Raw genomic sequence first — 129,164 nt, 5'->3', positions numbered from 1 at the left:
CAATTAATGAACATGCACCTCTGTGGAACGGTCGTTAAGACTCTAATAGCTTACAGACGGTAGGTAATTAAGGTCACAGTTATGAAAACTTAGGACACTAAAGAGGCCTTCTACTGACTCTGAAAAACACCAAAAGAAAGATGCCCAGGGTCCCTGCTCATCTGCGTGAACGTGCCTTAGGCATGCTGCAAGGAGGCATGAGGACTGCAGATGTGGCCAGGGCAATAAATTGCAATGTCCGTACTGTGAGACGCCTAAGACAGCACTACAGGGAGACAGGACGGACAGCTGATCGTCCTCGCAGTGGCAGACCACGTGTAACAACATCTGCACAGGATCGGTACATCCGAACATCACACCTGCGGGACAGGTACAGGATGGCAACAACAACTGCCCGAGTTACACCAGGAACGCACAAACCCTCCATCAGTGCTCAGAATGTCCGCAATAGGCTGATAGAGGGTGGACTGAGGGCTTGAAGGCCTGTTGTAAGGCAGGTCCTCACCAGACATCACCGGCAACAACGTCACCTATGTGCACAAACCCACCGTTGCTGGACCAGACAGGACTGGCAAAATGTGCTCTTCAATGACGAGTCGCGGTTTTGTCTCACCAGGGGTGATGGTCGGATTCACGTTTATTGTCGAAGGAATGGACTTTACGCCGCGGCCTGTACTTTGGAGCGGGATCAATTTGGAGGTGGAGGGTCCATCATGGTCTGGGGCGGTGTGTCACATCATCATCAGGCTGAGCTTGTTGTCATTGCAGGCAATCTCAATGCTGTGCGTTAAGGGAAGACATCCTCCTCCCACATGTGGTACCCTTCCTGCAGGCTCATCCTGACATGACCCTCCAGCATGACAATGCCACCAGCCATACTGCTCATTCTGTGCATGATTTCCTGCAAGACAAGAATGTCAGTGTTCTGCCATGGCCAGCGAAGAGCCCGGATCTCAATCCCATTGAGCACGCCTGGGACCTGTTGGATCGGAGGGTGAGGGCTAGGGCCATTCCCCCCAGAAATGTCCAGGAACTTGCAGGTGCCTTGGTGGAAGAGTGGGGTAACATCTCACAGAAATAACTGCCAAATCTGGCGCAGTCCACGAGGAGATGCACTGCAGTACTTAATGCAGCTGGTGGCCACACCAGATACTGACTGTTACTTTTGAGTTTGACCCCCCCCCCCCCTTTGTTCAGGGACACATTATTCCATTTATGTTAGTCACATGTCTGTGGAACTTGTTCATTTTATGTCTCAGTTGTTGAATCTTATGTTCATACAAATATTTACACATGTAAAGTTTGCTGAAAATAAACGCAGTTGACAGTGAGAGGACGTTTCTTTTTTTGCTAGTTTAGAAGGAATTAAATTATTTATACTTTTACTTTTAAAAGTTAAGTATATTTAGAACCAAATACATTTAGACTTTCACTCAAGTAGTATTTTACTGTGTGACTTAATTTTACTTGATTAACTTTTTATTAAGATATCTATACCTTTACTCAAGTATGACAATTGAGTACTTTTTCCACCACTGAAGAAATCACAACATATGGTATGGGCAGCCATAAACTACGGACAACGAACACAAATCTGGATTTGGTAAGATAAATATTATAGGTCTTCGGCTACGTTGGTGAGTAAAATGGTGAGTAGGGGTGTTCACATATAGTCTTCTTGAATGAAAACAAATGAAAAGTACTGTTGTCTTTGTATTCACACTGCCCTTGCCTTTGAATGTGCAACTCTTGCCAGCTCACTTCACCTATTTTGTGGTCTGAGTCCTCTTTGCATTCACATTGCTTTGTTTAGAAAGGAAACAAGATCTTTTTCAGACATTAACTCAATGCACTCTGGGCTTTAAAGAAAATTGCAGGACAAGCCATTCCATCAGAACGTGTTCTCTGACAGCTAGATATACCTACTTATATATACAGTTGAAGTCGGAAGTTTACATACACCGTAGCCAAATACATTAAAACTCAGTTTTTCACAATTCCTGACATTTAATCCTAGTAAACATTCCCTGTCTTAGGTCAGTTAGGATCACCACTTTATTTTAAGAATGTGAAATGTCAGAATAATAGTAGAGAAGGATTTATTTCAGCCTTTATTTCTTTCGTCACATTCCCAGTGGGTCAGAAGTTTACATACACTCAATTAGTATTTGGTAGCAATGCCTTTGAATTGTTTAATTTGGGTCAAACGTTTCGGGTAGCCTTCCACAAGCTTCCCACAATAAGTTGGGTGAATTTTGGCTCATTCCTCCTGACAGAGCTGGTGTAACTGAGCCAGGTTTGTAGGCCTCCTTGCTCGCACACGCTTTTTCAGTTCTGCTCACATATTTTCTATAGGATTGAGGTCAGGGCTTGTGATGGCCACTCCAATACCTTGACTTTGTTGTCCTTAAGGCATTTTGCCACAACTTTGGAAGTGTGGTTGGGGTCATTGTCCACTTGGAAGACCCATTTGCGACCAAGCTTTAACTTCCTGACTGATGTCTTGAGATGTTGCTTCAATATATCCACATAATTTCCCTACCTCATGATGCCATCTATTTCATGAGGTGCACCAGTCCCTCCTGCAGCAAAGCATCCCCACAACATGATGCTGCCACCCCCGTGCTTCACGTTTGGGATGGTGTTCTTCAGCTTGCAAGTCTCCCCCTTTTTCCTCCAAACATAACAATGGTCATTATGGCCAAACAGTTTTATTTTTGTTTCATCAGACCAGAGGACATTTCTCCAAAAAGTGCTCCCTTTGTCCCCATGTGCAGTTGCAAACCGTAGTCTAGCTTTTTAATGGCGGTTTTGGAGCAGTGGCTTCTTCCTTGCTGAGCTGCCTTTCAGGTTGTCGATATAGGACTCGTTTTACTGTGGATATAGATACTTTTGTACCCGTTTCCTCCAGCATCTTCACAAGGTCCTTTGCTGTTGTTGTGGGATTGATTTGCACTTTTCGCTCCACAGTACATTCATCTCTAGGAGACAGAACGCGTCTCCTTCCTGAGCGGTATGACGGCTGCGTAGTCCCATGGTGTTTATACTTGCGTACTATTGCTTGTACAGATGAATGTGGTACCTTCAGGCATTTGGAAATCGCTCCAAAAGATGAACCAGACTTGTGGAGGTCATTGCTGATTTTCCCATGATGTCAAGCAAAGAGGCATTGAGTTTGAAGGTAGGCCTTGAAATACATCCACAGGTACACCTCCAATTGACTCAAATGATGTCAATTAGCCTATCAGAAGCTTCTAAAGCCATGACATAATTTTCAGCAATTTTCCAAGCTGTTTAAAGGCACAGTCAACTTAGTTTATGTAAACTTCTGACCCACTGGAATTGTGATACAGTGAATTATAAGTGAAATAATCTGTAAACAATTGTTGGAAAAATGACTTGTGTCATGCACAAAGTAGATGCCCTAACCGATTTGCCAAAACTATAGTTTGTTAACAAGAAATGTGTGGAGTGGTTGAAAAACTAGTTTTAATGACTCCAACCTAAGTGTATGTAAACTTCCCACTTCAAGTTTTTTATATATATATATATATATATATATATAAAATAAATAAAGCTAATAGATTATAATTCTCATCTTTTAACTAAATACAAACGAATCTAATCAAGTAAATATTATTGGTAACAGAATAAATAGCAGAATACTGCAGATTAAATAATGATGTACTTGAAAATTTCACTCATTGTAGGCTACTGCCCCTTTAAAAGCTAGCGTTGATTTTGTGGTTAGTGCTAATTCTTCACACTATTCAAACCCCACAATCAAATAAACAGTTTATAAAGCTCCCTTAGCCTATAGATAACACATTGCAAACAAATAATCTGAACATTGTGTCAAACCCAAACATATATTTGGGCATTTCTGTATGTCCTTGACAATTGCTAAAGAATATCCAAAAACAGCACACATCATCTTCTCTCTTTTGTGCCACAAATGTGAGGGGATATGGCAGGGGAAACTGTGTTGCAGTAGTCTAGTGTGTGGTGCAGGAATAATGACAATAATACTTTGGAAGCTTTGTGTTCACATTGCCCTAAATTAGGGAACTGGACCACAGGATTAAAGCAAACCGAACATAGACCACCTCGAGATGTCTCCGTCCGGTTCGCTTCAAATGCTCTTTTGAGTGGTCCAAGTTTCTTTGGAGTGTTCACACAACACAAAAAAATTATGTGAACCACACTGAGTACAGAAAAATTGTCTGAAAGGGACCAAGTGTGAGAACTTGTACTGCCATTTTTCACTATCTGGGAAAGTGACCAAATAACAATGGAAACAAAAATGGTGTCCTATTGGGACTTTTATTGAGAAATTTCATCCCAACTAGTGGGTAAAGGGAAATGAAAAGGCTGTGAGTCACCATGGCAACGGCGTGAATCCCCCATAACCACCCAGGCCCCAGTCGCAACCAGAAGTCCTCAAGGTTTTCATCCCAATCAGAAAAGTCAATGGTTTCTGAAAACAAGGCCACCAAAGTTTCTTACGCAGTCTCAAAGATATGTTTCTCTTTGTCTGTCCGTCGTCATGAAGTTTCTTTTGCCTCTTGGAAGTTTATTTTTAATTTTTTTACAGAAGCACAAAAATAAGTGGGTCGAGTTACAAATGGGACACAGTAAAGACTCCGTTCATTTATCACAGCTGCCCTGCCTGCCTGTCCCATTGCAAAACATCAACCCCTCCATCACATTCCAAAGTCCTCCCACAAGTACAACAGGGCAGAGGAGCGAGGAGACACTAAGGAGGTGTCTCCCACAACTGTCTCCCAGCCCTCCGTGGGAACAAACCAGGGTGTCCCTCATGACCCTCTCTCGAACTTCTTCCGTCACCTCCCTCCACAAGTCCGCAGTCTTTTCCTGGTCATCCTTTAAGTCAGAATAGAGAGACAGGATGTTATGGGTAAGTCATGTCTGTCTCTTCTCTACCGCTTTACCTCCCCATGTTCTTCTGTTGGAGATGTAGGTAAAGCATCAACAACTGCTTGGCCAATCAGAGCCTCTCCCACACTCAGGGGTTGGTGATTGGTTGGTGAGCGTGAGGGATTGGGCAAGAGCGTTCTAGTAGGGTTGACATAGGGAAGTGGATGGAAGCAGGTTTAGATGCCAATAGTCTGCAGGACTCTCCTCTCAGCGTCATTGAGATGTCCAGAAAACATGCTGTAGCACGGCGACTGGGCAAACTGGGTCAGGAAATCTGTCAGGTAGGCCTGGAACACACAGTACAACAAACTTTATTTAAAGTCAATTTAACACATTCAAATTCAACCGAAAGGACAAACCGTTGAAATCTGTTCAATACAACTTGATCAATATCCTTAAGGTCAATTAAGAGGGCATAGTTGGAGCACAACCACGTCAGCCCTAAGTAGTCATGTTTTTGTGAACTAAATCTGAATGACAGATCAGTAGATTAGTGAGGCATTACCTGAAGGTCTATCTGATATATGGGGTCCTTCAAGGCATCTGGATCCTCCTCATCATCATCTTCATAGTAGTCTTCATCTGAGAGATTCAAAATACATTTTGATACCTGTGAAACATGGCAGATAGAGCCCCAAAACCAAGATGGTTGCCTACTACACTGATGGAGGAGCCAGACCTCTAGGAGAGCCTGAGAGAGTGAAGTTATTTTGTCACCATGATGAATTCTTTTGTAGCCGCAACGCTTCGGTGCATTTTTCATTCTTACTAAGCATAAGCCATAAATAATAAGGGCTTTTAAATTATTCCACTACATGAGTGCCTTGATTACTTCTGTTCATTTTTTTGCGCAGTCTTTTTCGGCATTGTTTACTATCCAGCATCAACTTATTTTGGTCTATCCTCACCATATTTGTTGGAAGCGATGAGGTCAGATAGCAGCTGCCCGGCCAGCCCTTCATCCTCCTCATCATCCTCCTCCTCCTCCTCCTCTGCCTCCTGGTCCTCCCACATTCCACCTGAATCTGCAGTGACACAACCAAACAGTTTGGGATTAGATTCAACTGGGCTTACTTGCCTTCACAATACTAAACACACACATACGAAAGCCGTTTGTGGTCCTCTGTAGCTCATTTGGTAGAGCGTGGCGCTTGCAATGCTAGTGGGAAAATTCCCAGGACCACCCATTTGTAAAATGCATGCACGCATGTCTAAGTCACTTTGGATAAAAGCGTCTGCTATAGGGTATATATTATATTACATACAGTGCATTCGGAAAGAATTCAGACCCCTTCACTTTTCCCACATTTTGTTACCTTAAGACTTATTCTAAAATAGATTAAATTAAAAATAAAGTCCTCAATCTACAATACCCCATAATGACAAAGCGAAAACAGGTTTAGAATTTTCATCAAATTTATAAAAAATGTAATAAAATCCCTTATTCACAAGTATTCAGACCCTTTGCTATGAGACTCGAAATTGAGCTCCGGTGCATCCTGTTTCCATTGAATTGATTGGACATGATTTGTAAAGGCCCACACACACACACACACACACACACACACACACACACACACACACACACACACACACACACACACACACACACACACACACACGTGTATATATAAGGTCCCACAGTTGACAGAGCTTGTCAGAGCAAAAACCAAGCCATGAAGTCGAAAGAATTGTCTGTAGAGCTCCGAAACAAGAATGTGTCGAGGCACAGCACTGGGGAAGGGTACCAAAAAATGTCTGCAGCATTGAAGCTCCCCAAGAACACAGTGTCATCCATCATTCTTAAATGGAACAAGTTTGGAACCACCAAGACTCTTCCTAGAGCTGGCCGCCCGGCCAAACTGAGCAGTCGGGGGAGAAGGGCCTTGGTCAGGGAGGTGACCAAGAACCTGATGGTCACGGACAGAGCTCCAGAGTTCCTCTGTGGTGGTGGCAGCATCATGCTGTTGGGATGTTTTTCAGCGGCAGGGACTGGGAGACTAGTCAGGATCGAGGCAAAGATGAATGGAGCAAAGTACAGAGAGATCCTTGATGAAAACCTGCTCCAGACATCAGACTGGGGTGAAGGTTCACCTTCCAACAGGACAATGACCCAAAGGACACAGCCAAGACAACACAAGGATGGCTTTGGGACAAGTCTCAATGTCCTTGAGTGGCCCAGCCAGAGCCCGGACTTGAACCCGATCAAACATCTCTAGAGCACAGAGCTTGAGAGGATCTGCAGATAAGAATGGGAGAAACTCCCCAAATAGAGGTGTGCCAAGTTTGTAGCATCATACCCAAGAAGACTCAAGCTGTAATTGCTGCAACAAAGCACAAGGTGCTTCAACAAAGTATGAGTAAAGGGTCTGAATACTTATGTAAATGTGATATCTGTTTTTAATTTAATACATTTGGATGGGCTTGGTCCGATTCAATTCGTACCGTGGTACGGTTCGCTGCAAGTGAGAACGTAGTCCGGAACAAAAACAGGGAAAGGGGATACCTAGTCAGTTGTACAATGCGTCTACCGCATTTAACCCAACCCCTCTGAATCAGAGCGGTGTGGAGGGCTGCCTTAAATCGACATCCACGTCTCCGGCGCCCGGGGAACAGTGGGTTAACTGCCTTGCTCAGGGGCAGAACAATAGATTTTTACCATGTCAGCTCGAGGATTCGATCCAGCAATTTTTCGGTTACCTGCCCACAGCTCTAACCACCAGGCTACCTGCCGCCCCAAAGAACCAGAGGCACACATTATTATTGGTTGTTTGACAAGAGCATTTGATGAAATGCACGCAGTAGCCAACTATAACTCGATATCTCTGAAACATTCTATGAGTAGCAGCACATTTATGAGCACATCCGATGCAGATTAAGGGAGACGGGGAAGTAAATATATACACTAAACTAAAATATTAAACTCAACATTTTCAAAGATTTCACAGAGTTACTGTTCATATAAGGAAGTCAGTCAATTGAAATATATTAATCAGGCCCTAATCTATGGATTTCAATAGGCATCAGGATCTCATCATGGTATCTCTGTGCATTTAAATTGCAATTGTGTTCGATGATAAAATCAAATTTGAGCATTTGCCCACTGAAAGTCAGTTACGACACCAAACTGCAGGCAGGTCAAGACCCTTGTGAGGATGACAAGCACACAGATGAGCTACTCGGAGACGGTTTCTGACAGTTTGTGCAGAAATTCTTCGGTTGTGCAAACCCACAGTTTCATCAGCTATCCGGGTGGCTGGTCTCAGATGATCCTGCAGGCGAAGAAGCCGGATGTGGCATCCTGGTCTGGCGTGGTTACACGGGGTCAGTGGTTGTGAGGCCAGTTGGACGTACTGCCAAATTCTCTAATACGACGTTGGAGGCAGTTTATGGTAAAGAAATGAATATTAAATTAATTGGAAACAGCTCTGGTAGACATTCCTGCAGTCAGCATACCAATTGCACGCTCCTTCAGAATTGTGTTGTGTGACAAAACATTTTTGAGTGGCCTTTTATTTTCCCCAGCACAAGGTGCACCCGTGTAATGATCATGCTGTTTAATCAGCTTCTTGATATGCCAAACCTGTCAAGTGGATGGATTATCTTCACAAAGGAGAAATGCTCATTAACAGGGATGTAAGCAAATTTGTGCACACAATGAGAAATAAGCTTTTTGTGCATATGGACAATTCCTGGGATCTTATATTTCAGATCATGAAACATGGGACCAACACTTTACATGTTGCTTTTATATTTTTGTTCAGTATCATTTTGTAATTTGGCTGAATTATACCCTCAAAGCCAAAAAGAGACATTGACATGTGTGACGTGGTGTGTGACCGTTACATAGCTGTGATGCTTCACCTTGACTAGGGCTGTTACGGTGACCGTGCTACCGTCACACCGGCAGCCAGGAGTCATTACTGCAGTCAAATCCATGTGACCGTTGAGTCACAGTAACTAGGCTTCTCCAAAACTGCGCTGTGATGGCCATTAGGAGTACCGGCCGGTACTCACAGAACAGGGCTCCGAGCAACCGAGCGGAAATGGAGGAAAACTCGCCTCCCTGCGGACCTGGCATCCTTTCACTCCCTCCTCTCTACATTCTCCTCTTCTGTCTCTGCTGCTAAAGCCACTTTCTACCACTCTAAATTCCAAGCATCTGCCTCTAACCCTAGGAAGCTCTTTGCTACCTTCTCCTCCCTCCTGAATCCTCCTTCCCCCCCCTCCCTCTCTGCGGATGACTTCGTCAACCATTTTGAAAAGAAGGTTGACGATATCCGATCCTCGTTTGCTAAGTCAAACGACACCGCTGGTCCTGCTCACACTGCCCTACCCTGTGCTTTGACCTCTTTCTCCCCTCTCTCTCCAGATGAAATCTCGCGTCTTGTGACTGCCGGCAGCCCAACAAACCTGCCTACTTGACCCTATCCCCTCCTCTCTTCTCCAGACCATTTCCGGAGACCTTCTCCCCTACCTCACCTCGCTCATCAACTCATCCTTGACCGCTGGCTACGTCCCTTCCGTCTTCAAGAGAGCGAGAGTTGCACCCCTTCTGAAAAAACCTACACTCGATCCCTCCGATGTCAACAACTACAGACCAGTATCCCTTCTTTCTTTTCTCTCCAAAACTCTTGAACGTGCCGTCCTTGGCCAGCTCTCCTGCTATCTCTCTCAGAATGACCTTCTTGATCCTAATCAGTCAGGTTTCAAGACTGGGCATTCAACTGAGACTGCTCTTCTCTGTGTCACGGAGGCTCTCCGCACTGCTAAAGCTAACTCTCTCTCCTCTGCTCTCATCCTTCTAGACCAATCTGCTGCCTTTGATACTGTGAACCATCAGATCCTCCTCTCCACCCTCTCCGAGTTGGGCATCTCCGGCGCGGCCCACGCTTGGATTGCGTCCTACCTGACAGGTCGCTCCTACCAGGTGGCGTGGCGAGAATCTGTCTCCGCACCATGCGCTCTCACCACTGGTGTCCCTCAGGGCTCTGTTCTAGGCCCTCTCCTATTCTCGCTATACACCAAGTCACTTGGCTCTGTCATATCCTCACATGGTCTCTCCTATCATTGCTATGCAGACGACACACAATTAATCTTCTCCTTTCCCCCTTCTGATAACCAGGCGGCGAATCGCATCTCTGCATGTCTGTCAGACATATCAGTGTGGATGACGGATCACCAGCTCAAGCTGAACCTCGGCAAGACGGAGCTGCTCTTCCTCCCGGGGAAGGACTGCCCGTTCCATAATCTCGCCATCACGGTTGACAACTCCCTTGTGTCCTCCTCCCAGAGTGCTAAGAACCTTGGCGTGATCCTGGACAACACCCTGTCGTTCTCCACTAACATCAAGGCGGTGACCCGATCCTGTAGGTTCATGCTCTACAACATTCGCAGAGTACGACCCTGCCTCACACAGGAAGCGGCGCAGGTCCTAATCCAGGCACTTGTCATCTCCCGTCTGGATTACTGCAACTCGCTGTTGGCTGGGCTCCCTGCCTGTGCCATTAAACCCCTACAACTCATCCAGAACGCCGCAGCCCGTCTGGTGTTCAACCTTCCCAAGTTCTCTCACGTCACCCCGCTCCTCCGCTCTCTCCACTGGCTTCCAGTTGAAGCTCGCATCCGCTACAAGACCATGGTGATTGCCTACGGAGCTGTGAAGGGAACGGCACCTCCATACCTTCAGGCTCTGATCAGGCCCTACACCCAAACAAGGGCACTGCGTTCATCCACCTCTGGCCTGCTGGCCCCCCTACCTCTAAGGAAGCACAGTTCCCGCTCAGCCCAGTCAAAACTGTTCGCTGCTCTGGCACCCCAATGGTGGAACAAGCTCCCTCACGACGCCAGGACAGCGGAGTCAATCACCACCTTCCAGAGACACCTGAAACCCCACCTCTTTAAGGAATACCTAGGATAGGATAAAGTAATCCTTCTAACCCCCCCCCCCCCCCCCCCTTAAAAGATTTAGATGCACTATTGTAAAGTGGTTGTCCACTGGATATCATAAGGTGAATGCACCAATTTGTAAGTCGCTCTGGATAAGAGCGTCTGCTAAATGACTTAAATGTAATGTAAATGTACTCAGCGCTCTTTTATTACTGACATCAATACAAAGGCAATCAAAAAATTGAATCAAACATTTCATGAGAGCCCTGGCATTCAGAGTTTGAGTGGCAGCGAGAGCCAGCTCCTCATAGCTGGTTGGTGCATGGAATAAAGTAAGTGTTTCTGTTGCGCAACATTTCTATAGGCGATGCAACTACATGAGAAAACAGAGTTTTGATGGCCTCAATGAGGAACCCGTCATCTTTCTAAAGGCTAGGCCTATTATATTTATTTCTCAACATTCCATGTTTTAAGCACATCGCTTCTGTTCTGACAGGTGCATGATAATGGACCATTCTAAACTAATTTCACACATTATTTAGAATACGTAAAGACCGGTGCCTAAATTTGTGAAAATCTGAAGGTGCCAGAACAAAAAGTGAGCTCGAGAGGGCGTTGACCTGGGGACCTCTGAGGTACCAGAACACATGGAGAATAAATAATAATAATAATTCACATTTATAATAAAGCATTGCATACATATCATTGTATTTGCATAGTGGCATAGAGCAGTAGAGTTGAGGCACTTACAGTAGTTGCACAAATGGGGAACATTTTTAGTAGCCTACTGTCCGGAAAAATGTGTCCTTTTACAAACACATTTCATGCAATTCTAAGTCCTTTTACATGACTGAAGACTGGCATAATCTATTTTAATACTGCACAAATGATCTACAGTGGCAAGAAAAAGTATGTGAACCCTTCGGAATTACCTGGATTTCTGCATAAATTGGTCATAAAATTTGATCTGATCTTCATCTGTCACAACCATAGACAAACACCGTGTGATTAAAGTAATCACAAATTATTGTATTTTTCCTTGTCTATATTGGATACATCATTTAAAACATTCACAGTGTAGGTTGGAAAAAGTATGTGAACCCCTAGGCTAATGACTTCTCCAAAAGCTAATTGGAGTCGGGTGTCAGCTGACCTGGAGTCCAATCAATGAGACGAGATTGGAGATGTTGGTTAGAGCTGCCCCGCCCTATAAAAAACACTCACAAAATTTGAGAATTTGAGAAGCATGTGACCCATGCCTTGAACAAAAGAGATCTCAAAAGACCTACGATTAAGAATTGTTGACTTGCATAAAGCTGGAAAGGGTTACAAAAGTATCTCTAAAAGCCTTGATGTTCATCAGTCCATGGTAAGACAAATTGACTATAAATGGAGAAAGTTCAGCACTGTTGCTACTCTCCCTAGGAGTGGCTGTCCTGCAAAGATGAACTGCAAGAGCACAGCGCAGAATGGTCAATGAGGTTAAGAAGAATCCTAGAGCGTCAGCTAAAGACTTACAGAACTCTCTGGAACACGATAACATCTCTGACGAGTCTACGATACGTCAAACACTAAACAAGAATGTTGTTCATGGGAGGACACCACGGAAGAAGCCACTGCTGTCCAAAAAAAAAAACATTGCTGCACGTCTGAAGTTCGAAAAATAGCACCTGAATGTTCCACAGCGCTATTGGCAAAATATTCTGTGGACAGATGAAACTACAGTTGAGTTGTTTGGAAGGAACACACACCACTATGTGTGGAGAAAAAAATGGCACAGTACACCAACATCAAAACCTCATCCCCACTGTAAAGTATGGTGGCAGGAGTAACACAGTTTGGGGCTGCTTTGCTGCCTCTGGGCCTGGACAGCTTGCTATCATTGACGGAAAAATGAATTCCCAAGTTTATCAAGACATGTTGCAGGAGAATGTAAAGCTATCTGTCCACCAATTGAAGCTCAACAGAAGTTGGGTGATGCAACAGGTCAACGATTCAAAACACAGAAGTAAATCAAACACAGAATGGCTTCAACAGAAGAAAATACGCCTTCTGGAGTGGCCCAGTCAGAGTCCTGACCTCAACCCGATTGAGATGCTGTGGCATGACCTCAAGAGCGGTTCACACCAGACATCCCAAGAATATTGCTGAACTGATATAGTTTTGTATAGAGAAATGGTCCAAAATTCCTCCGGACTGTTGTGCAGGTCTGATCCGCAACGAAAGAAAATGTTTGGTTGAGGTTATTGCTGCAAAAAGGATGGTCAACGAGTTATTAAATCCAAGGGTTCACATACTTTTCCCACCCTGCACTGTGAAAGTTTACACGGTGTGTTCAATAAAGTTCATGAAAACGTATAATTGTTTGTGTGTAATTAGTTTAAGCAGACTGTGTTTGTCTACTGTTGTGACTTAGATGAAAATCAGATCAAATTTTATGACACATTTATGCAGAAATCGAGGTAATTCCAAAGGGTTCACATACTTTTTCTTGCCACTGTAAATGATAGTTTGTTCGTGTCAAAGTAGCCTGAGATCAATAAAAACGATCTTGTCTTGAATCCATCAATAGTCTAGGCCTAGGTGTGTGGAGATATATTGTAGGCTACAATATGAGGAAATTATAGTCCTAAAAAAGCTTTCCAGTTTCAATGCCTCACCCAATGATACGCAGATCACTCGCTGGTAATGGCCTATGTGTTCGTGCCAAACGCCTGTCTCTAGTTTTACGTAGTAAAACCATATTTAGAAGTTGATCAAATATTTTGATAGACTACAGCATTGTCTTTTCAGCAGGAGCCATTTGCTTTCCAACCTGTTACCCTTCGATTGTATTTGAAATCTTGCGAAAGGCCTGTTTTGTCTGCATGCTGTTCACTGACAGATTTGATGTGCGTTCTCAGCTGTATGCCATGCCTTATTGGGCTACACACAATACACAGCTAGGCATTTAAAAAAAAGAAGCTACTGATCCTCTACGGCTAAATTATAGGCCTTCTCACGGTGTAGTAGGCTATTATTAATTATTTAATATCTTTCTGAACAGACAGCAGTAATTCTATAACCTTGGCAAATGTATTTCAATTCAACATACTTTTGACTAGCCACTATACAATACAAGCGGATCCCAGGTTTCTAGTCCTGCTATATTTATTTCTCAATTAAAAATTAAGCACATTAATCCGCTTTACAAATGGTGTAGCCTACCTGGCATATTAAAAAAAGTATCTGCACGTAACCTCCATTTGCTATTTGAGAGCAGGCTATGGATGACTTTTTTTGTGGGCCATTCTTAATCAAAAATAATTCCACACATATACACAAAAATATGTGGACACCCCTTCAAATTAGTGGACTCGGCTATTTCAGCCACACCCGTTGCTGACAGGTGTATAAAATTGAACACACAGCCATGCAATCTCCATAGACAAACATTGGAAGTAGAACGGCCTTACTGAAGAGCTCAGTGACTTTCAACGTGACACCATCATAAGATGCCACCTTTCCAACAAGTTAGACAATTTTTTGCCCTGCTAGAGCTGCCCCGATCAACTGTAAGCTCTGTTATAGTGAAGTGGAAACGTCTAGGAGCAACAACGGCTCAGCTGCGAAGTGGAAGGCCACACAAGCTCACAGAACAGGGTGGCTGAGTGATGAAGCACGTAAAAATAGTTTGTCCTCGGTTGCAAATCTCACTACCAAGTTCCAAACTGCCTGGAAGCAACGTCAGCACAAGAACTGTTCGTCTGGAGCTTCATGAAATGGGTTTCCATGGCCGAGCAGCTGCACACAAGTCTAAGATCACCATGTGCAATGCCAAGCGTCAGCTGGAGTGGCGTAAAGCTCGGTGCCATTGGACTCTGAAGCAGTGGAAACGCCGGGGGGACCAACTACATATTAATGCCCATGATTTTGGAATGAGATGTTTGACGAGCAGGTGTCCACATACTTTTGGTCATGTAGTGTAGGCTATATGCGAAGAGAATATTAAATTGAAAATACTGCGTGAGCATATTATCAAGTCCTTGTCAAATTGTGAATGAGAGACTGATGTGCAGTGCAGCCTGTGCAAGAAACAGAGCGCTTCACTTTCATGCGACTTTTTTCATACTTCGTCACATCATGCAGCCTTAGGCTATATGTTTTGATTTCTAATACATTCTAACGTTTGTATCACAACTAAAGTAGCATAAATAACTCTAAATTAGAAACACATAGGAGGACCTGTTTCTTTGTTAATTGCTCAACACAGAACACTCCCTCGAAAATTGTTTGGGGAAAAATATCCTTTCTATTTTATTCAGCTGTGTTCAATTGCATTGTTCTTACTATAAAATAAATGCCACAGGAAATATAAGCAAACCTTGCCTGCTAAATGAACTAGTATAGCCCACAGCCATATGGCATAGCCAGATCAGGACCTGGCATAAGGATGACTCAGAATATGCTATTCTGTTCTTCTGAAATATGATAAAGAAAAGCCTGTTTCTTTAGACCTGCCTAAAATAAATAGATTCATTGTGAAGGTGTAGGCTATATTAAAATGGATTTATTCGAGTTTTTAAAATGTATCTGTTTCGAAGGTCTGCATCAGTGGGTTGTAGGCTGTGTGTGGAAGCCAGCGATGCAGAAGGTGTTTATATTAATTAACAATTTATTACCGTGAGACTGGCAGTTATTTGAATGACAATCACCGGCTGACAAAATGTAACGACCGCCACAACCCTGACCTTGACTCCAGTCTGCTGCGGCAGCTCTGGTTGTGTTGGCCTCCACCACTGAAGACAGCTCATTGACAATCAGCTTAAAGACCTTCACTAGCAATGGAATGTTGGTCCACTTCTCTGGATCTGGAGAGAGACAGACAGACCTTACAGCCACACTGTAAGATGTGCATACCATCAAAGAGTTGGGCCACCAACAGAAGCATATAGCCAATGCACCCCTTGTCATACATTAGACAAGATAATGGGGGAGGATATTTTTTGTGTCCTAAATGCTAAATTAGAGAAGTGAGCTGTGGGTCGTACTCTTGGCAGACTTGGAGCGTGTGCGGATGCCCTCGTCAGGGCCAAAGATCTCCTCTCCCTTGACCACGATGTCCTGGAGACGCTTGTCATTGGTGTTGAGGCCGTGCTGCAGCAGCTTACACAGGGCTACCGTACTGCACAGGGACAACACAGGAGACGGGGAAACACAAACATTACAAAAGGGAAGGGAAAAAAATAGGATCAATTCCAGGTCATAAAAAGGTGGAAAGGGGAGTACAGAGAGGAACACACCTTTTCTTCACCAAGTTGAAAATATTCTACTCTACCATCTATCTTGAGGAATGTGGATGCTCCGGGGACGGCCCTAAGCACTCACCTGACTTTACCCTCGTACTGTCCGTAGAAGAGGTGCTGTCGGCTCATCCACTCAGCCATGACAAACTCCAGGGCTGGTTTCCCCGTTGGACCCGGCAGACTGCACAGGAACTCCAACAGAGGCTCCAGCTGAGAGTGGACCAGGTGGGCAAATACCATGATCAGAGACTGGGGGAGAGGAGGAGAGGAGAGAGAGATGATCAGAGACTGGAGGAGAGATGATCAGAGACTAGGGGAGAGGAGGAGAGGAGTCGAATGTCAACAGGGTCTATATGGGTGGCAATAAAGTAATTGCTGGACAACATTGATGCTAGTATAAATTGAATACCGACAGCTTGGCGTGTTGAAACTTCAACATCACAGAGAACACTGATAGATTTAAAGAGGAAAGTTCCAGAGATGGACAAACAGAATTGTTGCTTCCTACCTGCATGACGCTGAGGGTCTCGGCCTGCTGCATCTTGCTGAGGATGGCTCTGAGGATTTGGTCTAACTGCTCTCCAAGCTCGGTGCCGGCGCGGGCGATCAGCGTGGACACCAGGCGGCCCACAAAGGCAGCGGTGAACTCTGATGTCCTGGGGTCAAGTAGTTGACTGACCACCTGCATCACGTACCACAGACCACTGTGGCCCTCCGTGTCCCTCCACTGGCCCACTTGCTCCAGGGCCACTGACACATACGCCCGCAGACACTCACCCCCGTTCTGGAAGAGAATGGGGTTAGAGTTCATTTAATTTCCATGAATTTATATATACAGGGAGAAAAATATATAATTACAAAGTGTACTGGTGTAAGAACAGTTGGTATTAACATCTTTGAGTCCTTCTCAGTGTGTCTGTATGTGTGTACCTGTATTGTGGTGTTGTCGTCTGTGCGGAGGGTACACTGGGCCACCACAGGGAAGGCCTGGCAGACCAGCATCTCAGAGAGCGGGGGTTTGGTGTGTCGGACCACCGTGGTCAAGATGTCTATGGCGGTCTGTCAGGGTGAACACAGTCAGTCAACATATGACTGACTAGAACCCTAAACGTTGATAGTAAATAAGGAGGCCAGACCACCAAACATTGTCCTGGAGAGTGCAGGCTTTTATTCCAGCCCAGCACTAACACACCAGATTTAACTAAGTCAAGGAAATGACTACTTGATTAGTTAAATCATATGTTTGAGTACCTGGCTGGAATAAAAGCCTTCACACCCCTGTAGCCTAGGCCCTGGGTTGGTGAGTACTACCAATGGAGTTGAGACCAACTCTGTTAGGCCCCGACACACAGTGCTGCTGTAAATGAACCACTTCCATAGTAGCTAGAGGCACCAAGCCAGTGGTGACTTACTGCACACAGACCGGAGGGGATCTTGTCAGGCGGGGCCTGCATGATGCTGACCAGGGTGGGGATGAGGCGCATCTGCATGGGGCCCTGGCACGCCTCGATCTGGGCCAGTTCCTTAAAGATGTCCTGGGCCAGAGACGCCACCACCGGGTCTGGGGAGAGAAAGTATGATAGAGGCACATGGGTTGATCTGTAAGGAATGGACAGTCATAGCAGCAGGTAGCCTAGTGGTTAGAGCGATGGTCCAGTAACCGAAAGGTTGCTACATCGAATCGCCGAATTGACAAGCTAAAAATCTGTCGTTCTGCCCCTGAACAAGGCAGTTAACCCACTGTTCCTAGGCCGTCATTGTGAATAAGAATTTGTTCTTAACTGACTTGCCTAGTTAAATAAAGGTAAAATTAAAAAATATGGTAATACCTAAATTATCTATGGGACTCAATGATACACTAATAATAAAATACAAGGGCGCCAACTGCCAAGGTTACTATAGTTACCTACCGTTACTATACTTGAGGAAGATGGCGATGGTGAGGGGGCAGATCTTGTTCTCTGCGCTGGTGGTGAAGGCTGGGTCCACAGTGCAGACGATACACAGTGTCTCCATGACCAGGGTGAGAACCTCGGAGCTGAACTGGGCTGCCAGCTGCACCAGCCCGTCCAGAACAGCAGGCAGGAACGGCTGCAGGACATGGGTACTCTCGGACAGCTTCAACTGGTCACAGTACCTGAGGAGAGCACACACACAGAATTACCACCTGCATACCAACACATTTACTGTTATGGTGTAGTGACGGTTTGTGTTGTATGACAAACTAGAGGGATTTATCCATCTATCTACTGTATGCCATCACTGCTTCAACCTGACCTAGCTTACTGGTATTATTATGATGACTGAAGAAGTGGAATCTACAGCTTGTCAGAACTATCGAGGTTTAAGTGTTGAACTTTCATCTCCCTCACCCCCAGATGGCGCGTACGGCTGAGATGCGGACTGAGGGGGGCTGACTGTCGTGCAGGCCGCTGACGGTGGCCTGGAGGAACTGCTGGATGAGCTCAGGGGACATGGCTGCTGTGAAGCGGCTGGCCGCCCACAGGGCTCGGCCCAGCAGGAACGGAGAGGCCGCTGGGGGGAGAGAGGAAGGAGGGGTTATTATATAAGAATATACTGTACCGTGAGTCACAGTCCAGACCTCCAGGCCTTTGATGTCTGAAGGTTATTGTTTCTCCCTCACTCTTTATTGATCACGTAATCAATTGATCACAAAGTCAATGATTGACTAGTGAGTCCACCCACCAGGGTTCCGCGGTCTAAATCAGACATTTCTTGAAAAAACTATGTAACTGAACATGGCTGCCCGGAGATGAGCTACCGACCCCAGACTGACTAACCTGTGAGATTAAGGTCAGCCAGGATGACGTTAGCCAGGAAGCCGTGCATATCAAACTGAACACGGCCGTTCTTCACGTTCTCTGTGATGATGGTCTTCACTGAGCCCAGAGCTAACATACAGGCCTCATGGATCTTCCACCTGCAGGAGGGGACAACACAGGAGTAAGGAGAGAGCACACCTACAGTATGACTGCGTGGTGATAGTTTAGCCATGGGGTGCAACTCAATAGTAGAAAGCAATGTTCACTCATTTTTTTCTGTCACTTAGCAAATTTCAGGTCTATTGAGCGTAAACTTGAACACTGAAAATTCTGTGCAACTTTCAGCGGGCGTTTACGGCAAACACTGAGGCTGTACCCGCTTTAAGTTATAATTTCAGACAGTGGTCAAGTAGGCTACTGTGGCTATTTGGACCATAATGTAGGCCTATCAGAGTGGCCTACCCTCAAACAACGGGGAAAAAAATGCATCCTATAACATTTTAACAGGGAAATAGCTGTTCTATCATTCAGCCTACGATAGCAGCCAATGTGTGGTGTTCAATGTAGGCCTACATTCCATGAGACTTTTGAAAAAAACATGCAGGGCTTCACATGAATCTGTTTATCCACTTGTCCTTCAGACAAGGAGGTGACAGAAAATGTTGTTGTGTTGTTTGACGCAAGAAACCACTTTACAAAATAAAATGCATTATTATTCCCACATTATTACAGAGAATCAGACAAATTATTCTACCCTCTGCCTATTGGCTACTTAGCTTATTCAAACCTGTCTCAAAACCCAACACTGCCCCTTTAAGACAATAAAAAAGCTTTACCCGATTCCCTTTTCCTAAGATGTCTAAACATGAACATGTTTTGTGCTTTGTAGGAAGCAATCACTCCCACATTGCTGACTACAAATGATCTATAACTGGGCTAATAACTCACTAACTAGCAAAGGATATGAACAAATGTGCACACGTGGCTACATGCAGCTCTAGCTTTGATGTCAAAACAAGCAGTATCTACTCACGACCGCTCATGCTGTAAACACAATCCAGTTCAAAGAGAATAGCACAGATCCATATATGGCAATGGTCTGTTTGCATATAGGCCTACTGCAGCGCTGATTGGTTATGCCGCACCGGTCTGTGTAGAGTAGGGGCTGAGACGTGCATGTCAATGCAAAAGAATCCTACTCCGATGCTTTCTGCCTACAACAAAATCTGCGGCATAGTTAGTTTTGCATACTAAGTCTTGCGTAGTTCGTTTTGTTTCGGTATGTTGCATTGAAAGTGGCTAATATTGCATTGATTCGATCACAATTCCCACAGTAAATCAAAACGTTGTTAGTGTTAACTATGGTGGAAAAAACGCTACAAAGTTGAGTGAAGTTCAATCTCGTGCTTCTTTCCTCGGGGTGATATTTCTTCTGCGGGGCAGTCCCAGGGTAGCAGAACGCGGGAACACTGGTCGAAAGTAATCTCTTCACCTTGTTTTCAGTCTGCACTGACAAAAATACCTGGACAGATTAAAACAAATTCCTGAAAGGCATCCATATTGCTTTCACCTAACGCGTGTTTTCAGTTCAACGCCAAGGACAAACAGGAGGCAAGGACTATTAATTAAGAGGCATCCACTGTTTGCCATGTCATGCAGCTGGTGTGTGGTCCTCACCAGTGCTCGTTGCCACTGTTCTTGGCCTGCTCGGCATCCTGCAGGTGTCTTGTTGCTGCTGCAGCCAACGCTGCCGCACTCTCGTTCTGGAACTCTGTCGCCACAGCCTATTGGAAGAGGAGGGTTGGAGTGAGAAGTCTTCTCTCCAGAAAGGTCACATTGACCAGAACATAAACATGCAGAAGTAACTGTGGAGTTAACCTGTTTAGGATAGGGGGCAGTATTTTCATGGACGGATAAAAAACGTACCCGATTTAATCTGGTTATTACTCCTGCCCAGAAACTAGAATATGCATATAATTAGAATAGAAAACACCCTAAAGTTTCTAAAACTGTTTGAATGGTGTCTGTGAGTATAACAGAACTCATACGGCAGGCCAAAACCTGAGAAGATTCTATATGGGAAGTTCCCTGTCTGACCATTTCTTGGCCTTCTGTAGCCTCTTTATCAAAAATAGAGGATCTCTGCTGTAACGTGACATTTTCTAAGGCTCCCATAGGCTCTCAGAAGGCGCCAGAACGTGGAATGATAACTCTGCAGTCCCTGGGTGAAAAACAGTAGGGCTTTTGGAAAGTGGTCGTTCTGAGAACAATGACACTGGTGCGCGCGTGCATGTGAAGACTCCATTTTCTATTTTCAGTGTTTGAACGAAAACAACGTCTCCCGGTTGGAATATTATCGCTATTTTACGAGAAAAATCGCATAAAAATTGATTTTAAACAGCGTTTGACATGCTTCGAAGTACGGTAATGGAATATTTTGAATTTTTTTGTCACGATACGTGCCGGCGCGTCACCCTTCGGATAGTGTCTGGAACGCAAGAACAAAACGCAGCTATTTGGATATAATTATGGATTATTTGGAACCAAAACAACATTGGGTGTTGAAGTAGAAGTCCTGGGAGTGCATTCTGACGAAGAACAGCAAAGGTAATCCAATTTTTCTTATAGTAAATCTGAGTTTGGTGAGGGCCAAACTTGGTGGGTGTCAAAATAGCTAGCCATGATGGCTGGGCTATCTACTCAGAATATTGCAAAATGTGCTTTCACCGAAAAGCTATTTTAAAATCGGACACCGCGATTGCATAAAGGAGTTCTGTATCTATAATTCTTAAAATAATTGTTATGTTTTTTGTGAACGTTTATCGTGAGTAATTTAGTAAATTCACCGGAGGTTTTCGGTGGGTGTGCTAGTTCTGAACAAAACATGCTAATGTAAAAAGCTGGTTTTTGATATAAATATGAACTTGATTGAACAAAACATGCATGTATTGTATAACATAATGTCCTAGGAGTGTCATCTGATGAAGATCATCAAAGGTTAGTGCTGCATTTAGCTGTGGTTTTGGTTTTTGTGACATTATATGCTAGCTTGAAAAATGGGTGTGTGATTATTTCTGGCTGGGTACTCTCCTGACATAATCTAATGTTTTGCTTTCGTTGTAAAGCCTTTTTTAAATCGGACAATGTGGTTAGATAAAGGAGAGTCTTGTCTTTCAAATGGTGTAAAATAGTCATATGTTTGAAAAATTGAAGTTTTTGCATTTTTTAGGTGTTTGTAATTTGCGCCACGCTCTACCATTGGATATTGGTGAGGCGTTCCGCTAGCGGAACATCTAGATGTAAACTATGGGGTTCACACACACACACACACACACACACACACACACACACACACACACACACACATTCACACACACACACACACACACACACACACACACACACACACACACACACACACACACACACACACACACACACACACACACGTCAAAAGTAGTGCACTATATGGGGAATAGGGTGCTATTTGAGCTTTGCCCACAGACTGAGGTGCTCACCAGTAGCAGGTCCTGGGCTGAGATCCTGACGGAGTAGGAGAAAGTGTCGTCATCCTCGTCCTCCACAAACTGCTGGGGGTTGGCCGTCCACACCTTGATCTACAGATACACGACTACTGATGAGGAACACATACAACCATGACATCATAGACTACGGATGAGGAACACATAACCATGATGTCAAATGGGTTTATAAAGACAGTGGCAAATCAAATTCAAAGACTTTAGTACTTTTTCAAGCACTAACATTTATTTTCAAAGACCATCAATTTGTAATAGTTCCTTTTATGCAATTGTTCGTAGTCGTCACCAGATGGCAGTATATCTCCTCAACCTCTTGAAGAAAAAAAAACACGTACTATTCATCACTACCTTACAAGTTTTACTCAATAATATGCATTCACTAGATATTTACTAAATACATGAGTGGTAAGTCAGTACTGATGTTGTAATTTGAGTAGTGATGAGCAGAGTTTTGCGACAGTGAACACAAATTTCCTATTCGCATTACTACACAATTCTAGCTTAATGACTATATTGTATTTTTATTGGACATTTGGGAATCTACTAATTAATAGCTACGAAAAAGCGACTTCATTCCAACTGGCAGCTTTAGTGTCGCTGGTCGGCAGAAGAGCTGGTGGGCTGTGTGAGGAAAATGGCACGTGAACAGCCACCAGAACGGCAGGAACACAGCTGCCGCTTGATGAAGCGGAATATCACAGGCGCCCCTTGATTGAGGCAAAAAAAGCTCTGGAGAGAAAAAGTCAATGTAGAATTGGTGCTAGTGCATGATGCAGCATTGCGTCTTTCCCCCCTTCAGGGCCGACTTACCAATGCTCGCCTGGCAACCAGAGCAAGAAACAATTGAGGAAATAAAACTTGGTCGTCTGCCTGGAAATTCATTCGTAAGACCAATACATTTTTCTAATATTTTTCATATTAGATCATTTTCTGTTCTCCTCTCATTTTAATTCAAGTACTTTTTAAGTACCAACAAATTCAAGAAGTGTAAACATCTCAAGCACCTTGTGCGAACCCTGCGTCAGACTCAGCACCATTAAAAAAACGGTCTCTCTCACACATACACAGGAGTGAGGGAGTGTGTACCTGATCCTCCGTGATCTGCATGTAGAGGATGATGTAGTAGATCAGCTCAGGAAGAGCCTTCTTCACTGTGCTCTTGAACTTGCTGTTCTCCAGCAACGTGTGAACAAACTCAAAGATGCTAAACACCAGGTTCTCAAAGCCCAGAACCTCACCTGGAAGAAAAACGCAGAGTTGGTAGACCATGGCGCTTTCAATGCCAGGATAATTGGTTTGATTTCCGGAACCCTCCGTATGTAAAATGTACACAATGATGACTTAGTAGCTTGGATAAAAGTGTTTCTTAAAATGGCACATACGCATGCATATACGGTACCAGTCAAAAGTTTGAACACACTTACTCATTCAAGGGTTTTTCTTTATTTTGACTATTTTCTACATTGTAGAATAACAGTGAAGTCTTCAAAACTATGAAATAACACATATGGAATCATGTAGTAACCAAAAAAAATGGATTCTTCAAAGTAGCCACATTTTGCCTTGATGACAACTTTGCACACGTTTGGCATTTTCTCAACCAGCTTCATGAGGTAGTCAACTGGAATGCATTTCAATTAACAGTTGTGCCTTGTTAAAAGTTAATTTGTGGAATTTCTTTCCTTCTTAATGCATTTGAGCCAATCAGTTGTTGTGACAAGGTAGGGGTGAAATACAGAAGATAGCCCTATTTGGTAAAAGACCAAGTCAATATTATGGCAAGAACAGCTCAAATAAGCAAAGAGAAACGACAGTCCATCATCACTTTGAGACATGAAGGTCAGTCAATGCGGAAAATTAATAACTTTGAACATTTCTTCAAGTGTAGTAGCAAAAACCATCAAGCGTTATGATGAAACTGCCTCTCATGAGGACTGCCACAGGAAATGAAGACCCAGAGTGACCTCTGCTGCAGAGGATAAGTTCATTAGAGTTAACTGCACCTCCGATTGCAGCTCAAATAAATGCTTCACAGAGCTCAAGTAACAGACACATCTCAACATCGACTGTTCAGAGGAGACTGCGTGAAATCAGGCCTTCATGGTCGAATTGCTGCAAAGAAACCACTACTAAAGGACACAAAGAAGAGACTTGCTTGGCCCAAGAAAAACGAAGAATGGACATTCGACCGGTGGAAAATTGTCCTTTGGTCTGATGAGTCCAAATATGAGAGTTTTGGTTCCAACCACTGTGGCTTTGTGAGATGCCGAGTAGGATAACGGATGATCTACGCATGTGTGGTTCCCACCGTGAAGCATAGAGGTGGTGTGATTGTGCTTTGCTGGTGACATCATCTGTGATTTACTTAGAATTCAAGGCACACGTAACCAGCATGGCTACCACAGCATTCCACAGCGATACGCCATCCCATCTGGTTTGCGCTTAGTGGGACTATCATTTGTTTTTCAACAGGACAATGACCCCAAAAACACCTCCAGGCTGTGTAAGGGCTATTCGACCAAGGACAGTGATGGAGTGCCGCATCAGATGACCTGGCCACCACAATCACCCAACCGCAACCCAATTGAGATGGTTTGGGATGAGTTGGACCGCAGAGTGAAGGAAAAGCTTCCAACAAGTGCTCAGCATATGTGGGAACTCCTTCAAGACTGTTGGAAAAACATTCCAGGTGAAGCTGGTAGAGAGAATGCCAGGAGTGCGCAAAGCTGTCATCAAGGCAAAGGGTGGCTACTTTGAAGAATCAAACATGTTATATATATTTGGATTTGTTTAACACTTTTTTGGTTACTACATGATTCCATGTGTTATTTCATAGTTTGTCTCTTTACTACTATTCTACAACGTAGAAAAGAGTAAAAATAAAAGCCCTGGAATGAGTAGGTGTCCAAACTTTTGACTGGTACTGTACACACACACAAAAAGTATTCAGACACCTTGACTTTTTCCACATTCTGTTACGTTACAGCCTTCATCAAAAATTGATGAAATTATTTTATCCCTTATCAATCTACACACAATACCCCATAATGACAAATCAAAAACGGGTTTTTAGAAATGTGTGAAAATGTATTAGAAATAAAAAACTGAAGCACCTTTGGCAGCGATTGCAGCCTCGAGTCTTCTTGGGAATGACACTACAAGCTTGGCTCACCTGTATTTGGGGAGTTTCTCCCATTCTTCTCAGCAGATCCTCTCAAGCTCTGTCAGGTTTTAATACATTCACTCAAATGTCTAAAAACCTTTTTTCACTGTGTCATTTCACTGTGTCATTATTTTCACTGTGTAGATTGATGAGGATTTTTAAAAATCCATTTAAGAATAAGGTTGTAACGTAACATAATTTGGAAAAATTCAAGCGGTCTGAATACTTTCCGAATGCACTGTAAACACACACACACACACACACACACACACACACACACACACACACACACACACACACACACACACACACACACACACACACACACACACACACACACACACACACACACACACACACACACACACCTTCGGACCAGATCTAGAGGACTTGAGAAAATGATATAGTAATAGCTCACTATGTTCTATACTACTATCTATCTATATTCTATCTATTGCTACTGTATGTTATAATGCTTTCTATATCCATCTACTGTATGTTCTAGATCAGCCCATGTAACATATTGATTTAATCATTTTAAAAGTTCAATTAATCATGAACTATAACAAGTGATCTAAATGCATGAAAATAAGAACAAGACGGTAAGGTTGCACTCACCATCAGAGTCAATTGGATCATCTACCTCCTCTGTGTAGTTGACCTCTGTTCTGACATAAGTGCACAGCTGGTTAAGGAAACCCCACTCTCAGGACACAGACCAGTGTTTACCTGATCACCCTCTACAGTTAGGTGAATAGCTCACATTCCAAGAGGAACATTGCCAATCATTATTGACAGATATGAACCAATGCTATGGGAATTAATAGACATTGAGCTAACGTAATATGAAAGTGGAGAGGACATGGTTGCAGCAGTGTGAAGGATATAAAGCGGCACTCTCTGTCAGGGTGTTCCAGACGATGGGCAGGATCTGCTGCATGGACGACACCATGGGCTTAGGGAAGTTCTTCACTAGAGCTGTCACGGCCTGGCGAAGAGAGATATAGGTGAAAAGAAGGTTGGATCAGGACAACCTATAACATCTGACCTACAGATCCCAAAAGGCCAACCTCATCTAGCCTTCCTGGGCGTATAAATCCTTGTGGTCATCTTCTCACCTTGAGGACCTCCATCTTGAGGCCGCTGTCTGAGGAGGGTCCATCAGGCATCTGCAGGGCCAGAATGAACGCCTCAGTGAACTGCTGCACCACGGGGAAGATCAGGGCCTTGGCCGCTCCCTTCTCCAGCTCCTCTATCGCACAGATCAGGTTGGCACAGGTGGAGAAGATCTCCACGGCTCTGGAGCGGGTACGGATGCTGTAGATCTCCATCATGGAGAAGATCTTGTACATCTCAGGCAGGATCACCGGAGCCACCAGAGGCATCTGAGTGTCTGTCACCTCACGGGTAAACTCTGAGAAAAAGCCAGAAGAATGATGTGAATACACTGAGATGCATGCATACAAACAGTTAAGAGTGGAAACGGCGCACAGGAAAAAGGGTCAATTTGGGATGTGCGTGTACCTGTGAGTACCCTCATGGCCCCGTGCACTGCGTTGACGTCGCCACTGACCAGCATGTCCATGAGGATGGTGAAGAGCTGAGGCCAGGCCTCGGGCCAGTCCCAGTGGGCAATGGCCGACACAGCATATGCCACACTGGACCGCACCTTACTGATGGCCTCCCTCAGACCTCCTGGCAACAGCTCCCTGATGGCTGCCTTGGCCTGGAGAGGAGAAAGAGAGAGATTTTAGGCAGCATCAGTGATTTTGTAACTCCTCTTTCTCAAAATATTTTCAAATAGTCAGCCATCAAAAATGATACATTTTCTTTAGTTGGAAGAATGACGTGTCGCTTTGCTTACCCGGTCTGTGGTCTCTGGGGGTCTGAACTTCTCAGACAGGGAACACCAGTGGGTCTCCACATACTGCTTAAGGATGACTGAGGCCAACTGGACAAAACACAAACGTAGAATTGATTGATATAGTAGAATAAAGGAGATACTGAGATGTGGTCTCACACACACAATATAAATAGAATTAGAGAGCTAGAATACTTCTAGAGTTAGAATAGAACATGAATGACAGTTTCTGCTTACTAACCTGACGAATGGCCAGAGCTCCCCGAGGGTCCACAGTTAGCTCCGCCAGGTGGACTCCAAACTCTTCAACACAAAAGGAGCAACATCAACACAGTGGACAGATCATCAAGAACACATCAATCATCAGATCACATTAGCCTCACATGATGTGCAATATCGGAAACTATGATGGGCATGCAAGGAAGGGACAAAATGTCAGAAATATTCTTATGATTGGATTCATGACTTTGACTTGGAGAAAAAAAATACATACATATCACATTTAGTGCTGAGTGATTAATGATTTGAGGTCGGATTAATTATATTAAACACGGTTTTCAATTGTTATTATTGTTATCTTTTTTTTTTTACATTAAGTGCACTACACATTGTGGGTTGAATGCTGTAACCGAATAAAACAATTAATGAAAGTCCCATGATGGTAGTGACTGCCCATTACTGTGCATCACTTATAACCATCATTTATTCACATTACTTCAATAAAATATTTCAGTTGTTATGTACATTTGTTTGACAACTATTATTTCATTCCAAGTGATCATCTCATCTCTATAGAGCTGCTGCAAAATCACTATATCAGAGTAAATAAGGCATACTTTTATGACTGCTGAATACCAACTATCAGTCAATTAGATCATGTATTTTCAGGTAGAGATACTGCGAAGCAACTGCTCTCTCTCCCTCTGGATCGCATGTTCTTCTCCCCGGCTCCGTGCCCCACACAGACCTGACAAGTAGGTGTGCAATGGATTATGGTAATTGAAGTTAATTACCAAGTTATGTGCTAAACTATGTAGAATATTGGCCTGTTGGAAACTACAACTCCCTACTACATCGCACAGTTTGGGCTTGATCTGATTTATCTCTAGAGAAACTGCACATTGAGGAAAAAACTGAATGAAAAGGAATTCAAATAATTTAACAGTCGGCCAATTCGTTGTTTAAAACCTGACTTTTTGGGGGGGGGGGGGGGGGGGGTTAATCGCTCAGCACTTATGACATTACATCGATTAAGCACCTTTGAGCATTTACAACAAGCACTGGAGAACTCTTCCAATGTGTTTTAGGCTAGTCAGTGAGACTCAGAACCTCATCCCTACAATGTGCCACGCTCTGTCCCAGCTTTAACTGAGAGTGACATCAGAGTCCTAGAGACAATGTTAGTGCTGACAGCTCTAGCTATACATAGAGTAGCTCCCTCAGAAAGAGGCCTGCCGGGCCCATTCTTGCTTCTGTGACACTACAGTGGATCCCGACAGACAGCCTGCACAATCAGCCTTTTAGTCATGCTGGAGGAACGCCACAGACAAAGGCACTGTACACACTGTCCCTATATTCACCCCCCACTGTATTTTGGATTAGTGGCAAGCTGATTTAGGGTAGCTAGCTAGTTACTACACTTTGCTATATAGCTAGGTATAGCTAGAGCCATGTATTTAGAATTGGGCCAATGCGCTTCCTGCATTATGATGTATTTACATGACACTTCAACATTCTATGACAGCCATGTTAGCTCCCTATTAACATTACATTGGGAATATTTAAACAATGATATGTAACTGAACGTCTAGAATTAGAACTATATTCACAATTCCAAAAGTTGGCCTAACTAAATAGTATATATGATAGCTATAATGCATTCAACATGCATTGGGTAAAAGGGTAGAAGGGCGTGTGCAGTATTTGACGGATGGAAAATTAATTTACTCAAAGGGGAACAAGGAACAATACGTTGTTGTTTTGCTGAAAAATTAAAACAAGTTGTCAAAACCACTGATGATGTCTGCACAGGGTTAGTTATACAAATATTTTATGTCAGTGTACAAAGGCTTGAAGTCGCGAGGCGGGAATACTACGGAATCATATTCGCGGGAAAACGTGACATTCCAAATCGAATGGTTGCTATAGCGACCCTAACACGATTTGAGCTTTGATTATAGATTCATCAACACTATGTTCTTCTGTAATTACAAGTGGAACGCAAGGCCCGAGATAACATGATACAACTAATTTGGTAACTAGCTAGCTAACGTTAACTAAGAAATGTCTTATCTGCTGTATACAGTCAGCCCATCTAGCTAGCTAGCTCTTTGTATTAGTCAAATTGCCATTTTAATTTCAAGCAGTGTCTTCTTGATTGAATTGGTCCACCACATCATGTGTTGACATACTTCACAGAGAATGGAATCAAATTGCTGCTAAATGTAACAAGCAAGCAAGGATTATGGAGGTAGAGTGCGCTTCACACACATGGTTGTCTGTCAGCTAACTAGCTAGCTGCTAACGAGCTAGTTGGAATAAGTTAGTTAGCTAGATAGATTAATTTGCGCCACTTGCTAGCCAATTGAATAGGAGAGAACATCTTAACTAGTTAGTTAGCTACATATTCTGTTTTATCATAGCGAGCGAACGTTAACAGTAATAACATGACAGTAATTGTGTTATATGCTGTGGCTGGCTAGCTAGAATGTATCTTTCCGTAAAGGCCCATATGCATGGAAGTTATCATGCCATTCCACTCTCTTCATCAGCTGGTCTCGCAATGCGCGCATCCATGCTTACCTTCTGTCACTTCCAACACTTTTATTTGCTCCTCCGCGGCTGCTCGCACTTCTTGAACCGGGGACAGGATAGCCGTCAACGTCTCAATCAGGGCTTCTTTAAGTCCTTGTTGAACCGGTCCAGCAGCCGAAGCCGACCCAGGACCCGCTGCACTCATGCCTGCCATGTTTTCACCCACACAGCCTGAGCAGATCAGCATCTCGTCAGCAACATTGGAAAAAGTACTTCCGGGTCATGTAATTTCTGAAACGTTCCAAATAAAAGTCTCTACGTAATAGTAGAATATGTTCAACCTTTATTTATTCGTGATGTATGTAAAATAATTGTCTAAACAGTAACAATGATTCATATTTGTTCATATTTAAGTGACATTTGCATTAAATCTGGGTTTTAAAACATGTTCCAATGTAAAAAACAAAATGCCCCTAATGCAATTGATTCCTTGTGCCAATGTAACAGAAGGGTAGGGAGTAGTACTCAGTAGGGTCTGTAGAATATTCATATGGTGTCATTTCACGAGGCTCTGAATAATACTGAGTGTTGCTGGCCTTTTACTGTGGTCAAACAGCTTCAAATGGGGTGCCTGGGCACTATACTGTACAAATATAGCACTGTACAGGAAAAACGATTCTTTGTGCCAATGTAAAAGTGGGGCGGGGAAGACATCAGTAGGGTCTGTAGAATCGCGGTGGAGAGGGTCAAAAGCTTCAAGTTCCTCTGTGTGCACATCACTGATGACCTGAAATGGTCCCTTCACACAAATAGTGAGGTCAAGGCGCAGCAGCGTCTCTTCAACCTTAGGAGGCTGAAGAAATTTGGCTAAGTCACCCGAGCAACGACCTGTTCACGCCGCTAACCATCTAGGAGGAGACAGTACAGGTGCATCAAAGCTGGGACCGAGAGAATGATAAACAGCTTTTATCTCCAGGCCATCAGACTGTTAAACACTTACCATTAGCCGGCCTCTGCCCAATGCCCTGCCCTGAACCTTAGTAACTGTTACTAGCCGGCTACCACTACCCTGCACCGTAGATACTGCTTTGTCCTATGTACATAGAGTCATTGAACACTGGTCACTTTCATAATGTTTACATACTGTATTCTAGTCATGGCTCATCCTATATAACTACTGCTGTACACACCTTTTCTATTCATATACTGTCTATATATACTGAAGAAAAATATAAACGCATCATGTAAAGTGTTGGTCCCATGTTTCATGAGTTGAAATAAAAGATCCCAGAAATGTTCCATATGCACAAAAATGTTGTGCAGAAATGTGTTTACATCCTTGTTAGTGAGCATTTCTCCTTTGCCAAGATGATCCATCCACCTGACAGGTGTGGCATATCAAGAAGCTGATTAAACAGCATGATCATTACACAGGTGCACCTTGTGCTGGGGACAATAAAAGGTCACTCTAAAATGTGCAGTTTTGTCACACAACACAATGCCACAGACGTCTCAAGTTTTGAAGGAGCATGCAATTAGCGTACTGACTAATTTAATGTTCATTTCTCTACCATAAACTGCCTCCAAGGTTGTTTTAGAGAATTTGGCAGTACGTCCAACTGGCCTCACAACCGCAGACCACATGTAACCACGTCAGCCCAGGACCTCCACATCCGACCTTCTTCACCAGCGAGATCTTCGGAGACCAGCCACCCGGACAGCTGATGAAACTGAGGAGTATTTCTGTCTGTAATAAAGCACTTTTGTGGGGAAAAACATATTCTGATTGGCTGGGTCTGGCTCCCAATTGGGTGGGCCTATGCCCTCCCAGGCCCACCCATGGCTGCACCCCTGCCCAGTCATGTGAAACCTATAGATTAAGGCCTAATTCATTTATTTCTGTTGACTGGTTTCCTTATATGAACAGTAACTCAGTAAAATAATTGAAATTGTTGCATGTTTCGTTTTTTCTTTTTTCAGTATAAACATATACTTATATTCCGGACTCTAAGATTGCGCATTCTGATATTTCTTAATTTCTTTCTTTTCACTTTCGGATAATGTTTGTATTGTTTTCTTGGTATTATTACTGCACTGTTGGAGCTAGAAACACAAGCATTATGCTGCACCTGAGATAACATCTGCAATTCTGTGTATACAACCAATAAACTTTTCTTTGATTGGGTGTCATTTCATTGGGCTCTGAATGATACGGAGTGTTGCTGGGTATTTAGACCTAAGTCCCACATTAAATAATACCATATATAGATTCCACTGACCTTACGCCACTTTTACATCGGCACATATAATAATTCTCTATAAGCCAATGTGTAATTTATAGGCCTACAGGGTATTGCATTGGGACCAATATAATAGGTGGAGTAGAAAGTGCTGCTGGGAATTCAGACCAGTGATAAATCAGTAGGGTCTGTAGAATGTTTTTTTATTTTTTATTAATTTACTCCAACCATTGCTCAACTTGCGCCACATTATCTTATATACAGTAGTAATTCTCTTTAGTTTAGATTTTTGTAACATAATTGTTCCATTATACACTATGCAAAGCTGCAAAAAAATATTAATTTCGTATCGTACACGTAGCGTCTTACCGCAGATTTTTATTTTGAAGGCAAAATCGGAAAACCGGAAATTTTAATGTTGCTGTCGTGACGCTAATCCTGGGCAGCACGCTACAGTCGCCTGGGAGGGTGAAACACCCGTGAAGCGCGCCAATGCATGGACAATTCTTATCAGCGGTGTAAAGTACTTAAGTAAAAATACTTTAAAGTTTTTTTTTTGGTATCTGTACTTTACTTTACTATTTATGTTTTTGACAACTTTTACTTCACTACATTCCTAAAGAAAATAATGTACTTTTTACTCCATACATTTTCCCTGACACCCAAAAGTACTCGTTACATTTCGAATGCTTGGCAGGACAGGAAAATTGTCAAATTCACGCACTTATCAAGAGAACATCCCTGGTCATAAGTATTGCCTTTGCTCTGGCGGACTCACTAAACACACATGCTTCGTTTGTAATTATTTCTGAGTGTTGGAGTGTGCCCCTGGCTATCCGTAAATAAATAAAAAACAAGCAAATGGTTCTGTCTGGTTTGCTTAATGTAAGAAATTTGAAATTATTTATACTTTCACATTTGATACTTACATTTATTTGAGCAATTACGTTTACTTTTGATACTTAAGTATATTTAAAACCAAATAATTTTCGACTCAAGTAGTATTTTACTGGGTGACTTTCACTTTTACTTGATTCATTTTCTATTAAGGTATCTTAACTTTTACTGAAGTATGGCAATTGGATACTTTTCCCACCACTGGTTGTTATGATACCGCAGTCACAGAATTTCTAAACCCAGAGGCGCAACATTGCGAGACTTCCGGAAACGCTTACTAAACAGACCACACCGGGGTTTGGAGTTTGAGAAGTCAGTGACAGAAGTGAACAATTCTTCCTTGGTTGTTAATTTTCTCGAAATCTAAAGGCACAACCTAGATTCGAGCCAATGTCTTAAGTAGTTGAACATATTACTCCAACCTCGTGAAAATGACAAACGGACACGTTTTCATTTTCGTAAAAAACAGCTGCCGAAAGAATGTTTTCGATTTGAAGGCATGCACATGCGCAGTTCGTCGCGAGAGACCTTTTGACGTGTTTCTACGCATGAGCTTTGCTAGCCAACATCGCCTGACATCGCCCACAAGTGTGATCGGGGATTTCTATTGGAGAAGCTGTTTTAGCCTATCTTCATACTGTACCAAATATTTTATAACTAACTCAAGATAGACCAGAGACAGAGCCTGTCGTTTCCAGTCAGGAGCATAAAAATCATAGTGGGCAGAACAAGCAAGGAGGTGGGCAGAGCCAAGCACGAGTTAGCGAGATCCTATTGGCGCGCTCTAGCATAATTTGCATATTTCTGTTTGGGAACGACTACTCTGTGAAGTGCGTGTGTGCAATAACAAAATTCGCCCTTGCAATGCTTCTAAAGAACGCTTTTTTTTTACTTTGGCAAAGGGTAAAGTCTACCAAACTTAGTCCACTCTGTTCATAACATACTCTTGTTTTGGAAACGGAAAACTGTATTGAGATTAAATGTTTCATTGATGAGAACATTTGCAGAAAGTCTGCCAAAATCCATCTCGCTCAATCTTCTCTCCCTGACAGCCACTGGGCTTCCTCTCATCACACCGGATGCTTCACATTTATACATCTGGTGAAATATCTAATTGTGACGTAAGGTCTTTGTGACTGTATTCTAACTGTACTGTCTTTGACTCAGTGGCATGGACGGCAATGGCCGGACTTCAAAATAATTCTTTACACATTACCTGGGATGAATGTCAATAGTTTAAAATCCATCCATCTCGTTCATCTGCATTAATCTGAACACAGGTGAACATATTGTGTTGGATACCTGCCTAGTGCCTACCTGGTATTTGCTGTGACCCCTTCATTTCTTTGAAATCAGTGTAGATGAAGAAAAGGAGACCAGGGAATGAAGTCTCTTTAGATGCAATCTTGGCTTAGTAATGCAATACTATTCAGCTGATCAAATCTCTGTGATATTCTTTGTTTAAGTAATTACCAGGCGAGTAATAAGACTTCTTTCATCGCCCACGGAGTTACGTTTTAAAAGTTATAATAGGTCAGGCTACTGAATAACTGACCAGTTCCTAAATGTTCCATCTTATGAAACTGTGGCTACATGCAAGGTTTGCGGATCCTGTTTTGAAGCTGACAGCTGATTGGACAAACAGATGATAACTGCCTCACACCATTGATGATCATCTTTACAACATTAATTCAGGAGACCATAAAGCTATAGAGAGCCTTAGTCTCAGAGACTGTCCAAAAACAACTGCTCGCCACTAGCCCTTCTAGGTTTGCAGAACTAAAATAATTGAATAAGTGTAAGCGACGTAACCAGGAAGCTCCCTGCTCAGCGTTCAACACCATAGTGCCCTCCAAGCTCGTCACCAAGCTTGGGACCCTGGGACTGAACACCTCCCTCTGCCACTGGATCCTGTACTTCCTGACTGGCCAACCGTGGGTGTTAAGAATAGGCAACAACACCTATGCCATGCTGACCTTCAACACGGGGGCCCCGCCGGGTTGTGTGCTTAGCATCCTCCTGTACTCCTTGTTTTCCCACAAGTGTGTGGCCACGCACGACTCCAACTCCATCAAGTTTGCTGACGACACGATGGTGGTAGGCCTGATCACCAACAGCGATGAGACGGCCTACGGGGCGAAGGTCAGAGAACTGTCAGTGTGGTGCCAGGACAACATTCTCTCCCTCAACGTCAGGATGACCAAGGAGCTGATTGTGGACTACTGGAAACAGGGGGATTGAGCTGTACCATTGAGAGCATCCTGACTGGTTGTATCACCGTCTGGTATGGCAACTGCAACACCTGCGACTGGAAAGCTCTACAGAGAGTGGTGCGGACCGCCCAGCGCATCACTGTGGGGCTATCTCCCATCCATCCAGGACGTACATGCCAGGTGATGTCTGAGAATGGCCCCAAAAATAGCCAAAGACTCCAACCACCCAAGACATGGACAGTTCTCCATGCTAATGTCCGGCAGGAGGTACCGGTGCATCAAGGCTCAGACAAAACAGACTATCCCCTGGCGTTAAGACTGTTAAATGTTGAGGGGTGGCAGGTAGCCTAGTGGTTAGAGTGTTGGACTAGTAACCGAAAGGTTGCAAGATTGAATCCCTGAGCTAACGAGGTACAAATCTGTCGTTCTGCCCCTGAACAAGGCTAAACCCACTGTTCCTAGGCCGTCATTGAAAATAAGAATTTGTTCGTAACTGACTTCCCTAGTTAAATAAAGGTTAAAAATAAAAAAATGTCTAACAACTACGCCCTCTCACACAGACTCTATGACCATCCACAGGTCTCTACCCACTCAGACACAACCTACGCTGCTGCTAAAATGATTATTGGGTTCTGTGTGGCTCAGCTGGTAGAGCATGGTGCTTGCAATGCCAGGGTTGTGGGTACAATTCCCACAGGGGACCAGTATGAAAATGTATGCACTCTCTACTGTAAGTTGCGCTGGAAAAGAGTGTTGACTAAAATGTGATTAGATGTATTATTCCATTACGCTGCTGTCCATTGATTTCCATTACGATTAGTATTTATCCCGCTACTGGTCACTATTACTCCTGTTAACATGTATATTACCATTGGATTTGAAATTGTACAATGACTATGAGGTTAAAGTGCAGATTGTCTGCTTTAATATGAGGGTGTTGCATCCATATCGAGTAAACCGGTTACAAATTACAATACTTTTAGTTTATAGTCCCCCCATTTTAGGGAAAAGTATTGGGACAAATTCACTTATATTTGTATTGAAGTTGTAAAAAGTGAAGTATTTGGTCCCGTAGTCATAGCACGCAATGACTACATCAAGCTTGTGACTAGAAATGTTTAATGCATTTGCTGTGCCCAATAGAAATGAATGATAAATAATGTATTGTGTCATTTTAGAGTCACTTTTATTGTTAATAAGAATATATGTTTCTAAACACGGATACATTAATGTGGATGATACCATGATTACGGATAATGCTGAATGAATCATGAATAATGATGAGTGAGCAAGTTAGTGGCATAAATTCACTATGTGGAATACAAGTATGTGGACACTCCTTCAAATTAGTGGTTTCGGCTATTTCAGCCACCTGTTGCTGACAGGTGTATAAAATCGAGCTCACAGCCATGCAATCTCCATAGATAACATTGGCAGTAGAATGGCCCGTAATGAAGAGCTCAGTGACTTTCAACTTGGTACCGTGCTAAGATTCCACCTTAACAACAAGTCAGTTTGTCAAATTTCTGCCCTGCTAGAACTGTCATGGTCAACTGTAAATGCTCTTATTGTGAAGTGGAAACGTCTCGGAGCAACAATGGCTCCACCGCGAAGTGGTAGGCCACACAAGCTCACAGAATGGGAGAGCAGTGCTGAAGAGCGTAAAAATCGTCTGTCATTGAATGCAACACTCACAGTTCTAAACTTACTCTGGAAGCAACGTTAGCACAAGAACTGTTTGTCGGGAGCTTCATGAAATGGGTTTCCATGGCCGAGCAGCCGCACACAAGCCTAAGATCACCATGCGCAATGCCAAGCATCGGCTGGAGTGGCGTAAAGCTCGCCGCTAACGCGTTCTCTGGAGTGATGAATCACACTTCACCATCTGGCAGTCCAACAAACAAAAATCTGAGTTTGGCAGATGCCAGGAGAACGCTACCTGCCTGAATGCATAGTGCCAACTGTAAAGTTTGGTGGAGGAATAATGGTCTGGGGCTGTTATTCATGGTTCAGGCTAGGCTCCTTAGTTCCAGTGAAGGAAAACTTAATGCTTCAGCATACAATGACATACTAGACGATTCTGTGCTTCCACATTTGTGGCAACAGTTTGGGCAAGGCCCTTTTCTGTTTCAGCATGTCAATGCCCCTGTGCAAAAAGCGAGGTCCATACAGAAATGGTTTGTCGAGATCAGTGTTGAAGAACTTCACTGGCCTGCACAGAGCCCTGACCTCAACCCCATCGAACACCTTTGGAATGAATTGGATGCCCGACTGCGATCCAGGCCTAATCGTCCAACATCAGTGCCCAACCTCACTAATGCTCGTGGCTGAATGGAAGCAAGTCCCTGCAGCAATGTTCCAACATCTACTGGAAAGCCTTCCCAGAAGAGTGGAGGCTGTTATAGCAGCAAAGCAGGGACCAACTCCATATTAATGCCCATGATTTTAGAATGAGATGTTCGATGAGCAGGTGTCCACATACTTTTGGCCATCTAGTGTATCATATACCCCCCCAAATGCTACCCTCTCCTGTTATTGTAATGGTGAGAGGTTAGCATGTCTTGGGGGTATGAGATTTGTGCATCCGTAACTTTCTCACTCATCATTATTCACGATTAATTCAGGATTATCAGTAATCATAGTATCATCCACATTAATGTAATAGTGTTTAGAAACATATTCTATTCTTATTTACAATAAAAGTGACTCCAAAATGACACAATACATTATTTACCACTGATTTCTGAAACTCCACAAAAACAAACAGCAAATGCATCCAACACATTTGTAGAGTCACAAGCCTGATGTAGTCATTGTGTGCTGTGCATATGGGACCAAATATTTAACTTTTTACTACACATCTATGTGAATTTGTCTCAATACTTTTGGTCCCCTAAAATCAGGGGACAAGCACAGAAAGTGCTGTAGATTCTAAACAGTTGACCCAATATGGGTGAAAATACCCTCAAATGAAAGCTGACAGTTTGCACTTTAACCATAGTCATTGATCATTTCAAAAGAGCCAAAACAAAAACAGAAGTGTCACAATACTTTTGGAGCTCACTGTTCATCCCACTACCGATCACTTTTAAAACATTTTTTTTTTTACATATAAACCCACCTCATCCACTCCAGCAAGGTACTGGCACTGACCTGTATATACAGTGCATTCGGAAAGTATTCAGAACTCTTGACTTTTTCCACATTTTGTTACGTTATAGCCTTATTCTCAAATTGTTTAAATCATTTCCCCCCTAATCAATCTACACACAATACCCCATAATGACGAAGCAAAAACAGGTTTTTAGAATTTTTTGCAAATGTATTAAAAACAAAACACTGAAATACCACATTTACATAAGTATTCAGACCCTTTACTCAGTACTTTGTTGAATCACCTTCGGCAGCGATTACAGCCTTGAGTCTTCTTGGGAATGAAGCTACAAGCTTGGCACACCTGTATTTGGGATGTTTCTCCTATTCTTCTCTGCAGATCCTCTCAAGCTCTGTCAGGTTGGATGGGGAGTGTCGCAAGCACAGCTATTTTCAGGTCTTCCCAGAGATGTTCGATCAGATTCTGTCTGGGCCACTAAAGGACATTCAGAGACATGTCCCGAAGCCACTCCTGCATTGCCTTGGCAGTGTACTTAGGGTCATTGTCCTGTTGGAAGGTCAACCTTCGCCCCAGTCTGAGGTCCTGAGCGCCCTAGAGCAGGTTTTCATCAAGGATCTCTGTACTTTGCTCCATTCATCTTTTCCTCAATCCTGACTAGTCTCCCAGTCCCTGCCGCTGAAAAACATCCCCACAGCATGATGCTGCCACCACCATGCTTCACCTTAGGGATGGTGCCAGGTTTCCTCCAGACGTGACGCTTGGCATTAAGGCTAAAGAGTTTCATCAGACCAGAGAATCTTGTTTCTCATGGTCTGAGAGTCCTTTAGGAGCCTTTTGGCAAACTCCAAGCGGGCTGTCATGTGCCTTTTACTGAGGAGTGGCTTCCGTCGGCCATTACCATATAGGCCTGATTGCTGGAGTGCTGCAGAGATGGTTGTCCTTCTGGAAGGTTCCCCCATCTCCACAGAGGAACTCTGGGACTCTATCAGAGCTCACCTCCCTGACAAAGGCCCTTCTCCCCCGTCTGCTCAGTTTGGCCGAGTGGCCAGCTCTAGGAAGAGTCTTGGTGGTTCCAAACTTCTTCCATTTAAGGATGATGGAGGCCACTATTTTCTTGGGGACCTTCAATGCTGCAGAAATGTTTTGGTACCCTTCCCCAGATCTGTGCCTTGACAACATCTTGTCTCGGCGCTCTAGGGACAATTCCTTCGACCTCATGGCTTGGTTTTTACTCTGAAATGCACTGTCAACTGTGGGACCTTATATAGACAGGTGTGTGCCTTTCCAAATCATGTCCAATCAATTGAATTTACCACAGGTGGACTCCAATCAAGTTGTAGATACAGCTCAAGGATGATCAATGGAAACAGGATGCACCTGAGCTCAATTTCGAGTCTCATAGCAAAGGGTCTGAATACTTGTGTCAATAAGGTATCTGTTTTTTATTTGTAATACATTTGCAACAATGTCTAAAAAAACAGTTTTCACGTTGTCATTATGGGTTATTGTGTGTAAATCGATGAGGAAAATGTTTTATTTCATCCATTTTAGAACAAGGTTGCAACGTAACAAAATGTGGAAAAAGTCAAGGGGTCTGAATACTTTCCGAATGCACTGTACTTGCATTCTGGTGTTCTTTAACTCTCATCGTAGTTCTTGTGTGGTTTTTATTCTTACTTTCATTTTTTATTCTATTTTCTCTGATTATCACTGCATTGTTAGGAAAGAGCTCTCAAGGTAAGAATTTCACTGTACACCTGTTGTTTCCTGTGCACGTGGCGAATAAACGTTGAAACTTGAACTCATGATCTATCCAGTTGTTGTACCCGAACAAAGCCTCCCATCCCGTGTGTGTGTGTGTGTGTGCTTTACTCAGACAGTGTAACACTCTGCTTTTACAGCCATAATTTAAGTCTTTGTACAAAATGTACAGGAAGTGTTAGACACATGGAAAAGCAACATACATTGGAAACACTCAATGTAAAAATTTAAAAAGCCAGGTGTTTTTTGGTGCTAAAATGACACTCACTTATTGCTGCAGCGAGTTTGGCTAGGAAGAGACCTCAACATAAATATACTAAATGAACGAAATAGCTGAAATCTGGTTTCCCACCACTGTCACAGTACCACCATTAGAAAAAGGCAAGGGCTATGCCTCAAGAGTGTGGCTTATTGTACTCTCATGTTCAAATCTGGCAAAAGTTGACAAATAAATACAGAAATACTACTATGCATTTGTAAAACACAGAGCCATGGCGGAGCATAGTCATATGGCTGAATGTGTACTGTCATTTTCTGTAGTACAGAGAGGGTCATCTTGGTTGTCACCTGGTAGTAGGGCAAGGCTGCAAAAATAGAAGAGGCTCAGTCTGGTGAATATGGACATTACAGAAAATGGTAGCTTCGGAAAAAAAATGGTACTCAGCCTCTGCAAGGCAGAACTAAAAATGAACCAAACACTAATACATTTTTTCTTATTTTTTTAAGCAAAAATAATTTGGTTTATGTAGAAACAAGCCATGCTTTGCATTCGGATATTATCCTCTCCTTTAAAAGAGTTAAAGCTTAAAAAAAGAAATACAAATCAGTCTAAGCTCTTCCCATTACGCCCAGATTAAATGTAAACCGATGTTGGTGACAAAAAACTAAGAAACCCTAAAAAAAGAGCTCACAATGGAGATACTATAGATAATAACATATAAAATATACACTCTGAAATATATTTTATATATATTAAATTGTGTTAGGGTTTAATATATTTTACTGCACAACATTAGGGTGGGATGTCTGCTTATTTTTCTTCTTAAATTCTATTATATATAAAATCATAGGAAAGTAAAGCAAAACAAATGAATGTGGGAAAATGGTAACTAAGCAACAGATGGCAGCCTCGTCCCCTCACCCCACCCCTACCCAGGGTGCACCAGCACAGGGGGCGGCTGACGCCAGCCTAGCTGTACAACGCAGTGAAACATAACTTGCATCTTAGCTCATTTTACACGTACAGTCGTGATCAAGGCACAGGGATCTTCTACAAGTAATTTTTTTTCAATAAAGTTGTACAAAATAATACATTTTACAGTCTGTACAAGAATAATAGTCCAGCAGTAAAATAAAGACAGACAGACATACTGAATGCTCGGAGGCTGGGAGACAGGAGAGGAGAGGTGGCAGGGAATAACACAGGAATGTGTAGGGTTAAGTGATGAGGGCAGGACTCTGTGTGTGTGTGCGTGCATGTCATGTCTGTCCTTTGCTCCCTCAACTTCTTATTTCCGTGTGTTGTGGTTATTCTTTCCTTGTTAAATAAAGCCGGTCTATAATCCCCAGGTGTTGAAAATAGTTCCATGTTTTGTGAGCTGGAGTCGGGTACCAGCGGGAAGGGAGGGAGAAGGAGAATAGACGGGGTGATTTGGGAGGTAGGAAACAGGAGAAACAGGGTTAAATGGTGCACAACGGCAGATTGCACAAACAGTGTACACCAACACACAACACGGGGAACTAACAAACTTAAAAGTTGACTTGTGTTATTACAGGAATATAATATTTATTTATATACACACATATATATCTATATATCTATATATATAGCTTGGATTTTTTTGCACTGTGTGACGTTCACTGTATGCATGAATTCATGTATTATATGTTTAGATTTTCCTCCTCATTGATTCCAGAAAAGCAAGTCATGTGACAGTCTTGTGTCCGAGTCACACTCAGTTCTACATCCATCCATCCATCCATCCATCCATCCATCCATCCATCCATCCCCAGGCAGAACGTGCTCACAACCAGCTTCTTTATTGGTTACATTCCTCCATTTTTCCTTCCCAGACCCTTCTTCAGTGTACTGTACATACTGTATCTCTCGAGGACATCTCTTGCCAGAGTAACTCAAGACTGTGTGTGTGTGTGTGTGTGTGTGTGTGTGTGTGTGTGTGGAATATTTCCAAGTAAAAGAATGAATGTGAGACACTGAAAATGAGAGAGAGGGTTTCCTTGCGTGTGTTTTTGAGAGCGCGCGCGGAAAAAAGCCATGGATTGCACACTGCAGTCCTGAGCACAGTGTCAAAGTGCAGTGGCGCGTTCAGCAGTCCTGGCTTGTTACAGGTACAATACTGTGTTTAGGAGTCTGTGGCTGCACTGTCACTTTCTTTATTTGAAACACAGTGTCCCCAGGAGAAGGTGTTTGTTTTTCAGGATGGAAGGGGAGGGTTGGTTGAGTGACGAGGGGACTAACTGATCAAGGATAGGCAGAACACTGGGAGTCTCTCCTCCCACTCACATCACAAGAGCTCATATTGTCGTAGGTGCATCCTCTGAATGATGTCTCGACAGTCGTTGAAGACGCGCCGGATGTTTTCAGTGTCCACTGCGCAGGTGAAATGGGGATAACAATAGTGCCTTCCATCTCCGCTGGCTGTGCTGATCCTCTGAAAAGGTCACACAGAAGAGAAGGGATTCATTATCACATATGGCTGTGTGCATATTTGGTACTACTAGTCTCACAATATGCTTGGTTTCTTACACAAAAAGGTCAACAAAAAAGTGACTAGGCATTAATGAATGTACCAGAAACTCATCACGTATGAAGTACTTTGCCCTTGTGACACGAGGATCCTCCCCTGGCTCTGGTGTTGCTGGTTGGGAAGGACAGAGACATCAAACTCAGTGGACATCAGTTATATACCAGCATCTGTTTAATCACTGTATACCAGACATTTTCATTTCCATCAGTAAAATAATCCATGTTAACAAGATTCATTCTTCACCAGAGAAGAGTTCGCAAAGTGTTCCGAAGTGTTCAAAGTTCTATTATTACAATTGTTACATTTACAGATAAACTTGAAACGTTGACAGTCTTGAATAGTTACAGTAGAGAGTTGCTCAGGAGTATTACTGTTTCCCTTACCATCATCTGGTGTAGTGTAGCGCCCAAACTCTGGGAAATACTCTTCAATTTTAGATTTCCCCGCAAGCACCTTCTCTGCTAGCAGATCCTGTTTGTTCAGGAAGAGAATGACAGAAATGGTCCGTAGCCACCTGAGGAGAGAAACAATAACAAAGGGAGTTGAAGTGGATGTATTCAAATCAATGACATTTTAAATTAGCATAAAAGGTCAACAATCCATATCGGTTGGGAATCACACAAAACAACAGTATGTCAAGGACAGGAGTGGCTTTGTAAGAGGGAGAGAACTGAAAGTGGTAGAGGCCAGAGAGGTCTTGCCTGTTGCTCCAGATGTTCTTGAAGAGGTTGAGGGCCTCCTGCAGCCGGTTGGTCTGATTGTCTTCCCGGATCACCATGTTGTAGCTGCTACTGGCTACCACAAAGATAATGGCTGTCACATCTGGAGGGACAGACAGACAGACAGACAGACAAGGAGATAACCACCACTGGGTTAGACATGATACAGGACATGGATGTGAAGGTGGATGCATCCCCATGCCATTTGCTTATACACTAATTGGAAGTAGAAATACAACAGTATTAGATGGTGCAGAGGCCTTACCATTAAAACACTGAATCCACTTTCGGCGTTCATCCCTCTGACCTCCAACATCAAACATACTGGGAGAGGAGAAAAGACAATGAGAGTTATTTACTGCCCAATATATCCACTGATAACAAGTAGTAGAAACACAGAGGGATCAACAGTTAACTAGGGTATTCATCTTGAAGAAAAGTGGCTGCCATTTCAAACTCACTGAAAATTGACTTTGTCTACTTGGAATCTTGTCTCAAAAATCCCTGAAGTCAGTACTCTGCATCTCAACAGGTCCTGATCAGTAGGAGAATAGTCACTCTGCTTCACAATTTCAATCTTTTCTAGAAAGCTGTAAAAGAGGATTACACATTTATTGACAGATATTAAAGGACACAATATGATATTTATAGAGTATATTGTACATACAACTGACAGAAATACATAATTAGTGCTATACCCAAATGGACAATACTCCAAGGAATATAACAATATTCTTCATTCCTGAGAGACAGATGACCAACCAACTCTGAAACATTCTCAAACCAGAACTATTGTCAAATACCAAAACCTCACTGGGTGCTGCATTTGAGACATTAGATGTATGTTATCTGTCTGTCAATTCAGCCAACTACATGTTTCACCATATATTTCCTGTCAAACTAACCAGACCGTAAACATTCTCAAGATGGCACTAGCGGTCATTCCGCCTCCGGCAAATTCCATAGCAGGCAGATTGAGACTCGGGGAGGGAGACCACAGTCACCAACCAGTAAAGCAAAAAGATGGATAACACTTCCACAGCCGACCAGCGGAGGGGTGTATTCTTTCTCCACAGCGAGATCAGAGGTTTGCAGTGTGAGTCACCAGCCGTTTGCTCTGTCAGACAGTGTAGTCACTGGAGCTGCTGCTGTAGTAGTAATAGTGAGGGGTGGGGGGGGGGCTCTGTAAACGTTATATGCATATAGTTGAACCATTAAATATGTTTAAGCTGAATTTAGAGAGCTTATGGTCTACAGCTGACTGACTGTTGTGCCTTTAGACTGATGTGACTTGTTGTGGCCAGCCAGCAGACGGATTGGATCCACCCCTCCCTCTTTTTCTACATGTGAACCTGGACCCTAAGCGTGGACTGCCGTCATTGGTCCAGTCTACTGGGCAGAATGGTGTGACAAGTCCAACCTCACACCATGGTCATAGGCTACACATTTCAATATCAGAGAGGTCCACCACAATCCTGGTCGTTGTGGATCGGTTTTCTAAGTCCTGCTGTCTCCTCCCTTTGCCCGGTCTCCCTACGGCCCTACAGACTGTGGAGGCCCTGTTCACACACGTCTTCCGGCACTACGGGGTGCCTGAGGACATAGTTTCTGATCGGGGTCCCCAGTTCACGTCCAGGGTCTGGAGAGCGTTCATGGAACTTCTGGGGGTCTCGGTCAGCCTCACCTCAGGTTTTCACCCCGAGAGTAACGGGCAGGTGGAGAGAGTAAACCAGGATGTGGGTAGGTTTCTGCGGTCATATTGCCAGGACCGGCCAGGGGAGTGGGCGGCGTTCATCCCCTGGGCAGAGATGGCCCAAAACTCACTCCGCCACTCCTCCACTAACCTCTCTCCTTTCCAGTGCGTACTGGGGTATCAGCCTGGTTCTGGCACCTTGGCATCAGAGCCAGATCGAAGCTCCAGCGGTGGACGAATGGTTTAAGCGCTCGGAGGAGACCTGGGACGCCGCCCATGTGTACCTACAACAGGCCGTGAGGCGGCAAAAAGCGAGCACCGACCGCCACAACAGCGAGGCCCCGGTGTTTGCACCGGGGGACCGGGTCTGGCTCTTGACCCGAAACCTGCCCCTCCATTTAAAGTCCTGAGGAGACTGAACGAGGTATGTTACAGGTTACAGCTTCCCCCAGATTATCGTATTAATCCCTCGTTCCATGTGTCTCTCCTCAGGCCGGTGGTGGCTGGTCCACTCCAGGAAGCTGAGGTGCGGGAGGTTCCTCCGCCCCCTCTGGACATCGAGGGGGCCCCAGCATATGCTGTTCGAGCCATCCTGGACTCTAGGCGTCGGGCGAGGGGCCTTCAGTACCTCGTGGAGTGTGAGGGGTACGGTACCTGAAACCCCACCTCTTTAAGGAATACCTGGGATAGGATAAAGTAATCCTTCTAACCCCCCCCCCCCCAAAGAAAATATATAGATGTACTATTGTAAAGTGGTTGTTCCACTGGATATCATAAGGTGAATGCACCAATTTGTAAGTCGCTCTGGATAAGAGCGTCTGCTAAATGACGTAAATTTAAAAAAATTTAAATGTCTGGAGGAGAGATGCTGGGTGCCGGTGGAGGACGTCCTGGACCCTTCGTTGCTGCGTGATTTCCACCGTCTCCATCCGGATCGCCCTGCGCCTCGCCCTCCGGGTCGTCCCTGAGGTCGGTGTCGGGCGCAGCTGCAGCCGCGCGTCGGGGGGGGGGGGGGGGTACTGTCACGACTTCCGCCGAAGTCGGTCCCTCTCCTTGTTCGGGCGGCGTTCGACGTCACTGGCTCTCTAGCCACCACTTTTCATTTTCCAATTTGTTCTGTCTTTGTCTTACACACTCAACCAATTACTTGTTTATTATTTAACCCTCTGTTCCCCATGTTGTGTTTGTGAGTGATTGTTTATTGTAATTCGGTTCGTCTTTGTGGGCTTGTGATGTTACTTTGTATATTTGTCTTTGAGTAAAAGTACGTTGATTACTCATACCTGCGCGTGACTCTCTACACCAGCTACACACAGGACCCTTACATACATATACCTTGAATATGAATGACCTGATCATAATCTTTACAAAAATGTTGACTACAGATTGTAAAATGTATGATAATTAAACCCATTACATTGGATCATCATTATTATAACTACATTAAATATACACTGCTCAAAAAAATAAAGGGAACAACACAATGTAACTCCAAGTCAATCACACTTCTGTGAAATCAAACTGTCCACTTAGGAAGCAACACTGATTGACAATAAATTTCACATGCTGTTGTGCAAATGGAATAGACAACAGGTGGAAATTATAGGCAATTAGCAAGACACCCCCAATAAAGGAGTGGTTCTGCAGGTGGGGACCACAGACCACTTCTCAGTTCCTATGCTTCCTGGCTGATGTTTTGGTCACTTTTGAATGCTGGCGGTGCTTTCACTCTAGTGGTAGCATGAGACGGAGTCTACAACCCACACAAGTGGCTCAGGTAGTGCAGCTCATCCAGGATGGCACATCAATGCGAGCTGTGGCAAGAAGGTCAGTGTAGTGTCCAGAGCATGGAGGCGCTACCAGGAGACAGGCCAGTACATCAGGAGACGTGGAGGAGGCCGTAGGAGGGCAACAACCCAGCAGCAGGACCGCTACCTCTGCCTTTGTGCAAGGAGGAGCAGGAGGAGCACTGCCAGAGCCCTGCAAAATGACCTCCAGCAGGCCACAAATGTGCATGTGTCTGCTCAAACGGTCAGAAACAGACTCCATGAGGGTGGTATGAGGGCCCGACGTCCACAGGTGGGGGTTGTGCTTACAGTCCAACACCGTGCAGGACGTTTGGCATTTGCCAGAGAACACCAAGATTGGCAAATTCGCCACTGGCGCCCTGTGCTCTTCACAGATGACAGCAGGTTCACACTGAGCACGTGACAGACGTGACAGAGTCTGGAGACGCCGTGGAGAATGTTCTGCTGCCTGCAACATCCTCCAGCATGACCGGTTTGGCGGTGGGTCAGTCATGGTGTGGGGTGGCATTTCTTTGGGGGGCCGCACAGCCCTCCATGTGTTCGCCAGAGGTAGCCTGACTGCCATTAGGTACCGAGATGAGATCTTCAGACCCCTTGTGAGACCATATGCTGGTGCGGTTGGCCCTGGGTTCCTCCTAATGCAAGACAATGCTAGACCTCATGTGGCTGGAGTGTGTCAGCAGTTCCTGCAAGAGGAAGGCTTTGATGCTATGGACTGGCCCGCCTGTTCCCCAGACCTGAATCCAATTGAGCACATCTGGGACATCATGTCTCGCTCCATCCACCAACGCCACGTTGCACCACAGACTGTCCAGGAGTTGGCGGATGCTTTAGTCCAGGTCTGGGAGGAGATCCCTCAGGAGACCATCCGCCACCTCATCAGGAGCATGCCCAGGCATTGTAGGGAGGTCATACAGGCACGTGGAGGCCACACACACTACTGAGCCTCATTTTGACTTGTTTTAAGGACATTACATCAAAGTTGGATCAGCCTGTAGTGTGGTTTTCCACTTTAATTTTGAGTGTGACTCCAAATCCAGACCTCCATGGGTTGATAAATTGGATTTCCATTGATTATTTTTGTGTGATTTTGTTGTCAGCACATTCAACTATGTAAAGAAAAAAGTATTTAATAAGATTATTTCATTCATTCAGATCTAGGATGTGTTATTTTAGTGTTCCCTTTATTTTTTTGAGCAGTATATTATTGCAAACCACCCACTATTTCACTATCCCTAACATCCCTCCGTATTTAAAGACACACACACGCACACCCAGAAGTCGCTCTGACACAGAAGAGAGGGAGAAAGGGAGAAAAGAGAGAGAAGACATTACAGAGCTGCTCCAAAAATAGCTCCCTGGCCTCCAGCTTGGTTGTTATGGTGACAGAACCACAGGCGCTATAAATAGACTATCAGCTCCAAATCTTTAGTGACTGGAGTCGGGCCAGAGAGAGAGAGACAGACACAGAAAAGAAAGAGAGAGAGAAAGAATGAAAAAGGCAGGGAGAGAAGAAAAGAGGGGGAGGGAAATGTGGAGAGAGACCAGCAATGGGAGGGTGAGATCCCCCCCCCAAAAAAGGGCTGTTGAGCACAGAATGCTGGAAGTAGAGACGGAAAGGGGTAACAGGCTCTAAACAGGAGAGCATTCTAGAAATAACAATAATCTGGCAACGCAGGCTCTAAACAGGAGAGCATTCTAGAAATAACAACCATCTGGCAACACAGGCTCTAAACAGGAGAGCATTCTAGAAATAACAATAATCTGGCAACGCAGGCTCTAAACAGGAGAGCATTCTAGAAATAACAACCATCTGGCAACACAGGCTCTAAACAGGAGAGCATTCTAGAAATAACAATAATCTGGCAACCCAGGCTCTAAACAGGAGAGCATTCTATAAATAACAACCGTCTGGCAACACAGGCTCTAAACAGGAGAGCATTCTAGAAATAACAACCGTCTGGCAACACAGGCTCTAAACAGGAGAGCATTCTAGAAATAACAACCGTCTGGGATCGCAACAATGTAACTACGTACGCAGACCAGGGGTTTATTCATTAGTCGGAATCTGTTTTGCAACGACACGTTTACGGTTTACTCTACAAACCAAACTTAAGCAAACAGAGCAAGCAGGACGAAACCGGGAGGGACCTACCTGAAGTTGTCCAGCTGCACGGTCGTAACACTGTGGTGCGTCTCACAATTTTCCTGGAGTGTATTCATTAGTCTCGTTTTCGTTACAAAATGTTTCGTAACAGAAAATGTTTCGCAATGGAATCCGACTAATGAATACACCCCAGGAAAGTTGCGAGATGCGCTACAATATTATGGCCATGCACCTGGAACCAACAACTGTTTATCTATTCTCATGCTGGAAATGCAGTCAGCTAGATAAATAGGGAGGATTTTATATGCGTGCAGTGTGTGCGACTACACGAAAATACACACACACAAACTCAGGCCTTTCAGTTTGAAAAGCCCTCTTACGCTCTCCCCCAACCCTGTTTCCAGTGAAACCTCTCACCCTCCCTCTCTCTCTTCATGTGATGACTCAGTTACTCAGTCCCAGCCATTTCCTGCAGAGACACTACTACAAACCGGATGGGGAGAAAGAAAGAGAGAGAAGAGTTTATCAAGTGAACAATGTATAGCAGAAGAGTAAAGATAGTGTGGCTTTGAGAGAGAGTAAAACTGACAGGCCAGACTGAATGGTCTTTTGCTCCGTTGATACATAAGTCAGTGGCTAGTCGGCTAGGCCAGGGGTTCTCAAACTGGGGTCGCGGAGGTACTGCAGCGGGTTTACGTTTCATAAAACATTACTAACAACAACAGATTTAATGAATGTTGGCCAAGGGATCCGTGGAATAAGTTTAGAGGATGTAATATAGTACAATGTAATATTATTGTATTATCTAAAATGTATGTTCTTAACCCTGGGCAAATGGGTCTGGGAGGCTAACAAGGATGTTGGTATCCAGAGTACTCTGACAATTATACATTTTAGAAGTTAATACTTATTGTAATGCCCTAAAACATTTTTGTTTTTAATTTTACATAAATGCACTGTAATTTAAGCTTTAACCCTGCAAAATGTGTAGAAAATTACAGGACATGAGCTTTAAAGCTGCAAAATGTGTAGAAAATTACAGGACATGAGCTTTAAAGCTGCAAAATGTGTAGAATTACAGGACATGAGCTTTAAAGCTGCAACAACAAAAATCTCTGCCCAAGGACTATACTTTTTTTGAATAGCAGGAAATTAATTAGCTTGAAAACTGCACACATTTCTCTCCGATGCCAAGAGGTGGGCCTTTAAAATGTTCCTTCCCAGGGCCCGAGACTTATTTAATGCACTGCCGAAGTCAGATTAAAACTCCTTGTATACTATTTTATCTCACTAAAGAAGAATTTGCTATCACTTAAGGGGTTCCTAGCTAAAAAGGTTTGAGAACCCCTGGCCTAGGCTACAGCCCTATTTCCTCAGCATTCCTAAAGCTGTCCACATCAGCCTGAGGGGAACATCTCAACAACCTCTCTGCTTTGTCTGCGGCATCGCAACGTCACTTCCCAGTCCTGTTCACTGAATTATGTAGTGCGTTTAGGTACAAATCTTAACAGGGAAACTGAGATACAAATGCAAAATGAGGCCTAGTTTATCAAGTTTGGTATGGAATACAGAATTAGTCCATAGCAAACACAATTTCGACTCGAGGGACACATTGGGCTTTTTAAAAACCAGCGGAGGGCCGATTTGTTCGTCAAAAGCAATTTGGGGACCAGAAAAAGGGCAGTTATTTGACATTTTTAATTTATACTGCTCAAAAAAATAAAGTGAACACTTAAACAACATATCCTAGATCTGAATGAAATAAATAATCTTATTAAATACTTTTTTCTTTACATAGTTGAATGTGCTGACAACAAAATCACACAAAAATAATCAATGGAAATCCAATTTATCAACCCATGGAGGTCTGGATTTGGAGTCACACTCAAAATTAAAGTGGAAAACCACACTACAGGCTGATCCAACTTTGATGTAATGTCCTTAAAACAAGTCAAAATGAGGCTCAGTAGTGTGTGTGGCCTCCACGTGCCTGTATGACCTCCCTACAATGCCTGGGCATGCTCCTGATGAGGTGGCGGATGGTCTCCTGAGGGATCTCCTCCCAGACCTGGACTAAAGCATCCGCCAACTCCTGGACAGTCTGTGGTGCAACGTGGCGTTGGTGGATGGAGCGAGACATGATGTCCCAGATGTGCTCAATTGGATTCAGGTCTGGGGAACGGGCGGGCCAGTCCATAGCATCGATGCCTTCCTCTTGCAAGAACTGCTGACACACTCCAGCCACATGAGGTCTAGCATTGTCTTGCATTAGGAGGAACCCAGGGCCAACCGCACCAGCATATGGTCTAACAAGGGGTCTGAGGATCTCATCTCGGTACCTAATGGCAGTCAGGCTACCTCTGGCGAGCACATGGAGGGCTGTGCGGCCCCCCCAAAGAAATGCCACCCCACACCATGACTGACCCACCGCCAAACCGGTCATGCTGGAGGATGTTGCAGGCAGCAGAACATTCTCCACGGCGTCTCCAGACTCTGTCACGTCTGTCACGTGCTCAGTGTGAACCTGCTTTCATCTGTGAAGAGCACAGGGCGCCAGTGGCGAATTTGCCAATCTTGGTGTTCTCTGGCAAATGCCAAACGTCCTGCACGGTGTTGGGCTGTAAGCACAACCCCCACCTGTGGACGTCGGGCCCTCATACCACCCTCATGGAGTCTGTTTCTGACCGTTTGAGCAGACACATGCACATTTGTGGCATGCTGGAGGTCATTTTGCAGGGCTCTGGCAGTGCTTCTCCTGCTCCTCCTTGCACAAAGGCGGAGGTAGCGGTCCTGCTGCTGGGTTGTTGCCCTCCTCCACGTCTCCTGATGTACTGGCCTGTCTCCTGGTAGCGCCTCCATGCTCTGGACACTACGCTGACAGACACAGCAAACCTTCTTGCCACAGCTCGCATTGATGTGCCATCCTGGATGAGCTGCACTACCTGAGCCACTTGTGTGGGTTGTAGACTCCGTCTCATGCTACCAGTGAAAGCACTGCCAGCATTCAAAAGTGACCAAAACATCAGCCAGGAAGTATAGGAACTGAGAAGTGGTCTGTGGTCCCCACCTGCAGAACCACTCCTTTATTGGGGGTGTCTTGCTAATTGCCTATAATTTCCACCTGTTGTCTATTCCATTTGCACAACAGCATGTGAAATGTATTGTCAATCAGTGTTGCTTCCTAAGTGGACAGTTTGATTTCACAGAAGTGTGATTGACTTGGAGTTACATTGTGTTGTTTAAGTGTTCCCTTTATTTTTTTGAGCAGTGTATTTAACTTTCTATCTAGTTTAACATTCAAGAGTGACCTGGAGTGTTTTTTACACCACCCCATCCATGATTTTGACAGAGCAATGACCAGTGCTATTGTCAGACAAGACCGTAATCCTCCTAATACACAGGGAAAGGGCTTTTTATTTGGAGATTTGTTTCTGTGACATTCATGTAGGACTGAGATTTATGCAGGTTAACCGTGCTCTCAGTAGGTCTCAACCACACATCAAAACTACTTGACATTTTGTTTATCTGTTTGGTTTAGTATCTACACTACCATATCGTCTATACTGTATGTTACTGTTGGCACTCCCCAAATTGACCCCCAATTCATAACGGGATCCGGTAAAAGTTTGCTCTCAAGAATCTGTAACGTAACATGTTTTATCACGGTTCTTAAGGAATGAAAATGTAGCGCTCAGCCAGAGAAAGACATTTTGACAACACAATAAGCAATACTTGCAACAACAGCCATTTCATAACTTCTAGGCCTAATATATGACGCCCATGAGAGGGTGATAATCTATGTGGTATAGAATTAAATGAGGCAGATACATAGCGTCCCAAGTGGCGCAGTGGTCTAAGGCACTGCATCTCAGTGCTAGAAGCATCACAACAGACCCTGGTTTGATCCCGGGCCAGTATCACAACTGGCTGTGATTGGGAGTCCCATAGAGCGGCACACAATTGGCCCAGCATCGTCCAGGTTAGAGTTTGGCCGGGTTTACATTTTTTTTTAAATTAACCTTTATTTAACTAGGCAAGTCGGTTAAGAACAAATTCTTATTTACAATGACGGCCTACCTGAGAACAGTGGGTTAACTGCCTTGTTCAGGGCAGAACGACAGATTTTTACCTTGGGTAGGCCGTCATTGTAAATAAGAATTTGTTCTTAACTGACTTGCCTAGTTAAATAAAACTACGGCGCGTAGGGTTGGTAAATGTGACAAGCCATACAATCACATGGACGTTGTATATGAAGTGATTGCCTACAGTCTATTTCAGCACCTTTTGGAGAGTCAAAATGTCACCCTGTTGCATTGCTAAAATGATTAAGATACAAAACATCCTTAATTGAAAACACAGACAACCAAATGTGACAGGAAGTGCCATGAAAACATCAAAACCTAAGAATCTGATGACAACAGAGCAGAAGTGATTCCATGCGCCTGCCTCCATCTGACTGAGACTCAATTCAATCTCCTCCACAAGTCCTTATCACAGTCCTAATAACAAATTTATCACAGTCCTTATCACAGCCTTATCACAGTCCTTAGAACAGCCTTATCACAGACCTTAGAACAGTCCCTAGAACAGCCTCATTACAGTTCTTAGAAGAGCCTTAACACAATCCTTAGAACAGCCTTATCAAGTCCTTATCACAAGTCATAGAGAGAAGGGAACATTACCAAGTCCTTATCACCACCACAGATAGGGGGGAATTCTACCAAGTCCTTATCGCTGCCACAGAGAGGGGGGAACACTACCAAGTCCTTATCGCTGCCACAGAGACAGGGGTATAATTCCAAGTCCTTATCACCGCCACAGAGAGGGGGGGAATACTACCAAGTCCTTATCGCTGCCAAAGAGAGGGGGGAACACTACCAAGTCCTTATCACTGCCACAGAGAGGGGGGTACACTACCAAGTCCGTATGTCTGCCACAGATAAGGACTTGGTAGTGTTCCCCCATCTCTCTATCAGTGATAAGGACTTGATAGTGTACCCCCGGAACACTACCAAGTCCTTATCACTGACACAGAGACGGGGTAACACTACTAAGTTCTTATCACTGCCACAGAGAGGGGGGAACACTACCAAGTCCTTATCACTGCCACAGAGAGGGGGGAACACTACCAAGTCGTTATCACTGCCACAGAGAGGGGGGCACACTACCAAGTCCTTATGTCTGCCACAGAGAGGGGGGAATACTACCAAGTCCTTATTTCTGCCACAGAGAGGGGGGGAATACAACTAAGTCCTTATCACTGATAGAGAGATGGGGGAACACTACCAAGTCCTTATCGCTGCCACAGAGAGGGGGGAACACTACCAAGTCCTTATCACTGCCACAGAGAGGGGGACCACAACCAAGTCCTTATCACTGCCACAGAGAGGGGGACCACTACCAAGTCCTTATTGCTGCCACAGAGACTGGGGAATACTACCAAGTCCTTATCACTGCCACAGAGAGGGGGAATACAACCAAGTCCTTATCACTGCCACAGAGAGCTGGGCAATACTACCAAGTCCTTATTGCTGCCACAGAGACAGGGGAATACTACCATGTCCTTATCACCGCCACAGAGAAGGGGGGCACACTACCAAGTCCTTATGTCTGCCACAGAGAGGGGGGAATACTACCAAGTCCTTATTTCTGCCACAGAGAGGGGGGGAATACAACTAAGTCCTTATCACTGATAGAGAGATGGGGGAACACTACCAAGTCCTTATCGCTGCCACAGAGAGGGGGGAACACTACCAAGTCCTTATCACTGCCACAGAGAGGGGGACCACAACCAAGTCCTTATCACTGCCACAGAGAGGGGGACCACTGCCAAGTCCTTATTGCTGCCACAGAGACTGGGGAATACTACCAAGTCCTTATCACTGCCACAGAGAGGGGGAATACAACCAAGTCCTTATCACTGCCACAGAGAGCTGGGCAATACTACCAAGTCCTTATTGCTGCCACAGAGACAGGGGAATACTACCAAGTCCTTATCACCGCCACAGAGAAGGGGGGGGGGACACTACCAAGTCCTTATCTCTGCCACAGAGAGGGGGGGACTACTACCAAGTTCTTATCACTGCCACAGAGAGCGGGGGAAATACTACCAAGTCCTTATCGCTGCGGCAGAGACAGGGGAATACTACCAAGTCCTTATCACCGCCACAGAGAGGGGCGGGAAATACTACCAAGTCCTTATCGCTGCCACAGAGAGGGGGGAATACTACCAAGTCCTTATCGCTGCCACAGAGACAGGGGAATACTACCAAGTCCTTATCGCCATCACAGAGAGGGGGGAACACTACAAGGTCCTTATCGCTGCCACAGAGAGGGGGAATACAACCAAGTCCTTATCACTGCCACAGAGAGCTGGGGAATACTACCAAGTCCTTATCACTGCCACAGAGAGCTGGGGAATACTATCAAGTCCTTATCAATGCCACATAGAGGGGGGAATACAACTAAGTCCTTATCACTGCTACAGAGAGGGGGGAACACTATCAAGTCCTTATCACTGACACAGAGAGGGGCGGGGAATACTACCAAGTCCTTATCACTGACAAAGAGACGGGGGAGCACTACCAAGTCCTTATCGCTGCCACAGAGAGGGGGGAACACAACCAAGTCCGTATCACTGCTACAGAGAGGGGGAACACTACCAAGTCTTTATCACTGACACAGAGAGCGGGGAATACTACCAAGTCCTTATCACTGACACAGAGAGCTGGGGAATACTACCAAGTCCTTATCGCTGCCACAGAGAGGGGGAATACAACCAAGTCCTTATTGCCGCCACAGAGAGGGGGGAACACTACCAAGTCCTTATCGCTGCCACAGAGAGGGGGGAATACAACCAAGTCCTTATCACTGCTACAGAGAGGGGGGAACACTACCAAGTCTTTATCACTGACACAGAGAGGGGGGAACACTACCAAGTCCTTATCACTGACACAGAGAGGGGGGAACACTACCAAGTCCTTATCACTGCCACAGAGAGCTGGGGAATACTACCAAGTCCTTATCAATGCCACATAGAGGGGGGAATACAACTAAGTCCTTATCACTGCTACAGAGAGGGGGGAACACTATCAAGTCCTTATCACTGACACAGAGAGGGGCGGGGAATACTACCAAGTCCTTATCACTGACAAAGAGACGGGGGAGCACTACCAAGTCCTTATCGCTGCCACAGAGAGGGGGGAACACAACCAAGTCCGTATCACTGCTACAGAGAGGGGGAACACTACCAAGTCTTTATCACTGACACAGAGAGCGGGGAATACTACCAAGTCCTTATCACTGACACAGAGAGCTGGGGAATACTACCAAGTCCTTATCGCTGCCACAGAGAGGGGGAATACAACCAAGTCCTTATTGCCGCCACAGAGAGGGGGGAACACTACCAAGTCCTTATCGCTGCCACAGAGAGGGGGGAATACAACCAAGTCCTTATCACTGCTACAGAGAGGGGGGAACACTACCAAGTCTTTATCACTGACACAGAGAGGGGGGAACACTACCAAGTCCTTATCACTGACACAGAGAGGGGGGAACACTACCAAGTCCTTATCACTGCCACAGAGAGCTGGGGAATACTACCAAGTCCTTATCAATGCCACATAGAGGGGGGAATACAACTAAGTCCTTATCACTGCTACAGAGAGGGGGGAACACTATCAAGTCCTTATCACTGACACAGAGAGGGGCGGGGAATACTACCAAGTCCTTATCACTGACAAAGAGACGGGGGAGCACTACCAAGTCCTTATCGCTGCCACAGAGAGGGGGGAACACAACCAAGTCCGTATCACTGCTACAGAGAGGGGGAACACTACCAAGTCTTTATCACTGACACAGAGAGCGGGGAATACTACCAAGTCCTTATCACTGACACAGAGAGCTGGGGAATACTACCAAGTCCTTATCGCTGCCACAGAGACAGGGGAATACAACCAAGTCCTTATTGCCGCCACAGAGAGGGGGGAACACTACCAAGTCCTTATCGCTGCCACAGAGAGGGGGGAATACAACCAAGTCCTTATTGCCGCCACAGAGAGGGGGGAACACTACCAAGTCCTTATCACTGACACAGAGAGGGGGGAACACTACCAAGTCCTTATCACTGACACAGAGAGCGGGGAATACTACCAAGTCCTTATCACTGCCACAGAGAGGGGGAACACTACCGAGGGAGGGTCTTCACTTTCTCTCACTAACCCAGACAGATTTTCATTCCATGCCGACACCTTCATCATTGATGCTAAAGTTGTCTCTCTTTCCCCAACACACACACACACACACACACACACACACACACACACACACACACACACACACACACACACACACACACACACACACACACACACACACACACACACACACACACACACACACACACACTCATTCTTTCTCCTTCTGTAGCAAGCCTGAGTTAAAAATAGCTCTCCCTCTCCCCTTCTCTGCTTCCCCGTTTACATAAGTACACAGCGGGGGAGGGGAGCACTTCCGGTCTGGCTACCCAGCCCAGCATCTGATCCACAACACAGGCTGGGCTGCTGGGTGTGGGAGACTGGAGGAGGGCTGACATACATACCTCGCGCATGCAGGAAAGACCTCCATCTCCATCTATATGTCTCTCTCCCTTCAGCCTGCACCTAACTGTCTGTCTACCTGCCTGCCTCTCCGTCTGTCGTCATCCTGCCTTTCGGTCTGTCTTTGACGGTCCAGGAGCGGGTCGCATCCCCGGGCTAAGAATAACAAACCAGAATCACATTTCATAACAAGGGAGCGATTTCATGATCATCTTGCTACAAGGCTTTAATGCAGGCTTTAATGCACCTCCCCACCACCACAACCACTACCAAGAGCATCCATTTTCCAAGAACTTTGGATTCATGTGACCAGTGCATGACTTATAACATAGGCGGGTCTGACAGAGACCAAAAAACAGATAAACAATTCCAGAAATGAAAAGCTATGAGCCGAGGAGGAAAAGGTAAGCCCTACTGTAAAACTCTCCCTCCCAACACAGCCAACCCTCTCCCTCCCAACACAGCCGACCCTCTCCCTCCCAACACAGCCGACCCTCTCCCGCCCAACACAGCCGACCCTCTCCCTCCCAACACAGCCGACCCTCTCCCTCCCAACACAGCCGACCCTCTCCCTCCCAACACAGCCGACCCTCTCCCGCCCAACACAGCCGACCCTCTCCCTCCCAACACAGCCGACCCTCTCCCTCCCAACACAGCCAACCCTCTCCCGCCCAACACAGCCAACCCTCTCCCTCCCAACACAGCCAACCCTCTCCCGCCCAACACAGCCAACCCTCTCCCTCCCAACACAGCCAACCCTCTCCCACCCAACACAGCCAACCCTCTCCCGCCCAACACAGCCGACCCTCTCCCTCCCAACACAGCCGACCCTCTCCCTCCCAACACAGCCGACCCTCTCCCTCCCAACACAGCCAACCCTCTCCCGCCCAACACAGCCAACCCTCTCCCTCCCAACACAGCCAACCCTCTCCCTCCCAACACAGCCGACCCTCTCCCTCCCAACACAGCCAACCATCTCCCGCCCAACACAGCCAACCCTCTCCCTCCCAACACAGCCAACCCTCTCCCTCCCAACACAGCCGACCCTCTCCCTCCCAACACAGCCAACCCTCTCCCGCCCAACAGTCAACCCTCTCCCTCCCAACACAGCCAACCCTCTCCCTCCCAACACAGCCAACCCTCTCCCTCCCAACACAGCCAACCCTCTCCCTCCCAACACAGCCGACCCTCTCCCTCCCAACACAGCCGACCCTCTCCCTCCCAACACAGCCAACCCTCTCCCTCCCAACACAGCCAACGCTCTCCCTCCCAACACAGCCAACCCTCTCCCTCCCAACACAGTCAACCCTCTCCCTCCCAACACAGCCAACGCTCTCCCGCCCAACACAGCCACAATGAACCTGTATTGAAATATGCACAAATCTCCAGCATATACAAATAAATATATTGTAAAACACAATTTAATCAACAGCCATACTGTAGAGAGAAACAACAGCCATACTGTAGAGAGAAACAACAGCCATACTGTAGAGAGAAACAACAGCCATACTGTAGAGAGAAACAACAGCCATACTGTAGAGAGAAACAACAGCCATACTGTAGAGAGAAACAACAGCCATACTGTAGAGAGAAACAACAGCCATACTGTAGAGAGAAACAACAGCCATACTGTAGAGAGAAACAACAGCCATACTGTAGAGAGAAACAACAGCCATACTGTAGAGAGAAACAACAGCCATACTGTAGAGAGAAACAACAGCCATACTGTAGAGAGAAACAACAGCCATACTGTAGAGAGAAACAACAGCCATACTGTAGAGAGAAACAACAGCCATACTGTAGATTGAAACAACAGCCATACTGTAGATTGAAACAACAGCCATACTGTAGAGAGAAACAACAGCCATACTGTAGAGTGAAACAACAGCCATACTGTAGAGAGAAACAACAGCCATACTGTAGAGTGAAACAACAGCCATACTGTAGAGTGAAACAACAGCCATACTGTAGAGTGAATCAACAGCCATACTGTAGAGTGAAACAACAGCCATACTGTAGAGAGAAACAACAGCCATACTGTAGAGAGAAACAACAGCCATACTGTAGATTGAAACAACAGCCATACTGTAGAGAGAAACAACAGCCATACTGTAGAGTGAAACAACAGCCATACTGTAGAGAGAAACAACAGCCATACTGTAGAGTGAAACAACAGCCATACTGTAGAGAGAAACAACAGCCATACTGTAGAGTGAAACAACAGCCATACTGTAGATTGAAACAACAGCCATACTGTAGAGAGAAACAACAGCCATACTGTAGAGAGAAACAACAGCCATACTGCAGAGAGAAACAACAGCCATACTGTAGATTGAAACAACAGCCATACTGTAGAGAGAAACAACAGCCATACTGTAGAGAGAAACAACAGCCATACTGTAGAGAGAAACAACAGCCATACTGTAGAGAGAAACAACAGCCATACTGTAGAGAGAAACAACAGCCATACTGTAGATTGAAACAACAGCCATACTGTAGAGAGAAACAACAGCCATACTGTAGAGAGAAACAACAGCCATACTGTAGAGAGAAACAACAGCCATACTGTAGAGAGAAACAACAGCCATACTGTAGAGAGAAACAACAGCCATACTGTAGAGTGAATCAACAGCCATACTGTAGAGAGAAACAACAGCCATACTGTAGAGTGAAACAACAGCCATACTGTAGAGAGAAACAACAGCCATACTGTAGAGAGAAACAACAGCCATACTGTAGAGTGAATCAACAGCCATACTGTAGAGTGAAACAACAGCCATACTGTAGAGAGAAACAACAGCCATACTGTAGAGAGAAACAACAGCCATACTGTAGAGTGAATCAACAGCCATACTGTAGAGAGAAACAACAGCCATACTGTAGAGAGAAACAACAGCCATACTGTAGAGTGAATCAACAGCCATACTGTAGAGAGAAACAACAGCCATACTGTAGAGTGAAACAACAGCCATACTGTAGAGTGAAACAACAGCCATACTGTAGAGAGAAACAACAGCCATACTGTAGAGAGAAACAACAGCCATACTGTAGAGAGAAACAACAGCCATACTGTAGAGTGAAACAACAGCCATACTGTAGAGTGAAACAACAGCCATACTGTAGAGAGAAACAACAGCCATACTGTAGATTGAAACAACAGCCATACTGTAGAGAGAAACAACAGCCATACTGTAGATTGAAACAACAGCCATACTGTAGAGAGAAACAACAGCCATACTGTAGAGTGAATCAACAGCCATACTGTAGAGTGAAACAACAGCCATACTGTAGAGTGAAACAACAGCCATACTGTAGAGTGAATCAACAGCCATACTGTAGAGAGAAACAACAGCCATACTGTAGAGAGAAACAACAGCCATACTGTAGAGAGAAACAACAGCCATACTGTAGAAAGAATCAACAGCCATACTGTAGAGAGAAACAACAGCCATACTGTAGAGAGAAACAACAGCCATACTGTAGAGAGAAACAACAGCCATACTGTAGAGTGAAACAACAGCCATACTGTAGAGAGAAACAACAGCCATACTGTAGAGAGAAACAACAGCCATACTGTAGAGAGAAACAACAGCCATACTGTAGATTGAAACAACAGCCATACTGTAGAGAGAAACAACAGCCATACTGTAGATTGAAACAACAGCCATACTGTAGAGAGAAACAACAGCCATACTGTAGAGTGAAACAACAGCCATACTGTAGAGAGAAACAACAGCCATACTGTAGAGTGAAACAACAGCCATACTGTAGAGAGAAACAACAGCCATACTGTAGAGTGAATCAACAGCCATACTGTAGAGAGAAACAACAGCCATACTGTAGATTGAAACAACAGCCATACTGTAGAGAGAAACAACAGCCATACTGTAGAGTGAATCAACAGCCATACTGTAGAGAGAAACAACAGCCATACTGTAGATTGAAACAACAGCCATACTGTAGAGAGAAACAACAGCCATACTGTAGAGAGAAACAACAGCCATACTGTAGAGAGAATCAACAGCCATACTGTAGATTGAAACAACAGCCATACTGTAGAGAGAAACAACAGCCATACTGTAGATTGAAACAACAGCCATACTGTAGATTGAATCAACAGCCATACTGTAGAGTGAAACAACAGCCATACTGTAGAGTGAAACAACAGCCATACTGTAGAGAGAAACAACAGCCATACTGTAGAGAGAAACAACAGCCATACTGTAGAGTGAATCAACAGCCATACTGTAGAGAGAAACAACAGCCATACTGTAGAGAGAAACAACAGCCATACTGTAGAGTGAAACAACAGCCATACTGTAGAGAGAAACAACAGCCATACTGTAGAGAGAAACAACAGCCATACTGTAGAGTGAAACAACAGCCATACTGTAGAGAGAAACAACAGCCATACTGTAGAGAGAAACAACAGCCATACTGTAGAGTGAATCAACAGCCATACTGTAGAGAGAAACAACAGCCATACTGTAGATTGAAACAACAGCCATACTGTAGAGAGAAACAACAGCCATACTGTAGAGAGAAACAACAGCCATACTGTAGAGTGAATCAACAGCCATACTGTAGAAAGAAACAACAGCCATACTGTAGAGAGAAACAACAGCCATACTGTAGAGAGAAACAACAGCCATACTGTAGAGAGAAACAACAGCCATACTGTAGAGAGAAACAACAGCCATACTGTAGAGAGAAACAACAGCCATACTGTAGAGTGAATCAACAGCCATACTGTAGAGTGAAACAACAGCCATACTGTAGAGTGAATCAACAGCCATACTGTAGATTGAAACAACAGCCATACTGTAGAGAGAAACAACAGCCATACTGTAGAGAGAAACAACAGCCATACTGTAGAGTGAATCAACAGCCATACTGTAGATTGAAACAACAGCCATACTGTAGAGAGAAACAACAGCCATACTGTAGAGAGAAACAACAGCCATACTGTAGATTGAAACAACAGCCATACTGTAGATTGAAACAACAGCCATACTGTAGAGAGAAACAACAGCCATACTGTAGAGTGAAACAACAGCCATACTGTAGAGAGAAACAACAGCCATACTGTAGAGTGAAACAACAGCCATACTGTAGAGAGAAACAACAGCCATACTGTAGAGTGAAACAACAGCCATACTGTAGAGAGAAACAACAGCCATACTGTAGAGTGAAACAACAGCCATACTGTAGATTGAAACAACAGCCATACTGTAGAGAGAAACAACAGCCATACTGTAGAGTGAATCAACAGCCATACTGTAGATTGAAACAACAGCCATACTGTAGAGAGAAACAACAGCCATACTGTAGAGTGAATCAACAGCCATACTGTAGATTGAAACAACAGCCATACTGTAGAGAGAAACAACAGCCATACTGTAGAGAGAAACAACAGCCATACTGTAGAGAGAAACAACAGCCATACTGTAGAGTGAATCAACAGCCATACTGTAGAGAGAAACAACAGCCATACTGTAGAGTGAAACAACAGCCATACTGTAGAGAGAAACAACAGCCATACTGTAGAGAGAAACAACAGCCATACTGTAGAGAGAAACAACAGCCATACTGTAGAGAGAAACAACAGCCATACTGTAGAGAGAAACAACAGCCATACTGTAGAGAGAAACAACAGCCATACTGTAGAGAGAAACAACAGCCATACTGTAGAGTGAATCAACAGCCATACTGTAGATTGAAACAACAGCCATACTGTAGAGAGAAACAACAGCCATACTGTAGATTGAAACAACAGCCATACTGTAGAGAGAAACAACAGCCATACTGTAGAGAGAAACAACAGCCATACTGTAGATTGAAACAACAGCCATACTGTAGAGAGAAACAACAGCCATACTGTAGAGTGAATCAACAGCCATACTGTAGAGAGAAACAACAGCCATACTGTAGATTGAAACAACAGCCATACTGTAGAGAGAAACAACAGCCATACTGTAGAGAGAAACAACAGCCATACTGTAGAGTGAAACAACAGCCATACTGTAGAGAGAAACAACAGCCATACTGTAGAGAGAAACAACAGCCATACTGTAGAGTGAAACAACAGCCATACTGTAGAGAGAAACAACAGCCATACTGTAGAGAGAAACAACAGCCATACTGTAGAGAGAAACAACAGCCATACTGTAGAGAGAAACAACAGCCATACTGTAGAGAGAAACAACAGCCATACTGTAGAGAGAAACAACAGCCATACTGTAGAGTGAATCAACAGCCATACTGTAGAGTGAAACAACAGCCATACTGTAGAGTGAATCAACAGCCATACTGTAGATTGAAACAACAGCCATACTGTAGAGAGAAACAACAGCCATACTGTAGAGAGAAACAACAGCCATACTGTAGAGTGAACAACAGCCATACTGTAGATGAAACAACAGCCATACTGTAGAGAGAAACAACAGCCATACTGTAGAGAGAAACAACAGCCATACTGTAGAGAGAAACAACAGCCATACTGTAGATGAAACAACAGCCATACTGTAGATTGAAACAACAGCCATACTGTAGAGAGAAACAACAGCCATACTGTAGAGAGAAACAACAGCCATACTGTAGAGAGAAACAACAGCCATACTGTAGAGTGAACAACAGCCATACTGTAGAGTGAACAACAGCCATACTGTAGAGAGAAACAACAGCCATACTGTAGAGAGAAACAACAGCCATACTGTAGAGAGAAACAACAGCCATACTGTAGAGTGAAACAACAGCCATACTGTAGAGAGAAACAACAGCCATACTGTAGAGAGAAACAACAGCCATACTGTAGATTGAAACAACAGCCATACTGTAGAGAGAAACAACAGCCATACTGTAGATTGAAACAACAGCCATACTGTAGAGAGAAACAACAGCCATACTGTAGAGTGAAACAACAGCCATACTGTAGAGAGAAACAACAGCCATACTGTAGAGAGAAACAACAGCCATACTGTAGAGAGAAACAACAGCCATACTGTAGAGTGAATCAACAGCCATACTGTAGAGAGAAACAACAGCCATACTGTAGAGTGAAACAACAGCCATACTGTAGAGAGAAACAACAGCCATACTGTAGATTGAAACAACAGCCATACTGTAGAGAGAAACAACAGCCATACTGTAGAGTGAAACAACAGCCATACTGTAGAGAGAAACAACAGCCATACTGTAGAGAGAAACAACAGCCATACTGTAGAGAGAAACAACAGCCATACTGTAGAGAGAAACAACAGCCATACTGTAGAGTGAAACAACAGCCATACTGTAGAGTGAAACAACAGCCATACTGTAGAGAGAAACAACAGCCATACTGTAGAGAGAAACAACAGCCATACTGTAGAGAGAAACAACAGCCATACTGTAGAGAGAAACAACAGCCATACTGTAGAGAGAAACAACAGCCATACTGTAGAGTGAAACAACAGCCATACTGTAGATGAAACAACAGCCATACTGTAGAGAGAAACAACAGCCATACTGTAGATTGAAACAACAGCCATACTGTAGAGAGAAACAACAGCCATACTGTAGAGAGAAACAACAGCCATACTGTAGAGAGAAACAACAGCCATACTGTAGAGTGAAACAACAGCCATACTGTAGAGAGAAACAACAGCCATACTGTAGAGAGAAACAACAGCCATACTGTAGAGAGAAACAACAGCCATACTGTAGAGAGAAACAACAGCCATACTGTAGATTGAAACAACAGCCATACTGTAGAGAGAAACAACAGCCATACTGTAGAGAGAAACAACAGCCATACTGTAGAGAGAAACAACAGCCATACTGTAGATTGAATCAACAGCCATACTGTAGAGAGAAACAACAGCCATACTGTAGAGAGAAACAACAGCCATACTGTAGAGAGAAACAACAGCCATACTGTAGAGAGAAACAACAGCCATACTGTAGAGAGAAACAACAGCCATACTGTAGAGAGAAACAACAGCCATACTGTAGAGTGAAACAACAGCCATACTGTAGAGTGAAACAACAGCCATACTGTAGAGAGAAACAACAGCCATACTGTAGAGAGAAACAACAGCCATACTGTAGAGAGAAACAACAGCCATACTGTAGAGAGAAACAACAGCCATACTGTAGAGAGAAACAACAGCCATACTGTAGAGAGAAACAACAGCCATACTGTAGAGTGAATCAACAGCCATACTGTAGATTGAAACAACAGCCATACTGTAGAGAGAAACAACAGCCATACTGTAGATTGAAACAACAGCCATACTGTAGAGAGAAACAACAGCCATACTGTAGAGAGAAACAACAGCCATACTGTAGAGAGAAACAACAGCCATACTGTAGAGTGAAACAACAGCCATACTGTAGAGAGAAACAACAGCCATACTGTAGAGAGAAACAACAGCCATACTGTAGAGAGAAACAACAGCCATACTGTAGAGAGAAACAACAGCCATACTGTAGAGAGAAACAACAGCCATACTGTAGAGTGAAACAACAGCCATACTGTAGAGAGAAACAACAGCCATACTGTAGATTGAAACAACAGCCATACTGTAGAGAGAAACAACAGCCATACTGTAGAGAGAAACAACAGCCATACTGTAGAGAGAAACAACAGCCATACTGTAGAGTGAATCAACAGCCATACTGTAGAGAGAAACAACAGCCATACTGTAGATTGAATCAACAGCCATACTGTAGAGAGAAACAACAGCCATACTGTAGAGTGAAACAACAGCCATACTGTAGAGAGAAACAACAGCCATACTGTAGAGAGAAACAACAGCCATACTGTAGAGAGAAACAACAGCCATACTGTAGAGAGAAACAACAGCCATACTGTAGAGAGAAACAACAGCCATACTGTAGAGAGAAACAACAGCCATACTGTAGAGTGAAACAACAGCCATACTGTAGAGAGAAACAACAGCCATACTGTAGAGAGAAACAACAGCCATACTGTAGAGTGAAACAACAGCCATACTGTAGAGAGAAACAACAGCCATACTGTAGAGAGAAACAACAGCCATACTGTAGAGAGAAACAACAGCCATACTGTAGAGAGAAACAACAGCCATACTGTAGAGAGAAACAACAGCCATACTGTAGAGAGAAACAACAGCCATACTGTAGATTGAAACAACAGCCATACTGTAGAGAGAAACAACAGCCATACTGTAGAGTGAATCAACAGCCATACTGTAGAGAGAAACAACAGCCATACTGAGAAACAACAGCCATACTGTAGAGGAAACAACAGCCATACTGTAGAGAGAAACAACAGCCATACTGTAGAGAGAAACAACAGCCATACTGTAGAGTGAAACAACAGCCATACTGTAGAGAGAAACAACAGCCATACTGTAGAGAGAAACAACAGCCATACTGTAGAGAGAAACAACAGCCATACTGTAGAGAGAAACAACAGCCATACTGTAGAGAGAAACAACAGCCATACTGTAGAGAGAAACAACAGCCATACTGTAGAGTGAAACAACAGCCATACTGTAGAGAGAAACAACAGCCATACTGTAGATTGAAACAACAGCCATACTGTAGAGAGAAACAACAGCCATACTGTAGAGTGAAACAACAGCCATACTGTAGAGAGAAACAACAGCCATACTGTAGAGTGAATCAACAGCCATACTGTAGAGAGAAACAACAGCCATACTGTAGATTGAAACAACAGCCATACTGTAGAGAGAAACAACAGCCATACTGTAGATTGAAACAACAGCCATACTGTAGAGAGAAACAACAGCCATACTGTAGAGTGAATCAACAGCCATACTGTAGAGAGAAACAACAGCCATACTGTAGATTGAAACAACAGCCATACTGTAGAGAGAAACAACAGCCATACTGTAGATTGAAACAACAGCCATACTGTAGAGAGAAACAACAGCCATACTGTAGAGAGAAACAACAGCCATACTGTAGAGAGAAACAACAGCCATACTGTAGAGAGAAACAACAGCCATACTGTAGATAGAAACAACAGCCATACTGTAGAGTGAATCAACAGCCATACTGTAGAGAGAAACAACAGCCATACTGTAGAGAGAAACAACAGCCATACTGTAGAGAGAAACAACAGCCATACTGTAGAGAGAAACAACAGCCATACTGTAGAGAGAAACAACAGCCATACTGTAGAGAGAAACAACAGCCATACTGTAGAGAGAAACAACAGCCATACTGTAGAGAGAAACAACAGCCATACTGTAGAGAGAAACAACAGCCATACTGTAGAGTGAATCAACAGCCATACTGTAGAGAGAAACAACAGCCATACTGTAGAGTGAAACAACAGCCATACTGTAGAGAGAAACAACAGCCATACTGTAGAGAGAAACAACAGCCATACTGTAGAGTGAAACAACAGCCATACTGTAGAGAGAAACAACAGCCATACTGTAGAGAGAAACAACAGCCATACTGTAGAGAGAAACAACAGCCATACTGTAGAGAGAAACAACAGCCATACTGTAGAGAGAAACAACAGCCATACTGTAGAGAGAAACAACAGCCATACTGTAGAGAGAAACAACAGCCATACTGTAGAGAGAAACAACAGCCATACTGTAGAGAGAAACAACAGCCATACTGTAGAGAGAAACAACAGCCATACTGTAGAGAGAAACAACAGCCATACTGTAGAGTGAAACAACAGCCATACTGTAGAGAGAAACAACAGCCATACTGTAGAGAGAAACAACAGCCATACTGTAGAGAGAAACAACAGCCATACTGTAGAGAGAAACAACAGCCATACTGTAGAGAGAAACAACAGCCATACTGTAGAGAGAAACAACAGCCATACTGTAGAGAGAAACAACAGCCATACTGTAGAGAGAAACAACAGCCATACTGTAGAGAGAAACAACAGCCATACTGTAGAGAGAAACAACAGCCATACTGTAGAGAGAAACAACAGCCATACTGTAGAGGAACAACAGCCATACTGTAGAGTGAAACAACAGCCATACTGTAGAGAGAAACAACAGCCATACTGTAGAGTGAAACAACAGCCATACTGTAGAGTGAAACAACAGCCATACTGTAGAGAGAAACAACAGCCATACTGTAGAGTGAATCAACAGCCATACTGTAGATTGAAACAACAGCCATACTGTAGAGAGAAACAACAGCCATACTGTAGAGTGAATCAACAGCCATACTGTAGATTGAAACAACAGCCATACTGTAGAGAGAAACAACAGCCATACTGTAGAGAGAAACAACAGCCATACTGTAGAGAGAAACAACAGCCATACTGTAGAGTGAATCAACAGCCATACTGTAGAGTGAAACAACAGCCATACTGTAGAGAGAAACAACAGCCATACTGTAGAGAGAAACAACAGCCATACTGTAGAGTGAAACAACAGCCATACTGTAGAGTGAAACAACAGCCATACTGTAGAGAGAAACAACAGCCATACTGTAGAGTGAAACAACAGCCATACTGTAGAGAGAAACAACAGCCATACTGTAGAGAGAAACAACAGCCATACTGTAGAGAGAAACAACAGCCATACTGTAGAGAGAAACAACAGCCATACTGTAGAGTGAAACAACAGCCATACTGTAGAGAGAAACAACAGCCATACTGTAGATTGAAACAACAGCCATACTGTAGAGAGAAACAACAGCCATACTGTAGAGAGAAACAACAGCCATACTGTAGAGAGAAACAACAGCCATACTGTAGAGAGAAACAACAGCCATACTGTAGAGTGAATCAACAGCCATACTGTAGATTGAAACAACAGCCATACTGTAGAGAGAAACAACAGCCATACTGTAGAGTGAAACAACAGCCATACTGTAGAGAGAAACAACAGCCATACTGTAGAGAGAAACAACAGCCATACTGTAGAGAGAAACAACAGCCATACTGTAGAGTGAAACAACAGCCATACTGTAGAGAGAAACAACAGCCATACTGTAGAGAGAAACAACAGCCATACTGTAGAGAGAAACAACAGCCATACTGTAGAGTGAATCAACAGCCATACTGTAGAGAGAAACAACAGCCATACTGTAGATTGAAACAACAGCCATACTGTAGAGAGAAACAACAGCCATACTGTAGATTGAAACAACAGCCATACTGTAGAGAGAAACAACAGCCATACTGTAGAGAGAAACAACAGCCATACTGTAGAGAGAAACAACAGCCATACTGTAGAGAGAAACAACAGCCATACTGTAGAGAGAAACAACAGCCATACTGTAGAGTGAAACAACAGCCATACTGTAGAGAGAAACAACAGCCATACTGTAGAGTGAAACAACAGCCATACTGTAGAGTGAAACAACAGCCATACTGTAGAGTGAATCAACAGCCATACTGTAGAGTGAACAACAGCCATACTGTAGAGTGAATCAACAGCCATACTGTAGAGAGAAACAACAGCCATACTGTAGAGAGAAACAACAGCCATACTGTAGAGAGAAACAACAGCCATACTGTAGAGAGAAACAACAGCCATACTGTAGAGAGAAACAACAGCCATACTGTAGAGAGAAACAACAGCCATACTGTAGAGAGAAACAACAGCCATACTGTAGAGAGAAACAACAGCCATACTGTAGAGAGAAACAACAGCCATACTGTAGAGAGAAACAACAGCCATACTGTAGAGTGAAACAACAGCCATACTGTAGAGAGAAACAACAGCCATACTGTAGATTGAAACAACAGCCATACTGTAGAGAGAAACAACAGCCATACTGTAGAGAGAAACAACAGCCATACTGTAGAGAGAAACAACAGCCATACTGTAGAGAGAAACAACAGCCATACTGTAGAGTGAATCAACAGCCATACTGTAGAGAGAAACAACAGCCATACTGTAGATTGAAACAACAGCCATACTGTAGAGAGAAACAACAGCCATACTGTAGAGTGAAACAACAGCCATACTGTAGATGAAACAACAGCCATACTGTAGAGAGAAACAACAGCCATACTGTAGAGTGAACAACAGCCATACTGTAGATGAAACAACAGCCATACTGTAGAGAGAAACAACAGCCATACTGTAGAGAGAAACAACAGCCATACTGTAGAGAGAAACAACAGCCATACTGTAGAGTGAATCAACAGCCATACTGTAGAGTGAATCAACAGCCATACTGTAGAGAGAAACAACAGCCATACTGTAGAGAGAAACAACAGCCATACTGTAGAGAGAAACAACAGCCATACTGTAGAGAGAAACAACAGCCATACTGTAGAGAGAAACAACAGCCATACTGTAGAGTGAAACAACAGCCATACTGTAGAGAGAAACAACAGCCATACTGTAGATTGAAACAACAGCCATACTGTAGAGAGAAACAACAGCCATACTGTAGAGAGAAACAACAGCCATACTGTAGAGTGAAACAACAGCCATACTGTAGAGAGAAACAACAGCCATACTGTAGAGTGAAACAACAGCCATACTGTAGAGAGAAACAACAGCCATACTGTAGAGAGAAACAACAGCCATACTGTAGAGAGAAACAACAGCCATACTGTAGAGAGAAACAACAGCCATACTGTAGAGTGAATCAACAGCCATACTGTAGATTGAAACAACAGCCATACTGTAGAGAGAAACAACAGCCATACTGTAGATTGAAACAACAGCCATACTGTAGAGAGAAACAACAGCCATACTGTAGAGAGAAACAACAGCCATACTGTAGAGAGAAACAACAGCCATACTGTAGAGTGAAACAACAGCCATACTGTAGAGAGAAACAACAGCCATACTGTAGAGAGAAACAACAGCCATACTGTAGAGAGAAACAACAGCCATACTGTAGAGAGAAACAACAGCCATACTGTAGAGTGAATCAACAGCCATACTGTAGAGAGAAACAACAGCCATACTGTAGATTGAAACAACAGCCATACTGTAGAGAGAAACAACAGCCATACTGTAGATTGAAACAACAGCCATACTGTAGAGAGAAACAACAGCCATACTGTAGAGAGAAACAACAGCCATACTGTAGAGAGAAACAACAGCCATACTGTAGAGAGAAACAACAGCCATACTGTAGATTGAAACAACAGCCATACTGTAGAGAGAAACAACAGCCATACTGTAGAGAGAAACAACAGCCATACTGTAGAGAGAAACAACAGCCATACTGTAGAGAGAAACAACAGCCATACTGTAGAGTGAATCAACAGCCATACTGTAGATTGAAACAACAGCCATACTGTAGAGAGAAACAACAGCCATACTGTAGATTGAAACAACAGCCATACTGTAGAGAGAAACAACAGCCATACTGTAGAGAGAAACAACAGCCATACTGTAGAGAGAAACAACAGCCATACTGTAGAGTGAAACAACAGCCATACTGTAGAGAGAAACAACAGCCATACTGTAGAGAGAAACAACAGCCATACTGTAGAGAGAAACAACAGCCATACTGTAGAGAGAAACAACAGCCATACTGTAGAGTGAATCAACAGCCATACTGTAGAGAGAAACAACAGCCATACTGTAGATTGAAACAACAGCCATACTGTAGAGAGAAACAACAGCCATACTGTAGATTGAAACAACAGCCATACTGTAGAGAGAAACAACAGCCATACTGTAGAGAGAAACAACAGCCATACTGTAGAGAGAAACAACAGCCATACTGTAGAGAGAAACAACAGCCATACTGTAGAGAGAAACAACAGCCATACTGTAGAGAGAAACAACAGCCATACTGTAGAGTGAAACAACAGCCATACTGTAGAGAGAAACAACAGCCATACTGTAGAGTGAAACAACAGCCATACTGTAGAGAGAAACAACAGCCATACTGTAGAGAGAAACAACAGCCATACTGTAGAGAGAAACAACAGCCATACTGTAGAGTGAATCAACAGCCATACTGCAGAGTGAAACAACAGCCATACTGTAGAGTGAATCAACAGCCATACTGTAGAGAGAAACAACAGCCATACTGTAGAGTGAAACAACAGCCATACTGTAGAGTGAAACAACAGCCATACTGTAGAGTGAATCAACAGCCATACTGTAGAGAGAAACAACAGCCATACTGTAGAGAGAAACAACAGCCATACTGTAGAGAGAAACAACAGCCATACTGTAGATTGAAACAACAGCCATACTGTAGAGAGAAACAACAGCCATACTGTAGAGAGAAACAACAGCCATACTGTAGAGTGAATCAACAGCCATACTGTAGAGTGAATCAACAGCCATACTGTAGAGAGAAACAACAGCCATACTGTAGAGAGAAACAACAGCCATACTGTAGAGTGAATCAACAGCCATACTGTAGAGAGAAACAACAGCCATACTGTAGAGAGAAACAACAGCCATACTGTAGAGAGAAACAACAGCCATACTGTAGATTGAAACAACAGCCATACTGTAGAGAGAAACAACAGCCATACTGTAGAGTGAATCAACAGCCATACTGTAGAGTGAAACAACAGCCATACTGTAGAGAGAAACAACAGCCATACTGTAGAGAGAAACAACAGCCATACTGTAGAGAGAAACAACAGCCATACTGTAGAGTGAAACAACAGCCATACTGTAGATTGAAACAACAGCCATACTGTAGAGAGAAACAACAGCCATACTGTAGAGAGAAACAACAGCCATACTGTAGAGTGAAACAACAGCCATACTGTAGAGTGAAACAACAGCCATACTGTAGAGAGAAACAACAGCCATACTGTAGAGAGAAACAACAGCCATACTGTAGAGTGAATCAACAGCCATACTGTAGAGAGAAACAACAGCCATACTGTAGAGAGAAACAACAGCCATACTGTAGAGAGAAACAACAGCCATACTGTTCGAGAGAAACAACAGCCATACTGTAGAGAGAAACAACAGCCATACTGTAGAGAGAAACAACAGCCATACTGTAGAGAGAAACAACAGCCATACTGTAGAGTGAATCAACAGCCATACTGTAGAGAGAAACAACAGCCATACTGTAGAGAGAAACAACAGCCATACTGTAGAGAGAAACAACAGCCATACTGTAGAGAGAAACAACAGCCATACTGTAGAGAGAAACAACAGCCATACTGTAGAGTGAAACAACAGCCATACTGTAGAGTGAAACAACAGCCATACTGTAGAGAGAAACAACAGCCATACTGTAGAGAGAAACAACAGCCATACTGTAGAGAGAAACAACAGCCATACTGTAGAGAGAAACAACAGCCATACTGTAGAGAGAAACAACAGCCATACTGTAGAGTGAATCAACAGCCATACTGTAGAGTGAAACAACAGCCATACTGTAGAGTGAATCAACAGCCATACTGTAGAGAGAAACAACAGCCATACTGTAGAGAGAAACAACAGCCATACTGTAGATTGAAACAACAGCCATACTGTAGAGAGAAACAACAGCCATACTGTAGAGAGAAACAACAGCCATACTGTAGAGAGAAACAACAGCCATACTGTAGAGAGAAACAACAGCCATACTGTAGAGTGAAACAACAGCCATACTGTAGAGAGAAACAACAGCCATACTGTAGATTGAAACAACAGCCATACTGTAGAGAGAAACAACAGCCATACTGTAGAGAGAAACAACAGCCATACTGTAGAGTGAAACAACAGCCATACTGTAGAGAGAAACAACAGCCATACTGTAGAGAGAAACAACAGCCATACTGTAGAGAGAAACAACAGCCATACTGTAGAGAGAAACAACAGCCATACTGTAGAGAGAAACAACAGCCATACTGTAGAGTGAAACAACAGCCATACTGTAGATTGAAACAACAGCCATACTGTAGAGAGAAACAACAGCCATACTGTAGAGAGAAACAACAGCCATACTGTAGAGAGAAACAACAGCCATACTGTAGAGTGAATCAACAGCCATACTGTAGAGTGAAACACCAGCCATACTGTAGAGTGAAACACCAGCCATACTGTAGAGAGAAACAACAGCCATACTGTAGAGAGAAACAACAGCCATACTGTAGAGAGAAACAACAGCCATACTGTAGAGTGAAACAACAGCCATACTGTAGAGAGAAACAACAGCCATACTGTAGAGAGAAACAACAGCCATACTGTAGAGAGAAACAACAGCCATACTGTAGATTGAATCAACAGCCATACTGTAGAGAGAAACAACAGCCATACTGTAGAGAGAAACAACAGCCATACTGTAGAGAGAAACAACAGCCATACTGTAGAGAGAAACAACAGCCATACTGTAGAGAGAAACAACAGCCATACTGTAGAGTGAAACAACAGCCATACTGTAGAGAGAAACAACAGCCATACTGTAGAGAGAAACAACAGCCATACTGTAGAGTGAAACAACAGCCATACTGTAGAGAGAAACAACAGCCATACTGTAGAGAGAAACAACAGCCATACTGTAGAGTGAAACAACAGCCATACTGTAGAGAGAAACAACAGCCATACTGTAGAGAGAAACAACAGCCATACTGTAGAGAGAAACAACAGCCATACTGTAGAGAGAAACAACAGCCATACTGTAGAGAGAAACAACAGCCATACTGTAGAGTGAAACAACAGCCATACTGTAGAGAGAAACAACAGCCATACTGTAGAGAGAAACAACAGCCATACTGTAGAGAGAAACAACAGCCATACTGTAGAGAGAAACAACAGCCATACTGTAGATTGAAACAACAGCCATACTGTAGAGAGAAACAACAGCCATACTGTAGATTGAAACAACAGCCATACTGTAGAGAGAAACAACAGCCATACTGTAGAGAGAAACAACAGCCATACTGTAGAGAGAAACAACAGCCATACTGTAGAGAGAAACAACAGCCATACTGTAGAGAGAAACAACAGCCATACTGTAGAGAGAAACAACAGCCATACTGTAGAGTGAAACAACAGCCATACTGTAGAGTGAAACAACAGCCATACTGTAGAGAGAAACAACAGCCATACTGTAGAGAGAAACAACAGCCATACTGTAGAGAGAAACAACAGCCATACTGTAGAGAGAAACAACAGCCATACTGTAGAGAGAAACAACAGCCATACTGTAGAGAGAAACAACAGCCATACTGTAGAGAGAAACAACAGCCATACTGTAGAGAGAAACAACAGCCATACTGTAGAGTGAAACAACAGCCATACTGTAGAGTGAAACAACAGCCATACTGTAGAGAGAAACAACAGCCATACTGTAGAGTTAACCTGCCCTGAAGTTTGAGTCTGTGTGTGTGTTTCATAAAGGGGCAAAGAGTGGGTGGGTACTTACTACTGTGCACAGTCGATCAGCTGGTACTCATTGGATCGCTCAAAGCAGGCCTTCACCCCCTCGTCTTGCCAAAGGGTTTTAGCATGCTCATAGAACTCCTGCAGAACAACACAACACAGAGAACTGGATCAGGCCAGTAAACGGCTAGACAGGTGAACTGGTTGCCAACTTGGACCCAAATCAAATTAGAAACGTCCTTCAACATTGTTTACATTTCAGGTATTAATTTCATTCAGGCAATAGAAAATGTAGATCTAGGTCCTACCCCCGCGGCACTCCTGTACATCTCAAATTATTGGATGATTGAGCGATAGTTCACCTACATACAGTATGTAGGATCTTAATTTTAGCCAGTTTCCTACAGCAGGAAAATAATCCTGCAGCAACAGGAAATGTGAATTATAGACGGGTTGGTTGTTTAGGGAAAGGGATATCTAGTCAGTTGCACATCACGGAAAGCATTCAACCGAAATGTGTCTTCCGCATTTAACTCACGCCCTCTGAATCTGAGGTGCGCGGGGCTGCCTTAATCAATGTCCAAGTCATCGGTGCCCTGGGAAAAGTTGTTGTTCGGGGTTAACTGCCTTGTTCAAGGGCAGAACGGCAGATTATTCCACCTTGTCGGCTCTGGGATTTGAACCAGCAACCTTTATGTTACCGGCCCAGCGCTCTTAACTGCTGGGCTACCGCTAGCAACTATGATACATGCACAGCTATGGGGAAAAACAGAGTGGTTCTCGCGACGGTCAGCCAACCTGTCTATAATTAATGGCCATTTTTGTAGTGGTTGACACATTTTTCGTTAGGGAAAATCAAGTCTGAAATTATAAAGTGGAAATTACAAACTTCAGAATCCTTTTTAAACTCCAAATACACTACATGTTCTACATGTCTTTAGCCTATCAGAAGGTAAGATGAAGAAGCAATGCATGTTTAAATCTATCCTATCTAACCTACCCAGGCTTTTGCTCTAGTCATATTATAGCAAACTACACCAGCTAATCCTGAGGAGGAGATAATTAATATGATCATATGTGTTTAGTTAGACTGAAACAAAATCCTGCAAGAGTTGCCCAGGAGGGTTGGCAATCCCTGGGCTAGCATAGAGGCTAATAGGCTGACCACACCGCTCGCGTCGCAAAATATGTTTTTCAATTATTACACCCACACTGCTCGCGCACGTCAACGAGCGTCTGCGTTGCCAAGGGCTAAAATAGAAGTCCTTTCTATTTCTGCCGCAGATCGCGCTGAAAGTCCTGCCTCTCCCATCTCCTCATTGGTTTATAGAAGCAGGTATCCACGTGCCATCTCCTCATTGGTTATACCCACGTGGGTGATTGAAAGACGAACTGTGTTGCCGGTCGGTGTAGTAATATTAGGAAAGTGTAGATGCCAATCACCATATAAATTCAAAGATGAAAAAGCCTGGAAGGAGGAGAGATGACTAGAAACGATTCAGTTGACCGTTATATGTGTGGATTAATTGTCGGAGTAGAGGACCTTGTGGATTTCAGGTAAAATAACAACTCAATGTTTATATCCCAGGACAAATTAGCTAGCAACAGCAAGCTAGCTAAATAGGACAAATTATCTAGCAAGTGCAAGCTAACTAGCTAAATTGCCATAAATGTTTAATGCTTTTCGAGCTGTTCCAAAATTAATGTAATTGGTTGCGAGTTTGTTTTGATATTTTAACTTGCGTGTCGTGATCGCGTTTGGTGTGGGGGGACTAAATAAAAGTATGCACGATGGCGCACGCGCACAGCCGGTTTGGGTACCGTGTAAGAGTCAATTGGGAATTCAACACTAAATCAACCAATCAGAAAATATTTTTAAGCTGAAAATGACATATTTGGGGCGGGCGTTGCATGCGTTTTCCTTTAAGTGGTCTCACTGAACCTACAGCCGTATCCGTCCCTTAGTTGACAGTGGTGAGTGGAAGACAGAGTGGGCACAAGACACAAGAGATACAGACTGAAAAAAACATTAATCAAATCAAGCAGCCTACACATGAACGATGAGGGACAGCACCACATAACAGAACCTTGTCTTTCAAACTGACAAGGACTCTCTAAGCATCCCCAACTAGGCCTCTGGAGTCTGGACAGTAACATGACTGCCAATGCCTGCAATGCCCAGAAAACAAAACAGAAACGTCAGTCTCACTCTGACCATGCTATAATCCTGACATTCACTCATGTTGTAAATCAATCAACGAGCATTTTAACGCTAGTGACTAATTCGTAGGGTCAAGTGTTTCTCCTAACCATGTGGCAGGTAGCCTTAAGGTTAGAGCATTGGGCCAGTAACCGAAAGGTCGCTGGATCGAATACCGGAGCCGACAAGGTGAAAAATCTGTCCCTGTGACCTTGAGCAGGGCACTTAACCTTAATTGCTCCAGGGGCGCTGTACAATGGCTGTGATCGTACCTTGTGTGTAATAGGACAATATAATAACCCCCCAAAATATTATAACCAGGTAGGCTAAAACTCCTGTCCCTATTCTTGAGGTATCCCATCAGCGTACATTGCTGAGGACAGAGAGATGGCTGTTCCCTGTCAGAACCCTAAGCACAGCGAAGCGGCAGGCAGAGTCAGTCTGGTTCCTGGTAGGCCCTAGCCTAGGGCCAGGAGATGGGGGGAGAGAGAGAGGGAGGAGGAGGCGGCAGGCAGAGTCAGTCTGGTTCCTGGTAGGCCCTAGCCTAGGGCCAGGAGATGGGGGAGGGCGAGAGGGAGGAGGCGGCGGCAGGCAGAGTCAGTCTGGTTCCTGGTAGACCCTAGCCTAGGGCCAGGAGATGGCGAGAGGGAGGAGAAGGCGGCAGCAGCCAATCAGATAGTCTTCTCTGGCCAAACACACTCAAACCCACGTTAATATAATGAGTTAGATGCTTCAGAAAGTAGTCAGAAGCCACAGACATTCCAATCCAACATATACAGTGCATTCAGAAAGTATTCAGACCCCTTGACTTTTTTCTTTTTTTTTTACATTGCAGCCTAGGAATAAATAAATAATAAATACTCATCAATCTACACACAATACCCCATAATGACAAAGACAAGTTTTTGAAATGTTTGCAAATGTATTCAAATAAAAAAATAGAAATACCTTATTTACATAAGTATTCAGACCATTAGATATAATACTCGAAATTGAGCTCAGGTGTATCCTGTTTCCATTGATCACCTTTGATGTAACGGCTGTCGTAGAGAGGGGACCAAAGCGCAGCGTGTTGATCGCTCATGATTAATATTTATTATAACTCAGAACACTAAAGAAAAAATAACAAAGAGACAACAAAAGCGCACAGTTCTGTCAGGTACATAAACTAAACAGAAGACATCTACCCACAAACACAGGTGGGAAAAAAACCTACTTAAGTATGATCTACAATTAGAGACAACGAGGACCAGCTGCCTCTAATTGGAGATCAACCCCCCCCAAAAAAACACAGAAATAGAAAACTAGACCCTAAACATAGAACTACAAAACATAGAAAAACACAAAACACCCCCTGACCTACTCTATCATAGAAAATAACATCTTACTATGGACAGGACGTGACATTTGATATGTTTCTACAACTTGATTGGAGTCCACATATGGTCAATTCAATTGATTGGACATGATTTGGAAAGGCACACACCTGCCTCTATAAGGTCCCACAGTTGACAGTAAATGTCAGAGCAAAAACCAAGCCATGAGGTTGAAGGAATTGTCTCAGAGTTGCTCTTTGGAGATGGTAGAACCATCCAGAAGTACAACCATCTCTGCAGCACTCCATCAATCAGGACTATCGCCAGACGGAAGCCACTCTTCAGTAAAATGCACATGACAGCCCACTTGGAGTTTGCCAAAAGGCACCTAAAGGACTCTGACCATAAGAAACAAAATTCTCTGGTCTGATGAAACCAAGATTGAACTCTTTGGCCTGAATGCCAAGTGTCACATGTAGCTAGGCAAGTCAGTTAAGAACAAATTCTTATTTACAATGACGGCCTACCGGGGAACTGAGTTAACTGCCTTGTTCAGGGGCAGAACGACAGATTTTTACCTTGTCAGCTCAGGGATTCGATCCAGCAACCTTTCGGTTACTGGCCCAACGCTCTAACCACTAGGCTACCTGCCGTCACTTCTGGAGGAAACCTGGTACCATCCCTAAAGTGAAGCATGGTGGTGGTAGCATCATGCTGTGGAGATGTTTTTCAGCGGCAGGGACTTGGAGACTAGACAGGATCGAGTGAAAGATGAACGGAGCAAAGTACACAGAGATCCTTGATGAAAACCTTCTCCAGAGCGCTCAGGACCTGACAGGGGTGAAGGTTCACCTAACAACAGGACAACGACCCAAAGCACACAGCCAAGACGACGCAGGAGTGTCTTCAGGACAAGTCTCTGAATGTCCTCGAGTGGCCCTGACAGAGCCCGGACTTGAACTCAATCAAACATCTCTGGAGAGACCTGAAAATAGCTGTGCAGCGACTCTCCCCATCCAATCTGACAGAGATTGAGAGGATCTTCAGAGAAGAATGGGAGCAACTCCCCAAATACAGGAGTGCCAAGCTTGTCATGTCATACCCAAGAAGACTCGAGGCTGTAATCACTGCCAAAGGTGCTTCAACAAAGCACTGAGTAACGGTTCTGAATACTTATGTAAATGTAATATCTTTGGTTTGTCATTATGGGGTATTGTGTGTAGATTGATGGAGAATTATTTTTTAAATCCATTTCAGAATAAGGCTGTAACGCAACAGAATGTGGAAAAAGTCAAGGGGTCTGAATACTTTCCGAATGCACTTTATTTAGTGTAGATTGGCATAGCTTCCTTTGGCACAGCAACAGACCATATATAATATCTCCAAATCTATAGAAAGCATCAGGGCAAATTCTCACCAAGTTTCACATTTTAGTCATATGTATGGGATGCACGTGTTATACACCGTCCAATGAAATGCTTACTTGCAGGTTCCTTCGACAATGCAACAACAATAAGAAATAATACAAGATAAGAATACGAACAGTGGCTCAGTAGAATAAACATTTTAGCATCAGTATAATACATGAAGTCACAATTTAAAGTCAATATTTACAAGTTTTACAGAAGAGGGGGATTGGGGCAAACTCTCAACTAAAGTTGCAACTGATTCAGAATAGGAAAACTGCTTATCCTGCCTGCCTGCTTATCCTGCCTAATAGCCTGCCTGCCTGTCTGTCTGTCTGCCTATCCTGCCTGTCTGCCTGCCCAGCCTATCCATCTGCCTGCCAACCTTGGGAACGGGCAGTTTGGAAGGAATCCCTGAGGGTCCTGGTGTTTCAGAGGGGAATTCCCATCAGACCCATTTAGTGTTATTAAACACAGTGTTAACAGGCACAGGCCATGCATCTCTCAGGTGAGAGCCTCATTCAATTGTGAGCATCCCAAGGAGAGCACACCTGCTAATTACTGAACCACAAAACAGACAGACACCATACTGTAGTAGCTTCCATGGCTGATGTGATGTTCCTCTAGGAACTTATTGGCATATTCCTCCATTCACTGACTGGGTCTATTCCATCCTGCCTTAAATTCAAACACATAGACCTATATCACGTTAGCAGCCAGTTTGACTAATGTTCATAGTTTGAACCGTTTGAGGTGGTGTCATCGTCGTGTGTGTAGGTGGCAAACACGAAACATAAACAAACACCAACTCCAAAACCAACGTATTTAAAAATAACAGGGGTAAAAAAATACCCATAGCTCACCAATACAAAATACACAAAACCGATAACAAACAAAACAATCTCAGACAAGGACATGAGGGGAAACAGAGGGTTAAATACACAACATGTAATGAATGGGATTGAAATCAGGTGTGTAGTAAAACCAGACAAAACAATGGAAAATTAAAAATGGATCTCTGATGGCTAAAAGACCGGTGACGTCGACCGCCAAGCACCACCCGAACAAGGAGCGGCCTCGACTTCGGTAGAAGTCATGACAGTACCCCCCCCGACGCGCGGCTCTAGCAGCGCGTCGACACCGGCCTCGGGGACGAGGTGCAGGGCAATCCGGATGGAGACGATGGAACTCCCGCAGCAGGGAAGGATCTAACACATCCTCCACCGGAACCCAGCATCTCTCCTCCGGACCGTACCCCTCCCAGTCCACGAGGTACTGAAGGCCCCTCGGCCGACGTCTCGAATCCAGGATGGATCGAACGGAGTACGCCGGGGCCCCCTCAATGTCCAGAGGGGGTGGAGGAACCTCCCGCACCTCAGCCTCCTGGAACGGGCCAGCCACCACCGGCCTGAGGAGAGACACATGGAACGAGGGGTTAATGCGGTAATGGGGGGGAAGCTTTAACCTATAACATACCTCGTTCACTCTCCTCAGGACTTTAAACGGCAGGGCAGGCGGAGGGGCAGGTTTCTGGTCGAGAACCAGACCGGTGCGAACACCGGGGCCTCACTGCGGTGACGGTCTGTGCCAACTTTCTGGCGTCGTACGGCGCGCTGAAGGTGGACGTGAGCGGCGTCCCAGGTCTCCTCCACGCGCCGGAACCAGTGGTCCACCGCAGGAGCCTCGGTCTGACTGATGCCAAGGAGCCAGAACTGGCTGATACCCCAACACGCACTGAAAGGGAGAGAGGTTAGTGGAGGAGTGGCGGAGCGAGTTCTGAGCCATCTCTGCCCAGGGCACGAACATCGCCCACTCCCCCGGCCGGTCCTGACAATAAGACCTCAGAAACCTACCCACATCCTGGTTAAGTCTCCACCTGCCCGTTCCTCTCAGGGTGAAAACCTGAGGTAAGGCTGACCGAGACCCCCAGACGCTCCATGAACGCCTTCCAGACCCTGGACGCGAACTGGGGACCCCGATCAAACACTATATCCTCAGGCACCCCGTTGTGCCGAAAGACATGCGTAAACAGAACCTCTGCAGTTTGCAGAGCCGTAGGGAGACCAGGCAAAGGGAGGATAGGACAGGACTTAGAAAAACGATCAGGATCGTGGTGTTACCTTGTGAAGGTGGAAGATCTGTTCTGAAATCCACTGACAAGTGCGACCACGGCCGTTGTGGAACGGGTAAGGGTTGTAGCTTACCTCTGGGTAGGTGTCTAGGAGCCTTGCACTGAGCGCACACCGAGCAGGAGGAAACATAAACCATCACGTCCTTAGCTAAGGTGGGCCACCAGTACCTCCCACTAAGACAGCGCATCGTCCGACCAATCCCAGGACGACCAGAGGAGGGTAACGTGTGAGCCCAGTAGATCAATCGGTCACGGACAGCAGACGGAACGTACCGACACCCAGCTGGACACTGAGGGGGAACGGACTCTGCACGTGACGCCCGCTCAATGTCCGCGTCCAGCTCCCACACTACCGGTGCCACCAAACAAGAGGCTGGGATTATGGGAGTGGGATCCATGGACCGCTCCTCTGTGTCATACAGCCGGGACAGTGTGTCTGCCTTAACCTGTTAGGGCTAGGGGGCAGTATTGACACGGCCGGATAAAAAACGTACCCGATTTAATCTGGTTACTACTCCTGCCCAGTAACTAGAATATGCATATAATTATTGGCTTTGGATAGAAAACACCCTAAAGTTTCTAAAACTGTTCAAATGGTGTCTGTGAGTATAACAGAACTCATATGGCAGGCCAAAACCTGAGAAGATTCCATGCAGGAAGTGGCCTGTCTGACAAGTTGTGTTTCATCTTGGCTCTTTTTATTGAAGACTGAGGATCTTTGCTATAACGTGACACTTCCTACGGCTCCCATAGGCTCTCAGAGCCCGGGAAAAAGCTGAACGATATTGAGGCAGCCTCTGGCTGAAACACTTTATCGCGTTTGGCAAGTGGCCGATCAGAGTACTATGGGCTTAGGCGCGTGCACGAGTCGACCCCGTGCTTTATTTTCTTTCGTCTGTTTACCTAAACGCAGATTCCCGGTCGGAATATTATCGCTTTTTTATGAGAAAAATGGCATAAAAATTGATTTTAAACAGCGGTTGACATGCTTCGAAGTACGGTAATGGAATATTTAGACATTTTTTGTCACGAATTGCGCCATTCTCGTCACCCTTATTTACCCTTTCGGATAGTGTCTTGAACGCACGAACAAAACGCCGCTATTTGGATATAACAATGGATTATTTTGAACCAAACCAACATTTGTTATTGAAGTAGAAGTCCTGGGAGTGCATTCTGACGAAGACAGCAAAGGTAATAACATTTTTCTTGTAGTAAATCTGACTTTGGTGAGTGCTAAACTTGCTGGGTGTCTAAATAGCTAGCCCTGTGATGCCGGGCTATCTACTGAGAATATTGCAAAATGTGCTTTCACCGAAAAGCAATTTTAAAATCGGACATATCGAGTGCATAGAGGAGTTCTGTATCTATAATTCTTAAAATAATTGTTATGCTTTTTGTGAACGTTTATCGTGAGTAATTTAGTAAATTCACCAGCAGTGTTCGGTGGGAATGCTAGTCACATGCTAGTCACATGCTAATGTAAAAAGCTGTTTTTTTATATAAATATGAACTTGATTGAACAAAACATGCATGTATTGTATAACATAATGTCCTAGGGTTGTCATCTGATGAAGATCATCAAAGGTTAGTGCTGCATTTAGCTGTGGTTTGGGTTTATGTGACATTATATGCTAGCTTGAAAAATGGGTGTCTGATTATTTCTGGCTGGGTACTCTGCTGACATAATCTAATGTTTTGCTTTCGTTGTAAAGCCTTTTTGAAATCGGACAGTGTGGTTAGATTAACGAGAGTCTTGTCTTTAAAATGGTGTAAAATAGTCATATGTTTGAAAAATTGAAGTTTTTGCATTTTTGAGGAATTTGAATAACGCGCCACGGGATTACACTGGCTGTTGAGTAGATGGGACGCAAGCGTCCCACCTAGCCCATAGAGATTAACGTTCTGGGAACCTGGTCTGTAAGAGAGGGTAAACACAAAACGGGTGAAAAACATGGCCCACCTTGCCTGACGAGGATTCAGTCTCCTCGCCTCCCGGATGTACTCCAGATTGCGGTAGTCAGTCCAGATGAGAAAAGGGTGTTTAGCCCCCTCAAGCCAATGTCTCCACGCCTTCAAAGCCTTGACGATAGCCAACAGCTCCCGGTCCCCCACATCATAGTTTCGCTCTGCCGGGCTGAGCTTCTTAGAGAAGAAGGCACAGGGGCGGAGCTTAGGTTGCATACCCGAGCGCTGAGAGAGCACAGCTCCTATCCCAGCCTCAGACGCGTCCACCTCCACTATGAATTGCAAAGAGGGATCTGGATGAGCCAACACCGGAACCGAGGTAAACAGAGCCTTCAGTTTCCTAAAAGCCCTGTCCGCCCCAGCCGACCACTGCAAGCGCACCGGACCCCCCTTCAGCAGTGAGGTAATGGGAGCAGCTACCTGACCAAAACCCCAGATAAACCTCCGGTAGTAATTGGCAAACCCAAAAAATCACTGCACCTCCTTCACCGTGGTGGGAGTCGGCCAATTACGCACAGCTGCAATGCGGTTAGTCTCCATCTCCACACCTGACGTGGAAATGCGATACCCTAAGAAGGAGACGGACTGTTGAAAGAACAGGCATTTCTCAGCCTTGACATACAAGTCATGCTCCAACAGGCGACCTAGCACTCTGCGCACCAGGGACACATGCTCGGCGCGTGTAGCGGACTAAATCAGAATGTCATCGATATACACCACTACACCCTGCCTGTGCAGGTCCCTGAAAATCTCGTCTACAAAAGATTGGAAGACTGATGGAGAATTCTTCAACCCGTACGGCATGACGAGGTACTCATAATGCCCTGAGGTAGTACTAAATGCTGTCTTCCACTCGTCTCCATCTCGGATACGCGCCAGGTTGTACGCACTCCTGAGATCCAGTTTAGTGAAGAAGCGTGCCCCGTGCATTAACTCAATCGCCGTGGCGATCAGAGGTAGCGGGTAACTGTACCCCACCGTAATTTTATTGAGACCGATAATCAATGCATGGGCGCAGACCTCCATCCTTGACAAAAAAGAAACTCGAGGAGACGGTGAAATGGAGGGCCGAATGTACCCCTGATGCAGGGATTCGGAGACATACGTCTCCATAGCCACCGTCACTGCTTGCGACAGGGGATACACGTGACTCCTGGGAAATGCAGCGTCTACCATGAGATTTATTGCACAATCCCCCCGTCAATGGGGTGGTAATTGAGTCGACTTCTTTTTACAGAAGGCGAGAGCCAAATCGGGATAGTCGGGGGGAATGCGCACGGTGAAGACCTGGTCTGGACTTTCCACCGTAGTAGCACCAACGGAAACCCCTACACACCTACCTGAGCACTCTCGCGACCACCCCGTGAGAGCCCTCTGTGGCCAAGAAAAAGTGGGGTTATGACAAATTAACCAAGGTAGACCCAGCACCACGGGATACGCAGGAGTGTCCATAAGGAAAATACAAATGTTTTCCTTGAGACCCCCCTGCATCACCATACTCAAAGGAGCTGTGACCTCCCTGATCAACCCTGACCCTAATGGTCGACTATCTAAGGTGTGAACGGGGAAAGGCACATCCATGGGTACAATGGGGATCCCTAAACTATGAGCAAAAGCTTGATCAATGAAATTCCCAGCCACGCCTGAATCTACTAGCGCCTTATGCTGGGAACGCGGGGGGGGGGGGGGGGGGGGGGGGAATCTGGAAAAGTAACAGACAAACATAAGTGCAACAGAGGGCTCTGGATGAGAATGGTGCCTACTCACCTGGGGTGGCGCCAGAGCGCCCTGCCTGTTACCTCGATTCCCAGAGGAACCTACCCGGCACCGACCAGCAGTGTGACCTCTGCGGCCACAGATGGTGCGCGAGCGAGAACCCCCTCCGGTCTCCCTGTGCACCCCCTCTCCCAGTTCCCTGGGTCTAGGAGAGGGGGTGCGTGAGGATGGAACCACCAGACCCCGATCTGGACGTCCGCGAGCAGCCAGCAGGTTGTCCAGCCGGATGGACAGATCCACCAGCTGGTCGAAGGTGAGGGTGGTGTCTCTGCAGGCCAGCTCCCGACGGATGTCCTCACACAGACTACAGCGGTAATGGTCGATCAGGGCCCTGTGATTCCATCCCGCACCGGCTGCCAGGTTCCTGAACTCCAGGGCAAAACCCTGGACATTCCTCGTCTCCTGCCTCAGATGGTAGAGGCGCTCACCCGCTCTGCCCTCGGGTGGATGGTCAAAGACTGCCCGAAAACAGCGGGTGAACTCCTCATAATGGTCCAACGCTGCATCTCCTCCTCCACACACAGCGCTGGCCCACTCCAGGGCTCTCCCGGTGAGGCACGAGACGAGGGCGAAACTCTTCTCACGGTCAGATGGAACTGGGTGGACCGTGGCCAGGAAAAGGTCTAATTGGAGTAGGAAACCCCGGCAGGTGGCAGCACTTCCGTTGTACCCCTGAGGCATGGATAGACAAATGCCACCGGATTCAGGTTGAGAAGGGGTGCTCAGGATAGACCCCGGTTGGGCTATATGAGGCGCTGGAAAAACTCTATCTCTCCCAGTGGTCCATATTCTGGACAATGCGATCCATGGCGGCGCATAGATGGTGAATATTCTCCGCATTCTCCTGGACACGCTCCTCCACCTCCATGTCCGGGGTACCCTCTCCTGCTGACTTCATATTTTGGTCCGAGATTCTGTCCTCGTCGTGTGTGTAGGTGGCAAGGAAGTCAGGCGCAGGAGAAACCAACTTGGTATAACTGGAGTTATTTAATAAAGAATAAACAAACACGAACTCCAAAACCAACGTATATAAAAATAACAGGGGTAAAAAAAATACCCGTAGCTCACTAATACAAAATACACAAAACCGATAACAAACAAAACAATCTCAGACAAGGACATGAGGGGAAACAGAGGGTTAAATACACAACATGTAATGAATGGGATTGAAATCAGGTGTGTAGTAAAACCAGACAAAACCAATGGAAAATGAAAAATGGATCAATGATGGCTAGAAGACCGGTGACGTTGACCACCACCCGAACAAGGAGGGGCATCGACTTCGGCAGAAGTCGTGACAGGTGAACATTTTTCTTTGGGGCAAGAACTCAGAATGAGACTGCAGTATCCAATTAGGGTTTGAACTAGTCTGTGTTAGCCCACTGAGCTAAACGTGCACCATCAGAGAACAACCCGGAAACATGCCAACATGACAGGGAGAATAAGTAATTATTAATTAGAAAAATACTTACCGATGTAAATACAAAATCCTTCTGATTTACTAGGTTTAGGATGTATTCGATTCGGAACTGGTGTGCTGGGTTGGCTAACCGAACTGGGGGCGTCAGTGTACTCATGGCTGTCACTATAGTCTGGAATGGAGGAAAAATAGAAAAACCTTGATTTACAAAATCTACAGAAAAAAACATATGTTTTTGTAAATCTTGAAATGTATTAAAGATTTCCTCTATTGGGTTACTAGTACTGATTACTCATGTAAACAATGTAACCAAGAGGGAGAAATCAGCAGTAAACAGCACCAATTACTGACCTCTATAGCTTCTTTTATGTTGTTTTTAATGTTTTGAATTTTCAGTTTTTTCTCCCTGTGAAGCATGAAATAAATATTTAAAATCATGATAATGAGGAAGTCAGTGTATAACAGCATCAAAATCACCATAAAGGTGTAGCAATGCTTGACATGGAAAAGAAGAATGCCAATCTGCCAATCTTTACTCATTGACGAAGTCTGCAAACCCTAAACAAGGGCCCGACCACACAGATTTTGCATCCATTAATAAAGTTTGCCAATGGTTTTTCTATGGGGCTCATGCATTGATGGACGATAGAGAGACAATTTAATTTGGCTAGATAGATAAATAGTGCGTTCTTCATGCATTTCATCAGTCTGTGTAGCTGGGCTGACAGAATGTAAGCGTTTCAGTGACAGAGTAAAAGCAGTGCACTGTACAACTGAGAGGAGGCTCCACTACATTCCTCACACTAAGACCGCGAAAACGCCCCATTTAAAATAAACTGCCATACCAATCTCTTCTCACCTCTGCCATTCCACTCCTCTCCCTATCATTCTGTCACTCCCCACCTCCCATCGCCTTCTGTCCTCCTCATCCCACTCTCCAGCACCTTGTACTGACTGGCACTGCCTGTCCCACTTCCAGTAGGTAGGTACAACATTCTAGTCTGAGGGGCAGGCTGAGGCAACAACACGGAACTGAAGCAAGAACGATAGAGATCCCCTCCCTCCATATATTTATCAATAGGCTACACCAGGGTGTCTAGCTGTGGAACACAAACCCGGACAACATCTGTCCTGAATTGACCATCAATACAATCTGTATACGGTCCCTGCTATGGACTGACTGCGCTGATGTGTGTGCGAGTGTGTGTGTGTGTGTGTGTGTGTGTGTGTGTGTGTGTGTGTGTGTGTGTGTGTGTGTGTGTGTGTGTGTGTGTGTGTGTGTGTGTGTGTGTGTGTGTGTGTGTGTGTGTGTGTGTGTGTGTGTGTGTAATTTTGACCTACTATGTTTTTAAATTGCACTATTTCTATGAGGTGATCAGTATTATATGTTGCGTATGTCATGTAGGAGCAGTGGTTCTTGTACATCCAACAAAAACGCCCCCTCTGGGACAATAAAGTTGATCTTATTAAGACCTGTCAACTGTGCCATATGTGGAAGCCAAGGCCTTTTGACTGGGCCATGATCGTTGTGGAATGGTCAGAATCATGACCGGTAAAATGAACAATACAGCCACTGTACGTAACCTGAGAATCCACGGAAATGAAACCTGAGTGAAGTCATATTGTTGGGAAACAAAAGCTTAAGGCAAATGACTGTTTTTAATGAGAGGTCCTACAGTATTGATGTTGGCATACTGTATGTCATACTATACTGGCTATAAAAAGAAGTTAGTGAAACCAAAACGGTCAGCATTTTCTCTCGATGAGCAGCGTTACAAGAAGACCCACTAGCCTGAACGCAGTAGGCTATGCATGTGATTTCAAACGATTCAAAAACTATTTCAAGGATCTGTTGAATAATTGGTGCCATCTAACCATGTTTAAAAACCATCTGTCATCTGTTTAAAAACAGTTTATAAAATAGGCAATTCATAGAGCAATACACTTTGTAAATATTATCAATTAACTCAAGCATTTTCACCTATAGGCATAACAAACACCCAGTCTCTGGCGACAAACATTCATATACTCTCTGGGGTAGTTTGGAATTGCACACCCAAGATAATTGAAAATGTAGCTACATTGCAAGAAACAGGTGAATATGCATTAGCCAAAGTTCGCCATCACACTCGCCCATACTATCACAGTGAATTTACTGTTCCTTGCTACCTTGTCACTTTTATATTTATTTTGTATGCTAGAGTACACATATCATTTCACAACAACACTTACAATGCCTCTTACTTCAGGAGATCTCACTGATGATATCAGTATGTGTAATTCTGTTGTCAAGGTAAGAACCTGTATCTGCTGCTACATTGACATTTTAGTCATTTAGCAGACACTCTTATCCAGAGCGACTTACAGTAGTGAGTGCATACAATTTCATTGATACTGGTCCCCTGTGGGAATCGAAGCCACAACCCTGGCGTTGCAAGTGACATGCTCTACCAACTGAACCACACGGGACCATGGCAGGTACGCTTTCACCACTAAACAAGCTGAACCCCAATATTTATGAAAATACATTTGTACGTTTTGACTGTGGTCCTGAACCTGGTCGACCCGGAATGAAAATGCCACCCCCAGGTTAAAAGGAATTGTGAACCCTCTTGTCTATTCAGCCTGATTGGGGTGAATGCCAGTGTGAGATTGCCATTCAAGCCATATACTACAGTATCTATTTATTTAATAAGCCACGAGGGGGTGTGGTATGTGGCCAATATACCACGGCTAAGGCCTTTTCTTAGGCACGACGCATCATGGACTGCCTGGACACAGCCCTTAGCTGTGGTATATTGGCAATATAAACTCAGCAAAAAAAAGAAACGTCCCTTTTTCAGAACCCTGTCTTTCAAAGATAATTCATAAAAATCCAAATAACTTCACAGATCTTCATTGTAAAGGGTTTAAACGCTGTTTCCAAAGCTTATTCAATGAACCATAAACAATTAATGAACATGCACCTGTGGAAAGGTCATTAAAACACTAACAGCTTACAGACAGTAGGCAATTAAGGTCACAGGTATGAAAACTTAGGACACTAAAGAGGCTTTTTTACTGACTTTGAAAAACACCAAAAGAAAGATGCCCAGGGTCCCTGCTCATCTGCGTGAACGTGCCTTAGGCATGCTGCAAGGAGGCATGAGGACTGCAGATGTGGCCAGGGCAATAAATTACTGTGAGACGCCTAAGACAGCACTACAGGGAGACAGAACGGACAGCTGATCGTCCTCGCAGTGGCAGACCACGTTTAACCTCTATGGGCTAGGTGGGACGCTAGCGTCCCACCCGTGGTGCACTCCATCAACAGCAGGTGCATTTCAAGAGCGGCAAATTTGAATCCAAATAAATGTCAAAATTCAAATTTTTCAAACATACAACTATTTTACACCCTTTGAAAGATAAACATCTCCTTAATCTTACCACGTTTTACGATTTCAAAAAGGTTTTACGGCGAAAGCATAAATTTAGAGTATGTTAGGACAGTACATTTACAAGAGTTGTGTGTAATGTTTTGTCAATTCAAAGACAGGGTCACCAAAACCATAAAACCAGCTAAAATGATGCACTAACCTTTTACAATCTCCATCAGATGACACTCCTAGGACATTATGTTAGACAATGCATGCATTTTTAGTTCTATCAAGTTCATATTTATATCCAAAAACAGCGTTTTACTATGGCATTGATGTTGAGGAAATCGTTTCCCTCCAATAACCGGCAGTCAAGTCAGTATCACAAATTAAATAATTAAAATTAGAAAACATTGGTAAAATATTATATTGTCATTTAAAGAATTATAGATTTACATCTCTTGAACGCAATCAACTTGCCAGATTTAAAAATAACCTTACTGGGAAATCACACTTTGCAATAATCTGAGCACAGCGCCCAGAAAAATACGCGTTGCGATACAGACCAGCCGTCATGTTGGGGAGATCTAAAATCGAAAATACTATGTAAATAATCCATTACCTTTGATTCTCTTCATCAGATGTCACTTCCAGGTATCACAGGTCCATAACGAATGTAGTTTTGTTCAAAAAAGCTCATCATTTATGTCCAAAAATCTCCGTCTTGTTAGCACATGATCTAAGCCCGCCGGACTTCACTTCATGAACGAGGGGAAAAAATATATTTACGTTCGTTCAAACATGTCAAACGTTGTATAGCATAAATCATTAGGGCCTTTTTTAACCAGAACATGAATAATATTCAAGGTGGACGAATGCATTCTCTTTTATAACGTATTGGAACGAGGGTACCCAACATGAACTCGCGCGCCAGGTGTCTAATGGGCCATCATCGTTCCATGGCTCTTGTTCGGTCAGATCTCCCTCTAGAAGACTCAAAACACTTTGTAAAGGCTGGTGACATCTAGTGGAAGCAATAGGAAGTGCCAAAATATTCCTCAGCCCCTGTGTTTTTCAATGGCATAGGTTTAAAGGTAATACAACACATCAGGTATCCACTTCCTGTCAGAAAATGTCTCAGGGTTTTGCCTGCCAAATGAGTTCTGTTATACTCACAGACACCATTCAAACAGTTTTATAAAATTTAGGGTGTTTTCTATCCATATATAATAAGTATATGCATATTCTAGTTACTGGGTAGGATTAGTAACCAGATTAAATCGGGTACATTTTTTTATCCAGCCGTGCAAATACTGCCCCCTAGCCCCAACAGGATAACAACACCTGCACAGGATCGGTACATCTGAACATCACACAGGTACAGGATGGCAACAACAACTGCCCGAGTTACACCAGGAACGCACAATCCCTCCATCAGTGCTCAGACTGTTCACAATAGGCTGAGAGAGGCTGGACTGAGGGCTTGTAGGTCTGTTGTAAAACAGGTCCTCACCAGACATCACCGGCAACAACGTCGCCTATGGGCACAAACCCACGTTGCTGGACCAGACAGGACTAGGAAAAAGTGCTCTTCTCTGACGAGTCGTGGTTTTGTCTCACCGGGGGTGATGGTCGGATTCGCGTTTATCGTCGAAGGAATGAGCGTTACACCGAGGCCTGTACTCTGGAGCGGGATCGATTTGGAGGTGGAGGATCTGTCATGGTCTAGGGCGGTGTGTCACAGCATCATCGGACTGAGCTTGTTGTCATTGCAGGCAATCTCAACACTGTGTGTTACAGGGAAGACATCCTCCTCCCTCATGTGGTACCCTTCCTGCAGGCTCATCCTGACATGACCCTCCAGCATGACAATGCCACCAGCCATAGTGCTCGTTCTGTGCGTGATTTCCTGCAAGACAGGAATGTCAGTGTTCTGCCATGGCCAGCAAAGAGCCCGGATCTCAATCCCATTGAGCACGTCTGAGACCTGTTGGATCGGAGGGTGAGGGCTAGAGCCATTCCCCCCAGAAATGTCTGGGAACTTGCAGGTGCCTTGGTGGAAGAGTGGGGTAACATCTCACAGCAAGAACTGGCAAATCTGGTGCAGTCCATGATTAGGAGATGCACTGCAGTACTAAATGCAGCTGGTGGCCACAACATATACTGACACCCACTTTGAGTTTGACCCCCACTTTGTTCAGGGCCACATTATTCCATTTATGTTAGTCACATGTCTGTGGAACTTCTTCAGTTTATGTCTCAGTTGTTGAATCTTGTTATGTTTATACAAATATTTACACATGTAAAGTTTGCTGAAAATAAACGCAGTTGACAGTGAGAGGACGATTCTTTTTTTGCTGAGTTAATCACAAACCCCCAAGGTGCCTTATTGCTATTATAAACTGGTTACCAACGTAATTAGAGCAGTCAAAATAAATGTTTTGTCATACCCGTGGTATACCTGATATACCACGGTTGTCAGCCAATCAGCATTCAGGGCTTGAACCACCCAGATTATAAAGATGTAAAATCTAAACAAATAATCAGCCTGAGAAAATCCTAGGACCTCGGATACCAGTTTAAAGTCTGTGTAATATAAAAGCAGTAAGAACCCTATGGGCTTCAGTAAAGCTGCGACGATACCAGCATCGCCACACTCATTAGTCTCGTGCAAGTAAACAAAACACGAAGTGGATTAAACTTCTTTAAGAAAACAGCCCTAATGTTGGAAACAAACATAATTACTTTGTCATCCAGAGTCACATTTATTTAAAAGGACCAAAAACTTTGACCTGCTTCGGTTTTTCATTTTTTCCATGAAAAGAATATTGCTACACTGGTATCGTCCCGGCCCAAGCCTTCAGTGGCACCTACAAAACAATTAGTGCTTGACATGGTTCTGCAAAGATTTATGAAATGAGGGGAAATAATACTTACTCTGCATTGAAGCCATTCACATGCAATATCCGCATCTGTTTGACTATCGTGCTCTTCCCAGATTCACCAGCACCTGCAAACAGAGAGAACAGGAAGATAAATCTAAAGACCTTTCAAAAAACACCTCACTTGACAGTGGTCTCTTTAGGGCGATATCAATTCCCTTGAGCTAAATTCTAGGCATGTAAATCACACATGACTTCAGTGTTCAACCAAGTTATAACCTACTACAACTAGGTCCCAGAGTGTTTCCTGGTCAGATAACATGGTCAGGAAGAAATCCTAACCTCTAGTGATGACTGTCCACTAACCACGGGACATGGAATGCTGGGAACATTCTGGGATATTCGGAACAGTCATTCTCCACACATTGAGGAACGGAGAGAACAAACACTGCTCCTTCGTGCTAACAACATGCTACTTGCTAAATGAAAATGAAAAGCAAACAGACCACATCCTAACTTGGGCCTGAGCATTTTTCTTAATTTTTGTTTTACTTCTCTCCAAGGGAAAAACACACCAATAATGTAGTGAGTTGACTAGGTAGACTTGTCATAAATACCTAGGCCCCTATAAAATCCAAAATGGTAACCAGGTTTCCGGGATCCGGTCAAACACATTCTTACTGTGCAGAAGAAAAAAAATGAATTGGAATAAATATGCAGCTTTTACATGTATTTTTGTTTTGTATGGTGAACATGGTTTTGTTGAATTAATGTATCCAAAGAATGTGAATTATTTTAGTGAATGAAGAATGTTGTTTTTGGATAAGTTAAAAGGGACCCTAGTCATTGTCACTTCCGACAGGAATCAATGTCTGCATTGTTATTAGGCCTAATACTGTAAGGTCAAAAACTTAGAACGTGATTTCATGTTGTTCGTATGCCAATGAGGATTAAATTGCTCCAAAGATGAGCCTACCAAATCAAGCCAATTAAAGGAAAAGATCAGTAGTTAGTCTAGCCAGCTATCCAAACTTGTTGAAATCATGGCCAAATACCAGCCGGGCACGTATGGCATGTTGCCCAGAGGTCCTGACCTCCGGAGCCACCATTTATTTTGTTAGTCACTTTCAGTCAGATATCATATTAAGAAACATTTTCTAGAATTGCAGGAAATTTCTCTGTCCCATGGCAAAATGTGTAGAATTGCAGGAAATGTCTCTGTCCCATGACAAAATGTGTAGAATTGCAGGACATTTCTCTGTCCCATGGCAAAATGTGTAGAATTGCAGGAAATTTCTCTTTACCATGGCAAAATGTGTAGAATTGCAGAAATCTTGCTAACTATACAGCCGTTTCTATCTCAAAATCAAATCATTTCTGTGTAACAATTAACTACCTTACTGTGATTGTTTTCATTAAAAAAAATAAAAAATTAAATAGCTTCTTAGCAAAGAGCAATTTCTCAAGCAATTTTGCTAGGACTGTTTGGGAGTGGTCTGAGTAGGGAGGGGAAAAAAGAAAATGAGCTGTTATTGGCAGAGAGGTTTGGAACTCTGTTTTTTATCTTTATTATTTACCCCAAAGCCCAATCCCACCAAAACAGGTAGAAATTTCAGGGAATATTTTCAAACAGTAAAAGGGCCATTATCATCATGTTCACAATGTCACAGTATTATTCTAACCTCAGTGTGGAAATATATATAAAACACTAGAAAATCATGTTTTTGACTGCACTGGGCCTTTAAAACTGCAACATTCTATCTACGCTCCATGGCAAAATGTGTAGAATTGCAGGATATGAACTTTAAAACTACACGTTCTCCTCTCCACTGGCAAGACGGGGGCTTCTTTAAATGTTTTTCCGTGAGGGGGGGTCACCCAACCAAATCTTGCTTAGGGCCTTCTAAATCCTAGAGCCAGCCCTGTGTAATTGGAATAACTCCATTACTATACAATTATAAAGCAATTACTATGAAACAACACGCTAATACCATGGTGTTACTTGAGTAATTACAGTGTTATTACATAGGTAGGACTAGGAACAACTTGATTACTCTAGGTCTACTGTCAAATAAATCAGTCCTGGTATTAGCAACGATTATGATTAAAAGCACCAAGGAAAACGTAGTCCATGATGATGAAAACTCACATTTCTGAGGACTATAATATGTAGGTTACTCTTCCTAAATCAGGCATATAGACACACATTACTAGGCTTACACCACAAGCAATAATTCCACTAGTCAGGTGGCATCATATACAACAATGTTGCTCTGGAAAAAGAAACAATGTTGCAAAATAAGGGTGCAAATCCTTTCGGTGGCTTTTCATGAACAGCTGCTTGAAATGACAGGTGTGCATTGACACACGTGTTGTCAGTGTAAGCCTTTTACAAGAACAAACTCCTATCGAAAATGACAGCACAACCACACGTAAAACCCATTGCAATAAAACAAATGGAAGAGTGTTGGTTTAATGGACTGCCTAGGAAGAACATGGGCCTACATACAATACTGTCATTTACCATGTCAGACCATTGTCATCCTCAAATGCCACAATAGGTATATGACTGGGATACCCACATTAACATGGCATGAAACACTTAACCGATGTCAGAAACCTACCTAATAGCAGAAGCCGGTGAGTAGCTCGGTATATCTGCTTGTCTTTTTGAAGCTGTTTCTCTATCTTTTTGTTAGCTTCCCTCTGTGTCTTCTCATTGCGTTGGTCTTCGGATTTACTATTGCCCAGACAACCCATCTTCCCAAAAACCCAATTAAAAAGGTTCGGGGGCGGGGGGATTAATATAATAAATAATTTCTAGATTCCTAGATCGGGCCAAGGGAAAGACACCACGCTCAAGATGGGGGACATTTGTATTGCCAGTTGCAGACTAAAACCACTGAAACCTGCGGAAGATCAAGACCAACCCAAGCCGTAGCCTTTATCACAGTTCTGAGTGTTAAATATCTATCGGCTACAATAGATCACTCAGTGAGAACAGAGTGGTGGTGCTAATCACGACACTCAGGCCGCCTTCTCAGACAGTTGATTCTTATAATGTTTTCACTGCAAATCCGCAATATAGTCATCAAGATTCATTTCAGTGTTGAATTGTATCCTTCAGCGTTACAATGTACATAAATGATCTCGAGTCGGGATTCCCAAGACGTGTTGCCGTAGAGCTGAAATCCACACTGAATTCTAGAAAACGTCTCATCTAGAATCCATCATTGGTTTCACTCCTAGAATTCTGACTACTGCCATTCAAAACATTTGCGTATTTCCCTTTTTCTTGTTCAATCCGTCCTCAATCCCAGAGTGACAGGCAAAGCAGATACAGAGGGTGGATACAAAATATTTATATTTCCACTAAAATGACGGCATGTGGATAATTATGCAGGGTTTCCTTCTTCATCCTAATGTATTTTAAATCCAAGACAAAACGTTTTTGTTGTAAGTTTGTCAAATATATCCTGTTTTAGTCAATGCTATTAATTTAATTCCCCTCCTCGTCACAGATGTTGGTTGCTTTTGGGGTTTGTCCAGATCAAAAAGGCCCTTCTCTCGGTCTTTTTCTTTACCGCTGTCATTTGTATTTCTCCTCACATCGGTAAGCTTTTCTAGGCGAACATTGCCTTCAGTAGGTTTTGTTGTATGCAATTTCCCCGATTCAGGTATATTTATGAAAATCATCCGTTATTTTCTTGTTTTTCTCTCGGGTAGAGCCCGCTGTCAGTCTAATCTTTGTATTCCTTTTGAATTCGTATGGTAGCCTAAGCCTGGATATATATGCATATCGATATATGAACATACCGCGGTAGGCCAATATAACAATTAATCCAACGATGACAGTTATTTTTTCATTTAAAGGCCAGATCTGCTCTTGCATAAATGTGAATAGATTAGTTTCTTTGAAGTATTTATGTGCATTTTTTTCCTTTTCTCTGAGAATTGTGCATTGAGATAGAAAGCGTAAAGAGATGGGGTGGGGCAAACAGCTCTCACTGAACCCTGGGAAAGACCAGAGTGTAATCACATGATTGCCCAAAACGTCATGAAGTTGCTATTCCGAAGAGAAAAGGCGCCCTCTTTGAAGAACTGATCGTCCATACAGGGCAAGTGGACTACTGTAGAACAACAGATGCATCATAACCATTATAACATGGATACACAGAATGTATTAATACTTGCCGGATCTCTATTCAGTCTTGACTTCTTTATTCCCTCTCTAAACCTCTGAATGTTTCAGTGGAAATAAAATAAAAAACATAAAAGGATTTGTAAAGGGGTAGTTTAAAACTGGTTGAAACTTCTCACTATTCTGCAAGCACAAAATAAGTACACAATTTTAACCATTTGTATAAATGCATTATAAACCATCTTTAAATTAATAATAACCTAATTATAAACCACCCTTTTATAAAGAATGCAAGTATATTAATATACATTTGTTTATGGATTAATTTGTAAATAATGAATTATAAAAACACATTGCACTTCTTGCCAGATATAGGCTTACTAAATGTACTGCTTTACTGGGTCTTGCAATTTTCAAATATGTGACATATCAGCCCAGCCTTAAAAAATACCAGCCTCTATTAGTGTGCTTGAAAGAAAATTGCCCACAATGTGATCAGATTTCCCACTGCATTTAACAACATTTATCTACACTTGACCACAGCACAGACTGTATGAGTATGTAGCGTGAAGACACCAGGGGTCTGTTTCTGAATCACAGCAATATACAACAATATATGTCTTCCCTGTGGCTCAGTTGGTAGAGCATGGTGTTTGCAACGCCAGCATGGTGTGTGCAACGCCAGGGTTGTGGGTTTGATTCCCACGGGGGGCCAGTACAAAAAAAAAAAGCATTGTATGAAATGTATGTATTCGCTACTGTAAGTCGCTCTGGATAAGAGCGTCTGCTAAATGACTAAAATGTACAATCTATGCAAGTTCTCTAAAAAATTACTATGTCTATGGTTATTTGATAGTTGCCCAATTATCATTTGTGTAACCTATTGTCATGTGTGTTGTCAATAACAATGAGAGACTAATATCAGAGCTCAAATTCTTCCGTTAGTGTTTTTGAACTTATTTTGTAAACTAGGAAGTCCTTCAGCTCATGTGGTCGGATGACTATCCCACTGTTTTGTGTAAATAAAAAAATGTAGGCTGGTATATTTCCTTTAACCATCATACAGGCCGGTATATTTCCTTTAACCATCATACAGGCCGGTATATTTCCTTTAACCATCATACAGGCCGGTATATTTCCTTTAACCATCATACAGGCCGGTATATTTCCTTTAACCATCATACAGGCCGGTATATTTCCTTTAACCATCATACAGACCGGTATATTTCCTTTAACCATCATACAGGCCGGTATATTTCCTTTAACCATCATACAGGCCGGTATATTTCCTTTAACCATCATACAGGCCGGTATATTTCCTTTAAGCATCATACAGGCCGGTATATTTCCTTTAACCATCATACAGGCCGGTATATTTCCTTTAACCATCATACAGGCCGGTATATTTCCTTTAACCATCATACAGGCCGGTATATTTCCTTTAACCATCATACAGGCCGGTATATTTCCTTTAACCATCATACAGGCCGGTATATTTCCTTTAACCATCATACAGGCCGGTATATTTCCTTTAACCATCATACAGGCCGGTATATTTCCTTTAACCATCATACAGGCCGGTATATTTCCTTTAACCATCATACAGGCCGGTATATTTCCTTTAACCATCATACAGGCCGGTATATTTCCTTTAACCATCATACAGGCCGGTATATTTCCTTTAACCATCATACAGGCCGGTATATTTTCTTCAACCATCCCATCATCGTCACTATTTCACCATGGTGTGAGTAGTTCATCTCCAAAGGCCTAAAAGTAACAGATCAAGATGTCAACCTTCAAATCTACAGGTAACTGCCAAAAATAAAGGAAACACCAACATAAAGTATCTTTATAGGGCTTTGAGTCACCACAAGCCAGAACAGCTTCAATGCACATTGGCATAGATTCTACAAGTTTCTGGAACTTTATTGGAGGGATGTGACACCATACTTCCATGAAAAATTACATAATTTGGTGTTTTGTTGATGGTGGTGAACACTGTCTCATGCGCCTCTCCTGAATCTCCCAAAAGTGTTCAAATGGGTCGAGACCTGGTGACTGAGACGACCATGTCATATGGTTTACATTGTTTTCATGCTCATCAAACCATTCAGTGACCACTAGTACCTTGTGTATGGGGGCATTGTCATCTTATGGTGGAATAGCCATGGTAGCCAAAATAATGGCCAGCCCAGCATTTTAAACATGACCCTAAGCATGGGATGTTAACTGCTTAATTAACACCTGTATGGAAGCACGTGTTTTCAATAGAATTTGTATCCCTCATTTACTCAAGATTTTACATTATTTTGGCAGTTACCTGTACATTATGATGAGGCTCTGAAAGATGCTTACATTTCAGGTGGAAACACCTTCAACATTTGCAACAGAATTGTGCAAATAGCAGATACATTTTCATCCACTGAAAAGTTGGATGTGTACTATACATACAAGGTTAAATGTGAAAATGTGATTATTTGATTCCACTTCGCATTAAGAAGCATAAAACCCATATACTTACATTGTAAACTGTTACAATGTGTACCTACACTGTAATTACACATGTAACTGCATAGGTTTTAGGCCACTTCATGCATGAAATATGACCACTGAAAGAGAGCAAGGAGTTCACAAAATGCAGCTTCTGTGGCTAAGGTGTGGTTCAAATGTTTTACTACAGAGCATTGCTGTGTGGAATTCATGTGTGTCTGCCTTGATCCCCATGTTCCTTTAATGGACGTTTCCCTCATAATACAGGGCAATTCTCTGTATTGTGTATGTACAAATTATTTGTGTTCAGGGTGACCATAACAACAATAAGAAAATGTCTAAGCCCTTCAACCTGTGTCCAGTTATTTCGCAGCAAAACTAATAGAAAAGTTACAAATGATTAACTGATAGTCAAAATTCCGAACTGAGGTGAAAAGTGGGAAAAGACTGTATGGTAATATTTTTTTTATTGATGAGCAAAAAAGATTCAGTATTCTACATTCAAATGCAATGCCCAACTCTTGCCAGTACGGGGCAGAATTTAGTTACAGTTGTATCACACCTGAGGCTTCTCAGCAATCACACTGGATTCTAGGATTTGAGCAGTGGCGATTTTAGCATGTAAATCTTGATGGGGCAAACTCAACAAAAACAATTATATGCATGCCAGCAAAGCCACTACACAAGAGAGCAAAACACTAAACAATACATGAATTGCACTATAACAGTGACAAACGGTGCCCACAAACTGTTAGGGCCTACATAAAGCTGTCCCAACAGCAGAGCTTTCTTTCAGCACAATGGAGTGAATCCTACCACTGCTACACCTGGCTATCAGTCGGAGCTTTGTCTGGCAGCGAAACAGTTCATTTACAGTAAATGAAGGCAGTAAATGAAACAGTTAATTTACTGCCTTTTTTAAAAAAACATAGCTGATATGGCTGACTTGCTTAAACAAATGTGGTTTCTACTGACAATTGAGATGTACAAACTATGGCATAAGGGAACGATGAGCAGATAAGAGGCAATCCGTAATTTTGATTGAGACATTAATGAGCGAGCTAAGACGGACTTAGTGAATATAACTATTTGTTCAGCACTTTTGAAATGTACAGCGACAGAATTCAGAACATTGGCCGTTCTTACAGTATTCTCCCTGTACACCAAGTCAGAACAGTAGGATAAATAAAGGGGGCACATAAGCAGAGAATGAAATTTCTTACAATACCACATCCTAGGCTATAGCCTACATGTGCACCACCAAGTCAGAACAGTAGGTTAAGTTATGAGGGGGAATGGGACCAATTTGTTAGGGTTATGCACATGGGCTACTAACAGCTTACATTTATTTTGTTATTTAACCTTTATTTAACTAGGCATACACTTAGTATTACTTTCTTAGCTACAGTATACGTATCTCCCTTGCATATTACATAATTTATGCGGCAGAATTCAATACATTTTTGGACTCACCTTGTTGTGCTGTGCTCACTTGAACAGGAAGGTGGCGCGGCGGTCCTTCTTGTGGGCAAATTTTGACACCGTTCTCTGGATTTATGGTGCTTTCAAGACAACTGGGATATCGGAAAAAAACAAGTTTGAATCATGACGTCAGGGATCTTAAGGTCGGAACTCTAGAAAGAGGCCATAGTTCCCGACTTGGAATTCAGAGTTGGATGACTGTTCAAAACGGTGCTCATTTCCCCCCCCCAGAGTTCCCAGTTGTCTTGAAATCACTGAAGTCTGAGATTTCCCAGTTCCGAGGTTCCAGTTATTTTGAAAGCGGCAGAAGTCATGCTGGATTGACAGCGTGGCCATTGTATTCAACATTCAACCTTTTCTGGCCCATAGTGTTGCATGTGAATGTTTATCTTTTTAAGCTTTGAAAAGAGACCCTTAAACCCAGACTTGTACCAGCTATAATTTCTCTTCACATGACAAGGAATTGCCAGTAGATTGTTGACATGATTCATGATGACGACTGCTTGTCAGCTAAGATTGTGAAAGTATGATGTTGACATGATCAGTCCAATCAAAGCTACGGTAGATATAACGTGATTTGATGTCATTTGATCTGTGGCAAATGAACTTGAGCCTTCTTGGATGGGTACTTCTAATGTAAATCTATGGCAGCACCCAAGGGGCTTGAACTTTATAGCTCTCCCTGTAGATTCTGCAGTGATGTAGTGTCCCCATGAGTGACAGAACACTGAGCCAATTACGGCGCAACTAGAGAACATTACCAACCCTGCCCTCTGTATTTTTATTTATTTATTTAACTAGGCAAGTCAGTTAAGAACAAATTCTTATTTACAATGACAGCCTAACGCGGATGACGCTGGGCCAATTGTGTGCCACCTATGGGACTCCCAATCACAGCTGGTTGTGATACAGCCTGGAATCAAACCAGGATCTGTAGTGACACCTCCAGCACTGAGATACAGTGCCTTAGATCACTGCGCCACTCGGGAGCCCCCAAGCACTCTAAAAAGGATGGGTTCAGCAAGGGTTCTTCTAAGATCCTCAAAGTTCTTTGAAGAACCTTAGGGTTCTTGGCACTGAAAAAGGCCCCCAAAAGGTTCTTCCAAGAACCCCATAGGAGGGTTCATCGAGGAACCTCCTCAGTTAGTGGGGGTTCTTGCAAAAACCTAACTTCCCAACTGAAACATTTGAATTTGAGAGGACAGCGCTTAACTGAAAAATGTAAAGATCTCCTCAATTTAAGGTAAGGTTTGTACCTTGTATAATCTAAATTGATAGGGTTTGATGATGATACCATCTATCTGTTCATATTTGTGCAAATCTTTCTAAAACAGAAAATGGACACAATTCAATGGATATCAATCAACAATATGTAGGCTATAAGAATATGTTGAGGGCTAGCTGTAATGGGTGTAGATGACTGAACTGCTCACTTTTGTGTCTGTAGGTATACAGACGGGGAGGCATACAAAGGTATGTCAATTGTGGTATGTTATGCAGATCACATGTACCATCCTCCTCCACTTACCTCTTCAATGAAAATCCCATAGTCCTCTACATTATGGACAAACTATGCGTATGAAAACCATTATCAAAACTGTTTTTTTTTTCATGAACATTTACCACAAAAACCAAGGTTTGAATACTGTTGTGTGCATGTTTTGTTAATCATCTGTATAAGTACTATTTTTTGGATTCACAGACTTCACCCTCCCTACAGCTCTGATGAATATAACAGGAAACCTGTTCGATCACCACGCACTGCAACATTTTTCTGTCTATGGATACGGAGAACATCAACACATTAACATCAACACGCCAGAGGATATACCCATTGGACGTGGGGCTCTGCTGGGAGTTTACCTTATATTTGGCTTTTTTAATTTTGCTTTGCCACTAAAATCATAATAAACACTGACAACTAAAATATTATGTTCTTTTTGTTATTGTTATGCATATTATTATAAGTAATAATAGGGGAGAGGGGGGGTAGTTAAAAAATTAACCCCAAAAGCTTATTTGAGGATCCATTAAAAGGGGTTCTTTGAAGAACCCTTTTAAAAAGGTTATTTGAAGAACTTATAGTGGTTCCCCTACAGTTTCAATTTGAAGAACCCCTAAAGGATACTCCTGGAAGTTTTTCTTTTTTGAGTGCACCACCACAGAAAGCACTGCGCAGGCTGAAACACCTGCATTTTGGAGCTGCCTTACTCAAAGCAAAAAAGAGACCATGTTTGTATGCGGCTTTATTTACTCTATTATTTAATTTTTTTACATTGTTTGCAAACAGATATGGGACATGTATTAATGCCTAAATAACATGCAAAAATAAATACATAGTATATATATATATATATATATATATATATTTTTTTTTTTTTTAGCTAAACAGGTGGGGCTCAAAATAGGTGGGGCTCTGCCCTACCTGCCCTGTCGCCACTGGACATGTCGCCACCGGATTTGAGTTTCAAAATAATTAATCTGGCTAAGAATAAAGATGTAATAAAATTAAACAAGGTAGCTCCTTTTTGTTTTCTACAAATTAGCATTTTAGCACAATCATCTGTTTTTCTAAAAACAACATTTCAAACTCCAACAAGAGGTCCCCTAAGGACACAGAAGATAGGCTTAGCTAACAGGGTGGAGATTATCAGCAGAACAACGAAGAGAAGCAATGATTAAGGTAATAACTAACTAACTCACACCTGGCTGGATTACAAGTGCATTGTTCACAAGCATAAGTAGGTTCTCATTCTGCCTGTGTCCAGTCTGTTCTTAAACCTACAGCCCCGCATGACTGGTGTATTTTGGTCACAGAGCCCACACAGTTCTTCCACTTGTGTCTGCAGACTGGCCTCCTTTCCTTGTGTAACATAGAAAACAGGGGCAGCTTCTATAAAAGGCAAAGGAGCTAAGGGTCTCCTTGTGATACAGTCAATAACTAGGCTGTATCAAGGCCTTACTTTGCTAGCACTTTTAATTCAATTTTTTTATGAAACCTGTTCTTCTCCTTCACTTGAGCAAATCAAAACAACGCCTTCCACAAGAACTGGCATAAGCAGTTACAAGCAGCCATAAGCAGTTATTACTTGTCCTTATGGATCATTTGTGCATATATAAGTGTGTGTGTGTGTGTGTGTGTGTGTGTGTGTGTGTGTGTGTGTGTGTGTGTGTGTGTGTGTGTGTGTGTGTGTGTGTGTGTGCATAAGATACATATAATGCCACATTTAGCTTATACAGTCTGCTTTTCAAATTAATCTTGTTTTGGTCTCTTTTCTCATAAAGCAAGCATGTGAGAATCTGCCTGTTCTCATATACCCTCAAGGCAGCAATAGCCACTGAAAGCTATGATAGCATGTCATTTCTTAATTCACTCACTAAATAAACTATAGGCTGCAATAAGTATTGTGTTTGTAATAGCAAGCATGAATAGGGCTGTATGTACTGCTGTTGCATATTTACACTTACAACAAACAGTCCCTCAAAAATAACGTGTTGTTTGGACATCAATAAGTATCACCCACAATGGTGTAGAGAAGGCAGCTGAGATATCAGTGTAGATAGCCAGTTCGATATCCCAGGGAACTACAGCATATATGTCTTGACTCTTGATATATTGGTAAAATGACATTAGTGATTTATCAAGTGCAGGGCCTAGCCTATATAGGATAACTATATCCAATTTCAGTGTGAATATTCTGCTGAATAAAAACACAGAACTAGCTTATAAGCAGCAATAGCAGATCGGTTAGGTTACTTGTCCAGTTAGCAAATGACCACAAAGCTGAGATCCTTATGGACATATGGCCAAATATACAGTACAGAGCACAACACTTTAAATTAGGTCGTTTAACAGTTAAATTAACTTACCCAATAGCAGAAGCCTGTGGGTTTGTTTGTACTCCCTCTTCTCTGCTTTCAGACTCTTGTCTATGTTCCGACTTCTCTTTATCTCTGCTTTGATCCGTGCTTTCTCCTCCACTCTGCGTTGATCCCGAAGCTCCAGGTCGGAAGAATTATCCTGCTGCCCGGGCTCGCCATCTAGCCCAGCATTAGCACCCGTTCGCCCGCTGTAGGTTATTGATGAGTGCGGTCCTATAATCCTAGATCTAAAACTATGACACATCCCCATAACGAGCCGCCAGGTTATAATTCAATTAGCTAACACTGACTGAGCGTGGAAACACCATTATAACAGTCTCGCTGTTTATTTTCACATCCCGTTAGCGGACATGGGGTCCGTGCAAGGAACAAGGCGTCCCCTTCTCGCACTTCAATGTTTTTTCTGAAAACGTAAAAGCCACTCACAGTATCTGATGAATATGAAACTGAACGACTCACAGTTTTAGTGCTTCTAGTGTGATATATTTAAGTAGATAGCTTGTTGGTTTGCCCTATTCTGATATCGAATTGCTTCCTCATCCTTCCTCTTTCCTGTTACCATTTTTAGGAGCAACAGGGGGAGGCAGAGGAAAAGCCACGCTTTTGAGTCACATGATTTGCGTCATTCATAGCCTACCTTAGCACACCTGATTCATTCTCAAATCAATCACTCTCACAGAATATACATAGCAAATGCAAACTCTCACAAAATATACATACTGTAGGTTGGGTTATAGCTTCAAGGCTCTTTTCAGTGTCAGAGTACTTTCTGTAAATCACCCTATTCTTATCGGCAGACTCAATAGCCTTGGTTTCTCAAATGACTGCCTCGCCTGGTTCACCAACTACTTTGCAGACAGAGTTCAGTGTGTCAAATCGGAGGACCTGTTGTCCGGAACTCTGGCGGTCTCTATGGGGGTACCACAGGGTTCAATTCTCGGGCCAACACTTTTCTCTGTGTCAATGATGTCGCTCTTGCTGCTGGTGATTCTCTGATCCACCTCTATGTAGACGACACCATTCTGTATACATCTGGCCCTTCTTTGGACACTGTGTTAACTAACCTCAAAATGAGCTTCAATGCCATACAACACTCCTTCCGTGGCCTCCAACTGCTCTTAAACACTAGTAAAAACCAAATGCATGCTTTTCAACCGTTCGCTGCCCACACCCGCCCGCCCGACTAGCATCACTACCCTGGACGGTTCTGACCTAGAATATGTGGACAACTACAATACTTAGGTGTCTGGCTAGACTAAACTCTCCTTCCAGACTCATATTGAACATCTCCAATCCAAAATCAAATCTAGAATCGGCTTTCTATTTCGCAACAAAGCCTCCTTTACTCACGCCGCCAAACTTACCCTAGTAAAACTGACTGGTATATATACAGCAGGTATATCTCACTGGTCATACTTTGCTACTATGGCCTATTTATTGCCTTACCTCCTCACGCCATTTGCACACACTGTATATAGACTTTCTTTTTTCTATTGTGTTATTGACTGTACGCTTGTTTATTCTATGTGTAACTCTGTGCTGTTGTTTGTGTCGCACTGCTTTGCTTTATCTTGGCCAGGTCGCAGTTGTAAATGAGAACTTGTTCTCAACTTGCCTACCTGGTTATATAAAGGTGAAATAAAAAATAAAAAATCTGAAAATGTCAATACCTTACTTTGAAAAGGGGGAAAAACGGTGTATCGCTCTATATTTAGATGAAGATTGATTATATTAACACTACTGTTAACTGTTGGGTTATTGCTATCATGCGGTGCCTTTCCTGTCCCCAGGAAATATCACTTCTTATTTAGTGTATAGTAGTCGGACATGCAGATTTCAAAAAGCTTTAAATATAAGGTCAGGTGTCCTTTACCTTAAAAACTCACAAATATGGATATTAAAAGCAAATGTTATGCATTTTCTAAAGTTTTTTTCAGTGGACGTAGGAGTTTTGGCCATGTCCCCGGAGGTGACTCATCAACTTCTACGAGAAATATAAGCCATAAAATAATACGATTTTTTAAAAATTATTCTTCATTATTTTATAGTCCTAGTTAAATTCTCTCATAACTTTTTTACATGATTATTGTATTTATTATTATTTTATTTAAGATGTACTGTGTGTCCCTGATATCACTTTCCACCCTGTTAGTTTGTTGTACATTTTCCATTTAAGAAAACAACCCTTTCCTACAATGACACCACATTCAGGAAGTGTCATAATTTATTTGGTGGGAAAACAACGGTGCAAAGGTAAATAAATATAAACACTCAGTTTTATCTATTTTACCATGTTTCATGTTGTTAGTATGTATTTCCCACTCATACATTTACACCTTGTTAGGCTAAATTATATATAGAAAAAAAATCGAAATGTTAAACTATGTTTGATAGAGCAGTTAAAATCCTGTTCAAGTGTTTACCATTATGCTAGCTGAATCTTGGTCACTCACGGAGCTATGGCTAATTTAATCTCCAAATGTCCACCTGTTAAGACCTTTTTCGGCTAGAATATACATATTATTTTTAATTATATATTTTCCCCCTTAAAATTAAGAGGTCCAAAAGGCACTGCTGTGTATGTGTTATAGATTTTTCAGATTGGACCATAGAAATCGGATTAGGGATGTTTGTGATTGAATAGAATTCATCCCGCGCCAGGTGGCAGAGGAACCTCTCTAAAATTGCCAATAGATGGCAGCAAATTCTAACTGTAGCTTGATACAGCCAGAGACAGCTTCCTAATGTTTTGTATTTACTCTAACCTTAATATATGGTCAAATTAAGGACATTCGTTAGATGGATAATTCCATATAATACTAATTTCTCCCACATTTTTCACCATCTGTGGTTCTCGAAACTGCGACTTCCTCAAACTTTGAAAAGTCGCACCTCCCCTTTTCAGTAGCTGTACAAAAGCTAAGAGACCGGAAGGCATCCCGAAAGTTAGACGTCGCTGCTTCATGAAATGGCTGGGAAAATAAATAAGTTTTACGACTTTTCAGCTAAATTGCTGTCTGGAGATTTGCTACATTTCTCCTCCCTAAAGGATAAAGTTGTGCTTATTGAAAATGTGGCGTCACTCTGAGGAACAACAACCAGGGACTACACTCAGATGAACGAGCTCCATTCGCAGTATTCCGAAAAGGGGCTCGTGGTTCTTGGGGTGCCCTGCAACCAGTTTGGCCATCAGGTAGGCATTTACTTATTTTTCTATATGAATTTCAATTTCAATATTGCAGATTATTCAGTTTTATCTTTGAAATGTGGTGGTCAAGTAGTGGTCAACTCTCAGACTGCGAGCCCAAATGTAGTTTGGCGCAGTTGTTGCAACATTGTAGATTGGTAATAACAATTGTTAAACTCTTGTCTGTAATACTTTTGGGACTCATCATTGAGACATTCTTAGTATTTTCCCCCATGTTGTTAACATGCTTAAATTAAGATCATTTCTGAAACAGATTTATTGTTTATTGATTCTGATTCTGTATAAACAGGAAAATTGTAAGAATGATGAGATCCTGAGGTCCCTGAAGTATATCCGTCCAGGAAATGGCTTTGAGCCCAAATTTCCACTTTTTGAGAAGATGGATGTGAATGGGAAGGATGCCCACCCCTTGTTTGTGTATCTCAAGGATAAATTGCCATTTCCCTCTGAAGACTCCATGGCCCTCATGAGCGACCCCAAGTTCATCATGTGGAGCCCTGTCTGCAGGAATGACATCTCCTGGAACTTTGAAAAGTTCCTGGTCAGTCCTGATGGAGATCCTTACAAGCGCTACAGCAGAAGGTTCCTGACCAGTGACATTGAGGCAGATATTAAGGAGCTACTCAATGTGAAATAAACCGTCCAGGCAGAGCTCTCACAGGGGTACAGTGGTGGTGGTGATAAGGATGTAGAGGGCCACAGGGACAACACAGAATGTCTTCACTCTCCTGTTAATCAGCAGTCACACATTTTCTTAATCACAATCACAATATCCCTTCACCAGTACCAACGGCTTTTGCTACTAGCATCTGCCTCTGTAGGAATACGCCTGCTGCATTCCTTTCAATTGGCTTTGCTCTCCTGTGCAAGATACTCTTGTTTTTTTAGACTCTTTACTGAATGAAGACATTCCCTAAAACCTTTTTTGTGAGGGGAGTTTCTGATAAAGATGTAAAGTCCTGAATCTAACAGTAGTGTATTACTCATGTATAGCAAAGACCAGTCAGTGGGAAAATAAATGTAATAAAAACATGTTTTTATTGGTTTTCATTTCCTTTAAGTTTATGTAATTCTACATTTGAGGAGTAATAACAGTCACTTGAGGAGTGATAACAGGTTGATGGTTGATATTAGAATACAATCAAAGTTACGGTTTTACAACAGAGCAATGTTCTATAGATTGTTACAATCAAATCGTTTTAATATTGGTTATAAATACTAAAAACTGAATTTATGGTGTATAAAAAACAGAAACTACAGTAACTTGAACCAATGAAATATGACAGCCTAGATGTCTCTACAAAATAAAGTAGAGATGGCTACATAAAAAAAACTGCAAGTTTGCTGCTGAATAATTCACTTCTCGGATTGTTTTATGTACTGTAAAGTGAGCCCAGATTTAATCTTAATTTCAGACAGGTTTGTCTTGAAAATCTTTCCTGAGGAGTTTTTATCAACAGAAACCTATGTCACGATGCTCTGTGTACAGATAACTGGCTCAATGAGGGCCTTGTCATTGAGTACAGAAGTCATTGTAATAAACAGAAAGATCATACTCCCTTTCCATCTGCAACACAATCTCTAACATGCAGTGGTCCTCCTCTGAACTGGACACATCTCCATTGCTGCTGCTTCTGTCCTCTACTAAGCTGTCTGAACTGTGTTCCTCTGGTGATAGAAACTCATTGTCTATGTCCTGATTCCCACACACACGGTGCAGCTCATTCTCAAACTCCAGTTTAGCCACTAGGTCCTCCAGAGTCTGGATATCTGAAGTCCCTTTGCAGGGGACACCATGCAAGCTTTGAGTGGTTGGTGTTTGTCATCTTCTTTATGTGATAGCTTTGTGTCTTTAAACTAGTACAAGGGCTGATCTTAAACATTCATTTTGTTTAACATTGAAATGTGGCAAAATGAAAAATATACCACCAGCGTGTGAACATCACAAATTGTGTTTTAATACTAATCTTTAATATATTAGTGTTTTAATACTAGCCTTTAATAATTAGTGTTTTAATACTAACCTAAAACTTCAAGTAGATCTTTAGGGAATGGAGCTTCGGATTTTCTTGACAGTGCAAAGCCCTCCCTTTTATGCCTTGACTTCTCTTGCCTTTTGAATGACAAAATTACAAATTAACTAAAAATAACATTGTTATAGTATAGCCTATTGTAATTAAGTCTGTTTGCTTTTTATGTATCCATAATCTATACCTGACAAGTGGTTCCTGAAATTGTAGTTTTGTTTGTGAGTGACTGAGTGAGTCCTTGCTGGACTTATCAAGAGAAGAAGGTGTAGAGATCTCTAGTGCTGTAATATCCTCCATTGCACGGTCCAAGGCATCAGTTAGCCCTTGTCCTTGTTTACACTGTTTCAGGCTTGTTGGAGAGACTAATGCTGTACAAATTAAATGGTTATGGTAGAATAGTGGCTGATATCCCATAGCGTCCACTGGAAGTGCATCAGCAGTTGTCCTATTTTAAAGTCAGTCACTGACAGAGTGAATTATTATATATATTTTTTAATTTAACCTTTATTTAACTAGGCAAGTCAGTTAAGAACAAATTCTTATTTGCAATGACGGCCTACACCGGCCAAATCCGGACGACGCTGGGCCAAATGTGCGCCGCCCTATGGGACTCCCAATCACGGCCAGTTGTGATACAGCCTGGATTGCAATTAGCCCATGTCAACTAACATTTTATAGTTTGCTAGGTGAGTTAGTCGAACCAGCTATCTAAACCTTGTAGTAATTATGGCCGAATTACTGACCAGGCACTCAAGGCACGTGCCTAGGGGCCCTGACCTCCAGGGGGCCCCCATTGATTTTGTTAGTCACTTTCACTCAGATATCTGTAGTAGAATGTGTAGAATATCAGGCAATTAGCTTTAAAACTGCTAAATGTTTTCTCCATCCCAATTTAAAATGTGTAGAATTGCAGGAAAATAGCTTTAAAACGGCATTTTTCTCTCAACCATAAGGGGAAAATGTGTAGAATTTCAGGAAAATAGCTTTTAAAACTGCAGATGTTTCTCTCCACTGCCACTTAAATGTTTGGGGGTGGAGGCCCCCAAAAAATGCTTGAAACAGCCCATGTTTCTGGGCATATTGACCCTGACCCCCTTGACATTTGATAAGGCAAGTTTCTTAGCAATTTTGTATTGATTATAGAAGTATACAAATTGTCATTGTTGGTATGCCTAAAGCTTCAAGCTAATAGCAACAAAAAAAACATAGCTAAACTAGCTAACTTTGTATTTTGGCACCATGGAACAGCGATCGGGTGTTAGCTAGCTAGCCTATATATATTGTGTCAAGCGATCTGAAATAACAAGTTCGTTAATAACATTAGCTCTTGTGTGTGGTGCGGGTTAGTGCTTGCTGGCCTCACCATTTTCGCTGATTTTGCTTGCTTGTTAGATAACTCTGATTGATTGTTAAAGTTAACTAGCTAACTTTCTAAACAAGGTAAACTTCTGAAGATCTTGACTTGGAATCTGCAACCGCCATCAGTGTCTCGTGACTAAGTAGCTAATTGGACGTGTTGAATGTGGCTCGTGAGCTAGCTGATTATGAACATGTAAGCTCTTTCGTGGGAGTTTATGTTGCTGGAAAGATTTCTGAAGTTGACATTTAAAATGGGTAAGGGTTATGGTTACGGTTAGGGTATGGACATCCCAAGTATCCCCGATAGCTCTGACCATACGATCAACCCACACAACCCCCCCCCCCCCCCCCCTTGATGACAGCCCTTGGCGCACCCTACCAGACAGCGGAAGTATTGAGTTTAGCAAACTCGTAAAGATGTCCGGCCAGGATGACCCAGTTCAAAGAGAAATTCATCAGGATTGGGCGAATCGCGAGTATATAGAAGTGATCACGAGTAGCATCAAGAAGATTGCCGATTTCCTAAATTCATTTGGTAAGCTTTACCCAGGGCATTCCTTCCTGCTTTCGTCCAGTGGCTCGCTCGTTAGCTAGCTAGCTAAACAAGCAATCGACCACTCCTAGTTAACGTTAGCTAGCTAACGAATACTTGCTAGCTAGCTTGGACTACGTACTGGTAATGGTAACAGTATTTGATAGCTGGCCAGCGTGTAATGTTGTTACTGTCTTGTGAGCTTGTCATGACCTGAGAGAGCATAGCCCTAGTGCAGTCCATTGATGGTTGTTTATCTAGCCCGCATACGACACTAGCTTTAGGTAGCAGTGGTTGTTGCACAACAATTGCCAGTGGTATTATGAATGTCCTGGTCCCAGATATAATCTACATGCCTTCTTTAGCCAACTCTAATTTGGCATGCCAAGTAGTGTCTGAGGAGTTGTTACACATTGCATATAGAGATCTGGGATCAGGTTAATGCTATATTGTTATACTTTTTTTTTTTACTATTGTCTGGCATCACACAATCCATATGTTTGAATTGAGTGTCGTGTGGATTGTGCTATGACCTCGAGGTTATATTTACTGTAGTGATCTACCTAAAATGATCCTAATAGCTTAATAATGATAGGGCCAAACCAAACTACTCGGCTGGCATGGCTACGCATCCATCACAGTTGCTGGAGCCGTGCTGGGAAGGACAATGTGAAATGAATAAGAACAAAACATCAAGTGAATTTTCATGTACATTTATTTTCCAGATATGTCCTGTCGGTCCCGGTTAGCCACTCTTAATGAGAAGCTAACTGCCTTGGAGCGGAGGATTGAATACATTGAGGCAAGGGTAAGTGGTTTTGAAATATGCACATGATGGTATGAAGTTATAAAATACTGGTACAGAAAGAAATCTCAGTTGGAACATCTGAAATTCATTATGTATCTGTTTCTCACTCCCAAGGTTACTAAAGGTGAAACCCTGACCTAGACCTCTGGATGACTGCTGAAACATGAATACACCACTTTTCCTAATGTTCTGTTAATTATTTTATACGTACTTACTGTATAGTTTACATTTGGCTTTGCCTAAACATCAGACTTTTACCATGGTTACTCCATGGATATCAGCCTGAAAGAAGTTGCTGTTAAAAAGATGCAATATTCTCTACAAAGCAGAATGTTTACTAAAATGATATTTACACTTACTCTACCAGTTGTACATGCTGTTGGTCCTTTTGGCAGTAGGTGGAGATAGGGTATCCACCGGAAATTGTTGTTTACCTGACTTTTTGTGGCGCCAGTAGGTTCTGTCGCTTGTGTTTTCAATCTATTGACGCATTGCATGTGATGCACAATATGTAGACAATAGCCGAATATAGTCAACCAAAGAACATTTCCTCGCAATCAGCTGGAAGTGTTTGCCGTTCGGTTAGGCTCAGCCATATTGTGTAAGTGTTTGTCAAGTGCGAATTACATCTGTATTGAAAATAAAATACAAACGATATACACATTAGCGTACTGAAGGTCGGGTTGATAACACTTACCTGTGGATATTTTGTATCCGATTACCTCTGACATAGGGATACAATTTGTGGGCAACAGGTAAAGTAAGCTGAAATTAAGTTTGTTCAACATTCCGACTTGTAATGAGACTGTTTAGGAATAATGAGCCTACATATTAGTGACACGTGTGTAAGTATTTCACTGATTCTACGAAGAGGCTACATTTGGCTCAATTTGTTTTGGACCTTTTTTGTTTGATTCTGAACATATACCTGACTATTTTGTGTGTTAACAGTTTTAAACTCCATACTAAATTCATGAAGGCTATTTCATCCAATTTCGATGGTTCAAGCATTGAGTATTATGCGCACTCAATGGTAGAGTGGAGAAGGACAAGCTTATCACTCAAGAAATCACTGTACAACTGCATTCTTGCTTTGTTTATCTTGCCAAGTGAATGTCTAAGCATACATCCACCTGTGTTTGAAACATTTGTACAGTTGATGTACCTGCTGTGAATCATGAATGACAAAATCAAGGTTTTGAGAGGCTTATGTACCCAAGTGCCAAGTTGACACTGTTGCTGTTTGTGTGTATTTATTAATCTTCTATTACTATCTCATGGTCATGTTTGTACAGTACATAGTGACAATTGTTTTATGGCAAAAAATAAACTAACATTGAAAGTGCAGCTATGTGTCATTTTCTCCAGACAAAAAGTTTGTGCAGTAAAGATTATTCATTCTCACACTCACAAGCTCCCGATGTTGCTTTTCATTAAATGTTGTAGACCTGTGTGAAATGTTTCAGGCCTGTGGAAACCCGACAGGACAGGCTACACCTAGCCTCGTACGAAGGCACCACTCTCCCTTGAAAAAACTTCGTTACCCAACATGCATCGTCGTTTTCCACGTTCCCGCCCTAAGCATTTTGGGAAGGAGAAAGTGTTGACGAGTCAAACAACCATTTTCCCTTTGAAATGTGCAAGTCCTTGAATTGTTTTCAAACATATTTGTATACTATTTTAAAGCTTGTTTAAACTGGTGAGTTAAAATGCTTCTGTATAGTTGTACTCATATGCGTTACTATTTGTATTCTTAACCTAGGTACCAACTAGCTCAATGCAAGAGTATCAATTAGCTAACGTTAGCTTGAAGCGTACGTCATTGTGTCTCCATCTTGCCTCTGCTTTTAGCAGACAAGCCAACTATCTAGCTAACTAGGTTGTATTTACATGCTGGAATAATTTTTTTTTTTTTTCTTGTCCCCCAATTCCACACATCTCCACCCTTTGATAGTCGTGACAACCATTGAAATGGGACGGTGAGTTTCAATAAGCATACAAATATTGTAGGTACTGTAGTGTCTCGCTAGCAAGTCAGCTAACGTTAACAGGTGACTTTTTTGTTTTACCTTTTATTTAACTAGGCAAGTCAGTTAAAAACCAAATCTTATTTTACAATGACGGCCTACCCCGGACAAACTCCCCTAACCCGGACAAAGCTGGGCCAGTTGTGCCCCGCCCTATGGGTCTCCCGATCACCGTCGGTTGTGATACAGCCCGGGATTGAACCTACTAAGTTAGCTAACTTACAACTACACTTGCAATAATATTTCGGTCAAAGTCATTTAGCTTGCTGATTTTGGCTTATTTATTGTTTACCATTCCATGCTTTGCTAGCACGAACACGTAAGCAACTCTCCCTCCTACTAAACTGGCTAGGGCGTTAGGCAGCGCATCATCAGTGACATTCACAGTATGAGAAGGCACAACCCGGTCTCAGCATTTCGTATTTAGTCTGAGACCAGACTGGAATGCAGTGGTTTGTTGGACAACCCTCTTGACTAAATCCACACACAACAATTTCAGCTTGAAGAATAAATCAGAATTAGGAGGATTACATTGCTAACTGTAAATAAAAGTACTTGGAAGTTATCTTGACCGATATACAATTGCATTGGAACCCATTCTTTATTCCTTGAGTGTGTCAAATTTCAATCTGCTTTTGACTGTGTATGCCTGACTGTGTGCACAGGTTGAGTCGCACAGAGCGTAGCGGCAGATACGGTGGCAACGATCTGGGCCGGGGTGAGTCAGAGTGGCGGGAGAGGGGAGAGCAGGACATGCGCCGATGGGGCGAAGAGAGACACAGCGAACGCTACGATGGAGGAGAACGCCGGGGGAGTAGAGGCAGTCCAGAGGTATGTGTTCTGAGTCAGACACCCAGTGACATGACTTGTAATGGGAGTACATCCAAAACCAATCTCATTGACTACTAGTAGATTCCACTGATCAGGGTCCGGTATCAACGATGGCCTGCTGGCCCGGGCCAGTGAATCTCGTCGGTCCTGACCGGGCCAGTAACTTTTCGGCACATTTTTGCTTTCCGGTTCAACATTTACCTTTAGTGTCGTGTTCTACCATTGAAAGGCATTAAAGACTACAAGTGGAAAATTCATGCAATTTGAACAATTTGATTGGTTGTTCATTCTAACACCACCATGCTCCAGCGAGTCACAACTTTCCGAGCAGTACATGAGTTGATCCCTTCACACGTGAGCTGTCCAGAGGAAAAAGAAGTGCCCATCAATCTACTCGCTGAGCTTATTTATTTTAGGGTAACGTGATTTACGAAAGTAAACCTTCAATAGTGAACATACTAACAAAATGCTGGCTACTGTTGGTAGTCTGCAAAAAGAAGCTACAAAAAAAACAACTCGTTTTGGCTAGCCTACTGTATGATCTGCATCATTCAAAATTCAAATTCAGTTGCACTTCTCCACTCGGATGAAGAATGACCATTGGTGAATTTATCAGCAGACAGCGGTCTGATTTGATGTGTAGCTTCTTTTCTTGTGTAGCCTATTTTTATTTTATTTTTCTCCAGTAAAATGCAAGATTAACTTCAAGCAAAACATGACGAAATATAGCTGGCTTTGTTTTCTTCTAGGAAAAACATGAATGTACCTTGCTTTTTCATTGTTAGCTCATTTACTTGTGACTGCTAGTGAAATAGTGTTGCACTTCTGTTGTCATCTGATGAAAATGAAGCCCTTTTCTGTGTATGTTTTGCTTTAATGTTTTTTATGTGAAGGAAAACTACACTACTATATATACAAAAGTATGTGTATAAAATCGAGCACACAGCCATGCAAACTCTAAAGACAAACATTGGCAGTAGAATGGCCTTAATGAAGAGCTCAGTGACTTTCAACGTGCCACCGTCATAGGATGCCACCTTTCCAACAAGTCAGTCCGTCAAATTTCTGCCCTGCTAGAGCTGCCCCGGGCAACTGTAAGTGCTGTTATTGTGAAGTGGAAACGTATAGGAGCAACAACGCCTTAGCTGCAAAGAGGTAGGCCATGTTTTTCATGGTTTGGGCAAGGACCCTTACTTCCAATGAAGGGGAATCTTAACGCTGCAGCATACAATGACATTCTAGACAATTCTATGCTTCCAACTTTGTGGCAACAGTTTTAGCGAAGGCCTTTTCCTGTTTCCTGACAATTCCCACGCGCACTAAGCAAGGTCCATACAGAAATGGTTTGTTGAGATCGGTGTGGAAGAACTTGACTGGCCTGCACAAAGGCCTCACCTCAACCCCATCGAATACCTTTGGGATGAATTGGAAGGCCGACCCCGAGCCAGCCCTAATAGCCCAACATCAGCGCCCGACCTCAACTAATGCTCTTGTGGCTGAATGGAAGCAAGTCCTTACAGTATTGTTCAAACATCTAGTGTTGCCTTATTATCTATCCTGATGCCTAGTCACTTTATCCTGCCTTCATGTACATATCTACCTCAAATACCTTATTATCATCTATCCTGATGCCTAGTCACTTTATCCTGCCTTCATGTACATATCTACCTCAAATACCTTATTATCATCTATCCTGATGTCTAGTCACTTTACCCTGCCTTCATGTACATATCTACCTCAAATACCTTATTATCATCTATCCTGATGCCTAGTCACTTTACCCTGCTTTCATTTACATATCTCCCTCAAATACCTCATACACCTACCTGCACATTGTTCTGGTTCTCCCTGTATATAGCTCCATTCTTGTATATTTTATTCCTCTTGTTGTATTTGGGGCATGTGACATACAATTTGATTTGAAAATATATATATAATACACAGAAATCACATTTTTGACTGCACTGCCCCTTTTATTTATATTATAATAACCAGATGTAGCCCATTTAATAGCTGAGTATGGTGAGAAGGCATGTCAACCTATAGGCCCTGCATGAACCCAATGATTTTAAGAACTACACAATGTCCTAGCCAGTACAAATTCTGTTCTGGACAGTAGGTTTTGGGCTATTTGGGATAGTGAGAACAAAAGTTAGCATTGGTCCATGCTGATGCACAGTGTTTCATCCACTCCAGCAGAGAGACAGGAAGCGACGGAACAGCGATAGATCTGAAGACTGTTACCACTCTGATGGAGACTACCCTGAGCAGGAATACAGGGAGGAGCCAGGGGAGGAGAAGGAGAGTAAGACCATCATGCTCCGGGGCCTGTCTCTTCACATTACAGAGGGAGATGTAAGTTTCTCTGCTTTACACTCACGACCTGTCTGTCATGTGGTTTGGTTGGCTGCCATTTTCTCTGCGAAGAAGGGGGGGCACTACTGTATAGCCTACTCTGCAAAGAGTAGGCTATACAGTGAAACGAAAGGAGACATTAGTAACTGTATGTATAATGTCAAGTGAAACCTGTTCCAGAACGTAAGGCTATGGATTTAATGTATGTCCTTCTCTTGCCGTCCAGATCCGAGCTGCCCTGGACCAGCTGGAGGGACCCCATCCAATAGATGTCCGTCTGATGAAAAAAAGGACAGGTGGGACCCAGGCGTTCCACGCAGCCCCCCTCCCCCACACTATATTTGACTACAGGGCCAATCTGCTTCAGTTGACTTCAGTTTTGCCATAGCAACATAAAAATCAGAAATTGTTAAGAATTAATGTCAAGCAAGGAAACAATATTTTATTTTCTCTTAAGATGTGGAGCGAAAGGTAAGAAAGGCAATCAGCCAGCCAAGATGTTTTAAATGAGAGAAACAAACTGATCATAGCGGCACACTGAGTATGTATGGGCCAGTGTCATCCTGCAGCATTTCTTGCTATGGCAAAACCCAAAAGGAAGGGCCCACTGTTTGCCGTACTGGCCCCTGAAGCAGTTTGTGACAGAGTTTGAATGTTGTGCCCATGGACTCTGACTAACACTCCTCCCGTCTATATTTGAATGCTGTCTCTAGGTATAAGCCGAGGTTTCGTCTTCGTGGAGTTTTATCACTTGCAAGATGCTACCCGATGGATGGAGACCAATCAGGTTGCTTCACAATCGCCAAGTCTAGTTTTTGTTTTTTACCTTGGGGTTCTGAAAAAAGACAACCAAATGGCAACCAAAGTGATTTGAATAAGAACTGAGGTTTTGAAGGAAATGTGGATTTTTAGTTGGAGAATACAATATTGGAATCTGAATATGGTATCCAGAAAGACTGCATGGTTTTAGAGGTTTATTTAGCCTTTCACTGATCCTAATTCCATCTCAGCCCCCCCCCCCCCCCCCAATATTTTCATGGTGTAAGACTAAGTTAAGACATTCAATGTCAAGAAATTTAAGCCATGTAGCCTAATTTATCGGAAATTTAACTTAAAACACTTGATTTTCAAACCAACTTTGAGATTGTAGTACCTTGCAATCTGGCTGGTAAGAGTTTCCTGATTCAAAAAAATTGGCCTAACGCCATCGGGGGAACAAATGGTGAATTTTTACTCCTTATAGCCCAGTGGCCTCTCCAAATTTAAGCACTTTTTTCCCCCTTTTGATTTCTTTGATTTATGCTGTGCTTCTTAGCAAATTCATTTTCATCCAATGTCTGTTGTGGGAAGCTTATACCTGGTTCTTGGAAAGCTGATAAAAGTGTTTCTCATGTTAACATTATACACACTGCTCCGGCTCAGTCTGGACACTCGGGTCCCAAACACCTTAAGAACCCTCTGTACACAAGCTCACATACACATCTTTCCATCTGTCTTTGACACAAACTCCAACCGGGGGTCCCTTTCCCCTTCCCTCCCTGCCAGCACTGCTTGTTCTTTGGTTGCAGCTAGAGTGAGACCTGTGCCTGCCAGGAAGCTTGAAATGACCAACATTTTGAACCTCCTCTTGCAGAAACTCCTGGTCATCCAAGGCAAGAGTGTGGCCATGCACTACAGCATCCCGCGACACAAGTTTGAAGACTGGCTCTGCAACACTGTAAGTTTCTTCTGTGGCTTGACTCCATGTCCAACCCTGCTGCCCACGCTATATTTACCTTCCACTCCTATCTGAAATGCTGTAGTGACAACGTTAGGCCCTCAATTGTTAGTTACCTTATAGTCCAGAATGAGCTCCTGCCGAATGAGTTTGAGCACGTCGTTAGTTATAGGGATCCCTGATTTCATTAGTTGCCAGGGTGAGCATTTGGCTCAGGTAAGTACCGTATGCTGCACCGCTGTTAGTTTGCTATTCATCTGAGGCAGCAGTGTCCTGGACATAAGTAGCTGTATTATCAATAAAAATGATGTGACCGGTTGCTTGCAGTGCGGCCTGTACAATTTCCGGAGGAGGCTGAAGTGCTTCAGGTGTGGAGCAGCTAAAGCTGGTAAGTAGTTCCTGAACCAGGAAGCCACTGCCTGCACCCATCTGGATGGCCTGAGACAATGTTCAGGCAAGAGGGGCTGCGCACAGGACCAGTACAAAATACTGATATATCTATACTTTAGAAATGCCAACCCTATTAACACGACTGTCATCATGGCCCCATAAACACTGACCAATCATATTCCTTAGTATTGTGAACAAAACAGATTTAGCTGAAAACGTACGTGAGAATTGACTGGCGGAATAGCGAGGATGTCAAATCCCTGTGGAGCGGATTTTTTTTTTCTAACTCATGTCCTGGACTCTGTCATGGGTACTGAGGGTGAGGTGACGCTAATGCCCTGCTCATTCTGTCTGCCTCAACAGAGGGTGAGACCAACACCACTGGAGTCACAGAGACCCAGCAGAGTGGAGACTACTACGGCGACAGTGAGTACCTCTCCACAGATGGGCAGCCCACAGACACACACACACACCCATAATGTCCTGTCAGATGTCATGGGGGAGGGGGGTTTGAGGAGAGCCAGTGAGAGACTTTAGACTGTATGTGTTCATGTCCTCTCCAGCAATCATCCTGAGGAACATAGCCCCTTTGACCACGGTGGAGGCCATCCTGACAGCCCTGGCCCCCTACGCCAACCTGTCACCCAGCAACATCCGTCTCATTAAGGACAAACAGACGGGCCAGAACAGGGGCTTCACCTTTGTACAGCTCTCCTCCCCTCTGGTACGCCATCCTTTAAGCAGACGTCTCCACATATACACATGATATGGTCTTTGATTTGAGTTTCTCTACAGAACATCCTCTAACTTCATTGATGTCCCTTATGATTATGAATTGCCTTATTGCTCGACTGGTGCTTCTCATCTTTGGCATGATTTAGTGAAATCTGTATAAATGTTTCTGTAAAATAGTCTTAAGTGCTTTGTTTTTTTTCCTGCGTCACAGGAGGCATCTCAGCTCCTAACCATCCTACAAGGACTACAGCCTCCTCTCAAGCTGGATGGAAAGACCATTGGTGTGGACTATGCCAAGAGTGCCAGGAAGTGAGTGTCCTGTTACAGATGTCAGTGGTTTTCAGTAAATTATGTCCTCAGAGGGCGTAGTGATGGCAGCGTCTCTCTAATCTTGACTCTCCTCTCTTCAGGGATCTCTTGCTCCCAGACGGTAACCGGATCAGTGCCTTCTCTGTGGCCAGCACAGCCATCGCTGCTGCCCAGTGGTCCTCCAGCCAGGTAACGCACACACCGCTCACATTCAGCTGTGTTTTTTTGTTTTGCCACACACATACTAAGAAGCAGTGTGTTCCTTCCAAGCCTCAGCAGGGTGCTGAAGGACATCTGTCAGAGTACAGCTACCTAGAGGAGGGCTACGCTCCCTACACACAGGTATGATGATCAGCGGTGAGGTTACCCCAGTCTGGAAATCCCTGGGGTGTATTGCAGATGCTCCAATGTGACTGACTGACTTCCTTTCTGTGTTGCTAGGACTACCAAGCCTACTACCAGCAGGCAGCAGGAGACCCTTCCCAGGGGAACGGAATACTGGGAGGTAAGAGGAAACGTACAGTCTGCAATTCATTCTGTGTCGATGCCTTTACAGATACTTTCCCTGTAGAGAGGTCAGTAAGGCAGGGCTGTCCTTTTGTCAGCTGTGTTGTACAGTGCTTCTACAGAACCCTTAGCTGCTTTAATAATTAATGATAAAGAGGGTAAGGGGTGTTGGAATCCCAGGTGGTGGTGTCAGTGTTCTACATCAGTACACTGTTGACACTACTTGTACTGTGAAGGCTGTAGGAAGCATTATGAAAATCATAGACATGTATGGTAAGGCATCAGGTGCTAAAGTTAATATAGAGAAGACTGAAATAATGTTTGTTGGATATCAATGCAAATAAGTGTGAGATTCCATTTAAGGTAGCAAAGGATTTTATGAAGGTGTTGGGAGTAAACATTGGTGTAGAGGAGAAAGAGGCAAAATATATAACTTGGACTGGGATCCTTAATAACGTCAAGCAAACGCTGAATTTCTGGAAAAATAGAAAACTAAAGTTAAAAGGTAAAGTAATTGTAGCAAATGCTTTGGTATTATCTAAGTATGTGTATGTTTTGAGAGTTCTAGACATGCCAGAGTTCTAAATGAAACTAATAATGTAGTGTCTAATTTTAATATGGGATGGTAAAGGAGTTAATAGCCTTCTGATTTGAGAAGGTCCAACTGCTATCTGTTTCCAACAGAGGTGTTGGTAATAGCATGTTATAAAGCCTGGGAGTCTTGTATTGACAGCGGCTCCAGGTGTCCCAGCAGCTACAGGAGTGGTGATCTCACAGGGTGCACAGGTCTACCAACCCAACCTCATCAGTCACACTGCCACACAAGTAAGTCCTTTGTATTTAACCTATGAGCCTGTCACTACACACAGCCTTATTTACTGCACTACTCACAATGTGCTCGCTGTAAAGATTCCCACAATTACAAATTGCGTCTTTGCAGGCGCTGCAATTGGCCCAGCACCTGGAAGCAAAACAGACCGGAATTCACTCGGCAGCTGCGACCATGACAGCAACAGTTTCCACAGCCACAGCGACACTCTCTGGACTGGCCACTGACACAGGTTAGAGCCTCACTCACCTATCTGTCTGACTGACACTGCAGGTTCCAGTGCAGAATGGAAAGCAATAGAACACTTGTGGAATGCTTTCAGATTTAAAATGATGTACTCTGTTCAAGCCAGGTGTTTGACTCTTTTAATATTCCATACTCTGTCTTCATCCTCAGCTGTACCTGATACCTCTACCTACCAGTATGACGAATCCTCTGGCTTCTACTTTGACCCTCAAACCGGCCTCTACTACGACCCAAATACACATGTTAGTACCCACACACCAGTCTGTGTTTTCTCTTGCTGTTCTGCATTGTTCCACAATGCCATCTGAGTTGTGAAGACGTGGTCTGTGGATGTATGTGTTTTGATAGTTGTAGTTTCTCCTTTCCTTCAGTACTACTACAACTCCCAGACGCAGCAGTACCTCTACTGGGACAGTGAGAAGCAGACGTACATCCCTGCCTCAGCCGCCGACCAAACTGAGCAGAGTGCGAATGCATCAGCAGCAGCTAGCAACGAGGCTAAGGAATCCAAGGAGAGGAAACAAGAAAAGCCCAAGAGCAAGACGGCTCAGCAGGTAGGCAGAGGACACTGAGATCACCTCGGATATGAAGACAGCATAACTTTAGATTTGTGATAATTGTGTGTAGTTTGTTCAAGTGTATTTGTCTAAGAGGGAGCAATTGATTCTGCAGCAGAGGAGCACACAAGACTTAACACCCATTCAATACACATGGATTACAGTGATACACAATGATACTGCTGAATACCGTGGTTGGTGTGTCTGATTGAGTTGTTCTGGTTGGCCTTTCAGATCGCTAAGGACATGGAGCGCTGGGCAAAGAGTCTGAACAAGCAGAAGGAGAACTTTAAGAGCAGCTTCCAGCCCGTCAGCCAGGAGGAGAGGAAAGAGGCCGCAGCCGCCGACGCAGGCTTCACACTCTTCGAGAAGAAGGTAGCCATTTTGTCTATCCATGATAGTTTGAATCCTTTAGAAAACCCATCCAGGAAATCTTAACATTGACGAGGTGGACTGAGTTGTGGTGTGACTTTGCAGCAGGCTGGAAGCTTGGAAATGCTGATGTCAGAAGCAGTGCAGCGCCCTGAGGAGCAGGCCCCAACCAACTCCGCCAAGGTAAGATATTGTTACTAGCCTCCAATGTATGAGCTGCAATTTTACAGTACATTTTCCAGTCTGGTATGGTAGCTACCTAGTTAATGTACAACCATCTGGTTGTCCTTCTCCAGGTTGGCCTTGTGGCAGCCTACAGTGGAGACAGTGACCCAGAGGAAGGGGGTGCAGCAGAGCCGGAGCACAGTGGTGGTGAGCAGGACCAGCTGACAGACTGGAAGAAGATGGCGTGCCTGCTGTGTAGGAGACAGTTCCCCAATAAGGACGGCCTGGTGCGCCACCAGCAGCTCTCAGACCTCCATAAGGTACTTATCACTGACTCGAAGGAAGAACTCCACAATAGTCCACTTTCTCAACTGTTATGAAAAGCTAATATGGGAAAGCAAGAGCTTGAAATGTATGAATGAAGTGTAAAGGTCTTGAACTTATTTGTCTTCTTATCCCAGCAAAACCTGGAGGTCCACCGCAGATCTAAGCTGAGTGAGGCTGAGCTGGAGGAGCAGGAGAGGAGAGAGACCGAGGTAACGGCTCAGACATGGAGACGATGCTGCTCTAACTGTTTTAGTTGGGGTTCAGTTAATAGAAACCCTGTTATCAGGTTTGTTTCTACATTCATTCTCACTCTGTGTCTCTTTCTTGCTCTCGGTCTGTGAACAGATGAAGTACAGGGACCGGGCTGCGGAGAGGAGAGAAAAATACGGCATTCCTGAACCCCCAGCACCCAAGAAGAAGAAATTCACAACACAGCCAGCACCAGTCATGTTAGTGCTAGTGTTAAGCCGTGCACATACTTCTTAAGCCTTGTTCACACTGGAGGTTTGAAGTGACTCAAATCCATATTCTGATATTCCAAGACACATTTCAAACCACCTTCATAGGTTGTTTGAAATCAGATAGAAATTTGATTCCTGGCCAATGGTCAGATCTGATATATTTGCCCTCAAGTGGTTTCTAAACAGTTATTTTGAATATGTTTGCTTGCTAGCTACTCTGACAGTTTGACAAGAACCATGTGAATGTGCTAAACAGCTAGTTAACTGCTGTGGCTAACCAAAAAGGACTCATTTTGAAAGTTGGTTAATCTTATCCTTTGAGGCGTTGTTCTTCCACTTTGATTTTGAACATTCAAAGCAACTGGGAAACCTCTATGGCAGGCATCGTCACCTTAACGTGCTACATAACTTCTGACTGATAGGAAGCACGAGCACCACCACCAGTCAGCCTACACCACTGCGCACACACCCATCGTTACTATGACAACTAGCATGGCCATGTCAGTAAATTACTGCCGTCTTAACAAACACACCTGATTTGGTTGCTTGTAACTTGCTGTTTGGACAGTCAGTATTCCAAAACAGATTTGAAAAACAAAACTGTTTTGAACATTAAGGTCTGCAGTGGGAACAAGGCATACGTTGACTCAAGAACCTACATTGATGTTCTGTGACATGAGATTGGGTAATAATGATTGTCGTGTCATTTCCCCCTCTGCAGTAACTATGAACAACCCACCAAGGACGGTCTGAACAGTGACAACATAGGGAACAAGATGCTGCAGGCCATGGGATGGCAGGAGGGCAGAGGTCTGGGCCGTAACCAGCAGGGCATCACTGCACCTATTGAGGTGAATCTCGTCCAGTTAAACCAGTAATAGTGCTGCTTCAACCCAACAGCTAAACATAAGGAAACTGTTAAGGTGTCTTTCATATACAACAAGTCTGTTAAGTTTGCTGTATAAATGCAGAGCCGTGGTAGAGGTAACATTCCCCGGCACGTCACATATACAACTTCCCACCGGAGACTAGGGTTCAATCCCTGGGCACACCCTGCCCACTGTCTTTCTCTCCACCTAATTTCCTTACTGTCTGAATGTGTTTAAACACCTAAGCAATATATTTGAAAATAAGTATATAAAGATGGATAGAGATTTTTTTATTTAATATGCCAATGATTCCAGTGTCATATTGCTTTACTGATCACAGGCCTGCTGTCATCTCTCTACAGGCTCAGCTGAGGGCAAAGGGAGCTGGTCTTGGAACCAAAGGCAGCAGCTACGGCCTGTCTGCCTCCGACACATACAAAGACGCTGTCCGCAAAGCCATGTTTGCCCGCTTCACTGAAATGGAATGATTTGCCCTATCTACCTGCCTCCTAAAAATGGACACATCCTTCTGGACCTGGGTCCAGATTCACAAAACACTTCTTATGCAAAAACTTAAGAAGCTTCTTAAGAAAAGAAAAAAAGAAGTTCGCAACTGCAATTCCTCAACAATATCTTAAGATTTTATGATTTTCTTACTATCTTCTCAAATATCTTCTCAAGGTGTTTGTTGCTAAGCAACCGTGTTAACTAGCAATGCCAATCACGTTACCGTATTTCTTACTGAGATTACTATTCTAAAACATGTTTGTGGATTTAAATAATCAGTACTGATACATTCAGATGGAGTTTGTGTGAATTAAACATGTTCAATTGCTTTTTCTCTCACTGCCCTGAGTTTAAGACAAGGGTTTAGCTATCTTGGAATTAACATTTCCATGAACTTTATTTTCAACAATCTAATTTCTTAACTTTTTGCTTCAAGAGAAGCATAAGAAATGTTCCCAGAACCATTTTTGAGGAGTAGCAACTTTGCTTAACTTAAGTCTATAGTTAAGGAAAAAATGGCAGTTAAGAAGAAATTTCTTCATAAGAAGATTTTGTGAATCTGGCCCCTGGTCCTATGTTCCCTTCCTTTCTGTGTGGGGCCATCACCATCATCCATGGGTATCCTAACATCCTTCCCTACAGTCATCCATTAAAAGACACCTTGAGATGAGCTGAAGGGATTGTAATGGCGGCATGGAGAAGATGACAGGCTCGATAAGGGGATTGGAGGGAGAATTATGTTTACTGTACTCATTGGTCTAGCAGGGAAGAGAGGCATAAAGAAAGGACTGGTCTTTATTGGAGAAAGTGTAAAACTATGAATTATGTAACTTGTAATTTGTGTATATATACGCCCAGTACATTATTTCCTTCTGTAAGAATGAAGATATAGACATGTTTTTCTCCTTTTGTTGTGGCAATAGTATTTAAATTATTGTACAGTCTGTATGATATGCATTCTCATTTTGTATAGAAAATATTAAATAAGATTGATCACTCAATTCGTGTGGAACAGTTGGTTGTAAGTGATGCGCGTAGCTCTCCAGGTATAGTGCAATGACTAAGTGACTGGATAAGTATGCTAAATTACTAAAATATAAATGTACACGATAAACTTTGAATCCTCAACATTTGATTTAAACCTAAAATAAATGTTCTGCAGATGCAGTCCACCCCCCCTCTTTCCTCTTACCACAGGCATGGCCAT

General features: G+C 43.4%; 4 protein-coding genes and 1 pseudogene across 7 annotated transcripts; 3 read left to right on the top strand and 2 right to left on the bottom strand.

Moving 5' to 3' along the window:
• Positions 1-4,304: 4,304 nt before the first annotated feature.
• Positions 4,305-30,479, bottom strand: LOC106566056 (importin-9). The gene is made up of 22 exons (XM_014133867.3): positions 30,264-30,479; positions 27,703-27,764; positions 27,465-27,551; positions 27,125-27,326; positions 26,719-27,014; positions 26,488-26,588; positions 26,219-26,277; positions 23,524-23,675; positions 22,414-22,512; positions 20,573-20,679; positions 18,914-19,053; positions 18,485-18,647; positions 18,023-18,249; positions 17,525-17,673; positions 17,043-17,171; positions 16,621-16,896; positions 16,195-16,361; positions 15,858-15,991; positions 15,558-15,677; positions 5,847-5,963; positions 5,444-5,520; positions 4,305-5,225 (listed from the first exon to the last, which is right to left on the bottom strand). The coding sequence occupies exons 1-22, from the start codon at positions 30,460-30,462 to the stop codon at positions 5,115-5,117; spliced, it is 3,174 nt and encodes a 1,057-aa protein (XP_013989342.1). The 5' UTR covers positions 30,463-30,479; the 3' UTR covers positions 4,305-5,114.
• A 9,619-nt stretch (positions 30,480-40,098) lies between these two features.
• On the bottom strand, positions 40,099-107,403 carry LOC106566057 (guanine nucleotide-binding protein G(s) subunit alpha-like; annotated as a pseudogene). The gene is made up of 11 exons (XR_014379800.1): positions 106,805-107,403; positions 94,874-94,946; positions 88,932-88,986; positions 88,633-88,752; positions 76,407-76,504; positions 44,390-44,518; positions 44,194-44,252; positions 43,911-44,031; positions 43,593-43,723; positions 43,253-43,320; positions 40,099-43,113 (listed from the first exon to the last, which is right to left on the bottom strand). The product of XR_014379800.1 is annotated as a guanine nucleotide-binding protein G(s) subunit alpha-like (transcript).
• A 2,146-nt stretch (positions 107,404-109,549) lies between these two features.
• Positions 109,550-111,069, top strand: gpx1a (glutathione peroxidase 1a). Its single transcript, XM_014133872.1, has 2 exons — positions 109,550-110,009; positions 110,314-111,069. The coding sequence occupies exons 1-2, from the start codon at positions 109,785-109,787 to the stop codon at positions 110,659-110,661; spliced, it is 573 nt and encodes a 190-aa protein (XP_013989347.3). The 5' UTR covers positions 109,550-109,784; the 3' UTR covers positions 110,662-111,069.
• A 2,685-nt stretch (positions 111,070-113,754) lies between these two features.
• Positions 113,755-116,100, top strand: LOC106566060 (putative protein BRICK1). The gene is made up of 3 exons (XM_014133873.3): positions 113,755-113,948; positions 114,671-114,753; positions 114,868-116,100. The coding sequence occupies exons 1-3, from the start codon at positions 113,831-113,833 to the stop codon at positions 114,892-114,894; spliced, it is 228 nt and encodes a 75-aa protein (XP_013989348.1). The 5' UTR covers positions 113,755-113,830; the 3' UTR covers positions 114,895-116,100.
• Positions 116,101-116,334: 234 nt separating this feature from the next.
• Positions 116,335-128,958, top strand: LOC100380672 (RNA-binding protein 5). 3 transcript variants are annotated; one of them, XM_014133869.3, is made up of 25 exons: positions 116,335-116,452; positions 116,708-116,732; positions 117,446-117,611; positions 119,811-119,966; positions 120,193-120,262; positions 120,680-120,753; positions 121,600-121,683; positions 122,011-122,071; positions 122,437-122,499; positions 122,637-122,797; positions 123,020-123,117; positions 123,219-123,306; positions 123,388-123,459; positions 123,559-123,622; positions 124,358-124,449; positions 124,565-124,685; positions 124,850-124,941; positions 125,071-125,253; positions 125,491-125,631; positions 125,734-125,811; positions 125,925-126,113; positions 126,255-126,329; positions 126,466-126,569; positions 127,303-127,432; positions 127,813-128,958. In XM_014133869.3, exons 2-25 carry the CDS (start codon positions 116,725-116,727, stop codon positions 127,936-127,938), a joined length of 2,496 nt encoding a protein of 831 aa, XP_013989344.1. In that variant the 5' UTR covers positions 116,335-116,452; positions 116,708-116,724; the 3' UTR covers positions 127,939-128,958. The 3 variants fall into 3 exon arrangements, with proteins under 3 accessions (XP_013989344.1, XP_013989343.1, XP_013989345.1); XM_014133868.3 differs by having other exon boundaries at positions 119,808-119,966; XM_014133870.3 differs by lacking the exon at positions 116,708-116,732 and having other exon boundaries at positions 116,347-116,452; positions 119,808-119,966.
• Positions 128,959-129,164: the final 206 nt, after the last annotated feature.

The sequence above is a fragment of the Salmo salar genome, chromosome 12 (genome assembly GCF_965601325.2).
Source record: "Salmo salar chromosome 12, fSalSal1, whole genome shotgun sequence".
Classification (NCBI taxonomy): Eukaryota; Metazoa; Chordata; class Actinopteri; order Salmoniformes; family Salmonidae; genus Salmo; species Salmo salar.
Note: the sequence above shows the minus strand (reverse complement) of the source record. Positions and strands in the feature narration are given on the sequence as shown.

Excerpts from the sequence above, each read along its gene's own strand:
- LOC106566056 (XM_014133867.3), bottom strand. The coding sequence starts at position 30,462 with ATGCTGATCTGCTCAGGCTGTGTGGGTGAAAACATGGCAGGCATGAGT. Across the intron at positions 27,552-27,702 it reads GAGCTCTGGCCATTCGTCAG|TTGGCCTCAGTCATCCTTAA; the intron begins GTTAGTAAGCAG and ends TGTTTTGTCCAG. Across the intron at positions 18,648-18,913 it reads GGCTGACCTTAATCTCACAG|CGGCCTCTCCGTTCCTGCTG; the intron begins GTTAGTCAGTCT and ends CTCTCCCCCCAG.
- LOC106566060 (XM_014133873.3), top strand. The coding sequence starts at position 113,831 with ATGTCCGGCCAGGATGACCCAGTTCAAAGAGAAATTCATCAGGATTGG. Across the intron at positions 113,949-114,670 it reads CGATTTCCTAAATTCATTTG|ATATGTCCTGTCGGTCCCGG; the intron begins GTAAGCTTTACC and ends TTTATTTTCCAG. Across the intron at positions 114,754-114,867 it reads TTGAATACATTGAGGCAAGG|GTTACTAAAGGTGAAACCCT; the intron begins GTAAGTGGTTTT and ends CTCACTCCCAAG.
- LOC100380672 (XM_014133868.3), top strand. Across the intron at positions 123,460-123,558 it reads GCTACGCTCCCTACACACAG|GACTACCAAGCCTACTACCA; the intron begins GTATGATGATCA and ends CTGTGTTGCTAG. Across the intron at positions 126,330-126,465 it reads AGGAGAGGAGAGAGACCGAG|ATGAAGTACAGGGACCGGGC; the intron begins GTAACGGCTCAG and ends GTCTGTGAACAG.